This window comes from Rosa rugosa, chromosome 1 (genome assembly GCF_958449725.1).
Source record: "Rosa rugosa chromosome 1, drRosRugo1.1, whole genome shotgun sequence".
NCBI classification, from domain to species: Eukaryota; Viridiplantae; Streptophyta; class Magnoliopsida; order Rosales; family Rosaceae; genus Rosa; species Rosa rugosa.
Window position 1 is genome coordinate 14,592,592 of NC_084820.1, and position 122,834 is coordinate 14,715,425.

The window sequence follows — 122,834 nt, forward strand, 5'->3', positions numbered from 1 at the left end:
TTCTGCAGGTACCTCCCCTTCTCCTCGAGCCGACGGTCAAACTCCAAGTCAACGCTCGAGGGAAGCTTCTAGATCATTCCCGGTCAGCTCCCGCTCCAGTCCGCATTCATTGGTGAGTCAAACTCCTCTACGGAATTTTTCGACACCAACAGGTGATATCCAAAGAAGCTGTGGGAGTGGAGGGGCTTGTATTATTATATAGTTTGATCACCAATACAGAGGTAATGCGAGTTTGGATTGGAATATGCTACATTTTTCTGTCATTTTTTGTTGGTTATGTTGTCGAAATGTTTACATTTGAATGGATACTGAGTTTTCTGATTTTGGTATTGGGTAATTTTGTTGTAAAGGATCAAGAATGGCGGACCTCGCTGCAGGTGGTGCTATGGGAGTGCCGTTTACTATACTGTATGATGTGATTAAGGAAGTGGTGATCAAGACTTCGATGTTTAGACCTCTCCTTGAAGAGCTGAAGTTGAAGATAGAAGCTTTGAATCCACTGATTGATCAGATGGACAACTGGAACAAGGTGTTGGGTCGTCCAGAGATGGAACTTAGACAATTTAAAGTACAAATGGAGAAGGGGCCTAAGCTTATTACCAAGTGCGCCAAGCTTAGCATGTGGGGTAGCTACAAAAAGTATAAATACAGCTGCCAACTTCTTGAATTGCAGAGCTCTCTGCAGACTCTGCAGTTTATACTGCAAGGGCAACAGGCAAGGGATGTGAAGGAGACCTTGGTTGTAGCAAAGACTGTAGAGACGGCATTGCAACGAGTTGATGAGAATGTTGCGGTATTAAAAGAAGAAGGGATAACTGCTTTGAAGGAGAGCTTGGATGAGGTAAGAAATATAGGGGCGATGGTCCAGCGGATTGATAAGAAATGTGAGGTACGGGACCAAATAGATTGTGAAGTACCTGAACCTCCATTGGATACAGTTGGATTGTGTGCGCCTTTGACGGAATTGAAGATAAAGCTTCTTAAAAATAATAATGTGTCAATGCTTGTGCTAACTGCTCCTGGAGGCTGCGGCAAAACCACATTGGCGACAAAGTTTTGTCAAGATGAGGAAGTCAAAGGTAAAAATCAATTTTCTTTCCGTCAAATTGTAATTAATACTGTCTAATTGAAATGGTCTTATAGTATTAACGATCTGAAATTTAGCTCCATTTTATTTGAGTCAGCCTGTTAGGGGTGATAGCAATCCTGAAGTCTCATTCTATGAGAGTTAACATTAGACAATATCATATCTAAACTAGCTGCAGAAAATGACTTCATAGTCAAAGCACTTCTGTGATGGGTGTGTTGCTTGAATGTAATGTCTTATTGAATTCAAATTTTTCATAAAAGATTTCTTCTTTCAGTATGGCCAGGGGATGGTAGTACCAAAGAGACCCGAAACTCACTCATTCTGGAAAGTATTCTCCATTGCTGTTGGATTGTTCTTTTCTTTTATTCATCACTTTTGAACAGTTAGTCTTAACAATAGCCCTATAGAAATATCAAATATCTTTGCCTCATCTTATAGGTATGAACTAGTACTTTGGAAAAGTAACCAGGCATTTGTTATTACTTCATGATCAGAAATTCAGAATATTTTTTTCTTAAGAAAACTGCTCGATTCGCTACTGACTCTTTGCAATTGCTAAGGCTGCAATTCAGATCGAGACTACCATTGCTTTTATTCTTTCTTTTTTTTTTTTTTACACAATTTTAGACAGATTTAGTTGACCTCTCATTGACAGCTTATTTTATTCCGTTTGGGTAGATATATTCAAGGACAATATCTTCTTCGTTACTGTTACAAAGAAGTCAACCTTCAACCTTATTGTACAAGGACTACATCAACGCAAGAGTATCGACGTACCTATGTTCCAAGATGAAGTAACTGCTGTTAAGTGGCTGCGGAAATTTCTAATGGAAGAAGGACAGAACCTTGTACTGTTGGTCCTGGATGATGTTTGGTCTGAATCAAAATATATTCTTGAAAAATTTGATGAAGTGAAAATGCCAAATTTCAAGATTCTGGTGACATCAAGATCACAGTTTCCAGAATATGGCTCAATTTATCATCTAAAGTCATTGAATGATACAGATTCAATGACTCTTTTCCGCCATTCAGCATCCCTGGGAGATGGTCAACGGAATAGTCTTGCTAGAGAGGTGATTTCTTAGTCTGGAATGCAGTCACACACTACATTTTCTTATTTATGGCTCACAAATTTAAGGGAGAAAATATTTTATTTTTCCTTTTTACACAAAGTATCCATTATGTCACATTTTTACACCAAGTATCCACACTCACAAGTGAACACATTACCCATATCAACCTTTATATATTCTTACATTTATGTTCACCTTATTTTCGAAAGTAAAACTAGATAGTTATTGTAACTATTTTCTTTATGAAATTGAGGGATTTTACCCCAACTTGAACTTTCATTCTGCAACTCAAATATTTAACTACACTTTGGACAATTCAACTGCAGATAATAGCGCCTTGCAAGGGCTATCCACTTGCAATTAAAGTGGTTGGAAAATCACTTCGCAGAAAACCGATTGTGTTTTGGCGTAAAAGAGCATGGGAGTGGTCTAGAGGTGATTCTATTATTGATTCTGAGACTGAAGTGCTTCGTTGCCTTAAAAGTAGCTTAGATGCCTTGGATGAAAAAGAAGTTGTCATCAAAGAATGTTTTTTAGACCTTGGTTCATTTCCCCAAGACCAAAGAATTCCAGCAGCTGCTCTGATTGATATGTGGGCAGAGTTGTATAAAGAGCTTGATAAAGATTTTCTGGCCATTGCAAAGATATACGAGCTTACCACCCGAAGTTTGGCTGATCTTGTAGTAACAAGGTATGCAAGCGGCCTTGTTTCTCCTGTATGATCTTGACTCAACTTCATCTATATTCAGGAATCAGGAATAGATGCTGATATAACTTGCTTTTGGAATATGTTTGTTGAACAAGTGTCTTATGAGTAACTAAGTTTTGATCATAACCAGGAAGGAGACAGTGGAGGATGATGAGACACTGGAGGATGATGACTACTACAGTGAACACTTTGTCACCCAACATGATATGCTCAGACAGCTAGCTGTCTACCAAGCGAAACTAGACCCAAGTAAAAAACGACTGATCATAGGCAACCGTGGAGACAATCTACCTAAGTGCTTGACTGAACAGAAGCATCAACCGATTAAACCTCGCCTGTTATCTATCTCCTCTGGTTGGTCCTCTCTCTCACCAAATACGTAAATATGCATGCACATGCACCCACACATCCATGAGCACATACTTAAAGTTGAAATTTGAATAGTATTTCCGCATTCAATTTCTCCTTACTAACATTATATCGCATATTTGCAGATGAAACGTTCTCGACAAACTTGCACAACATTCAACTAGCGGATGTTGAGGTTCTAGTTTTGAATTTCAACACAAAGAGTTATGCTTTACCTGAATTTGTGGAGAAAATGGTTAATCTGAAGGTTCTAATAGTCACAAATCATGGTTTCATACCTGCTGAATTGAGTAATTTTCACCTACTGGACTCTTTACCAAATCTGAAGAGAATCAGACTAGAGCGTGTTTCAATTCCTTCTGTTTGGCTCCAAAACCAGTTGGCTTGCAAACTGTCTCTTTTGAGCGAGTGATTGCGCAGGCGTGCCAGCACCGCGGGGTGCAGTCGTTGGGGTAGTCCCTTGACCTGACTTCTTCTTCAAGCGCTGTGGACGAGGAGAGCACCAACCTCGTCACAGGGTTCTTCTCTAGCCTTTCGGAAAAGGACTTTTGCCTTACGGATAAGGACTTTGGTTGTGGTCTCTTGCGTTCACCGAATCGATACTTAGTGTTGTAGACTAAGCAGAGCAATCACTGGGAAGTTGGGAGAAGCACGGGTTTTTGCTAAAGCGTGACTTTAGCTTCGCTGGGTTGCGAGGGCGTTACCCTTGCTTCGCTGGTAGTAACGGTGGCGGTTGCGCTCGCAGTCGGCTCGCTGGGAGACTGGGACTGGAAGTGCGGTCGCCGGGTTGGTCTGGTGATGCTGACAGTCGGCTCGCTGGGAGACTAGGACTGGCGCACGGTCACCGGGTTTCAACAAGGTTGAAGGTTTGCTCCGGGGAGGCTTTGTAATCGCTAGGATTGATTGATATGATAGAGGTCCTTAATTCGTCCTTGAAACCTGGTATATATACCTAGGGTTTTGACTGTTCCTTGTTGTAGAAGGATTATTGATTGAAGTTTCCTAGTCAATCTCTGCTACTTGACTCCAATAAGGTTTCGTTTTCCTCATGGATTCCGGAATGGGCGAAGCTGTAACCCAAATCCCAGAAGGCTTATTTTTGGGCCGCAGGTATCGGCCCGCTGTGCTAGATCCACTAAAGGATATTGCCAAAATTACTTTTGGGCTCAAACATTGCCCCCCAGGCCTCGAAATCAGGCTTATGAAAATGCAACTGATTGAAGGGGACTAAAACGATGCGTTCAATGCTTGAAACGATGTCATTAATGAGGGTTGCGTCCTTTCACTCGCGAAACGCCTTTCTGTCGTATCGTTTCCCTCACAAAATCGCTTATTTAAATCCGCAGCCACTTCAGACCTGTCACATCAGAAACTCTTTTAGTCTCCTAAACCCAGAAACCCTCTTTTGCACACATCTTCCTCTTCGAAACCCAGAAATGGCTCCCCCGAAAAAGATAGTTATCGATCAAGAAGAAGAACTGAATGAACAAGCCGCCCATTCTTGGGGAGCCAACATCGGTGCCAGCCTGATCCTCCAGACCATTATCCAGAGACCCCTGCTCCTCCGACTCTCGAACAACCATGCCGGACTGGGTCCAACGCCGCGAGATTCTTTCCCGGCCGACGCCATCGCCTTCTATGGCTTACCTGTTCGCCGCCCCATCCCAGTCCTCCGAAGGACTCCTGGGGATTTTACCAGTTGGAGTGCCCCTAATCATCGATCAAAAATAGGGCATTGGCCATCTTTTATCAGTGCGGCGGAGCTTTCCTGGTATCGTGAAGCGCGAGCTCGAGATCTGGCTCGCTGGAACGCAGCAGGTATCACCCATACTATCGATCTTTGTTTTCGTCTTCCGCGTGGTGGCAATCGTTCGCCACTCGCTGCCTTTCTCTGTTTTTGGAACACCGCCACCAACACCTTTGATTTTCGATTTGGCCAAATGAGTATCACTTTATTGGACATTCTCACCATCACTGGCCTACCCATCGACAGCGAGCCTTATCTGCATGGCCAATTCGACTCTGATACCTTTACTTCCACCATGGCCCAAAATGGTCGTAGCGCTCATAGCGGCTCCTATCCGCGGTGGTTGGCTTATTACCGCCAGGAGCACAATGCGACTGGCGGGATTGCTTTCTTGGAGTACTGGCTTTGTAAGTTTATCTTCTGTACTTCCTCCTGTAAGCCCACTGGTGCCTGGACCTTGCTGGCAACGGCCCTCTACAACGGCTGCCGCGTGGGATTAGGACAACCAGTGCTGGGTGCCCTCTATCGCACTTTGTACCAAGCCACAATGCATCCCTTCGAGACTGGCATTTCTGGCCCTTTTTGGATTCTTGACTTCTGGATTCAAATTTACTTCCCATATTTTCGTCGCGACGACATCCCATTGCTTCCACCTACTGATCAACTCCTGGGACGATGGCTCTGTCGCGATGAAAGGTACACATCCCCTCCTTATTCTGAGTGCTTCACATACTTGTACCTTCTGCACGAGATGCCATACTGCGACTTAGTGCTGAGTCGAAGATTCCCGGCTCCGCTTGAACACGGATTTCTTCCTGGCGCCTCTCGCTACAGTGATCGCGCGCGCTTGGCCTTTCGCCGCGCAATCTCCTGTTCCGACATCAGGATTGCCGCTGACGAACTCAGTTACGAACTCTATGCTCCCAACCACTTCGCTCGCCAACTCGGCCTTGTTCAATTAGTGCCATTCCCTCTGTATGATGCTTGGAATTACAACACCTCTTGGCGTAGATTTGGGCCTCTTTCTGGGCCTCCGGCAGCACAAAGCACACTCGTACTGGTTGACCTCCCTGATTGGGCTAGAGAGATTGACTCTGTGGATGGGGCTGAGGAAGGATACGAGGCATGGTGGGCAGAAGTTTCTGTTAACTGCTGGAGGCAACAGCATGATGAGCTATTCGCTGCCATTTTCGGGGAACTGCGATACCCCTACCCTGCCGACGTTGATCTACTTGCTCGCGTCCCTGAAGACGCTGCACAAGTTCCTCCTCCTGCTGCCGAGCCGGCTCCGCGACCCGCGCGAGCCCCACGTCAGGCCCAGGCTGGTATCGTGATCCGCGAACCCCCTCAAGAGGTAAATATCCTGACTCGTGTTTTGTCCTTTGTTCATTTGCTCTTCCCTTTTAATTCAAAATTTTGCTATTCCAGGGAAACGCGCCATCCTCTGGCAATCGCGCAGCCAACACTTCCCAAGCCACTGGCCAGTCTGGGAAACAAAAGGCAGTAATGACAGAGACTGAAGACAACGAATCCTCTTCTGATGATGATGACTCGCAGACGGTAAGAAATTTTTTATTGTTTGAGTAAATCATACTTCCTCCACGAATCAAACCTAATCTTCTGATCCCAACAGATCGCCGCCCTCTCGGGTCGGAAACGCAGTCGCTCTGATCCTCGAACTGACCTATGGGCAGAAGATGAACCAATCGCTGACCGACTGGTAAGACACAAACCTACTCAGTACTTGTTAGCAATTTCTTTCTATTCTATGTGACCATGTAACAATCCTCATTCGCAGGTTCGCCATAGGTCCTCGAGACACACTGAAGAAGGATCTTCAGCTGCTGGTGAAGGCACATCTGCTTCCCAAGCCCAAGCGCCAACTATTGTGAACAACTCTCCACCTCCTGCGGGCGCTGCCAGTAATGCACAGTTGGCCTTGGTCCCAGTGCAGATCATAGATGATAGCTCGCCTGAGGCCGAAGATAGAGTACCGCTACCGGATGCACCTCACGAGGAACCAAGCGATATACCTGTCCTGGAACAGATAGCGCCTGACTCAATTCCTATTCCTAGCGAAGCTAGCCCAGAGGCAATGCCAGCGGTCGTTGAGCGTGAGCCCCCAGTCGAGGAGGTATTTCCTTTAACTAACTAATTCATTATTACTTCCTGGCTTAAATATTCTATTCTGATAATACCTTCTTCCAGAACCCAAATGCCTTCAACACTGAGGACGCTGTAGCTGAAGCTGTAGAGGCAGAAGCTGCTGAGCCCGCTCTTAATATGGCTGGTCAGGAACCTCTTCCCCCTGCCCCCCAAGTTACTGAAGCCGGAGGATTGGGAAACCTTCCTGAACCAATGCCAGAGGCAGCACCTGTCGCTGAACCTCCTGAGGTCCCTGTCGCTGAGCAACCAACTCCCTCCACTCTGGAAAGGTTAGCTCGTGTACTTGAAGTGACCCCTCCTGGGGTCGTAGATGAAGCTAGAGAAGGCCTTCGTCGCTTCCTGGGCCCTGATATCCTGATTCCTGGTGCGCCCGTGAGAGTCTTAGAATATTTGAGGGTACTTCTCCGCGAGGCAGCCATCACTGAAGATCAGTTCCAAGAGGTCGATCAACTGCTGCAAAATCTCCCTCAAGGGCTCAATGAGCGGGCAGTCGCGAGCGCGCAGGCTAGGCAGACCGAGACGCACTATCAGAACCTCACTCAACAAACAGAGACAGCGCGATTTCTTGGGTGACCAAGCTAACCTCATCAGGGACCTGACGCTCGAAAGGAACCACTTGAGATCCCAGATTCAGGCTCTTCAAGCCCGGTTAACTGACGTTACTACCAGGCTTACTCATGCGGAGCCTCAGTTAGAACAACCCCTCACTGCCTTCGAGACGCTATCCCAGGAACTGGCTCAAGCTCGCGTGGCAGCCCAGCAAGCCGCACAAGCTGCTGCGGATGCTAGTTTTCGTTTAGATGAACTTTTCCTTCGCCTGACCCATGCAGGCCGCAGACTTTTGGGCCTCTAGAATTAAGCCCATGTTTTGTATGAACAATAATATTATTATTAACTTAATATTTAGCCCACATTGCTTGGCCCAAATACATATCAACTTAACTTCTCAAACTGTTCAGCGCTTTAATTTGTTTTAATGCTTTTAAAACTGTTTGAAAAGATTGAAAAGATAATCTCGAAATGGAGCGGTTACCTCCTTGGAGACTGTCCCGCCTCCCACACGCTTTCAATTATCTTCATTTCCGAGATCTTAGCATTTAACACCAATTGATACGCTCATTGATGGCAATGAGAATATCACAACCACCCATCGTACGGTCAAGGCCACTGAGACTGGCACTATAAATACCTGCACTCTGGGGAGATGATATACACAACTGAATATGGGTTTCCCAGAGATAGTATCACAATCTCTACTTCTCTTTCTCCAGTTTCTACAATCTTCTCCTCACGATATTAGCCTTAGCCTCAAATTCCTAGGCCTTATGGCTTAACCTCAATACCTGGGTAGGTCTTATGGCCTAACCTCAGGTCCAACCACATGTCTTTGGTCTCTGGAAGTCGCGGTGAAACCCACCGGTTTCATTTAGACTGAAGAACATGTGGTGCTCCCGCCGCGGCGGAACCCGATTCTGAGGGGTCCCCTCTCTCAGATTGCCCGCGTGGAGCAGGAGGAAGAAGGGCGGAAGACCAATATGGGTCGCCTGTTCTTGCTCCGTAGCCTACCTCCAGGGTCTGACTGCGTGACTTATGTTTTTCCCCTGGAGGTAGATGTGGTTGTGAGTCGCGCTCTCTGTGAAGACCATCTCCATCCCGGAGGGTAATCCAACCAAAAGGGTTGCGATGGATTATTTCCTTCCTTTTTGGTCCGGTACAGACGGTAGCGGCTGCAACTCAGAGCAGAGGAGGCATGTGGGTGAAGAGAGGGAGAGTATGAATGTCCGAGCACAGCCCCTTCGCTGCCACAAGATCCAGAAACTCTCAGTAGATCTGTAACTTTATGGTTTTTACTCTAAGCCACTTCTGGCCTTGTAAACCGCAAATGTAATTATTTTGATTTGCACTTTGTACTGCTCTTTGGCCGCAAAGCCACTTTATGAATGAAAGTTTTTAACACTTTTTGCAAATCAATGTATAAAATAAGGCCTCAGGTATAGGCCATTACATGCATTCTTAACACCATAATGTCAAAGAAAAGAAAAATTGAAATTTGAAATTGTTGACCGAAAAGCCTCAAATAAGGCCTGAATGTACAGAGTGTTGCCCCCTAGTATTCGTAGGTGAAGCAAGTACAGGATACTAAGGCCACAGAAAAGGCCTGAATATGGATGAAGCGAACCTGGGGAGACTAAGGTTGCCCCCCTGTCGGAGAAGAAGGTTGATCTGGTGGATCTTCAAACTCCCAAACACTAGGGTAATATTTCTTCAGGAACCGCCCGTTAATGGGATTGCGGTGGAGGTCGCCATCCAAATCTTTGAGGTGAAAGGCCCCGCGCTCCAGAATGCGATGAACAACGAAGGGTCCTTCCCATCGCGGAGTCCATTTACCGCGACCGGTCAACTTCTCGCCAAAAGGCAAGACAGCCTTCCAAACCAAGTCACCCTCTTTGTAACTACGGCCACGTGTCCTCTTGTCATAGGCGCGAGCAATCCTTTGCTTTTCCAAAACCAAGTTGTCCAAAGCTGCCAAGCGTTGCTCGCTGAGATCTTCGTGTTCTTGCCACATCGCCTGAACATAATCTTCGCCGATCAAGTGATGCTGATCTTGGATGCGCAGAGACTGGACGTTGATTTCCAGAGGTAAGATGGCATCATGACCGAACATTAGTGCATAGGGGGTCGTAGCAGTGGGATTCCTCTTGGAGGTACGATAGGCCCATAAGGTCTCATACAACGTATCGTGCCACTGTCTAGGGTTTTCAACAAGCATCTTCTTGAGCAAGGTGATAATAATATTGTTACTGGCCTCTGCTTGACCATTGGATTGGGCATAATATGGTGTGCTGTGGACGAACTGGATGCCCAAGTCCTTGACAAGTTTCTCTACCTCGCCGCCCATAAATGCTGCCCCCCTGTCTGAGACCAACACTTCTGGAATGCCAAACCTGCAAATAATATTCTGAAAGATAAACTGGCGAATGGTAGCGCCGGAAGCTTCCTTCAAAGGTTCAGCCTCAACCCATTTCGTGAAGAAATCAGTGGCTACAATGATGAACTTATGCTGGAGCGAGGAATGAGGGTGAATCATCCCAATCAAGTCCAAAGCCCAGCCTCGGGCAGGCCAAGGTTTAATAATGGGTTGCATGGGAATATTGGGAATGTGCTGCACTGGACCATGCGCCTGACAGTCTTGGCAACCTTTCGCGAACGCGATACAGTCCTTCAAAATGCTGGGCCAATAATACTCATGTCTTCTGATAAGCCAACGCATCTTGGGGCCTGCTTGATGGGCTCCGCATACTCCCGTGTGCGCTTCGCGCATCAACCTCTTGGCTTCTCGGCCATAGACACAGCGAAAGTCTACGCCATCTTCCCCACGTCGTCACAGCTCGTCACCTCTGAGGAAATAATTCAAGGAAAGAAAACGAGTCTTCCTGTCTGCTGTAGGGTCTGGTTGCTTGAGGTAGTCAATCAGCGGAATGCGCCAATCGACGTCAATAGGCTCGAGAACCGCGACAACTGGATCATCCGGTGGGTCAGGCCGCGCGAGCCACGAAGGCAGTGTGCGGCGCTCGACCTTCAGGATGCGCTTGCGAACGCCATACTTGAATGTAATGCCCGTAGCCAATTGAGCGAGCTCATTGGCCGCAAAGTTGCGCTCACGGGGTATGTGCTCCAAATTCGCATCATCGAATTGATCCAGAAGCTCAATGGCGCGATGCAAATAGGGTATAAGCAAGAAGCTTTCACACTTGTACTTTCCTTGGAGCTGGTTGATTATAAGCAAAGAGTCGCCGTGTACCTGAACGTCCCTTACTCCCAACTCTAGCAGAACCTCTAGGCCAATGATCAGGGTCTCATACTCTGCTTGATTGTTTGTACATTTGAACTCCAACTGGAAAGAATAAGAAAAACGATCGCCCGCTGGATTCTCCAGAACAATCCCTGCCCCTGCTAACGTTTCCGTTCTTGAACCATCAAAGTACAGTATCCAGGGCTGCAAGGAGACTGTGGCTTGATACCGAATAGCGTATTCTGGGATGCGCGCTAAATCTGGCCGAGTTATGGTTACAGCTGCTATCTCTAACTCCTTCACTACGGGGATGTCCAAGGTAGGGTGGTGTGCCAGGAAATCTGCGATAGCCTGTCCCTTTACTGCCTTTTGTGGCACGTACTGTAGCGAGAATTCAGATAAAGCCAATACCCATTTGCCAATGCGGCCTCTCAGAATAGGCCGCGACAGCATGTACTTGACCAAGTCAGTCTGAGCGATGATGCAAGTGGTAAAGGATAACATGTAGTGGCGCAGCTTGCATGCGGAGAAGTACAATGTGAGACACAACTTTTCCATCGGAGTGTACCTTGTCTCGCAGTCTGTGAGTGTCCTACTAAGATAGAATATAGCATGTTCGACACCATCCTCATCGTCTTGGGCGAGCAGGCTGCCAATGGAGGCCTCAGCCGCTGAAATATATAGTTTTAATGGGAATCCAGCCCTAGGAGGAACGAGCACTGGTGGGCTGGCCAGGTAGGCCTTGATTTTATCAAAAGCCTCTTGGTGTTTATGTTCCCAGACGAACTCGCTCTGGCCCTGTAGCTTCAACAGGGGAGAGAAAGGCTGGATCTTACCTGCAGAGTTAGAGATAAAGCGTCTCAAAAAATTGATTTTACCGAGCAAACGCTGCAGCTCTTTCTTCGTGCGTGGCGGAGATGCATTGATGACTGCGCTCGCTTTATCTTCAGGGACCTCAATTCCCCTCTGATGGACAATGAACCCAAGAAAGTCTCCTGCTTGAACCCCAAAAACGCACTTAGCGGGATTCATTTTAAGCTTGTGCTGTAGCATGCGCTCGAACACTTTCCTGAGATCTGTGATGTGATCCCCTCTTTTCTGAGATTTGACAACCACGTCATCAATGTAAACCTCCAAAATCTTTCCAAGGATGTCATGGAAGATTAGGTTCATGGCTCTTTGATAAGTCGCACCAGCGTTCTTCAGTCCAAAAGGCATAACCACGTATTCAAAAACGCCCGCGAACCCAGGGCAGCGGAACGCGGTTTTGTGTCTGTCTTCTTCTGCGACCGGAATCTGGTGATATCCTGCAGTGCCGTCCATGAAGGACAATAATTCATGCCGCGCAACGGCGTCGACCAACATATCCGCGACCGGCATAGGGTAGACATCCTTAGGTGTAGCAGTATTAAGGTCTCTATAGTCTACGCAGACCCTCATCTTGCCATTCTTCTTGCGGACAGGCACTATGTTAGATAGCCACTGATTGTATTTGGCCACCCTGATAATGCCTGATTTATGCATTTTTTCAACCTCCTCTTTGACGAGGATTTGAGTTTCTGAATTCATTCTTCGCGGTTCTTGCTTCACAGGCCTCTTGTCAGGGAGTGTTGGTAGCTGGTGGCAAACCAAGTCTGGTGACAGGCCGGGCATATCCTCGTACTTTTCCGTAAAGCAGTCTTTGAATTCTAGCAATAAGTCGATAAGCCTTTGTTTCTCGCTAGGCTCTAGGTAAGCGCTGATAGCCACTTCCATGGGCTCATCTGCTGTCCCGAGATTGACTTTCTCGGTAGGGTCTCTGACTTTGGGAGGCGTGTCATCCAACGCTGCCGGAGCGAGCTGAATCTCCACCTCATCCTCTTGTTCCTGATCAGAGAGTTCTTCTTCAATGATTTCCAAAGTCGCGATTCGCTCATAGGCCTCTTTTTCCACTAGATATGATGATAATCTTTCGTACAACGAGTGGAGGGCCTCTATCCCTTCCTCTGGAAGGTCGTAATCCATTAATCGTTTAAGGGTTTAGGCACATCGTGGCCAGGCCTTTCCAAGCCTTCTTTTGCGAGCGTAAGCCCCCACTGTGCCAGTTCAGAGGCCGTCACCCCTGTAGGGCGGCCTTTGTTATCGAGGCCACTGACTTGCAATGGAGCGATAGGCTCCAAATAGTACCTGGCATCTACGTAGTTTGCGGAAACTGGGAATGGACGAGGATCCGCTTTGATCACCTCAGCTTTATCTGTCTCCCTGTTCCACATAATAAGTTCCTGATGGAGGGTTGACGGAACACAGTAGCTCCGGTGAATCCAGTCCCTTCCCAGGATGGCGCTGTAGGCCGCATAGCAATCTGTCACAAAGAAAGCATAAACTCCCTCTGCTGGACCTACCTTGATACGCAAGAAAAGTAACCCCAAGGTCTTTGTTACAGTCCCAGCGAAGTTCTTGAGAGTGAGAGACGTTGACTGGATTTTCTCCTTCTTGATTCCAAGCAAGTGCATGGTCCTAGTAGTAATGACATTAACAGCAGCTCCAGTATCAACCATGATCTTGCTAACTTTGGTACCGCCAACGTCCGTCGTGATGTATAAAGGTCTCATGTGCTGGACCATAGCAGGTGTTGGCCTAGTGAAGCTCATGAAGAATTCTTTACTGCTGGCGTCCTCTGTTTCCAGACAGACAATCTCTTCTACCGGTGTTGTGACCGCTGAAGTGATCTGCAGGGGCTGTGTATTACATTCCTCAGCTTCCACGCACTCCTGAGCCGCGACCGGTATTGCATACCGCGCTGGGAGCACATAAACCATATTGCAGGACGTATCTAGTTCGCCTATGTCGTCTTCCAGGTTGAGCTTGGGTTCGTTGACAGGGATAACCGTGTTGAACTGTTTAGCCAACCTGTCTACTAAGGATTCCTCAGTGAGGCCTTTTATCTCACACTGCTCATGCTCCTGAACCACGGGAGCGTTTTCAGGGGAAACTGATTTTGGTTCCCTAGCAGAATCTGCCTCTAGGGGAGCAACTACTACACTCTGGACTTTTTTAGGTCTCCACTGTAAAGTGTCGGTAGTCCTATCCTTGCCCCCCAGTCTCTCGAAAACTGAGGATTTGGCTCCTGGTTCATCGCGAAACAAACGGCGCTTAACGTGCGGTCGCCTGGACGGCGAGCTCTCCTTTCTGGCTGGTGGAAGTGTTCTTTCCTTGGTAATTCTGCAAAAAACACTGGGCTCAGAAACCCCTATTGCTGAGCTCGCTTGCTTTCGCAAACTGCGAGGGGCCACTAATGGCTTGGCAGCAAGTGCTTCCATCTCCTTCTGATATTGCTCAGGCGATTTGACCAATTGTGAAGGTTTGATCAGGCCCTGGTCTAAAGCCTCGAGCGCGCGCTTGGCTTCCCCAAACCTGCGCTGCAGTTTTCGCTTTCTGGAAGGGCTTATCTCCACTGCCTTCCCCTTCTCCCTGGTGTACCACTTCCCTTCCTTGATAGTAGCGGTTGAAGCAGGTGGTATGTAGGGTTTTGTCAGAATGTCTTTGTGCTTGTTTGCAGCTTTCTCCTCTGTCTGCTGATCAACCGTAGCTGCCCTCAGCTTCTTAAACAGGTTGGAGTCCTTTGCAGGTGACCCCATTTCCTCCCTTTCTCTCGGGCTGGAAGGTTGATAGTTTCGTGATGGCGAGGCCCACTTGATGGGCGGGAGAGAGCCAAAACGAAATGTCTGCTCGACCTCTTCATGCGACACTTGGATGCCACACTCTTCCTTGCACTGCGAGCATAACACTACGGGTGAGGCCTGACCAAATGGTTTAGCCTTCTTCTGGGCAGGGGCCTCGTTAAGCTCTCCTTCTCGCCCTTTTGTGTTCAAATCCAGGGTTGGTTTCCTCTGGTTCTGCTTGGTCCAGTTCACATCGACCATGTTGATCCCAGTATCAGGAAAAGGGTTTAGGTCAACAAGCGCTGCTGCAGTTACTGGAGCCTCCACTTGAAGACTACCGTTATTGAGCCATACCTGAATCTGGTCCTTGAGCTTCACACAGTCAGCTGTATTATGGTTCCACAAGTTATGGAATTTACAATACTTCTTTCCTTTCAGCTGATCTGGTCGAGGGAAAGGTCCAAAGTTGGTCTTCACCATCTTCGCGGCGATCATCTCATCTAGAATCTCGTGTGCCTTGTTGGCATCATATGTATACGCCGCGAACTCAGGTTTAGTGAAGGCCATCGATTTGAGCTTGACAGGTTCCTTGGAGATTTTCAGTTGCTTCAAGGCTGGGTTCTTTCTCCCTGTCAGTTCATAAGCGGCGATGTCGCTCTCATCTTCCTCATCGTCCTCCTGAACCAAATCCTCACTATGATAGTTATAGTAAGGATCATACGTAGCCGGCTGGTAGCTCAGGGCCGCTATGGTGCGATTTTTCCCTGGTACATATGTCCCTCTAGACGCATTCTTTCTGGCATCAGTTTCTCTGAGGAGATGTTCGAAGCTTCCCACCTCTGTGATGAGCTCTCCCATTGACTGAATCATGCTTCCATGCTGCTTCTTTCGCTGGCGCGGCTCTAAGCCTTTGATCGCCAACTTGATCAACTCTTTCTCCGGCAGGATCACATTCAGTTTGGCCTTCTGAATCTGGAAGCGCTGAAGGTAGGCCACAGCAGACTCCGTGGGCTGTTGGGCCATCTGGGTGAGAGAAGCCAAGTCTACCTCAGGCTCTGTGGCCCCAAAAGTCTCTCGGAAGAGCTTTTCCATTGCAGGCCAATCTGCCACAGTTCCTGGTCGCAGTTTGGAGAACCACCGAAAGGCAGCCCCTGATAGAGAAGTGCCAAAGATCCTGCACTTGAGGATGTCATCATTCTGGTACTGGCCGCATTGTACCCTGAACCTGGCCAGATGAGTTGCCGCATTCTATGTATCCTCCCCTGAAAAGGTAGCAAATATGATGTTTTTATAACCCCTGGGGAAGGGCGCGAGCATTATGTGCGGTGGGAAAGGTCCCTCATAGACCCCATCCATCTGGGCCCTAGGGTTAGCCTGTCTGATCATCTCCTCTACCTCATCTCGTCTTACATATTCTGGACCCGGAGGAGGAGGAGGTGGTATGGCCGCTGTATGGCGAACAGGCTGCACAGGTATTGCTTGGTTTACAGTCGCTGTCCCTTCTCCTATCTGCACAACGCGGGTTGTAGCTGGTTGTTGAAGAGTCACTGCTGGCATAGGCATCTCTTTTGCCAAAGCTGTTATCTTGATCGGGTTGCCAGCCTGGTCAATCCCATAATAGCTTCCTGGCAGCTCTTGGTATACATTCTCTGCCCCATCGCTGTCGTACTGAATGAACACAGCGGGGTCAGACGAAGTTTCAACACTTCTCGATGCCTGTTGCTTCTGTCTGGCAGTCTGTCCACCTGACGGTGTGGTTTTTTCCTTACTGCCGCCAATAACCAGAGCTCGTTCCTTATCTCTCAATTGCGTGGTAGCAACGGTCGCGGCAGGTGTAGCGGTACTGCTGCTACCCTTTTCCCGCTGATTTGGCGGCACATATTTACCTGAACCAGATGGTTGGCCCAGGGAACCAAGGATAGCGTTAGGATCTCCTAACGTCTTATTCAACACTTCTTTAGCTTGGTTCAACTCAGCTCTTTGCATGGCCACCTCGGTTGCGAGAGTTGCTCCATCTTTGCGAAGACCTGCCATATCTGATGCTGTTTGCTTGGTATGATTCGCCAGAGCATCAATGATCTTTTTCTGCTGCTGACTCTGGGCATCTGCGATGCTTATAGCTTGAGCTTTTAATGCATTCTCACTCTGGGAAATACGCTGGTTTATTTCGCGTAAGATTCTATCTGTTTTCGCGTTCTCCCTTTTCAGATCAGCAGCCATCTTCTTGCGATGGTTTTCAATGTTTTCTGAGATGATCGCACATGCAACCTCGACGGTCGCTCCCTCTGCAATAGGCTTCTCAACGAAATCCTCTGATTCTTCACTCCCCACCGTATTGGAGACAGGGGTAGCGACAGGCTCACTGGCCTGATTAGTGATGACAGTTTGACCCTCAGTAGCGGTCGAGTGACTCTCTCCCTGTTCAGTTGACATATCGGAGAATTGGGGACAAAGAGAGAATTTTTGAATTACTTGTTCTTCTGACAGACCACGACAATCCGCGCGAGGATGCGGTTTGTAACTGGAGGTCTTGTGTTTTGAGCAGTTAGCGTAGCCCTTTTTGTAAGGGTTTTCGCTTGACTTCCCAATGGCTAACGTTCACGAAGAGACACTTAGTTGGTCCCACTGGGCGTGCCAAAATGTTTGGCTCTAAAACCAGTTGGCTTGCAAACTGTCTCTTTTGAGCGAGTGATTGCGCAGGCGTGCCAGCACCGCGGGGTGCAGTCGTTGGGGTAGTCCCTTGACCTGACTTCTTCTTCAAGCGCTGTGGACGAGGAGAGCACCAACCTCGTCACAGGGTTCTTCTCTAGCCTTTCGGAAAAGGACTTTTGCCTTACGGATAAGGACTTTGGTTGTGGTCTCTTGCGTTCACCGAATCGATACTTAGTGTTGTAGACTAAGCAGAGCAATCACTGGGAAGTTGGGAGAAGCACGGGTTTTTGCTAAAGCGTGACTTTAGCTTCGCTGGGTTGCGAGGGCGTTACCCTTGCTTCGCTGGTAGTAACGGTGGCGGTTGCGCTCGCAGTCGGCTCGCTGGGAGACTGGGACTGGAAGTGCGGTCGCCGGGTTGGTCTGGTGATGCTGACAGTCGGCTCGCTGGGAGACTAGGACTGGCGCACGGTCACCGGGTTTCAACAAGGTTGAAAGTTTGCTCCGGGGAGGCTTTGTAATCGCTAGGACTGATTGATATGATAGAGGTCCTTAATTCGTCCTTGAAACCTGGTATATATACCTAGGGTTTTGACTATTCCTTGTTGTAGAAGGATTATTGATTGAAGTTTCCTAGTCAATCTCTGCTACTTGACTCCAATAAGGTTTCGTTTTCCTCATGGATTCCGGAATGGGCGAAGCTGTAACTCAAATCCCAGTAGGCTTATTTTTGGGCCGCAGGTATCGGCCCGCTGTGCTAGATCCACTAAAGGATATTGCCAAAATTACTTTTGGGCTCAAACACCTTCTATAACCAAGCATCCCATACAGTTGAAGAGTTTAAAGAAGATCTCTTTATTCATGTGCAGTATTGGTGAAGCCTTCAGCAATTGCTCCTTCCAAATTTCAAATGCATTGCCAAATTTAGAGGAACTGAATATTGACTATTGCAAGGATTTGGTCAAATTGTCTGACGAGCTCTGCAATCTGGTTAGCCTAAAGAAGCTCAGTATCACCAACTGTCATAAGCTATCTGCCTTGCCTCAAGAGATTGGGAAACTGGAGAAGGTAGAAGTTTTGCGGCTAAGGTCTTGTACGGAGTTGGTAAAACTTCCATGCTCAGTTAAAGACCTAAAGAGATTAGATTTTCTTGACATATCTGATTGCTTCGGCATTGTGGAGTTGCCTAAAGACTTTGGTGGAATGAGCAGTTTAAGAAAGATCAACATGAGACAGTGCTCTAGATTGAAAGAGCTCCCCTTATCAATTTTGTTTCTTCAGAAACTAGATGAAGTGAGATGCGATGAAGACACAGCAGGGCTGTGGGGACCCTTTTTATCCGGACTTTGCAACGTAGTTGTAAGGGCAGTCAAAGAAGAATTCACCCTAGATTGTCTTTAAAAGTTTCAATATTGAAAGTTTTCTTTCATTTAATAAATGTTGCTCCAAGTGATCTGGGGTTCATTTTTGTTTCCCAATATATCTTCTCATTTTTACAATTAAAGGAATGTAAGAATCCAACTGAGGTTGAGTTCTGAAATTCATTTTGAATAAGTGTGAAAGTGTATACTTATTAGTGTCATATTTGTGTAATTGGCATTTCCTAGCTAAACAATCAAGAGTCATATGTATTATAATAGTCCTTAATTGTGGAACTCAGAAGCTTGGATCACATACAAGACTCGCTACTCAACTCATCTCAGCAACTTCAAATGGTAAGCCTGCATTGATGTGTGTTATGTTACTTTTAGGAGTGAACAAGCTTTTCTATCCTAGATTAGGATAGCATAGTTTTCTGTCTACTAAATTGTTGAGTCGGACGTGCTTCTTAGTATACAAAATGGGCTTGCTATAAAACATTGTTTATTATCCATGCATATTCAGTTTTTAAAAGCCCATGCACAATAGAAACCCTAGCGTTGCTACAGTGTCTCATAAGTATAAATACATGTTTATTGAGCAGTCTAGGGTTACGGCTTCTTTGGAGAGAACATTGAGCTTAAACAGTTTGTTTCAATAATTCTTCATGAGTTGTTCCATGTTTAACTCTTGAAGGATTATCATCATCTTAAATACCTTCTTTCAAAGCCTTGGTTTTATGCTTTCGTGTGTGCTGCATTCATGCATGGTTCGTGCCTTGAGGTGATTGACAATCGAGTCTAGTGTTGTACCATTTCAAGATTGACGAAGGTAATCAGATCCACTCTCCAGATTCAGTAGCAAAGACAAGATCAAGCTGCCTTTCTAGTAGGGTTCTAGTAAGTAGAGTTTGTGTGAGTTCTTTATGTACTAATCTTTTACTAGTGGATTTTTTACCGGCATAGTGCCCGCAGTTGTTTACCTCTTAGGAGGGTTTTACTGCGTCAACATATCATGTGTTGTTGATCTAGTCTTATACTTGCTTTGTGTTAACTGTTAGCCTACTAACAACATCCCATTAGGCTGGGTAAAACTGTTCTTGCAATTTCAATTGGCATCAGAGCAGGTCGCTAGATAAACTTAGCGTGATCCTGGTTAGGAACAGAATGGAAGGCACAAGTGATCGTGCTGCTGGGTCGACAAGCCATCCTCCATTTCTTGATGACAAAGCAAATTATGCGGCATGGAAGGCTAAGATGAAAGCTTTTCTGTGGGCTAAAGATGTGACTGTCTGGGCTATTATTGAAAGTGGTTGGGAGTATCCAAAAAAGACTGACAAGATCACGTCAAAATCTGGCGAAGAAACCTCTTTAACTGCTGGAGTCACAGTTGAGAAGCCAATGGCTGAATGGACTGCAGATGAAAATACAAAGAGTACAAACAATCAAAAGGCTTTAAACTCTATTTTCACAGCAATATCATCTGACAAGTTTCAACTTGTTTCACATTGTACCTCGGCAAAGCAGGCATGGGATATCCTTCAAGTCACTCATGAAGGCACCGCATCAGTTCGAGAATCCAAATTGCAGCAACTTATCACGCAGTTTGAGAATATGAAGATGGGTGATGATGAGAAGTTCGGTGATTTTAATGCTAGGCTTAATACTATAGTGAATGGTTGTTTTAACTTGGGAGATCCTATACCTGAGCATCGAATTGTGAAGAAGATACTCAGGTCTCTTCCCTTGAAATATCACTCCAAGAAGATAGCTATCCAAGAATCAAAGAATTTGAATACCTATAATCTTCAGGAGTTGATTGGTAATCTGACAACATATGAGATGGAGCTTCCTGAAGAAATGAAGAGTAAAAGTATTGCTCTCAAAGCTGAGTCTGAGACTACTGATGAGAGTTCAATTCAGAGTGAAACTGTGCTTCTTGCAAAACAATTTCGGAAGTTTCTAAAAAGCAAGAGGGCAAAAGGGAGTGATCAGTACAGAACTAATTCTAATATCTCAAACAGTCGAGCAAGAGAACAGCCAGGTGACAATACTGCGAAGTTTCAAAGAGCAGTTGAGAAAAGGACAAATAATGGTCCTAAGTGCTTTGCTTGTGAAGGTTTTGGACACATAGCTTCTGAATGTGCAAATACCCTGAGGAAAGCTAAGGGTGGTCAAAACAAGGTTTTGAATGTAACCTGGAGTGACAGTGATTCAGATGCTGATTCAACATTAGATGATGATTGTAGTGTAGTGGCTTTAGTTGGCTTGACGACAACTGTCGAAGGAACTGAAGGTGATGAACCAGATCTTGAGGAAGTCTTGCAGCAATACATTGCATTGTCAGATGCTTCTGAGATTTTGAAACAAAAGAATCAAGACTTGACTGCTCAAGTGGTGAGTTTAAAGAAAGAGATCAGTAGGATTGAAGCTGTATTTCAATCCCAGTTAGAGGCAAGTAATGAAGTGAGAATGTCTCTGGTGAATGATTTCCAATCTCTGCAGCAGAAATATCAAGAAATGTGTGATAAGGTGGAAGTTCTGCAAAATGAGAAGACATGCTTAATATGTGAACTAGAGCAGGTGAAGATTAAGGCTGGCTGTATTCTCTCGAGTGGCGAAAAGTTGGATAATCTTCTAACAAGTGGAAAGAAAGCTGGTGACAAGAGTGGGTTGGGATACACTGGTGAATCCACATTAAAAGTTGAACCTGTGAAGTTTGTGAAGGCCACTATGCAATCCAGTTCTCAAGCTACTCTTCCAGTTCCACCTAAGCAAAATGATAAGCCAAGAAACTTTGTGCCGGTATGTCATTTCTGCGGTGTTCGAGGACATATTAAACCAAGATGTAATAAACTTCGAAGAATGGTACTCTTTCATGGAAGAAACAACGTCTCGAATAGAAGATCTCCACAACAGAATTTTGATGAGAGCTTACCCACTTATGGAAGAAGCAACACATACTCAGGTAACAAATCTCTTCAGCAGAAACTTGATGAGCATCTTAGAGAAGTAAATAAACTTTCCAAGCTCATTTCTGTATCAGCGTCAAAGGGAAAAATGAAACAAGTTTGGAAGAGAAAAGATGCTCTTGTGTGTCTTTTGTCAAGATGTGAATTTGAAGACGAGAATCGCAAAACTGAAGATGTGAAGTGTTTGGTTGCATTGACGGCTCTGTCTGCTAGAAATTCTGAAGTATGGTACCTTGACAGTGGTTGCTCAAGACACATGACGGGAGATAAAACTTGGTTCTCCTCTTTTACTGAAACAAACAGTGGGACTGTGACGTTTGGAGATGGGAAAAAGGCCAAAATTTTAGGCAGAGGTACTATGTCAGCTCCTGGAATGCCAAGTCTGGACAATGTGATGCTTGTTGAAGACTTAAAAGCAAATCTCATAAGCATTAGTCAATTGTGTGATGACATTGGTAATGTATGGTTCGACAGAAAGCAGTGTAATGTGAAGGATTTACAAGGAAAAGGTGTCTTGACTGGGCAAAGGTCAAAGGACAACTGCTACTGCATCTATGCAAATAATTCTGAATCTATGAGTTGTAACTCTGCCACTGATGATACTTTAATCTTATGGCATAGACGACTTGGTCACGTAAATTTTCGTGATCTTCTCAAAGTCTCAAAGAATGAAGTTGTAAGGGGTCTACCAAAGTTGAGTGGAGTGGTTGAAGGTGTTTGCGAAGGGTGTCAGCTTGGGAAGCAAACAAAGAGTCCTCACAAGCCAAAGCTCAGTATTTCAACGTCACAACCACTTGAGCTTCTGCACATGGACTTAGTCGGACCAGTCCAAACTGAGAGTATCGGTGGGAAGAAGTATTTTCTGGTTGTTGTTGATGACTTCTCAAGGTTCACTTGGGTAGCTTTTTTGCATGACAAGACTGAAACGTTCCAGAACTTCTTGATTCTGTTTAATAGGATGCGAACTGAAGTTCAGTCGTATAATAGGAGTGAAGATGATGATCACTCCTACAGCTTCAATATTGGAAGATTGAGAACTGATCATGGCACTGAATTTGAGAATGCAAATTTTGCCGCATTTTGCAATGAAAGGGGGATATTGCATGAGTTTTCGGCTCCTATTACACCCCAGCAAAATGGAGTGGTTGAGCGAAAAAATAGAGTTGTGCTGGATATGGCCAGAGTTATGCTTGTGAGTGCAAAAACAGCTAGACATTTTTGGGCAGAAGCAGTGAGTACATCATGCTACACCATTAACAGAACATATTTTAGGCCAGGGACGAAGAACACTTCTTATGAATTGTGGAAGGGAAGAAAACCAAATGTCAAGCATCTAAAAGTTTTTGGCAGCCCTTGCTACATTTTTCGAGACCGTGAGAAACTTGCTAAGTTTGATTCTAGAAGTGATGTTGGCATTTTTCTCGGATATGCACACTCCAGCAAAGCTTACAGGGTCTTCAACAAGAGAACAGACTGTGTTATGGAGTCAATAAATGTTATTGTTGATGACTCTATTCCCACACGAAGCATTGTTGTTGAAGATGATAAGGACCTTACAAGCTCAGATAAGTTGCAAACTGAACCTACTGCAGATTTTTTTGGTGAAGCAATTGATGACTCTACTCCACCACCTACCTTGAGAGCTGGTGCAAGACAAGTTCAAAAAGACCATACTCTTTCAGATGTGATTGGAGATGTGAATGAGCCGAGAAAAACTAGAAGTCAGATTGTCTCGGAAGTATCATATTTGTGCTATGTTTCTCAGATAGAACCAAAGAACGCAAAGGAGGCTCTTGTGGATGATGATTGGATTATGGCCATGCAAGAAGAGCTGAATCAATTTAAAAGAAATGAGGTATGGTATCTTGTTCCTAGACCAAAGACAGCCAATGTGATCGGAACAAAGTGGGTATTCCGGAACAAGACTGATGAAACTGGTCTAATCACAAGAAATAAAGCACGGCTTGTCGCTCAAGGATACTCACAAGTCGAAGGGTTAGATTTTGGAGAGACATTTGCTCCTGTAGCTAGATTAGAATCAGTAAGACTCCTTCTTGCTGTGGCATGTCATCTAAGATTTAAACTCTACCAAATGGATGTGAAGAGTGCATTCTTGAATGGAGTACTTCAAGAAGAAGTTTATGTGGAACAGCCACTGGGATTCAAAGATCCCCACAATCCTGAACATGTGTATCGTCTCAAAAAGGCTCTGTATGGCCTGAAACAAGCACCTCGTGCTTGGTATGAACGTCTTTCGACACATCATGTTTGTCAAAACCATGTTTGTCAAAAAGATCAACCAAGATGTCATGATTGCCCAAGTATACGTGGATGACATAGTTTTTGGGTCAACATCAGACAAGTTGGTTAGGGAGTTCACTGATGTGATGAAGCATGAGTTTGAAATGAGCATGTGTGGAGAACTAACTTATTTCTTGGGTCTACAAGTGAAACAAATGGCAGAAGGTATGTTCATCTCTCAAACGAAGTATGCTCGGGATCTTGTCAAGAAATTCGGTCTTGAAACATTGAATGCAGCAAAAACTCCTATGGCTACACATGAAAAACTCCACAGAGATGCCGCTGGAAAGAGTGTTGATCAAACTCTGTACCGAAGTATGATTGGAAGCTTATTATATCTCACAGCAAGCAGACCTGACATAGCATTTAGTGTGGGCATCTGTGCTCGCTTCCAAGCAGATCCTAAAGAGTCCCATCTCAAAGCAGTCAAGAGAGTTATCAGGTATGTTATTGGAACTGTGAATTTTGGCTTGCACTACTCTTTTGACTCTAATGCCGAAATTGCAGGATACTCAGATGCTGACTGGGCAGGTAATGTTGATGACAGAAAAAGTACCTCTGGTGGGTGTTTTTATGTTGGTAACAATATGGTTGCTTGGCATAGCAAGAAACAGAACAGTGTTTCCTTGTCTACTGCTGAAGCAGAGTACATAGCTGCAGGTAGTTGTTGCACACAATTACTTTGGATGAAACAAATGCTGTGTGACTATGGATTGAAACAAGGGATGTTAACTGTTTTCTGTGATAATATGAGTGCCATTAGTATCTCAAAAAACCCAGTTCAACATTCTCGCACAAAACACATTGATATTCGGCACCATTTTATTCGTGATTTGGTTGAAGATAAACTGCTTGCACTTGAATTTGTTTCCACTGATCATCAGCTTGCCGACTTATTTACAAAGCCTCTGGATCAAATACGTTTTGAGAATCTTAGAAGATCCATTGGAGTGTGTGACATGAGTTAGTTCCTAGTCTCACCTTGCACTTGTAGCAACTGTGTGTATGCATGTAGTGTAGTTTTTTTTATTCTTCTTGTACTCATTTAGCTTCGAATTACTTCTCTATCTGCATATTTGTTATTTCTGCCATTAGGATTCCAGGTTTATTTCCATCCTAGTTTAGGATACGTGTTCTGTTGCATTCCTAACATGTGCATTGTCATATATTATCACCTCAAGAGCAACTCATGAACTGAGATTTAGTTACATATCTTGACCTTCTCTTGCAGTGATCTGTTCTTGCTTTTTGAGTGTTTAAAGGTCCAGAATAAAACCCTATTCCTTTCACTTCCTTCTTGTGTTTACGGCAACTGGAGCCTTGCTTTGTCTCTTGCACTTGCACACCTAAGATGTTGAGTGAGGTATGCAGACTGAGTTATCACTATTGTACTGGCACCATTTGTTCTTTAAGGAGACATCCAGTCTACCACCAAATGTAGATGGGACACCTGCCTTGTAAAGCTAGAGTGTTTCAGGTCGAAACGGTGGTGGTCTAGGCAAGTCAGGCTATCTCCAAATGTAGATGGGACACCTGCCTTGTAAAGCTAGTGTGTTTCAGGTCGAAACGGGGATGGTTTGACTTATGATCTTTGTGAAAAAAAAAAAAAAAAAAAAGGGTAGCAACAAACCAAAATGGTATATCAGTTGCTCAAAGCTCCAAGTACCCTCCAAGATCTTGTCTCCATTTATATTTATTAAAAAAAAAATATATATATATATCTATATATTGTGCCTCTTCGTGATACTCTCTCTAAAGCCTCTGATGATCTGGGTTCACTTTTCAGCATAGCACTTTTAGTACCCTAACTCAATTTGGTTTTTGAAATCAATAGTGTTTAATTACTGTGATCTGCTCTCTTTCAAAACTGCGGGTTGATGCTCTTGAGAAGTGCTCATGTTGGTGTTATCTGTGAAAAGCTCTGCTTGATTGCTCTGTGTGTGGTAATAGTCTGTCTCATGCATCATCTCTGCTTGATTCGTCTCATTTGTATTCGCTACAAGTTGCAAGTTACCTGGTTCCTGCTTTCTCAATGCTCCTGTGGTCTTTTGGTTTTCCTCATCTGGTCTGTGTGTTCAGGGGTAATGTGTATGTCGCATCCTAGTTTTCGGATTCCTTTGCACTTTGACTCCTAATTATTTGTTCTTTTGCTTGTGTCTGTGTCTTTTCTTCATATTAGTCCACCAATATAAAATAAAATAAAATAAAATTCAATAAAAAAAAAAAACTTACAAAAAAAATATTGTTTTGTCTTTCCTTGTTCTTGTTAGTCTTCTCGTCTTCTATTTAGTTGCTTTAGGTCTCTTGTTAGTCTCCTCGTTTTCTTCTCCTTCTTTGTTTTCTTGGAACCATTCTTCTTTGTCTACAAGGGTTCTGCATCTTCTTCTTATGGCTCGTACGCGAGGAGGTCGTACTCCTGGTCAAGCTATCCTTCCCTCTACTGTTCGTCCACCGCAAAAGACTGCTTCTTCTTCCACCGCCGTTTGCCATCCGTCATCAACCATTGCGGCCACCGCTGCTCCTCCCTCCCATCCACCGGCGCCGTCATCGTCTGCACCTCCGATGAAACGGTCAGTCTCTCACCCAATAGCCTCCACCGCCAAGAAATCCAAAGGTATGTCTTCTTGTCTTTTGGACTGGGATTCTTCTCGATTCGTCTCCAAGGCTGCTCAGAATATCTTTTCTCGCTATACTTCCCAGCGGAAACTATTTTGTGAGAAAACATTTGATATTGAAAGTCTGGGTAGTTTCTTTCAGCAGTTCTTGGCTAACATGCAGTGGGATATTTTTGTGGAATGCTTGCCTGAGGCAAATGAAAGCATGGTCAGGGAATTTTATGCTAATTTTCCGTCCGATATTGACTCTCGTAATGAAGTATGTGTTCGACAGCAGCGGGTTCCTTTCTGTGCTGAAACCATTCGTCGGGATCTTCAGCTTCCCGAATCTACTGTTACTTATAAAGCTTTCAAGGCCCATGTTGCTACATATAATAAAAATTCCTTGATGGAGAAGCTCTATTGGGATCCGGCATCTGTAAATTTCTCTGATACTTATGCTACCTTGGGTAACCTGTCTCAAATGGGGAAAATATACTATCACTTTGTTCTGAACTTTGTCTGGCCTTCAACTCAAACCAGTCAGCTCTCTGTCCAGGCCGGTGCCTTGGCACATGGTCTTTATGATGGTTCTCTGTCTCACATTCCTCTTCAGCACTATGTGTTCGATAAGATCCACGAAGCTGCTCTGCTTAATCAAGCCAGCACCGCTGCCCGCTTAGTTTTTCCTCGTATGATCACCAAGATTTGTCTTGGTCATGGAGTTCCTGTTTTTGATAATGACGTTATCACTCGTGCCAAAGTGGTGGATCTTCATAGTATTCTTCGGAGTGATGGGCAAAGTTCACATCCTGGCCCATCTATCACTGACGAACTTATCTTCAAAATGGTTGATCAGCGTATTGCCGGTCTTGAGCGGATGTTGCCTCAGTTTGTTCCATGCATCCTTTGTCTTTTCTAGGCAAAAAGGGGGAGACATAATATGTTTTCTTTTTAATCGAATATCTTATGTTCACAGGATTGAAGTTCAACGTTGATATGGTTAGGATAGTGTAGGGACTGTTATCTAGTTGTAATTGGTGTACCATATTGTTTTTGCCTAGGAAATGCCAAAGGGGGAGATTGTTAGTGTCATATTTGTGTAATTGGCATTTCCTAGCTAAACAATCAAGAGTCATATGTATTATAATAGTCCTTAGGGTTTTTTACTTCAACAGTGTCTGAACTCTTCGAGGACTTTTGAAATGATACCTGAACTTTCAAAGTGATCAAAGTGATACCTGGACTCTAATTTTCTTGTCAACGGAATACCTACGTCAGAATTCCGTTACGGCTCCGTTAATTTTATCACGTGAGGCGCACGTGTGGCCCTAAAACAGAGCAAAATGGCTTATTTGCCCTCAATTTGTTTTGTTCGGTCTGACGAAGACTTTTTCCCTCCATAAATAGATGTAGTTGAACCCTCTCTAACCGTTTCCCTCCAAAAATCATTGACCAAGTTGGGCATGACTTGATTCACATAATCTGGGTACCAAATAGCATCAACAAATAAAACAGTACAATCTCCAAGGCAAATCTGGTACTATAAGTGAATGGAAATGAAAAAGAAAAATTGAAAACAACAAGCTTGTAACATAATAGATAGTCATTGCTCTAGAACTGCACAAATTGGTCAACCAAAAAGGACATAGCAAGTTCCCAAAGTTTCACAAAATGGTTGACAAACCAACAGCAATGTCATGTGTTTGTTCATAGCATCATAAGCTTACATACAACCTAAACAAAAACAACACCAAAAACAATGTTTTTCTTCACAACCCTGCCCATTCAGAATCAGTTTGGCCTTGCTGCCTTGCCTTTTTTGCTGCAGGATTTTGGCTGCCTTGTGTTGGAGGATCATGCATAGTTTGTGAACTAGAAGGCCTTGCATCGGCACCTTGGCTGCCATCCATGGTTTTCATCTTCTTCCAACCCTTCCTAGACTTGATGATATTATCATTCAATATGGGCCTCCCCTTTGAAGTTGGAACTTTTGCTGCCTACACAACCATGCCAGATTCAACACAACCTTATTGTCAACACAACCATATCCATATTGAACACAACCAACTGTTGGAACTTGTGAGATTAAGTAAGATGACTAGCAAAAAGGGAATCATGGTTTGGGTTATGGGGTTAATTCATATGTTATTTCATCTAGAGTCACCTCAAAAAGGTAAATTACATTTGCAAGGTAGAACAGAGGTCTGCAAATTCTGAAATTGTGTTTCTGAGCTTTTGATGCAGCTACCTTTTTACTGAAAACTGTACATTTTGGTTGGGTATTTGAAGTTGGTGTCTTCATAAAAGTTGCAGTAGACATCTCAAAGATCATTTTAGAATTGGAATCTCTTGAAAATGATTTTTCTATAATTAGTTATGATTTTGCAAAGTTACAGGTCTGCAAATTCTGAAATTGTGTTTCTGAGCTTTTGATGCAGCTGCCTTTTTACTGAAAACTGTACATTTTGGTTGGGTATTTTAAGTTGGTATCTTCATAAAAGTTGCAGTAGACATCTTAAAGATCATTTCAGAATTGGAATCTCTTGAATACGATTTTTCTAGAATTAGTTATGATTTTGCAAAGTTACAGGTCTGTTGCATTAGCAATTCTGCTGGAAAGGCACCTTGGTTAGTCCCACATGCAAGAAGTTTTAAAGGCTTATACCCTTCATAAGGACACATTCTTCTAAAGACATAAATGGATGACAAGTCTAGGTGTGGGCTTTGGTGGGTTTTTCTATTGGATTTCCCATAGAAATATGCATATATTAAACGTCAAAAGATGGCCTTGGGCCTTGGGGCACTTGGGGTCTATTGATTAAAACTAATTCTATTTTTTGAACATCAGAAACAAGTCAATAAGACAAGTGCTGAACAGAAAATCACAAACCTGCTGCCTTGACCTCTTCTTATTTTGCTTGAGTGCATTGGAACTCCCTTCTCCCTGAAATGAGAAGAGTCTATTAATATCAACTCCATGATGTGTAATGTAACCAGCATAAACAATTGGAATTACTTACTGCTTGTTGTGCTGCTGCTTTCTTTGCCTTTCTAATTGGGCAGCCCAATCTATTATGCCCTTTCTTGAAGCAAACTTGGCATGTCATCTTCGAGTAGGTTCTTGGCATTTTGGTTGTGTTAGGGGCTGGTGGTGGTTGCTTGTTCTCACCTGGCTCCTTAGTTCTCTTCATTTTGGGTCTGCCAGCTTGCTTCTTGTATGGGGGAGGTGCTATTGGGTAATCCACCGGTTCCCAATCATCCTCACCAGCAATAGGATGAATAATTGGATTGTATGACTCCATGTAGCTAGAAGGCAGTAGGTAATCGTCACAAAAGAGAACAGGATCTGCCTTTTTGGTTCTAATGGCACAAATGGCATGCACACAAGGAATGCCACTCAATTGCCACCTCCTACATGTACATGTGTGCATCCTTAAGTCCACTGCATGCTTGCTTCCATGATCTCCCCCTCCAGTAATTTGGAACTCAAACTCCCCTGAATGATAGGCTCTGTAACAACTAGTCCTCTCTGCCACTTTTTCAATAATCTTCTTAATCCTTGGACCAACCATATCCTTCCATCTATGTGCTGCCACTCTTCTATTTGCCATTCTAACCATCAATTCCATCCTTATCTTCTCCAACATGGTTAATATAGGCTTATCCCTTGCTGGAATTAGAGCTGCATTCCATGACTCACACAAATTGTTCAATAGCAAGTCACATTTTGAATCTTCCCTGAAATAGGCTCTACTCCACTGTTCTGGATTCTTGTCCTCAAACCATTTCCAGGCCACATCATCCAATTGTTGCAGCTCCTCCATGTGTTTCTTAAACCAAACCTTTGTGCTTGATCTAGCTGCATCCCACACAAGTTGTTTCAGCCCCTCTCCTGGATGCTTAGCCTTGAAGTTGTTGTACATATGCCTCACACAATGTCTGTGTTCAGCTCCAGGGAACAACTCTCCAATGGCAATCCCCAAACCCTTCTGCTTGTCAGTGATGAATGTGTAGGCTGACTCCCTTTCAATCCTCAAATCCCATTTCAGGTACTCCAGAAACCACCTCCAAGTATCTGTGTTTTCCACCTCAGCAATTGCATAGGCAATGGGGAACATCCCATTGTTTGCATCAACCCCCACTGCACACAACAACTGACCTGGGTGATGACCCTTTATATGGCAGCCATCCAACCCAATGATGGGTCTGCAACCTTCAATCCAGCCTTTCTTGCAGGCAGCCAAACATACATACATCCTATGAAATCTCCTCACCTCCCCCACCATTTCAGTCTTTATTTCCACTGTGGATCCTGGGTTGCTCCTCATCAGCTCCTTCCGGTAACTTGCTAACTTGTTATACTGATCTATATAATGTCCCTCATTCATTCTTTTAGCCTTGATTTTCCCCCTCGAAATTTTCTGAACACTCACATCCAAATTGAACTTCTTCTGGATATGGTTTTGAATCCCTTTCCTAGACCAATCTTCATCCACCAACAAGTCCGCTTGAACCTCCTTGGCTACTCTATTGTAAGTCAGGTGATGACTATGTGTAAGGTGGGAACAATTATGCTTATCATTTAGAGTCTTGATGACAAGTGTGGATGGGCCTAGATCTGCAATGTTGCTTGCATACAACCAAAAAGGGCAGCCAAGTTGACACTTAACCTCAATTTTCTGTTTACTGTTCTTCTGAAACCACAACCCTCTTCTACCCACTAGACCACACTCCCTTATAGCTTCTTTGAGCACCTCATTGTTTGGAAACACATGGCCAAGTACAAACTTAGGGTTCTTCAAATCCACCCTTCTATTCCAACTCTTCAGCTTAATACCTCTCCAAGTAGGCATGGGAAGTGGATTCCCTTCCTCATCTTCCTCTGTTTCAGAACCTTGCAAACTGCCCAGATCTTCCTCTGTATCTCCACCTTCATCACTACATTGTCCTCTAAATCCCATGTCTTCATATTCTTCAACAATTGTGGGATTTGACACAATGGCTTCAAACTCCACATCATCTTCAGAATCTTGTGGATCATAATCACTGTCAATGTAGAAATCTGAACCCTCAGAGCTGGTATCTGTGTCTTCAACTTGCTCATAAACCTTTGAACTACTCTTCCTGGTGTTGTACCTTGGTTCCTTAGTTTGTCTCCCCTTCTTCTTGGAAGCAGGTCTGCCAGAATCAACAGCAACCTTCTTGCCTTTCTCAGCTTCACTCAACTTTTGTTTCTTCCCCCTTTCAGATTCACCAACCTTCTTCCCCTTCTCTGATTCACCAACCTTCTTCCCCTTCCCTACTCCTTTGTTCGGCTTCTTGCCCTTCTCACCTTGGTTCTGCTTCTTGCCCTTCTTCTCTCCGGATTCAGCTTCCTTTGCTTCAGCTTGGCTTGGTTCAACCTGACTTGGTTCACCTTCAACTTGACTTGGTGGTGCTTCAAATTGGCTCAATCTCTCAGCTTCAGCTTCCTTTGCTTCTACTTCAGCTTCCTTTGCTTCAGCTTCCTTTGCTTCAGCCTTACTTGCCTCACCTTCAACTTGGCTTGGTTGTGCTTCAAATTGGCTTGCTTCAGCTTCAGCTTCAGATTCAGCTTCCTTTGCTTCTGCTTTAGCTTCCTTTACTTCAGGTTGGCTTGGTTCAACCTGACTTGCCTCACCTTCAACTTGGCTTAGTTGTGCTTCAAATTGGCTTGCTTCTGCTTTAGGATGGCCTGGTTCAGTTTGGGTTGGTTCTACTGCTTCAACTTCAGTTGGTTCGGATTCTTGTTGTTCTGCAGCAAGCACACAAGGTAGCCGCCTTCCTTCCCACCTCTTTTGCACGGTATGTTTCACTCTAGGTCTTGGTCTTGGAATGTGCTTGTTGTATCCCACCTCAGCTTGCTCCTCAGCCTTATTCCTTTGCCCCTGTCCAATATTGTCATTTCCAGCTTGGGCCACACTTTCAAAAGCAAACAAGTCAGGCACCAAGTCACTAAGACCAGTAAAGGTGCCTTGACTTTGCTGCCTTCCACCCTCAGTAGCTTCCAAGTCTGAGTCTGAGTCCAAATTAATGACCCCATCTGCCCTTACCTTCTGCCTAACCCCTTCTTGCCTTACATTAACATCTCCATCACCAACCACATTAACTCCACTTGAACCACAACCTGACACACCAAGCCTATTTAGCTTACTCCCAGCAATATTTGCTTCCAGTTCCACGTTCCTTTTCTCTGCTGCTGTTAATCTATTCAAAGGATTCTCCCAATTCGGGTCCACTGGCCTCAAATCATCCTCCTCTGCCTCCTTCTTCCTCCTCCTCCCTCCACCAGTAATGAAGACACTAATCTGCCTTGTCTTCAGTGGAATAAGCTTCACCATCTCAAGTGCATCTGCATCGTTTCTAAGTGGCATCCATCCCTCATTGCAGTAAGTCCTAGGCATCTTGTAGTAATATGAAATTGGCTTCTCCCTGTACCCAAGATCCCAAGCAATGTTTCCAAACTCTGTCCATGCAATCTTATCAGGATCTAGGCCATCTAGCCAAATTTTCCCACCATCCTTGTTGAACCTAGCCACTTTGTACTTCTTCGTACCATCAGGCATCTTGTCAAAGTAACCACCATGGTGTATTTCCATGGTGTATAAATCCTCTGGAACTAAAATGAAATTGAAAAAGCACAAGATTAATGCTCAATCTCTCATCAGCACAAGCTTCCCAAAAATTCCAGAAAAAGCAAAACAACTTCAAAATTGCTTCCCAGCACAAGATTATGTTTCCCAGAAATTCCAGAAAAAGCAAAACAAAAACAAAACATATATAATCCAAGTTCATCAAATCGAAATGGGTACCCAATCGAAACAATAAAAACTGTTTCTGCATATTCAAACAAGAAGAATCCAATGCAAAACCAGTAAATGACAAGGAAAATACTACTTATCAATACAAGGACCCATCCCAATCTAGATTTAAATATTCTGCCCCAAATCCCCAAACCCTAAAAAACAATTTGATTTTAATCTAAACCCTAAATGGTAATCTGAGCTAACAAAACGGGATTCTCTGAAAACCATGACCAGGTCCATGTTATTACTGACTTTATCAAAAGAGAGAGGAATGAACACTTACCATCTTCTCTTTTGGGTCCAGATTCTCTAAAGAATCTCCACATCTTCGCCATCGATCACTTTTTGTCGGGAATAAAATTGAATGGAGCCCTTTTCCAATCTAGTTGATTCGCTTTTGTCGACCTTTTTGTTTTGGGAGCAATAGTTTGGGACTGATTTAGGTCTGAGATTTTCTCAAAGTGTGGTTAGTTTAGAGGGAATTGAGTTTTTGATCGACTTTAGGGGGGAATCAGGAGAAAAAGTCTGTTTTGCCCTCACTTTTTTGATCACGTGCGCCTCACGTGCCTCCGGATTACGGAGCCGTAACGGAATTCTGACGTAGGTATTCCGTTGACAAGAAAATTAGAGTCCAGGTATCACTTTGATCACTTTGAAAGTTCAGGTATCATTTCAAAAGTCCTCGAAGAGTTCAGACACTGTTGAAGTAAAAAACCCTAGTCCTTAATTGTGGAACTCAGAAGCTTGGATCACATACAAGACTCGCTACTCAACTCATCTCAGCAACTTCAAATGGTAAGCCTGCATTGATGTGTGTTATGTTACTTTTAGGAGTGAACAAGCTTTTCTATCCTAGATTAGGATAGCATAGTTTTCTGTCTACTAAATTGTTGAGTCGGACGTGCTTCTTAGTATACAAAATGGGCTTGCTATAAAACATTGTTTATTATCCATGCATATTCAGTTTTTAAAAGCCCATGCACAATAGAAACCCTAGCGTTGCTACAGTGTCTCATAAGTATAAATACATGTTTATTGAGCAGTCTAGGGTTACGGCTTCTTTGGAGAGAACATTGAGCTTAAACAGTTTGTTTCGATAATTCTTCATGAGTTGTTCCATGTTTAACTCTTGAAGGATTATCATCATCTTAAATACCTTCTTTCAAAGCCTTGGTTTTATGCTTCCGTGTGTGCTGCATTCATGCATGGTTCGTGCCTTGAGGTGATTGACAACCGAGTCTAGTGTTGTGCCATTTCAAGATTGACGAAGGTAATCAGATCCACTCTCTAGATTCAGTAGCAAAGACAAGATCAAGCTGCCTTTCTAGTAGGGTTCTAGTAAGTAGAGTTTGTGTGAGTTCTTTATGTACTAATCTTTTACTAGTGGATTTTTTACCGGCATAGTGCCCGCAGTTGTTTACCTCTTAGGAGGGTTTTACTGCGTCAACATATCATGTGTTGTTGATCTAGTCTTATACTTGCTTTGTGTTAACTGATAGCCTACTAACAACATCCCATTAGGCTGGGTAATTCTGTTCTTGCAATTTCAATACTGTATAGTGACTGAACCCTATATATTAAAAGGGTTTCTTGACATTGGATGCGTGAAGACTTGAGAGTTTCACAAAATTTGGAATTTAATTAAATTACGTCGAGTTCATGGCTAAAATTTCTTAGACTAACACAAACGAAACGTTCCGAGTGATTTCTGTGCGATCAATTTCCAAGTAATTGTGTGTAGCAACTTCAAACTTGCGAAGCTCTGAGTGAATCTGTGTGGTCACTTTTTCAAAGAAGAAACGGACATTGTGTCTATGGGCTGTGGCAGGTATAGAGAAGGAGCCAAGGCATTCGCATTCAAGTATTAATCTACTCGGCTTTAGTGAAATGAAATTGGGAAGAAAGACACAGGGTGCTTCCTCTCAATTTCAAGGCGTGTCATGGATGAAGATACTTGGATACAGATAGTTTCTTTGGTAACTCTGCCATCAAGTATTAAACTTTAGCAACATATTGTTCCTTTTGTCTTTACGGCTTTACGCCTTCAACATTGTTGACGCTTCACAGTTGTCCCTAAAGAATTCATTAAAAACAATGTGTTCCCACTTCACACAAGTCACGAAAGCAAATATGTGGGTGGGGCAAACTTGTAATTTGATTAGTGGATTCTTTTAATCCTTCTTTTCTTCACCACATGAAGGTTCCCTATAAATAGTAATGTTATTGCTTTGCTCATCTGCAAGTCTCCTGGCAAGTCAATGGGGCTCCAACACAGAAGTTTCCATCCAATAAAAGTAAGAGATAACTGAATGGTTTTGAGTGTTCAACTTTATTGGTTTCTTGTGTTCCAATTTCCAAAGCTAAAAATCTAGTTTCCAGAGTTTCAAGTACCCAAAATACTCTGTTTGTGTTTGATTTTGCTGTAATTAATGGTTGGTGGATGTGATGTTTTTGGTGGGGCTGCTGGAGGATTGCTGTTCAATGTTCTCTATGATGTGCTTAAGGAGCTCATCAGCAAGTCTATGATATATAGACCTCTCCTCCAAAACATTCTATCTGCGCTAGACTCATATGGACCACTGATCAAGCAGATAGAAGCAAGCAATGAGGAACTGGGTCTTCCACAGGAGGAAGTAGCAAATTTCAAAGCACATATGGAGAATGGCATAGAGATAGTCCGGAAGTGCTCTAAGGTTCGCAAGTGGAACATCTATAAGAAGTACAAGTACGCCAACAAACTTCTTGGATGGGAAAGTGCTCTTGTAAGACAGTTGAATCTACTGAAGGCGCAAGGAGTAAGAGATGGGAAGCAGACCTTGGTTTCGGTAAAGACAATAGAGAGGGTGGTCACTGGGATTGAAACGAGTAGTATCTTTTTAGAGGCAGAGGTTGAGCATATTGCAACAACCAGTAGGCATATGGAGAAGACGCTCAGCGGAGTTGAAATGAGAAGTGGCGATATAGTGGAGGGGATGTGCCGAATTGAAGACCGAATTGAAACAAGCAGTTGCATTGTGGAGGCAGGGTTCAAGCGAATTGAAGACCGACTTGATACACGAAATGGAGCTAAAGTTGGAGCTTGGTCTGTTGTGCCTGAACTTGCACAGTTTACGGTTGGATTGGATGAGCCTTTGAAGGAATTGAAGATGAAATTTTTTAAGGATGGAGTCTCGATGCTTGTGGTCACTGCTCCCGGAGGATGTGGGAAAACTACATTGGCAACAAAGTTTTGTCAAGATGAGCAAGTCAAAGGTATCATGTCTATGCTTGTGACTTGTGATATGTTTCATTCAGAAAATTGCTTCCTAGTTTCGTTTCCTACTCCTTGAATTTACTTAGAGCTGCAATTGTGTTTATGTTTTTGTTTGTAGGATTATAGACCAAAATTAAGATGACATCTGACCGACTAATTACTTGTACTTTTTTGTATAGGTAAATTCAAGAATAATATCTTCTTTGTCACTGTATCAAACACACCAAACCTGAGCCTTATTGTGCAAGAGCTATACCAACGCAAGGGTTCCCAGGTGCCTGTATTCCAAGATGAACTAACTGCAGTCAAGTGGCTGCAAACATTTCTGAAGGAAGAAGGACAACACCCTTTACTATTGGTCTTGGATGATATTTGGTCTGGATCAGAATCCCTACTAGACAAGTTTCAGTTCGAGATGCCAGATTACAAGATTTTGGTCACATCAAGATCTGAATTTCCTAGATTTGGTTCCTCGTATCATTTACGATCATTGGATTATGACAATGCCATGAAACTTTTTCATCATTCAGCATCCTTGGGAGATAAAAGCTCACATATTCCAGCATACCTCTCGAGACAGGTAATTTCTTAACTGCAATGAACCATATATATTTGTATTTGATATTTTCTCTTCATAACTACAAGTTACAAAAAGGTGGCAAGGACATTAAATTTACTTTTCCTACTGAGGATGAGTGTAAACACATCTGTTCTTATTATACAGCACCTGCTAGTAATTAAACAGATAAGCTTGCTTTACTTACAGACAAAACACTAAGCCAGGGTAGAAAACAGTAAATATTTATTTAATCAATTTTTTGTGTTCATGAAAATATTGAGATGATTTAGTCTGCAACTCAAATAGTAAACGATTTGCAATTGCAGATAGTAGAGGGCTGTAAGGGATTTCCACTTGCAATTACGGTGGCAGGAGGATCACTTTGCGGACAAAGTATAGAGATCTGGCAAGAAAGACTAATTGAATGGTCCAAAGGGTCTTCTATTCTTGATTCTGAGACCGAATTGCTTCTTCGCCTCCAAAGCAGCTTAGTTGTCTCGGATAAAGAAACGGCTATCATCAGGGAGTGTTTCTTGGACCTTGGTTCATTTCCTGAAGATCAAAGAATCCCAGTTGCTGCCCTCATTGATATGTGGACAGAGTCGTATGATCAGCTAGATGAAGATACTTTGTGTGTTGCATACCTCCACAGGCTCACCAACCGAAGTCTGGCTAATCTTGTAGTCACACGGTATGCTAGCTTCATGTTTCCTGATTTTTTTCTATAAATTTTTCCTTTATATTCATGACTAGATGCTACTCATAACTTGCTATTTAATACAATATATTTTGAGCAATCTCTACTTCTGATCATCTTAATTTTGACTAAATAACAGGAAGGATCAGAGGCAGGGGGATGGATACTACAGTGAACATTTTGTTACCCAGCATGATCTACTTAGAGAGTTAGCTATCTATGAGACAAGACAATCAGACCCAGGACATAGAGAAAGACTGATTATAAACATAACTGGAGACAATATTCCAAAATGGTGGAGTGAAAAGAAGTATAAATCCATGAAAGCTCGCCTATTATCCATCTCAACTGGTAATCCCATCTCTCTTGATAACAATTACGTAGAAATGCACATACGAACATGTATGCACATATGTGCTTATTCAGATACAGACTAAGACTTGAATAGTACTGTTACATATTAGTCCCTACTCACACCAAATGATTTTTTGTTTGCAGATGGAAATTTCTCATCAAAATGGCACCACATGGAACTACCAGAAGCTGAGGTTCTAGTCTTGAATTTTCAGACGAAGAACTACGCCTTACCCAAATTTGTGGACACTATGCATAAATTGAAGGTACTTATTGTCACAAACTATGGTTTCTCGCCTGCTGAACTAAGTAATATCCCACTACTCGCTTTGTTATCTCATCTAAAGAGAATTAGATTGGAGCGTGTCTCAATACCTTCGATAACCAAGAACCCCATACAATTGGTGGGTCTGAAGAAGATATCTCTATTCATGTGTACCATTGGAAAAGCTTTCAGCGACGGATCCATCCAGATTTCATACGCATTTCCAAATCTAGAGGAAATTAGCATTGACTATTGTAATGATTTGGTGGAAATGCCTGCCGACCTCTGTGATCTTATTCATCTAAGGAAGCTCAGTGTCACCAACTCACATAAGCTTCTTGCCTTGCCTGAAGAGATTGGGAAACTGGAAAAGTTGGAACTACTGAGACTAAGGTCATGCACAGACTTGGCACAGTTGCCAGGCTCGAGCAGGAACCTAAAGAAGTTGATCTTTCTTGACATTTCTTATTGCTTCAGCATCAAGGAGTTGCCTGATATTGGTGAAATGAGCAGCTTAAGAAAGCTCAACATGAGAGAATGCTCAAGATTGCAAGAAGTGCCTGTATCGGTTTTGGATCTTGAGCATTTGGAGGAAGTGATATGTGATGATGAGACAAGAAATTTATGGGAACCATTCTTACCTCTCGCAAACACAAAAATAGTGGTGGAAAAAGAAAATATCAACCTAAATTGGCTCCATAAGCTTCAATCTTGAGAGTTGTCTTTTCCTAAACAATTTCGGAGATCTGTACGTATGATTCGTGTTTCATGGTTTCCTTTCCTCTCATTTCCTTCTTCTTTTTAGATTTGTTTTCCTGCTTTGTAAATAGCATGAGATATTGCATAGTAAAAAAATGTACATGATGTATTAGGCAACTTTCTTTGAGACATTCTATGACCTCAGTTCCCAGTTGTAAATTCTCAGGAAGATTTAATCTTGGCAGTTCAGTTTAATATGATGAGAGATTTCCTAGATGTTCTATAATATCTATTTATCTCGGCATGATCACATCACTTTGTAGACCTGATTTTACTTAGATCAATATGCGAGTGTTCTTTTAGTTGCTAATGTTATTAGCATTACATCACATCAGTAGTGTGTCCTCTCTGACTGTATTTGGTAGGTGGGCTTGTCCTCACCATGGAAGCTTCTGAATGTGATGAGTTAAGCTTTCCCTTGTTAAGGTAAAGTCTTCTTTAGACCCATAGGAAAAAGAAAAGGAAAAAAAAAACTGAAAGTCTCCTATAGTCTATTACTCTATTCAGTCTCTCCGCGTATGCTTTGCTTTAGCTCCAAGTCACCTGTCGGCAAGTCAATATTTAAAGTCTCCTGAAGTTTCGATTGAGTTTCCTGCTGAATATATAATACCAAAGACCAAATAGGCAGAGTCTCGCAAACAATATTTAGTTCATTTCTTATTGGAGAAGAATGGACAGTATTCTTGCTTGTCTTGAATGATCACCAACAAAGAAGAGAGAATCTAGTTTCGTATTGCTTGCTTTTGGGTCATGTTATTGGTTCTAAATGACATTCATGTTATTGGATTCCCAATTTTAGTGGTCTAATTTTTCTTGTTGTTCTAATCATAATCTGCTCTCTTGTCTCAAGATTCCTGACTCTTCCTACCAAAATGAATCCAGTCAATAAACTATTCGACGAGCTGTATGCTGGTGTTAAAGAGCTGATAAAAAAGAATATCATATTTGATCCCACACTCAAAGCCATCAAATCCAAGCTAGACTCTCTAAAACCAGTGATCCCAAAGATAGCAGAATGCAATGACGCACTGGATATCCCAAAGGAGGAACTAGAAGGTCTAGAAGAAGTAATGAAGGATGGCATGGAGCTTGTTCTCAAGTGCTCAAAGATCCACCCTGGAAACTACTACAAACGGTACAAATATGCCAACAAACTCCTTGAATGGGATGAATCTCTCCAAGGAGTGTTGAGTATGCTGAATGTGCAGAGCAACAGGGATGTCAAGACAATCGCAGTTGCGGTAGGACATATAGAGGCTGAAGTGGGGAATGTGAAGACAGAAGTAGGGAGTATAAAGGCGGTGATCAACGAAGTGAAAGAGAGTTTTATGATACAGAATCACTCTGCAGTGGTACCTAAAGCTTGGTGTGCATTACCTGAACTTCCAGAGTTTCCTGTTGGAATTGATGAGCCTTTGAGTGAACTGAAGATGAAGCTTCTTAAGAATGGGGTGTCGAGGCTGGTGCTGACTGCTCCTGGAGGATGTGGCAAGACTACTTTAGCAACCAAATTCTGTCAAGATAAGCAAGTCAAAGGTATGTGATATAGATCATGATATCTTATAGCTTTTGAACTGTTGTTGCTTTGTAGAAATATATTTGGCTCTTGTGATTTGTAGGACTTATAACCAATCATTTGTTCTAACTCAATGGTTGGAATATATGTTTTTCTTTTTGTACAAGAAGAGATAATTTGAATATCATCTCATGACAACTTTCTCATATTTTTATAGATAAATTCAAGGAAAATATCTTCTTCATTACCATCTCAAAGAGACCAAACTTGGACCTTGTTGTTCAAGAACTGCGTCAATCAAGTATGGGTTCCCAGGTTCCCACTTTTGAAAGTGAAGTAATTGCAGTTAGGTGGCTGCAAGAGTTTCTGAAGGGAACAGGAGAGAATCCTTTGTTGTTGGTCCTCGATGATGTTTGGCCTGGATCAGAATCTCTCCTTCAAAAGTTTGATGAATTGAAAATGCCAAATTACAAAATTTTGGTGACATCAAGATATGAGTTCCCAGGATTCGGTTCACCACATATACTAGAACCACTGAATTATGTAGATGCAATGGCCCTTTTCCACGATTCAGCTTCCCTAGGAGATAAGAGCTCTTATGTTCCAAAAGATCTTCCAAGAAAGGTGAGAAATGCAGAAATTATATTCTTATTTATGCCTCACAAGATTTAGGGGAGGAAGACATTATGTTGTGCTTTTACAAAAAATCTGAATACACACACCAATGATCAAGCACATTATGATTTCACGAATACCACCAAGTGATTTTACATATATGATTGTTACTAATGAGAAGTACATAGTTATTATAAACATTTTCTTCATGAAACCACTGAGATGTTCTTGGCAAATTTGAATTTTTGGTCTGCAATCCAATTAGTAACTTGACTTCATTTGGGACAATTTAATTGCAGATAGTAGAGTGTTGTAAAGGATTTCCACTTGCCATTACAGTGGTTGGAAGATCACTTTGTGAGAAACCTACAGAGTTCTGGCTTAAAAGAGTAAGGGCACTGTCTAAAGGTGCTTCTGTTCTTGATTCTTCAACTGACCTGCTCATATGCCTTCAAAGTAGCTTACATGCTTTGGATGAAGAAGATACCATCCTGAAGGATTGTTTCTTGGACCTGGGCTCATTTCCTGAAGGCAAGAGAATCCCTGCTTCTGCTCTAATTGATATATGGGCAGAGTTATATGAGTTAAATGAAGATTTCCTGTCCATTTCAAATCTCCAAGAGCTTGCCACTCGAAGTCTAGTTAATCTTATAGTTACGAGGTACGATAGTAGACTCAAATTTTTCTATGTTCATGAATAGAAGCTAGCTCTAAGAAATCTAATTTTGATGGATCATTACCAGGAAGGAGAGGATGGAGGTGGATGGGTACTACAGTGAACACTTTGTCACCCAGCATGATTTGCTTAGACAGCTCGCCATCTATGAAACGAAACTAGATCCAAACAAAAGAAGATTGATTATAGACAAATGGGGAGACAATCTACCCAAGTGCTTGACTGAACAGAGGCATCAACCCATCAAGACTCGACTATTATCAATCTCCTCTGGTTCTCCCAAATCCTTCCTCTTTAAAATACCTATAAAGGCATGCCCATAATCACACACCAACACAAGCACAAGTACATAGCGCTCACACAAAGAATTGAGTATAGTATTTTCACATTCAATTCTTCCACTGACATCATATAGCACATTGTTTGCAGATGGAGTGTTCTCAACAACTTTGAACAACATTCAACTATCAGAGGTTGAGGTTCTAGTTTTAAACTTCAGCACAGACATCTATGCTTTACCTGAATTTGTGGCGGAAATGGAAAACTTGAAGGTTCTAATAGTCACAAATCATGGTTCCTTACCAGCCAAATTGAGTAATTTTCAACTACTGGATTCTTTACCAAATCTGAAGAGAATCAGACTAGAGCGAATTTCAATTCCTTCCATAGCCAAGAATCCTGTAAACGTGAAGAGTCTAAAGAAGATATCCTTATTCATGTGTAGCATTGGTCAAGTTTTCAGCAACTCTTCCTTCCGAATTTCGTATGCATTTCCAAATCTAGAGGAATTGAACATTGACTATTGCAGTGACTTGGTGGAATTGCCTGTTGATCTCTGTGATCTGATTGAGCTAAGGAAGCTCAGTATCACCCACTGTCATAGCTTATCTGCCTTGCCTGATGAGATTGGGAAGCTGATCAAATTGGAAGTCTTGAGGCTAAAGTCTTGTACTGACTTAAAAACATTTCCGGCCTCAATTAAGGACCTTGAAAAGTTAAACTTTCTCGACATATCTGATTGTTTCAGCATTAAGGAGTTGCCTGACAACATTGGTGAAATAAGCACTTTGGAAAAGATCAATATGAGACAGTGCTCTAGAGTGCAAGATCTACCTCTATCAGTTATGGATCTTAAGAAACTGAAGGAGGTGATATGTGATGAGGAGAAAGAAGAATCATGGGCACTTTTCGGGCTGGACATACAAATAAGGGTACTCAAAGAAGAGTTCAACTTGAATTGGCTGCTAAAGCTTCAATATTGAGAACTGTCTCCCTCTCATATGTTGAAGCAATGTCTTGTGTGATTGTTTGTTTCATTTTTCATTTCCTCCTTTTTCTTCTCTTGTTGGATCTTTCTTCTGTTTTTGTAATAGAATATATGTATTGTTCTCGAAAAACTTATGCATTCATATGATGTGCTTCCGACTTTGTTGAAGAATGATCAAAACTCAAATCATTTTGGGTATTCTATAATTGCACCGTAGATGGTCAGCTTGTTGCATATCAAACAGATCTCAGTCATTATATTGCATACAAATCCCTCCCTAGTAACATGATTGTTAATAGCTTAGCCAAACTCAAAATCTTCACATTAAGCAAGCTTCGTTTTCTTTGACTATCTTCAACCTCAGCCATGACGGTACATCCTGACTTCCTGATGAACATACGACAAGGACTCTGCCCTCTGTTATTCTTCTCCACGAACCCCATACAACCAAAAGAGATCATATCCTCAAAACTTGCTGCAAAACGCGGTAGAAAGAATAACCTACTAATTCAGTTACTCTTGGAATGCACGTATCCTTCGGATTTCTTTTGTTTTTCTATTTTGTTTTGAATATTTTTTTATAGGGGAATTTGATTCTATGCCCAAATTGACACACCTCTTTTAGAATAAACCCAATCATAAGAGTGTTTTAATATACACCCAAATCAATTAATTTTTTTTATGCAAAATAAAAAAACCTATTAAATAGAATAAATAATAAAACCCAATGTTGTTAAAAATTACTAAAGCTGCCACTATCAAATTCCCCATTCACCTATTAAATAGGATTGATAATAAAATCTAGATTTGTTGCCGATGGAAGTCGATCATGAAACGGCTGCCCATAGACGTCGCCCAAAATTATTCAACCCTTGATTTCAGCAATTGAAAATTCTCCTCTGGGTTGGAGGTTACGTAATCTCCATATTGAAGAGTCTAATCTGTACATTCAAAGCCGGTGTCAATATCTCTACAAGCTTGTGATATAAATGGATTGCACAATCAGAGGTTGGTGGGTTGCTTGTGTTCGACAGCATATCCGATTGGTACGGTTGATGAGTATTGTGGTTGCTACCTATTCAAAAGGTATGTGTGCTCCTGACGAAGAGGTATTTGTTTTGTGATGGTTCTAGGTTTTTGCTATTGAGTAGGTATGATAGACTATACAAGTTCTTGATTGCAGGTTTTTGTTTCATCTTCTTGTTTCTCAATAGATACTACAAGTTAATTTTGATGGCTAAAGAGTACATTACCTGGAATTTAGGTGCGACCTTCTCAAGTTTGGACGTGTTATGACCGACGAGTTAAGGGCAGATATTACTGAAGTGAAGCTTGATCTGATAGAGTCCACACCGTTCAAGGATTTGTTTAGAGCTTTTTATAAGTGGCAAATAATAGACTCTGCTTGTAGGAAGTCTAATAGTGACATCATTTCTCTTTTAAAATGCTTTGACAAGGAAAAAAACTCGTTTCAGTTTGGGGAAATTACTGGTACCATATCTGTAGGTGACATTCCAGAACTGTTTGGTTTGAATATTGAAGGTCGTGAGATCAACCTTAACCAGAAGAAGAGAAAAGGGGATTCTGACTTCATTAAAAGACGATTCCCTGGAGTGAAAAGGTTGTCCAAGGTGATCCTGGAGCAACTAATCAAAGATGTATCTAACACTATTACGCTTGGCATTTTTGAAAGATAAGGGTAAATCAATTATTAAGAGCAAGATGATATGGAAACATGTGAAAAGAGAAGGGCAAGTGAGTCTATTTACGTTCAATGTATCAAACAAAGACAGAGACTTGCTTACCTGGTTGGGAAGGAATAATGTTCATCATTTCCCTATTATTTCAAGCAAGGAATGTCCTAAACAAGATCCTTCCAGGTAATTATCTTGTTCCTTACTATCAGCACTCCTAATATGTGTGTGTATGAGCTTATTCATTTGTTTTCTAATGTACAGTGTGGACAGCGGGATTGCTGTGACGTACATTATCAAGTGATTATCGGAAGGTCTTGAATTAGAGTCTACCTTTAAAAAAGGTGCCATGACTCAGCAGAGAGCACATGTTTTGGGAAGGTTCTTAAGTGACAACAATGACGGTTAGGCTCATCTTTGTGTAAGGAGTTTGGGAGGGACAAGAATGCCATTTGGAAGGTCTTTCATCAGTTTTTATGTCTTTTCTGGAATGTTAATGATTGTGGATGCTTAAAGTGATCTTATATGTATTTTTTGCAATGTTTGAGAATTTGTATGATTAAAGTGTGTTTCTTAAAACACGATGGATCGTGTGGAAATCATTTTATTTCTGAATAAATTTTTTTTATGCACAATTAAACAGGGTTAATGGGGTGAATAGAGTTGTCTTTACGTTGGAGGCAATATTATGGGAAAGTCTGGTAGATTGTGATTTTCCCTGGGCATAAGGGGGGAGGGTCGTGAAGTAGTTTCATATAGTATAGGTAGCAGAATGCATTTCCTGAAACCGGAGTTATAGGTGCATAAGGCATTCGCTGGACGATTTACGTACAAATTGTGAACTTTCTGGATAATAGGTACCTAAATTAGTTGCGTATATTAAAACCCACTAGATGTTAAACACCTGAATGGTAGGCAAATTTATTCAATATTACCTAGGGTTTATGCTACCAAAGTTAGTCAATATATGTAACACCTGAATAGTAGACAAAATTATGCAATTTTACCCACGGTTTATTGTACCTAAGTTATTCCCTGATTGATAGACACAAAATGTAAACTCATAAATGATAGGTATATCTAAATCACTTGCGAATGTGAAAACTCATACGATATTTGACACCTGCACGATAGGAAAAAGTACACAATTCTACCTATGGTTCATCTAGAGATACCCAAAGTAGCAAGTGAACGAACTGTGTATTGAGTGGTGACGTGTGAGAGTATTTCATAAAACTTAACTAATGGAATACAACAACACAACTAAAACACATAACTTCCATAGTAATAGCTGAAATTTCATACGAGACAAAATACAAAAGGATGTTTAATCACTACATGATAGGAATACCTCCACAAAAGGATGTTTAATGAGATTGAGAAATCTACGAAATCTAATAGGAATATCTACACAACCACATCTACTTTAAAATAGCAAATATAAAGATCAAATCTGAAAGGAAGAGATATACAATAATTAAGGCAATTAATCTTTTTAAATAAGGAATATCTCCACAAACATATCTCCTAAAATATGGCATCAGTTACATACAATAATTAAGGAATTAATCACGTTGACATATTTAATAATAGGATTATCTACACAAACATATCTACTAAAAAATGGCAAATATATAGGTCAAATCAGAAAGGAAGAGATATACAATAATTAAGGCAATTAATCGTTTTTAAATCAGGAAAAATAAATTGATGGTACGGTATTAAATTCTAATTTGTGTTTATAACTGATACCATATTCAAATTCAAAAAAAAAAACCTATATTTGAGGAATATTTTCCTTCTTCGAAGAGAAGGGTAAAATAGTCAAACTAAAAAAACGAGAAAAAAACTTAATTATAGACTTAAAACCTATACGGTAGGTTTAATTATATGAATGGGTGTAGATTAAAAGAAAACATAGGATTGAGTTTCTCTTAAAAGGAGCTTCATTTTTTGGGTTTTTTTTCTAATTTTCTCTTTTTTGTACCACTCTGAAGAACAATTCTGATGTAAAGATCAATACTTGAAATGCCCATATAGGATTTACCTGGACTAATTAATCGAGATTTGAGAAGCATTAATTTGACCCAGTACAGCCCACAGTTTATATATATATATATGTTTAAGGAAAATATGATTTGCAAAGAGATTGATGAGAGAATTGTGTGTGTTCTATTATTGATAATAGGAGCCCTTTATATAGGGATTTACAAAGTACATAATCTTGTCATACAAGGAAATAGAATCCGAATATAATTAGGAAATCTAGAACTTTCTCTCCTATTACAACTCTAGCACTAAACCCTAGTTTGAAGAGGCACACTCAATGTCGATATCCTTCAACACTCCCCCTTGTGCCGCTCAAACTTGGTGATGAAGCTTTGATCGTTGCCTCGTTAAAAACCTTGTCAGGTAACAAAAACCCTGTGGGACAAAAATAACTCTGGTCGAAGGACAAAAAGAGCACAACACGTCCTTCACTCTTCGAGATCGATCATGTAGACATCATTCCTCCCCCTGATGTCGACATCTCCCCCTGATTGCTACAATCGTGGGAGTTCGGATAATTTTCTCAATCCGAGGCTCTTCACATGTTTCTCGAAGGTGGATTTAGGTAACGACCTAGTGAATAAGTCCGCTACATTATCCTATGATCGGATTTGATTCACTTCAATCTTTAGAAGTGATTAATGTTGTTGCTGATTGTAAAAGAACTTAGGCGATATCATTTGCTCAATTCATAAATGCATGTAGGTTCATCTGTGGTAGACTTCAAACCACAAGCTCCTCGAATGTGTCTAATTACAGACCTTAGCTATATGCATTCACGCACAACTTTATGTAGAGCAATAATCTCTACATGATTTGAGGTAGGGGTCATCATGGGCAGGGCTAGGGCCAGCCCTACCCTAAATTTTAGGGCTTAGGGTCGGGCCGGGCCGGGCCTAGTCAAAGTCAACAAAATTTAGGGCCGGGTAGGGTCGGGCCGGGGCTTAAATATGTTAACCCTTACCCACCAGAAAAGCCCAATTCGCTAGGGCCGGCCTTCCGAATAGGGCCGAAATGGGCCGAAAAGGGCCTTATTTTGTATAACCAAAAAAAAAAAAATACATTATTTTTTTTTCCTCAAAATGTAGCTCAATGATTATATAGGTAATACAAGACTCATTGTTTTTTGTTGATCATATTTAATACACACACACACACACACACACACACACATATATATATAGAAATTAACTTATAACATTTATTAATTTAGTTAAGGTGGTTATATTCAATTAACTATCTCTCTAAATCTATCAATATTAATTGTTGTGTAATAAGGAAAATAATAGTTAAAGAAAACAAAGCCTATGTAATAGAAAATAATAAAAATAATATATAAATTTTAGGGTTGGGCCGGGTAGGGCTTTTAGGGCCGAGCCGTAGGGTAGGGCCGGGCTTCATTTGCATGACCCTTACCCTACCCTATTTGAGAAAGGGTAGGGTCGAGCCCCCCTAATCTAAGGGCCGAGTCGGGCGGGTTTAGGGCGGGCTTAGGGTCAAAGGGCTAAATGATGAGGCCTAATTTGAGGAAGTAGCAACAAGGGTCTATTTTGTAGACCTCCAAGATATCGCGGTGCTTCCCATGGTAAAGACATAACCGGTCTAGGAACGACATTTGTGAGGGTCAAAGAGATACCCTACATCAGCAAAATCCATCAAAACATCATCATTGTTTTGATGTAAGGGAGGAGGATGGGTGGCCAGCGGTTTTTGCCGATCACAGCGTCTTGGACGGTGCCACTTGGGCTAATGAGATCCGTTCTCATTCTTCCGTCATTCTTTTCTCTCTGCAGGGATAGAACAAGCCCATATCTATCGTACATTTTAAGTAACAAAATATTGTCTTTATACCAGTCCAATGGCGTTGCGTTGGCGCAGGGCTACATCTAGCCAACAAGTTCGTAACAAATGAGGTGTCCGGTCTTGTATTGTGTTAAGTACAATAATGCGTCTATTGCACTTAGGTAAGACACTTCTGCTAATTAACACGTCTTCGTCATCATCCCTGGGACGAAACGTATCCCTCTTAGGGTCAAGACTACAGACGACCATGGGAGTGCATCTTTGACTTTATCAAAATGCAAAGCATTTATTGACATGGTATACAAGGTCTAAATCTAGACAAAACCGTGTTCTCCCAAGGTCCTTCATCTCAAACTCGGATTTCAGGTGTTCAGCGGATTCCCTTAATTCTCAAGGGTTCCAATTATGTTTATCAACATAAACCGTGACAATTGCAAATCCATAACTTGTCATGAAAACGCAAGGGCATAGTTCATCATATCCCTTCCCAATCAAGTAGTCACTTTAGTGAGCGTTTCACCCTCATTGCAAACGCGCTCCTTGGTCAAGAGCCACTTGATTTGGGTAAATGAAGTACACAAGACCCTTCATTATATTATGTATCTAGATCCCCATTGTGATGACCCGAGAGAGGGGTCCCACAGCGCCGCGACCCCGAGCTAATGAGAAACTGACATGTCACAAATGACATCCCGATAACTCATCAGCCCGAAATCGCAAGGCCTTTTGGGTTTAGACTGTTGGTTTACAAAACACTTTCTTGGACAAATCATTCTAGCAACCGAACAACATATTTTCGAAAACGGAATTTAAAGTGGGCTAAAGGATTTGGGCTTACAATAGGAGCCCAATTTGGAAAATAACAAATCCCTAAGTAAATACAAGTATGAGAGACGCGCCCCAGGGTTACGAGTCTCCCGAAATTTTGTAAATAAGCGAGTGTAAAACAAATAAATTAATAAAAAGTAAATAAATAAGTTACTCGGTTGGGGAGTCGGTGCAGCGCCAAGTTGGCCTGGAAAAAAGGGGGAGTTCAGGTAGACCACCTGAGGGTCTGTGCTGGTGTTGCCATGCGTGGGGCCAGCGGGACTTCCCAACGTGGGGTTCGGGGGCATGAAGATGCCGGCGAGGCCTGTGGTGGCCATCATTGCCACCACTCCGCTAGCCAACCTACCTCTGCTGGCTACACTCCGCTAGCCAAAACCCCCGCTGGCCATCCTCCGCTAGCCACCATTCAAGCTAGCCATCCTATGCTGGCCATCCTCCGCTAGCCATCCTCTGCTAGCCATCCTCCGCTAGCCACCACCGCTGGCCAAAACTCCAAGCTACTTGACTGGGTACCTGTCAATCATTCGATCTGAGTATATAGTTGCTTACCTGGGCACTAATTAAGAACAAAGTTGCCGCTCCAACATTCTATAAGCCACACACTGCCTCTAGGCATTGGGATAAGTTTTCCTCCAATCTCTACTTCCCGTTGTATAAAGTCATAGCATGTTCTATGCATGCTCTCATTACTTCCTTAATTACAAGCGGCTTATCTATTATAACTTGCAAATGATATAGCTAATGGCATAGCTGCTAAACTTACTTGTCATATTTTCATCAAATACATGGTATGCTATACTCTTAAGTTCAAGTGCCACATATAAGCAACATCACACTTGTCTGCTAAGCTATCTTGCCTCTTAATTTATCTGCTTATTGAGATATATATGGAGCTAGGGACACCACTTGCCTATTATAATTATCTTAAGCATGTTCACAAGTACCACAACTGCTAACTCACCTGCTACATGTCATGTTTGCCTTCTTTCATGATCTGCTATGCTTCAAGTATTGTGCCACGTATCAAATACATAACACACTTACTTTTTATGTCAATATATTGCTGCCTATATGTCCTAGACTGAGCATGTCATTCCAAAATGAACATAGACCCTCTATGAGATTTGTCTTCTTTGGAAAACCAAATTTCCAATTTTACATTTAGCTGATGATTGCTTGACATATATGCTGAACTTGTTGTATTTTCATTTAATACATGATCTGCATGTTGTATACTCACTAAACTCAGTGCTGCATATAAACAACGTCATACCCAAGGCTGCTAATCTCTTGCCTCTTATATAATGGTTGGATACACGCACAGCAAATATCTGTTGTTGTCTTCATTATTATCAATATAGACCATCAGTGGTTATCTAAGGCATGTATGCACAAACTGGCTCACTTAATTGACCTCACTGCCTTTTGAAAACACACGACAACATGCGTATATATACATATATAGCTAGTAAACTCACATAGCTGCTGCATCTATATATCTTTAATGACAGATACAATTCCATAAGAAGGATGCATCTTATTATCTATGCCCATGCCATAGCTGCCATGTTTCAATTTCTATTGTACATAATAAGAAATTCGGTGGATCCCTCGGCCACTTTGAAAGACAAAATAGATTTGTGTATAATGCATACACAAACATGTCATTTGTTGTCAACTAGCTATAAATACGGCTTATACACTTTGCTCAATTGATACATATATTCAAATAATTTGTCTATCTTATCAAAGTACATATGCAAGATACTAGTGTTGATTTTACATACTCGATCATGTACTAATCACCTATTTTGTTTCAATGAGACATAATCACCGATCACCTCTCCAATTAACGAAATCATCATCCTTCTACTAAGAAACTTCGCCGGAGCAAAGGAGCGTCATGCTTGGACAACTCTAACATGATTTGTGTACCTATATTGATTCCAATTCAAACTCACTCAAAATCGGCATAAGATAAGTCACAATATCTCTTTTTTACTCTCTTACAATTAGAGCTATCACCATGCCTTTACATGCTTCTACTGATAGATATTGGGTAATTTCATTATATTTCTATTTACCTCACACTGAGGTTTAAATAGGATTACAAAACATATACAAAAGGTAAGCATTCAACACCTAGACTAATCATTTCTATGATTACAATCAATCACTTGTGATTAGTAATCAATCAATCTAGAATTACAAGTAATTATTCAATCAACATTAATCCTAATTGGAACAGCTCACGCAACACTCCCCTCAAGTTGGGGAATAGATGTCTCTAATACCCAACTTGTCCAGTGAGTTGTGGAATGCTTTACTAGAGACTGCTTTCGTCAGAATGTCAGCCAATTGATCTTCAGTTCTTACATGTGGCATGTCAATGATTTCTGACTCTAACTTCTCCTTGATGAAATGTCTATCCACTTCAACATGTTTGGTTCTGTCATGTTGAACGGGATTGTGTGCTATATCAATGGCTGCTTTATTGTCACAATACAAGTCCATGGCATATTTGGGTTTGAAGCCCAAATCTTTCATTAAATTTCAGAGCCATAACATCTCACATACACTATAGGCCATCCCACGGTATTCAGCCTCTGCACTTGATCTAGCTACCACTTTCTGCTTCTTACTTCTCCATGTGACTAGATTACCTCCCACAAAAGTGAAGTATCCTGAGGTTGATCTTCTATTAGTGATACATCCAGCCCAATCTGCATCAGTGCATCCAGCCACCTCCAAATGATTATTTTTAGAAAACATGATCCCTTTGCCTGGAGCTGACTTCAAATAACTGAGAATACAATGTACCGCGTTCATGTGGTCTTCGCTTGGAGCATGCATGAATTGGCTCGCCACACTCACAACATATGCAATGTCAGGACGAGTGTGGGAGAGGTAGATAAGCCTGCCAACTAGTCTTTGATATCTCTCTCAGTTAGTAGGCACTTGATCAAGATAAGTTAGCAGAATGTGATTTTGCTCCATAGGTGTATGTTAGCTAAATAGCTACCCTCAAGCATAAGGGGTACAAGTAATAGTATAGGGATTTAAGAAAGGTTGTCGAACCCACGAGGATTGGATTCCTTTCACTAGCTAGGGTGTGAACCTAAGGAGAGCTAGAATATGCAAATGTACAATCACAAACCTAAATTCACAAGGAAATCTAGGTTCATGGTGAGTATGTGCAAGATGGAGTAGTGATTTGATTTTGGTTTTTGAAGATAGTTTTGAATTGAAAACAACTAGATGCTCAAATGTAAACTAAATTACTCTAAACTAAACTAGTGATCGATATAATGGATGAAGTTAGGGGTTGGATTGTCTACCACTAACCTCCCTTGTAAATATTGAAGTTCAAATACAAGCGATGCTATTCTAATTTCCCAATTACCCTCTTTGCATCCGGATAAGACTACAAAGGCTTAAACTCCTTTAATGTTATCAATTCCAACCGGATAAGTCTAGAATTAACTACCTAAGAACAAATCCTATTACCGGTTAAGTCTCAATTCATTGTTCCTAGATGCATAAAGTTTTGAGTTTAGATAATCATGCAAGCAAACCAATCCTAGATCTAGGTGATTTTAACTCACAACCTTCACATGCACATAGAGAATGCTATCATGCTATTAATGTTCAAGGTTAACTATTCCCTAAACATTTTTTTCATGAGATGACAAACACAACACATTCAAAATAGTTAAGTTTGAATGAATGCATTCACTTTTTGAATTAGCATATGAAGATGAAAATCATAAATAACATCAAATGCAAATTAAAACATCAATTCATACAAGATTGGCTAGGGCTTTCAACACTAGCCCCAACAAAGTACTACTCACTCATAGTCATACAAATTGGCATCAAATCTATAAAGTAAATCAAGGTAAATTAAAGAGTTAAGGAAAGAATGAACTAGTTGAAGCTTGACAAATCAATGGCTAACTCCTTCTTGTTTTCCTCCTTCAATGCTCCTTGAATCCTCCTTGATGGTGGAATGGATGGATGATAAGCTTCTTGTTGGTGATGATAAATGGAATGGTGATGAAGATATGATGCAACTTTGGCCAATTTTGAGTGGTAGTGATGGAGTAATGGTGGTGGTGATGGTAGTTGTGGGATATGGATATTTTGGGTTTGGATTTTGGGAAGTGGAGATGGAGGTTTTATGAAGGAGATGAACAGAGAAAGAAGATGTAATGGGATGGAATGGTTGATGTTGAGAGTGAGAAGAGAAGGTGTTTATATAGGGAAGAAAAAGAAGAGTGAAATAAAAATAATGAAAGTGGTTTGTAAAATATGGAAAAGATGGAGTAATGATGAAATGAAAGCAAGGCATGAAGGTGCAGAAATATGGAAGTGATGATGATATATTAAAGATGATGGAGTAGAAAAATATATCTAAGGAAAAACAGAAAAGCATCTAGCTTTCTTCATGTGGGTAGGAATATGTTGAGCTGTTTTTTTAGGTCACTTTCTGCCCCTTTATTCCTTCAATTATTTCTCCACCAAGACTTCAGAATGGGCCTCCGATTTCTTCATATCAAATGTTCCTCTATGAGTGTAGATCATTGTGTCAAATTTTCAGAATTTATTTCCATGCCATTGGGCCGAAATCGCTGCTGGACTCCTTACAGGTCCAGTTTTCCAGTTTTGCTTCTGCATAAAATTGGGCTGACTGTTTGAAGGCCTTCCACTTCTATTTGGCTCTTGCACTCTTCATAAGAAATGTTTCTTAGGATGTCTAGAATGGATCTGGAAGGTTTCAGCTCATTTGAAGTTCATTTGGTCAGGTGGTCGCTCCTTCTTCCTTGCTTGGCTTGGTTTCTCCTAGTTGGAGTAAGAAAATGTTCTAAGGTTGACTTTTTAGTGCATTTCCATTCTTCTCCATCATTTCCTAGCATGATAAGGAAAACATAATAAATATATATAAATAAACGCAAAGGTTAAGCAAAAGTACAAGATTAGGGAAATAATGAAATTGGATTAGTCAACATTAAATTTGGACTTTAGAACAAGTAATTTCCATGTTTTAGGGGACAAATATGTATATGAATTATGATCCAACAAATACCCCCAAACTTGAATTTTGCTTGTCCTCAAGCAAACTAACCCAAATCCGACACTACAACAACTACCTAATCCTTCCAACAATTTCCTCAAAGAACACAATATGGATAGGGCATGAAAATCAAGTTAGGTTTTAAACTTCATGGATCATGGATCAAATGCTTGTGTTTTGAAATGTGTAACATGTCTCTAATTTGTCATTTCAATGTACCAAAATGGAGAATGCATGTCAAACCATGTTAACCATAAACTCACAAGATATTCACTCTATTTTTCACACAAGTGTTTATGGGTTAACTAATCTACACTCAAAACAATCTCATGCAATACCGCCATATGCTTGCTCTTCAATCTTATCTCCACTTATCAACAAAATCACATCTTGGATGAAAAAGGGCTTTTATTGGATGTAATGAGGCTCAAGGTGAGGGGTTAAAGAAATGAAATGGAATGGAATAACAATTTTCAAGCAACTTAATAAGCAACAATCCTTTTGAGATTAAGAACTTAAGAACTAAAGATGCTCAAAATTTCCACTTTCTCACCACTCCCCCAAACTTAAACAAAAACTAATTATTGAATTGAATTGACATTTTGAGATTTTTTATTTTTTATTTTTTTTTTTTATACTACTTTTTTGTTTTTTTTTTTCTTTCACTAATATTGAGTAAAATTGCAAAACAAAGAATACCCCCACACTTATTCTTTTCCGAGTACCCCCAAACTTGTTTATTTTAGCATCATGACACAAATAATCTCGTATTGCTCATTAAGAAAACTTGAAAGGGTAAGGCAAGTGTTTAAGTTAAGGGTAAACATTTATGGTGTGAAGAATTGAAAGGCTAACATAAAGGCTCAAATGGCAATCTAAGGATATTCAATCTTTTTGGGACATACTCATTTGGCCATGGTGGATTCCTAATTGCCTAAATCATTTTCAAGATGTAAAATTGAGACAAAGAGTTTCGAAAGATATGAAGCAAATTCTAGAGATGCAAAGCAAATGAGATGTTCACTCATGAAGAAATTAGTGCTTAGAACTATGCATGCACTTCAATTAAGCTCAAATCTCACTATATGGCATGTAATAGCTCCCACAAGTCTCACTATGCTTCTCTAGCTCAATATATTGATATGACAAATATGGATATAAATGAAATCAAACACTTGATCCATAATGGTTTATTTTGAAAAATAAAGCTCATAAGACCCAACCATTCTTTCTAGCCCACATTTATATTAAGCTCAAGTTCATCATTGGTGTTGGAAGGAACCTAGAATAAACACAAAAAGTACTAGAAAAACTAAGTTTTTTTTTTTTTTTAAATATTAAACACTAACACAAATTCCCCCCACACTTAAATCTAACATTGTCCTCAATGTTAAAATGATGCTCTTAAAAGCTCTTCAACGAAACATTCAAGCATGGATGGAGTAAAAAACAACTTTACATAATTACTAAAACAAAACAAGTAAACACAAACTAAATGCAAGAGTTTAGAAAAGCTCCCCTTTGAAGACCATAATACTCTCTACAAGTCACCAACAAACAAGGCATCAAAGCCTTGCAACCCAAGCTCATGAACTTTGGAGTTGCTTCAAAAATGACATCTTTCCTTCTTCATCATCATCTCTTATTCAAAAACTTTTTATTCATGCTTGGCTACCTCCAAGTAGGGCTTTGTTTTTGAGGACTTCTAGCCGGTCCTTAGAAGTTACCACCACTTGTTAGGGAGGATACTTCTTGTACAAGACCACCGTACTATTTGGAGCCAAAGGACTTCTTGATTTGTCATAGAGGCAAGAACAAAAGCAACCCATGAATTCTCTAATGTTTGACCAAAGGAGTGGCTTTCTTCTAGTCTTCCTCTTCTTTGCAATGGATCTTCCAAGTATCCTTCTTGACTCCTTCTTCAAAGTTGATGTGGACTTGATACTTGGAGAAGGAGTAGGTGGTAGAGGTATGTGAGAGTGAGGCGGAAGGTTGTGAACAAGTGTACGACTTCCTTTCCAATCCTTCACTTCATCATAGAAGCATTGAGCACTAAATGGTGAATTGAAAGGTAAAAGTACCTTGATCTCAATACTTTTTTCATTGTGAACATGAGTGCTCAATGTTCTATCTTGCTCCTTGGGAAATTCTTGATGGTGCTCCTTGGATGGTGGAGGAAGGAAAATCCTTGATTCTTCAACTTCTTCTTCATGACAAGGCATGGAAGGACTTTCTTCATCTTGGAGAGTCTTGACCTCATTGGTGGAGGGATCATGGTGCATGACTTCAATTGTTGCATATTTCTCCTCAAAGTGCTCATCATCTTCTTCAAAATTATCTTTAACAACAAGCCCCCTTGCTTTCCAAAATTGAACAAAACCATCAATGCTTTGCTTCAATTCTTCTTTGCTCATTTGACGGCTCCCATAACCAAGTGGTTCTTCTTGTATATCTACATCATCATCTTGAACTTGAATAGGGAACTCTTGCTCATGATGTGGAATATACAATTCTTCATTTGAGGTTGACTCCACTTGATCAAGGAAAACTTGTGGCTCTTACAAGGTGGTAGATGATTGCTCTAATGCATAATGAAGTTTGAGTTGATCAATCTCTTCATCCATTCTTGCATTGGAAGCTTTCATCTCGGCAATGGCTTCTTGAAGTAGAGATCTTAGAGAGACTCATCTTTTCCTTTTTCTTGAGGATATGCTTGGGATGCCATAGTCTCTTGATGCATGCTCATTTCATACTCATACTTTTGCATGAACTCCGGGTACTCAAATCTCAAGACACAATCAAGAGGTGAGTGTTGTGGAGATCCACACAAAGCACAAATATGGTTGAAAGGCATGTGACTTTGGGTGTAAGGCTCCCATTGTTGATAAAGTTCACCATTATAGCTTTGTTGCTCAAACTCTCTTGGATCATTCCATCCTTGGTTCCATCCATCCATAGTTTGAAGAAATTATATATCTACCTATAGATTCCCAAAGGAGAATTAGAAACTAGAACTAAAATAAAATGCAAGGTTTATACAAAAATTAAAAATTGTGACAATTTTTTTTTTTTAAGTTCTAATTTTTTTTTTTTTTCACTAAGTAAAGAGGGAAAATTCTACAATGTGTTAACGTATGACATGCATACAATTGCCTTAAAAGTGGTAAAATGAGTCCTCAAAATAGTAATATTAGTCCTCAAAGTGGTAACATGAGTCCTTAAAGTGGTAAATTTTCTTAGTTACCACATGAGTCCTCAAACTAGTAATATTAGTCCTCAAAGTGGTAACATAAGTCCTTAAAATGGTAAATTTTTTTAGTTTACCATATGAGTCCTCAAAATAGTAATATTAGTCCTCAAAGTGGTAACATGAGTCCTTAAAGTGGTAAAAATAGTTGATGTATGAGAAATGTTAACATACCATAGCTTTACCCAGTAAAGAGAAGAGGAATCCGATCTTTGGGTGTTGCCTATCGCACAACAGTTCGGTAATTCCTTTCAATGCGACCAGGTAAGGAGGGAAAAGATTTTGGTGGAGCAATGCTCGCTTTTCAACCTTTCGGTTACCTTTCTCGTATTCGATCCTTGCCTAGACATCGCATTAATTGGGTAAGCCTACTTATGTTGAGTGAGTAAGCTCGACGTTACAAAGATAAAATTCCTAATCGAATTTACTCTAATAAATATTTTTATTTATATATTTATTATTATTATTATTAATTTTTTTTTTTTTTTTTTTTAACAAATTTCTACCAACTTCTAATCCAAAAGAAATAAATCTAAGTACCAAATATTTAATTTTGCAACTAGAAAGTGAAATTACAATAAGTAATAAGCAAATAGCAAATAGGCAAGATTAATTCTTCTTTTTTTTTTTTCAACATGCTCATAATTTATCCTTTTCTTACCACAATTTACTAATTTACTTACCCAAATTACTTACCACAATTTCAAAAATAAGGTGACTACCACAAAAACTAACAAAACAAAGAAAATAAGAACACAAGTTGAAACACAAGAAAAAAAAATTTTCTAGCTTCCCCAAAGGCAAACCGAGCTAGGAATCGGATTTTACACCAATCCCCGGCAACGGCGCCAAAAACTTGTTAGCTAAATAGCCACCCTCAAGCATAAGGGGTACAAGTAATAGTATAGGGATTTAAGAAAGGTTGTCGAACCCACGAGGATTGGATTCCTTTCACTAGCTAGGGTGTGAACCTAAGGAGAGCTAGAATATGCAAATGTACAATCACAAACCTAAATTCACAAGGAAATCTAGGTTCATGGTGAGTATGTGCAAGATGGAGTAGTGATTTGATTTTGGTTTTTGAAGATAGTTTTGAATTGAAAACAACTAGATGCTCAAATGTAAACTAAATTACTCTAAACTAAACTAGTGATCGATATAATGGATGAAGTTAGGGGTTGGATTGTCTACCACTAACCTCCCTTGTAAATATTGAAGTTCAAATACAAGCGATGCTATTCTAATTTCCCAATTACCCTCTTTGCATCCGGATAAGACTACAAAGGCTTAAACTCCTTTAATGTTATCAATTCCAACCGGATAAGTCTAGAATTAACTACCTAAGAACAAATCCTATTACCGGTTAAGTCTCAATTCATTGTTCCTAGATGCATAAAGTTTTGAGTTTAGATAATCATGCAAGCAAACCAATCCTAGATTTAGGTGATTTTAACTCACAACCTTCACATGCACATAGAGGATGCTATCATGCTATTAATGTTCAAGGTTAACTATTCCCTAAACATTTTTTTCATGAGATGACAAACACAACACATTCAAAATAGTTAAGTTTGAATGAATGCATTCACTTTTTGAATTAGCATATGAAGATGAAAATCATAAATAACATCAAATGCAAATTAAAACATCAATTCATACAAGATTGGCTAGGGCTTTCAACCCTAGCCCCAACAAAGTACTACTCACTCATAGTCATACAAATTGGCATCAAATCTATAAAGTAAATCAAGGTAAATTAAAGAGTTAAGGAAAGAATGAACTAGTTGAAGCTTGACAAATCAATGGCTAACTCCTTCTTGTTTTCCTCCTTCAATGCTCCTTGAATCCTCCTTGATGGTGGAATGGATGGATGATAAGCTTCTTGATGGTGATGATAAATGGAATGGTGATGAAGATATGATGCAACTTTGGCCAATTTTGAGTGGTAGTGATGGAGTAATGGTGGTGGTGATGGTAGTTGTGGGATATGGATATTATGGGTTTGGATTTTGGGAAGTGGAGATGGAGGTTTTATGAAGGAGATGAACAGAGAAAGAAGATGTAATGGGATGGAATGGTTGATGTTGAGAGTGAGAAGAGAAGGTGTTTATATAGGGAAGAAAAAGAAGAGTGAAATAAAAATAATGAAAGTGGTTTGTAAAATATGGAAAAGATGGAGTAATGATGAAATGAAAGCAAGGCATGAAGGTGCAGAAATATGGAAGTGATGATGATATATTAAAGATGATGGAGTAGAAAAATATATCCAAGGAAAAACAGAAAAGCATCTAGCTTTCTTCATGTGGGTAGGAATATGTTGAGCTGTTTTTTTAGGTCACTTTCTGCCCCTTTATTCCTTCAATTATTTCTCCACCAAGACTTCAGAATGGGCCTCCGATTTCTTCATATCAAATGTTCCTCTATGAGTGTAGATCATTGTGTCAAATTTTCAGAATTTATTTCCATGTCATTGGGCCGAAATCGCTGCTGGACTCCTTACAGGTCCAGTTTTCCAGTTTTGCTTCTGCATAAAATTGGGCTGACTGTTTGAAGGCCTTCCACTTCTATTTGGCTCTTGCACTCTTCATAAGAAATGTTTCTTAGGATGTCTAGAATGGATCTGGAAGGTTTCAGCTCATTTGAAGTTCATTTGGTCAGGTGGTCGCTCCTTCTTCCTTGCTTGGCTTGGTTTCTCCTAGTTGGAGTAAGAAAATGTTCTAAGGTTGACTTTTTAGTGCATTTCCATTCTTCTCCATCATTTCCTAGCATGATAAGGAAAACATAATAAATATATATAAATAAACGCAAAGGTTAAGCAAAAGTACAAGATTAGGGAAATAATGAAATTGGATTAGTCAACATTAAATTTGGACTTTAGAACAAGTAATTTCCATGTTTTAGGGGACAAATATGTATATGAATTATGATCCAACAGTGTATCTGCAGGTTTTCAAGCCAGCATGCATGTTTCAGTGAGTAGGTCTAAGACATATTTCCTTTGAGATAAGAAATTGCCTTCATCTGATCTGGCCACCTCAATGCCAAGGAAATACTTGAGTCCACTGAGATCATTCATCTCAAATTCAGATGATAGGTAAGCTTCCAATTTCTTTACTTCTACCTGATCATTTCCTGTCACGATCATATCATCCACATAGATAATCAAGGCAGTGATCTTATCATTTTTGCGTTTCAAGAAGAGAGTGTGATCTGAGTTACTCTGCTTGTAGCCAAATGCCTTCATAGACTGTTTGAACCTTCCAAACCATGCTCTGGGAGATTGCTTAAGCCTGTATAGAGATTTCTTCAATCTACACACAACTCCTTCCTGCGAAGGTGCAATGAACCTCAGATGAACTTGAGTCCCTTTCAAAATAATAATAATAATAATAATAATAATAATAATAAATAAATAAATAAAAAAATAAATAAAGATGAACGTGAGACAGTGCTCTAGAGTGAAAGACCTACCTAGGTAATATGTGATTAGGAGACAAATGGGTTTTGGGAGTATTTCAGGCTCAACATATACGTAAGGGTCCTGAAGGAAGAATTTGACCTAAGTTGGCTCCAAAAGTTTCAATCGTTAACATACCTTTCCTCAATAAATATTGGAGCAATCTCTGCGCGATCGTGTGTTTCAATTCTATTTCCCAATTTCCATCTCCTTCTCAGAATTTGGTTTTGGTATTTGTAACAGCATCCGTGTATTTAACATGGTTGCTCATGGTAGCTTAGACTGGACTGTGGCCGTGTCCTTGTTTGATGTTTTTAGGGCTAATGGGCTTTGGTCACTCAGCCTACATGTGGTCCACTACTTCTTAACAGAGTTTCTTAATTTTCTAAGTACACCCAAAATTTTCTTCAGAGTCAGAAACAGAACCAATTGATTTTAAATAATCAATTTTTCAAGGTGATGGCGTGTATCAGATATTGTTCCAAGTGATTTTGCGCGTGCTCACTTCTTCAAGAAGGAATGGAATTGAGAGGAGATAGGCACATCTATTTCGTTTTGGACTTTTGGTCGATGAAGATTGAGAAGAAAGATGCAAGGTGCTTCCACCCAATTTCACCGTTACTAAATTTTAACGTTGTATGGCCTTGAAATTCACTAGAGCAAATTTGGTGGTAGGCATTGACCTGCAATTTGATAGGTGGGTTATACCCTTACGACATGTGAGTTACCTAGTAAGAGTGAGGCATTTGCTTGGTAAATTCATGAATCTCGTAGTAAAATTAGGAAGTCAATGGCAGAAGTCATTGGGCTCCCAACGCAGAAATTTCCATTCAGGTTTTATATACTCACCAACTGCAAGAGAGAACTGGGTTTTCTTATTGCTTTTTGCTTTTAAGTCTCTTCCTCATTGCTTCATGGGTTTCATCTTGTCTTAGACACTCACCAACTGTAAGAGAGAACTGGATTTTTTTTATTGCTTTTTGCTTTTAAAGTTTCTTCTTCATTGGTTCCTGGGTTCCATAATTCCATTGGATTCCAAATTCTAGACTGTTTCTCATTTTCTGATCACCCAACATACTCTTGGTCCTCTGATTCAGGGTTCAGCTTCGACTTTACTATAAGAAATGGCCAATCCAGCGGATGCTTTCGCTGGGGCTGCTGCAGGATTACTATTCAGTGTGCTCTATGATGGCCTCAAGGAGCTGACCACCAAGTATGTGCTGTTCAAACACGTCCTCAAAAGCGTCAAATCCACACTCGAATCTCTGGAGCAAGTGGTTAAAGAGATAGCACGACTTAACGAGGATCTGGATCGCCCCAAGGAAGAACTAGCGAGTCTAGAAACCCAACTAGAGAAGGGCAAAGTGCTCGTTGCCAAGTGCCGCAAAGTTCGTGTGTGGAGTGTGTACAAAAAGTACAAGTACTCCAAGAAACTTCTTGAATGGAATGACAGTCTTAAAGAAGAGTTGGAGATGCTCAAAGTTCATGCAATAAGAGATGGGAAGGAGACCCTGACAACGGTGAAGAGAACAGAGAAGACTGTGAGCCAAATCGAATCGACCAGTTTCAATATAAAGGAGGGAGTGGAGCAAATTGAGACCAACACTGCAAATCTACAGGTGGTGGTCAGCCGAGTGGAAGCGAGAGTTTCGAATATAGAGGCTGGGATAAAGCAGATACAAACGGAAGCTAAAATTGAAGCTTGGTGTGCAGTACCTGAACTTCCAACTCTTACAGTTGGATTGGATGGGCCTTTGAACGAACTGAAGATGAAGTTGTTCAACAATGGAGTGTCAATGGTTGTGCTGACCGCTCCCGGAGGATGTGGAAAAACCACTTTGGCAACAAAGTTCTGTCAAGATGAGCAAGTCCAAGGTAATTCTTATTCCTATTTATTTGTGATTGTGATGATGGTTATAAACAAGTTGAAATACATTTGCTCTGTTTGATAGGTATTGTACTATTGTTACTTTGGAAGACTGACTAAGCATGAATTTGTTATAACTCCCATGGTGTTAATAAATTGCTTCATTAGTTTACTACACTATAGATATCAGTTTAATTGGATATATTGGTTATCTCATTGTACGATTACATTGACATCTCAGAAACAGTCTAACAGATTGCATATATGTCTGTTGGACAGAGAAATTCAAGAACAATATATTTTTTGTCACTGTTTCCAAAACGCCAAACTTCTACCTTATTGTACAAGAGCTATACCAAAGCAAGGGTAACCAGGCACCTACTTTTAAAAATGACGAAAATGCACGCACGTGGCTGCAACAATTTCTGAGGGAAGAAGGACAAAACCCTTTACTATTGGTCTTGGATGATGTTTGGTCTGGATCAGACTCTTTACTTGCAAAGTTTGAATTCGAAATGGAAGATTACAAAGTTTTAGTGACATCAAGATCTGAATTTCCGAGATATGGCTCTTACACTTTGCAGTCATTGGATTTTGACAATGCAATGAAACTCTTTCATCATGCAGCAGCATCCTTGGGAGAAAAAAGTTCGGATATTCCACTAGATATTTCAAGACAGGTGATTTCTAGTTGCAATGTACTACATATGTTCATAAATATACATACATGTAGGAGAATGCTAGATATTCCATATTAATCATGCATTGAAGCTTCCTTTACTAATCAAATGAAATTAAACCAGTCAACCGAAATATTGTAATGGGGATGACTTTGAGAAACTTGAATTTTGAGTATGCAACTTGAATAGTAAATTGTACTTCATCTTAGAGAATTTAATTGCAGGTAGTAGAGGGCTGTAAGGGATTTCCACTCGCTATAACAGTGGCCGGAAAATCACTTTGCGGAAAGCCTATAGAGATTTGGGAGGAAAGACTCATTAAATGGTCCAAAGATTCTTCGATTCTTGATTCAGAGACTGAATTGCTTCTTCGCCTCCAAACCAGTTTAGACGTCTTGAATAAGGAAATGCCTGTGGTCAAAGAATGTTTCTTAGACCTAGGTTCATTTCCTGAAGATCAAAGAATCCCTGTTGCTGCCCTCATTGATATCTGGACTGAGTCTTACGATTCACTGGATCAAGACATTTTGTGTGTTGCAAACCTCCACCAGATCACCAACCGAAGTCTAGCTAATCTTGTAGTCACAAGGTATGCTGGCTTCCATGTTTGTCTTCAATGATGTTTTCTCTCTAATTTTTCCTTAATACTTATGATCAATTGCTATTCATAATTTGTTATTGCGTTACATATATTCTTAAGAATCCCTTCTAAATAACTTAGTTTTGACGAAAAAACAGGAAGGACAAGCTGCAGGGGGATGGATACTACAGTGAACATTTTGTTACCCAGCATGATCTGCTTAGAGAGCTGGCTATCTATGAGACAAGAAAAGAGGACCCCGGACATAGAGAAAGACTAATTATAAACATATCTGAAGACAATTTTCCCAAGTGGTGGAGCGAACAGAAGTATCAATGCATGAAGGCTCGCCTGTTATCTATCTCAACTGGTTGTCCCATCTTTCTTTCTTTAGCATTTATACATGCATGCGCAGTAATGAACATGGATGCATGTTTGCACTTACACACAGATATTTAAATAGTGATTGACATTTAATTGTTCCACATAGTAACATCATATAGCATGTTGTTTGCAGATGGAGCGTTTTCAACAAAATGGCACGACATGGAACTACCAGAAGCTGAGGTTCTAGTCTTGAATTTTCAGACCAAGAACTATCCATTACCCCAATTTGTGGAGAAAATGGTTAAGTTGAAGGTACTGGTAGTAACAAATTATGGTGTTGTACCTTCAGAATTAACAAATTTCCATATACTGTGTGCGTCATCAAAGTTGAAGAGAATGAGATTAGAGCGCATCTCAATTCCATCCATAGCCAAGCACCCCATGCAATTGAATAGTCTTCAGAAGATTTCTTTATTCATGTGTAATATTGGTCAAGCTTTCAGCCATGGGTCAATCCAATTTTCACATGCATGGCCAAATCTAGTGGAAGTGAACATTGACTATTGCAATGATTTGGTGGCATTGCCTGATGACACCAGTGATTTGATTCATCTAAAGAAGCTCAGCATCACCAACTGTCATAAGCTACTTGCTTTGCCTGAAGATATTGGAAAGCTGGCCAAATTAGAATTGTTGAGGCTAAGGTCTTGTACAGACTTAGCAAAGTTGCCGGATTCGACTGGGAACCTCAAGAAGCTAAAATCTCTTGATATATCTTACTGCTTCAGCATTAAGGAGTTGCCTGAAGACTTTGGTGAATTGAGCAGCTTAAGAAAGCTTAACATGAGAGACTGCTCAAGATTGCAAGACCTGCCTCTATCAGTTTCAAATCTGGAGCATTTAAAAGTGATAGGTGATGATGAGACACAAAGTTTATGGCAACCCTTCTTACCTATCAAAGGCACACACATAGTAGTGGTCAAAGAGAATATCAACCTAAATTGGCTTCCCAAGTTTCAGTTTTGAGAGCTGTGTATGTATGGTTCCTTTTCCCCTCATTTCCCTCTGCTTTTTAGATTTAATCTTCTGCTTTTGCAAAAAGCATCAGATATTTTGTCTGCATATATAATACCATTGTTGTGTTGTAATTTTCAGAATCAATGTGATAATACACAATATAATCCTTCATGTAACATCGTCTCTCCTTTCTCCTTTCTTTCGTTGTCTTCTTTATTTTCTTGGTTATGGTATCATATTGCATATAAAAAGAGTACAGCAGTGGATTAGGCATTGCTGGATGTGATGGCTGATTCGCTAGATGTTCCACTTTCCTTCCTATCCCCAAAAACCTAATCCATTTCTGAGCACCAGCTCCAGCTCCAATCTTCAGTACTTGGGTGGCCAACTACTCATTGTAAAATTGCCCAGCAGACACAGTCCATGTCACCATAGACAACCCAAACAGAAATTCCTTCCAATGTGGAATTGCAGACACAATGAGTCACAAACCCACCAACACTTGGATGATCAATAATCAAAACCTGAGGAGCCCAACCTCTGATGATCAGTCCCTTGCCTTCCATCCTCTCTTTAAATCCTACAGGCAACTACTCATCTTTGCCTTTCCTCACCACGCAAAAGAAGTCCTGCCCAGCAGCTTCTAGAGTCATTTCAATCTCCTTGTGCTGAGTGGAATTGAATTTGGCCACACTCTCGAAACAGACATACACAACTGAATCTGGTTTCTTCGAATCAAGCCATTTCAAACACTCATGCTCATCAATTGAGGCTTCTTTTCCTCTCTGCACTCTCTCTTCAGTTTCTCTATGCAGGGGACATTGGAGCTCTGTGTGTATGACTCATGATTTCCCTCCGTCATTTCCTTCTCCTTTTTAGATTTGGTTTTGTATTCTTATAAATGCATAGTACGACAATATAGCAATGTAGTAGGCACTTTCTTTCAGACATTTTATGACATCAGTTCCCAGTTGTGAATTCCATGGAAAATTTTCAATATCTGAGCAGTTCAGTTTAATATCATGGGTGATTTGCTAGATGATCTATAAAATCTATATCTTGGCGTGATCACGCCAATTTGTAGCACTGTTTCTATCAAAACCTATGCTAGTGTTAGTTATTAGTATTATACAACAGCAGTAACATGTCCTCTGGTAATTAGTATTTTTGTATAGTATGATAGAAATGAGAAGATTCCATTAAACTATCACTCTTAACATTTTCAAGGAGACTTGGAAGATGTCGTTAAGATAGGGAGAGATTATAATATGTGGTAGGTGGGTTAATATTTCTCACCATGAAAGAGCGAGGAAGTTGCTTGCTCAAGCTTTTTTCTTTAAAGCTTTGGCTGGTTAAGCCTCAAGTTCCCTTTAGACCAAAAAGAAAAAAACAAAAACATCAAGTCACCCAATCTCCCGTAGAGTCAATCCGCGTTTGCTTGCTTAAGTTTTAAGTCTCTATCTGGGATTCAATGTTGAAGTCATTCAGAAATCTATGGAGCTTCCTCAATCCCCAATGAATTATTACTGTATATTATCATAGTGCCAAATTCCAGAGGCACTGAGTTGGTGAGTCGCAGACCAACATTTTGTTCTTTTCTGATTAGAGAAGAACATCTAATATTCTTGCCTGTTTTGCGTGATCAACAACTAACCAAGAAAAAAGAATAGTTTTGATTGCTTTTTTGGGTCTCATGTTTATTGTTTACATGGGTTCCAAATGAAATTCATGATATTGGATTCCAAATTTTAGTGGTCTCAGTTTTTCTAATCATATCTGCCCTCTTTGTGTTATAATATTGATCTGATATTGGTGTTAGGAATGGTCAATCCAGTGGATAAACTTTTCGATGAGCTGTACATTGTCTTTAAAGACCTCATCAAGAAGAATATTGAATTTAAAGGGAAACTTGAAGGCATCGAAGCCAAGCTAGAAGCTCTAAAGCCGGTGATCCGAGACATGGTGCAGAATAATGAGGTATTAGATCGCTCAAGGAAGGAACTAACAGGTTTAACTGGAGTTATGGAGTCTGGCATTAAGCTCATTGGCAAGTGCTCAAAGTTTCGGGTGTGGAAGGTCTTCAAGAAGTACAAATACGCCAACGAACTTATTGAATGGGAGAAAAGTCTAGAAAGTGAGTTAGTTATACTGAACGTGCAGACCGGCAGGGATGTGAAGGACATTGCAAGAGAGGTGAAGGAGAATGCAGGGGTTGCAAAGGAGACTGCAGATAGGTTGAAGAATGTGGAGACTTTGGTAGAGACTATAGAGGAGAAATTGGACCGAATTGTGATACAAAATCAACCTGGGGAACCTAAAGCCTGGATGAGTACTGAAGTACCTGAGCTTCCACGTTTGACAGTGGGACTGGACAAGCATTTGAAGGAATTGAAGATGAAGCTTCTTAAGGATGGCGGGTCAATGCTTGTAATAACAGCTCCTGGAGGGTCTGGCAAAACCACTTTGGCTAAAATGTTTTATCATGATCATGAGGTCAAAGGTATTATATGATGATGCTATACTTTAATTCTTTTTGTTTCTTGAAAAGCTTCGGAGTAGTGGTGATCTGAAATTTAACATCATTTGATCTGCATTAGTGGCATTTGATTCTGAAGATAGGTATCATACACATTTAATAATTTGAATCCTGTAGTTGACAATAACTGAACTCACATGCATCTAATCTAGGCTGTTAGAGAAATTTGAGCTTTCTATGTAACTTCATAATTGTTGAAGGAAATCGACATTAGGTGTGCCTCTACAAACTAGGGTTTGTCGTAGAGTTGTAATAGGAGTAGTTATAGATTCCCTAATTATGTTCGGACTCTATTACCTTTACGGTACTTTGTAATTCCCTATATATAGGGCTCCTATTATCAATAATACACACAACTATTTTCTATACAATTCTATTCTCCTACAACACGTTATCAGCACGAGTTCTAACCCTAGCTTCAGAAAAAAAAAAAAAAAAAACCCTAGAAGAAAAAAACCTTTTTCTTCTCTGCCGCCAACCCAAAAAAAAAAAAAAAAAATCTCCATTCCGGCCTCACCTCATCTCACCTCACCGGCCGAACCTCTCCAGCAGTACCTGCAAACCCAGCAGCCCAGCCCGGCCGGCCTCCTCCCCAGCGCCCCCGCGCCCAGACGCCTGCGGCTCCGCACACCAGCCTCACTCCAGCAGCCCACTGCAGCCCCTGCTGCCCGCACTGCTTCCTGCCTACCGCAAAACCTGCGCGCTGCTGCCTCCCTGCCACCGCGCTGCTCCTACTGCACGACCCTGCCAGCCTACCGCGACCCCGCAGCCCGCTCAGCAGCCCTGCAGTACGCTGCGACCCCGAGCACCGCTAAGCAGCCCCGCAACCCCGAGCACCACTACGCTGCTTCCCTGCACCCATACCACCGGCGAACTGCAGCAGCAACCCACTAGCAGCACCGCCTCCGATTTGCACCACCAGCAGCAGCCCAGTCCGCCTGCAGCCTAGGAGGAAGAAGAACGAACGAAAGAAAGAAGAAGAAGACCGAGAAAAAAAAAAGAAAAAACGGGAAAGGGCTGGGCCCCGAAAAAAAAGAAAAAGAGAAAAAAAAAGGGAAAGGGCTGGGCCCGGAAAGAAAAAAAAAAGGAGGAAGAAAAAAAAAAAACAGGGAAGGGAGAAGGGCAGCCCACCAACTGCTAATTTCCGACCAGATTCCAGCGATCTTAATTTAGCTACCCGCCTGCATCAACACGCGCGTGTCTTCAAGCCAAGAACAATCACGTAAGTTTTTATAATTAAGGTTGCTGCTTTCTTGTATTTAAATTTCTTTTATTTTCTGCAAATATTGGAATATATGTTGCCAAATAGTTTTGAGTATTTAACAAAGCGGAATTGTGGGGATTCGCGCTTAACTAACTAAGAGTGTTCGTATGAACTAAGAGTGTTCATAATTAAACGAACTAAGAGCGTTCGTATGAACTAAGAGTGTTCATAATGCTTGGACTAAGAGCGTCCGTAAGCATCAAATCGTGACCATATTAAAACATCATTGTTTGGTCTAATCCAAAAGAGATTCTTGGAAATTGATTTCTTGGTAGCATAGCTCGGAAATCTTATTATTTAGTTTTCGTGGAAGTTTAGCTCCGAAACTAATATATCTTCTCTTCTTATTTTCAGGATGTCGAATGAACCTAGACTCGACTTTCCCATGCTTGACTCAACAGGCTCGGATTACCACAGTTGGGTAACCGATGTTGAGAACCATCTCACTTCAAAGGGAATATTACCCATAATCCAGGCACCTAACCCGGATCTTGTGTTCATCAGAACATCTGCAAAGAATGCTCAAGCAGTTATCTTGATGCGACGTCATATGGACAAAACACTCAGATTGGAGTATATGTCGATTAAGGATGCAAGAGAGCTATGGGTAGCGCTAGAAGAGCGTTTTGGCAATGTCCAAGATTCCCTCCTCCCTGACTTGAAGGTTCAATGGAACAATCTGCGCTTTGCTGACTTCAAGTCTGTTACTGATTACAATTTAGAAGCTCTTCGCTTACAATCCATGTTGAGATTCTGTGGACAACCTGTCACAGAGCAAGAGTTAATTGAGAAAACTCTCTCCACCTTCCCCGTTTCAGCCATTGTGGTATCAAAGCAATACCGTACTGAGGTCAATGCTGGACGGATCACGAGGTTTCATCAGCTTATCAATATCATATCTGTAGCTGAGAAACATGATAATATACTCGTGAGGAATTATAATTCAAGGCCCATTGGAACTAAGAGCGTTCATGAGGCGAATTATAATGCACCCAAAGGAGGGCGCAAGGAGCGGAACCCTAATAAGGGACATGAGGGACGTATGGGCCCATATAACCGCCCTAACCAGGAAGGAAACCGCAAGTTTGGTGTGGATACACGTGGTGGTCATGCTACACGTGGGAGAGGGGGTCGTGGTATCCCTAGCCGTAATGGTGGCGCCATGGGTCGTGGTGGTGGCACCAACCCTCCTAGGGAACGCCCGCAACGTGCACAACGTGCACCTCAATTAAAGGGAGGCAACCACAATGATGAGTGTCATCGATGTGGATCAATTGAGCATTGGTTCAAGCAATGCAAGGCAAGCGAGGAACTAGCTGCAAGATACATGGCATATAGGGACATGAGAGAGCAAGAAGTGTACCTTGCAGAAGAAGAAGAAGATGGTGGAGATGTCAATCTCACCATAGAGGACTTCAAAGCTGAAGATGAATTGCACATGGATGCAACAGACTTTGATTAGATTAGTCCTTTTTATTTTTCCAAGAACTTTTGTAATGGTAATTTGCCTTAGTCAATAAATGACAATTGTCTTAACTCTTTCTTATGTGGCGGACCCAATAAAATGTGATGTCTAGGAAAGTCATTGAGATTATTGGTACTTAAGAGAGCCTCGCTCCACCAACATCTCTCTCTACTTTCCTGGTCATATTTGATTGGAGTTACCAAATGGATAGAGTGACTACAATGTGTCTTACTTTGATTTTATTTTGGATTAGATTTTGGAAACTTTGATGTAATCATTGGCTATTAATAAAGTGTCAATTCTTTTACTTAATGTCTTGGACATACCTTAATTCGAACTTTATTATATAAGAGCCAATGGTTTTCCTGTGGAAACACATTATGAGAATGGACAGAGTTCTTTTGCATCACCTCTAATGACTACAGACATAAACGAGTATTAGAGAAACTTATGTGTCGCTCTAGTGGGTTGTATGCAACCACTATTTGAGTTATTGAATCTAACCATGTCATGAGAGACGACTTATGGAATTTTGACACATATAGGCTTTGACATGATGATCCGTGTATTAAAGACTTTACACGGACATCCATTTTCAGAACGAAGAAAAGTAAGAACCACGAATTGGTTCGAGGAGCTGCACATGCGCCTCATAGCGCCATGATTGTGCAAAGACCGGCCATACATGGCCGGCGCCGCCTACCCCCTGCGGCAAATACATGGCATTGACGCCATAAACTCCTCTCTCTACTTCTCAAGTCTATTGTGACATTATGGCTTCACCAAAACCTTCATTGGTTGATTATAAAGCCCATGTTTCGTTCTGTAAAGCCTGTTATTTAGGATTGAGACCATCCTATGCAAAGGAGATTGAGGAAATAATTCCTTTCTTACAAAGAATCTAAGGGAATTCTATGGATTTGATCAACCAACTTGCGGACCGTATAGATGTTTTATGGTGTTGGTTGATACGCAAACACGCTGGTCACGTGTTGTGCCATTATCCACTCATAATGCTGCTTATACTACACTCCTAGCACATAACATATGGCTACGGGCTCACTACTCAGATCATCCCATTCAGTCAATTTGACTTGATAATGCTAGAGAGTTTACATCGACAATTTTCGATGACTATTGCATATCATCGGGTATTGATATCAAGTATCATATTTCCATGTCCACACCCAATTGGTCTAGCTGAAAAGCTACCATTAAACGACTACGATGGTAGCCCGGACATTGGTAATGCGCACCAATATTTCCGCTTGGGTTATGCAATATCGCATGCATCTATGCTAATTCGTCTACGACTCATAGCAGCCACTCAACTTTTATTTGCGTTACAGATAGTGACTGGGTTCGAGTCTAATATCTCGTATTTATGCATATTTGAGTGTGCGGTTCATGTGCCAATTGCGCCGCCACAGCGCATCAACATGAGTCATTGCAACGAATGCATATATATATATATTTGTTGGACATGAGTCTCCAACTATAAGTCCGCTATGTAGAACCCTTGACAGGCGATCTCTATTTCGCTGGATTTGCGAATTGTCACTTTGATGAGACAGTCTTCCCGTCGTTAGGGGGAGATTAGAACGTCAATGTTCAACAGGAACGACAGGAATTGTCGTGGTCTGTCCCCACTATGTCTCATCTTGATCCCCTAAAAGTGACGAGATCACATATACCTGCTGCAAACATGCCTGCAAGGATTGATGTCCCCACAAGAGGACATGGTGCCACCCAGAGAATATGGGTACTGCACCACTACCATGGATGGTAGTATGGTGACGCCACAAAGGTGGCATAATGGCGTCATAGGCCATGGGTCCCGCTAGAAAGAGTAGGAGACCCATAGGTTCGATGAAATCTCGCCCTAAGAAGAGAGCGAGTTTGGCACAACTTGATCCATTGATCATTGATACTCAAAATCCGTCTCATGAGAATATTTTGGATTGTGGTTATGTCCAAGAGACATCGTTGAGGGACGCCTCAATGTTAGAACCAATTCCTGAGAATATAGAGATCTCTACGAACTACACTAGTGTACATGAGGACGTGGAATTGTTGAGACCAATGACATCGAACCGTACTCCGTTGAAGAATGCCAACGTAGAGAAAATTGGCCTAAATGGAAAGATGCGATCCAGGTTGAATTGGATTCACTAACGAAGAGGAATGATTTCGGGCCTGAGATGCCAACACCTCCTAACATAAAACCTATTGACATTAATAGGTCTTCGTTAGATAGCGTGATGAGAGAAAGAGATGGCAATCTCGCCTTATGGCGCAAGGTTTCTCACAACGCCCTGGAATCGACTACGAGAAGACATATTCTCTCGTAATTGATGTCATTGCACTCCACTACCTTGTCAGTTTGGTAGTTTCCAAATAACTGAACATGCAGCTTACGAATGTGGTCACTACGTATCTCTATGGGGATCTAGATACGGAATATAATGAAGGTTCTTGTGGACTTTATTTACCCAAGTCAAGTGGCTCTAGACCACGGAGCGCATTTGCAACGAGGTTGAAATGCTCACTAAAATGACTACTTGATTGGGAAGGGATATGATGAACTATGCCCACGCGTTTCCATGACAAGTTCCGGATTTGCAATTGTCGCGGTTTATGTTGATAAACATAATTGGAACCCTTGTGAGTTAAGGAAAACCGCTGAACACCTGAAATCCGAGTTTGAGAGGAAAGACCTTGGGAGAACACAGTTTTGTATACCGTGTCAATAGATGCTTAGCCATTTTGATAAAGTCAAAAATGCACTCCCATGGTCGTCCATAGTCTTGGCCCTAAAATGGATCCGTTTCGTCCCAGGGATGATGACGAAGACGTGTTAATAGCAGGAGTGCTTATTCATGTACAATAGGCGCATTATTGTACTTAGCACAATACAAGACCGGACACCTCAATTGTTATGAACTTGTTGGCTAGATGTAGCCATGCGCCAACGCAACGCCATTGGACTGGTATAAAGACAATCTTTCAATACTTGAGATGTACGATTGATATGGGCTTGTTCTATACCTACAGAGAAAAGAGATGACGGAAGTGTGGGATCGGACCCCACAAGGCAAAATGCCACCTTCCGTGCTCCTCCTCCCCTCCATCAAAATGACAACAAGCACTTCTAAATATTGAAGTGAACCATATCCAATCAGAGGATAATGTAGCGGACTTATTTACTAAGTCGTTACCTAAATCCACCTTCGAGAAACATGTGAAGAGCATCGGATTGAGAAAGTTATCCGAACTCCCATGATTGTAGCAATCATGGGGAGATATTGACATCAGGGGGAGGCATGATGTCTACATGTTCGATCTCGAAGAGTGAAGGACGTGTTGTGCTCTTTTTGCCCTTCGACCAGGGTTATTTTTGTCCCACTGGGTTTTTGTTACCTGGCAAGGTTTTTAGTGAGGCAACGATCAAAGCGTCATCACCAAGTTTGAGCGGCACAAGGGGGAGTGTTGAAGGAAATCGACATTAGGTGTGCCTCTACAAACTAGGGTTTGTCGTAGAGTTGTAATAGGAGTAGTTATAGATTCCCTAATTATGTTCGGACTCTATTACCTTTACGGTACTTTGTAATTCCCTATATATAGGGCTCCTATTATCAATAATACACACAACTATTTTCTATACAATTCTATTCTCCTACAACAATAATCAATTAAGCTACAAATATGGTAATAAGCTGTTGCTTCACTTGAATATCACGTTTGACTGGATTGAGTGCTACTCTCTTCATATATTTGCATATGAGAGTGCTGCAATTGACATCTGTCAAGACAGATAAAGTGGATTACTTCCTTATTCAAGACAGCCGTACTATTGGTATTTTGATACTTAACATCCATAATTAGTGGTATGCTTAGAAATAGTTCATCTCTTTCTTTTAAATTTGTAGACCATTCCGAAAAATCTCTTGGTGACAGCTTTGTTTTGTTGTGTTTGGATAGATAAATTCACCAAGAACATCTTTGTTACTGTTTCAACAAAGTCCAACTACATTGTTGTGCAAGAACTATGTCAAAAGTTGGGTTCCCAGGAATCGACATTCCCAAATGAAGATGGTCCATTCAGCTGGCTGAAGGAATTTCTGAAGGAAACCTCACAAATTCCTTTGCTTCTCATCCTGGATGATGTTTGGTCTAAATCAGAATCCCTTCTTGAGAAGTTTAATGAACTGAGTATACAATTGTTGAAGGAATACCGATTTAGTGTGCCTTATCAAACTAGGAGTAGCAATAGGAGAGAAGGTTCTAGATTTCTCAATCCTACACGGATTGGTATTCCTTGTAACATTAGAACTAGCACTTTGTAATCCCTATATATAGGGCTCCTATTCTCAATAATAATACACATCTCTCTCTATAATTCTCTCTCAATTCTATTATCCTTAAACACGTTATCAGCACGAGTTCTAACCACAAAAACAAAAACCAAAAACCCGAAAGTTCTTCTCGATCACCGAAATCTGCCGCAAGCACTTGCCTGCAACTATTCTGCCTACTTGCGTGCCTACTGCCCCAGCAGCCCCTAGCCCTAGCTAGCCAAGCCTTCGCTGCAGCCTGCTCCTTGCGCGCCCAGCGCTACGCGCCCCTGCGCTCTGTGCTGCCCGCCTGCGCGCCCGTGCGTCTGCAGCCCCGCGTCGCTGCCCTGCTGCTCCTGCAGCTCTGCCGCACATCTGCTGTCCCTGCAGCACCTACGCGCCCCTGCGCACGCATCCCTACTGCCCCTGCAGCACCAACGCACACAGACTGCACCTTTCCCCTTTCCTGTGCACGTCCGTCTGTTTTCAGGCTCCGAAACATCTAGTTTGGAACCTCGGATCAAAATATTTTCTTCATCAAAGTTGTTCATCTCTGTCTCTTCCATCTGACCTCAGAATTTCAGCCTTATCGGAGTTATTTTGAGACAAGTACAACAATCAAAGTGAAAACTGTTCAGAAGAGAATTTGCTCCGAATTTCAACAAACTTGACTTTATAAACATTCGCTGCACGCCTCTACTCGGATTGCTTCGCTCCATCACGCCTGCATCGACACGCGCGTGATCCAAATACAAGTAAGTATTCAAAAGAGTAAGTTTTGAAGTTCCTATAATTCAAATATTTCTTCTTTTCTCGGGGACTTGAAAACCTCCCTTCTTCTACATCCCACCTTTCTTATAACGTGAGTTCGATTCTTGAAAAGCGGAATCGTGGGGATTCACGCAATTAACTAACTAAGAGCGTTCGTAAGACTTCGGACTAAGAGCGTCCGTAAGCATCGATTTAACGAACTAAGAGCGTTCGTATGCTACGGACTAAGAGCGTTCGTGAGCATCTATTTTGACCATTCAAACATCATTGTTTCGGTCTAATCCAAATTTCTTGGAAATCGATTTATTGGTAGCATTAAGGCTCGGAAATCTTAATACTAGTTTTCGTGGAAGCATTGACTCCGAAACTAATCCGTTCTTGTTTCTCCTTTTTTTGGATATCAAACTTGAACGAGCTCGATTTTACTCCATTGGATTCTACGGGCACGGGATATTTATTTGCCTACAATCCAAGAGCCATGTTCTAAAGGAACCGCTCAAGACTCACAAACTGAGATAGAAAATTCCAGGGCATTTACCCTGATGAACCGCCACATGAGATGGCCCTCCAGTTTGAGTACATGAATGAGGATAACGCTAACAACCTTTGGGTTGCGCCTAGTGAACGTTTTAGTAACATTCACAACTTTCCGAACATGGAAGCACAATGAAATAATATCTGCTTCACTAAAACTTTGAAAGAGTTATGAAATATTGTTCGGAGGTTCTCTGCATCATATTATTTATGCATGATTGTGGGAAACACAAAAGAACAAATTGATTGAGAAAACCCTAACATCCAGTTCCTCATGTTCACACCCAAAATGGTCTCGCAGAAGCCGCCATTAAACGACTACAAATGGTTGCTCGAGCATTGGTGATGCGCACCAATCTCCCTATTTCTGCTTGGGGCTATGCAATATTGCATGCAACTGTGCTTATTCGTCTGAGGCCCACTGCCACTCAACCCTTCTCTGCGTCCCAGATGGTTACTGGGTATGAGCCTAATGTCTCACACTTACGCATATTTGGGTGTGCAGTTTATGTGCCTATTGCGCCTCCACAGCGCACCAAAATGGGTCCTCAACGACGATTAGGCATTTATGTTGGATATGATTCTCCAACGATTATCCGCTACATAGAACCCTTGACAGGCGATCTCTTTACCGCTAGATTCGCGGATTGTCACTTCGATGAGACAGTCTTCCCGTCGTTAGGGGGAGATAAGAACATCAATGTTCAACAGGAACGACAGGAATTGTCGTGGTCTGTCCCCACTCTGTCTCATCTTGATCCCCGAACCGCACAGTCCGAAATTGAAGTGCGGAGAATTCTCGATCTTCAGAACGTAGCAGAATCGATGACTGATGCGTTTTCTGATATCGCTAAAGTGACGAGATCACACATACCTGCTGCAAACGTGCCTGCAAGGATTGATGTCCCTAAAAGTAGAGGACATGACGCCAACTCAAGAATGCATGAGCATGGCGCCAACGTCCCATCTCTCAATGATGGTGACGTTTTGGCTAGGCCCACGGCTCCTGCCAGGAAGCGCGGGAGGCCCATAGGTTCGATGGATTCTCGCCCAAGAAAGAAAGCGAGTTTGGCACAAAATAATCCATTAATCATCGATGTGAATAATCCATCTCATGAGAATATTCCGGATTATGGTTATGTCCAAGAGACATCATTGGGGGACGCTCCAATGTCAGAACCAACTCCAGAGAATAGAGAGATCTCCATAAATTACACTAGTGTACATGAGATGATGGATAGATATTCTATGGCGATTGATGATGCGTTTGCATATCATATTGCAAAAGGAATTATAGAATATGATGATATCGAACCTCGCTCTGTTGAAGAATGTCAACGAAGAGCAGATTGGCCTAAATGGAAAGATGCGATCCAGGTTGAATTGGATTCACTAACAAAGAGACAGGTATTTGGGCCTGTAACGCAGACACCCCCAAGTGTAAAGCCTGTTGGCCATAAATGGGTCTTTGTTAGAAAGCGTAATGAGAAAAATGAGGTGGTAAGATATAAAGCCCGCCTTGTGGCTCAAGGTTTCTCACAACGCCCTGGAATCGACTACGAGGAGGCATATTCTCCCGTAATGGACGTTATAACGTTCCGCTACCTTGTCAGTTTGGTAGTTTCCGAAAAACTTGACATGCAGCTTATGGATGTGGTTACAGCATATCTCTATGGGGATCTAGATTCAGAGATATATATGAAGGTTCCAGATGGACTTCAATTACCCAAATCAAGTGGCTCTAAACCACGGAGCGCGTTTTCAATAAGATTAAAACGCTCACTATATGGATTAAAACAATCCGGACGGATGTGGTATAACCGTCTAAGTGACTACTTGATTGGGAAGGGATATATTAACAATGAAATATGCCCATGCGTGTTCATTAAGAGAACAAGTTCCGGATTTGCAATCGTAGCAGTTTATGTCGATGACATGAACCTAATTGGAACTCTAGATGAGTTGAAGGAAACTGCTAAATACTTGAAATCCGAATTTGAGATGAAAGATATTGGGAAAACACGGTTTTGTCTCGGTTTAGAACTCGAGCACCGTAGTGATGGGATTTTGATCCATCAGTCTGCATATACTCAGAAAATCCTAAGGCGCTTTAATGAAGATAAAGCAAAGCCTGTGAGTACTCCCATGATCGGTCGTAGTCTTGAGCCCGAAAAAGATCCGTTTCGTCCAAAGGATGAGGACGAATAAGCATTAGAGGCCGAAGTGCCCTATTTAAGTGCAATAGGCGCATTATTGTACTTAGCTCAATGCACAAGACCGGATATCTCATTCGCAGTGAACTTGTTAGCTCGACATAGCTCTGCGCCAACACGCCGCCATTGGATTGGTGAAAAGACAATCTTTCGATACCCAGGAGGTACGATTGATATGGGCCTATTTTATCCCTACAGAGAGAAAAGGAATGACGGAAGAATGGGATCGGACCCCATTAGGCATGAAGCCGCCGTCCACCACAACATAGTGGCCGGCCATGTTGCCGCCAACGCCGCCACCACCATCAAGGGTGGCCGGCCTCACCCTATCTCCCTCCATCAAAACGACAATGATGTTTTGATGGGATTTGCTGATGCAGGGTACCTCTCTGACCCTCACAAAGGTCGCTCCCAAACAGGTTATGTCTTTACCATGGGAAGCACTGCTATATCTTGGAGGTCTACGAAACAGACCCTTGTTGCTACTTCCTCGAATCATGCAGAGATTATTGCTCTACATGAAGCCGTTCGTGAATGTATATGGCTAAGGTCTGTGATTCGACATATTCAAGGAAGTTGTGGTTTGAAGTCTACCACAGATGAACCTACATGCATTTATGAGGATAATGCAGCTTGTATTGAACAAATGAAGTTAGGTTTCATCAAAGGCGACAGCACCAAGCATATATCGCCTAAGTTCTTTTATAATCAGCAACAACAATCACTTCTAAAGATTGAAGTGAATCAAATTCGATCAGAGGATAATGTAGCGGACTTATTCACTAAGTCGTTACCTAAATCCACATTCGAGAAACATGTGAAGAGCATCGGATTGAGAAAGTTATCCGAACTCCCACGATTGTAGCAATCAGGGGGAGATATCGACATCAGGGGGAGTTATGATGTCTACATGTTCGATCTCGAAGAGTGAAAGACGTGTTGTGCTCTTTTTGTCCTTCGACCAGGGTTATTTTTATCCCACAGGGTTTTTGTTACCTGGCAAGGTTTTTAACGAGGCAACGGATGAAGCGTCACCACCAAGTTTGAAGCGGCACAAGGGGGAGTGTTGAAGGAATACCGATTTAGTGTGCCTTATCAAACTAGGAGTAGCAATAGGAGAGAAGGTTCTAGATTTCCCAATCCTACACGGATTGGTATTCCTTGTAACATTAGAACTAGCACTTTGTAATCCCTATATATAGGGCTCCTATTCTCAATAATAATACACATCTCTCTCTACAATTCTCTCTCAATTCTATTATCCTTAAACAACAATCAAATTTCAGTATCTTGGTGACATCAAGATCTTCATTTCCAAGTTTTGGTTCTCAATATCCTTTAAATGCATTGACTCACAAAGATGCGATGACTCTTTTTCGGCATTCAGCAATCCGGGGAGATAAGAGCTATAATGTTCCAGAAAATCTTCAGGACAAGGTGATTTCGTAGTCTATAATGCACGATATATATGCTTTGCTTATTTACAGTATCTAGCTACAAAATATCCTATATTTATGCTTGCTGATACACTAACACTAGTATCTAGCTACCAAATATCCTACAAATATGCTTGCTCATATACTGAAACAGAAATAAGAACAACAATATAGATAGAATTTTTCAAAGTGACGTGAATCTACAAAATTGGACTACAGATAGTAAGGCGTTGTAAGGGATGTCCACTTGCTATTGAAGTGGTCGGAAAATCTCTCTGTGGAAAATTTACAGAATCATGGCTTAAAAAACTAAGCGACTGGTCCAAAGGTGCTTCTATTTTTGATACCGAGACTGAAGTGCTTCTTTGCCTCAAAAGTAGCTTAGACGCCTTGGATGAAAAAGATCAAACTATCAAGAAATGCTTTTTGGACCTGGGTGCATTTCCTGAAGATCAAAGAATCCCAGCTGTTGCTCTGATTGATATGTGGGCAGAGTTATACGGCCTAGATGAAGATTTTCTTTCCATTCAATACCTCCAGGAGCTTTCCAGCCGAAGCCTGGCTAATCTTGTAGTCACAAGGTATGTACGCAACTTTGTCTCCCTTTTATGATATTGTCATGCAATTTTATCCTAGAAATCTTGTAGGCTACTTCTAAGTTTGCATTGTAATACGTTTGCTAAGAACTCTAAGAAACTTAGTTTTGATCATTACTAGGAAGGAAAAGATGGAGGCGGATGGATACTACAGTGAACACTTTGTCTCCCAGCATGATGTGCTCAGGGATCTAGCTATCTTCCAAGCGAAATTAGATCCAAATAAAACGAGGCTGATTTTAGACAAATGTGGAGACAAAGTACCTAAGAAGTTGACAGAACAGAATCAATCCTTTCAGACTCGCATATTATCCATCTCCTCTGGTTGTCCCATAATCCTTCTCTTTAGTAGATATATACATGCACAAATACATACAAGCACATGCAAATGGAGACACGCACAAAACTTAATAACTTTCACATTCCATTTCTCCCACACTGACATGGTATAGCATATATTTGCAGATGGAGTCTTCTCAACAGACATGCACAAGATTCAACTTTCAGATGTTGAGGTTCTAGTTTTGAATTTTCAGTCAGAGAACCATGCTTTACCCAAATTTGTGGGGGACATGAAAAACTTGAAGGTCCTAATAGTCACAAATAATGGTTCCTTGCCAGCTGAATTGAGTAACTTTCAACTACTGGATTCCTTGCCAAATCTGAAGAGAATCAGACTAGAGCGAATTTCAATTCCTTCCATAACCAAGAATTGCATACAGTTGAAGAGTGTAAAGAAGATCTCTTTATTCATGTGTAGTGTAACGCCCCAAGCTGCACCTCACCAGCTTAAGCACGTCACAGTGCCGCGAGTCTCTAAAACATAAACCGAATGCTTAGTTCACATTCTAGAGGACCGCTAGGCATTTAGTTTGAAAAACTTTTCGCAAAACACAGCGGAAGCTACCAATATTTTTGAGGTGAAAATCCTTGAATCGCTAGGTTCAATTTGTTCGTCTAGACTTGAAATGAAAGCTCACTCAAGAGATACAAAATTTAAGGAATAAGAATTTAGCTAGGTTTGACCCAAGAATAGTTTCACACAAGTTTCAGGACACAAAGTTCGAGAAATAGTAATCAGGATAAAGCCCAGAAGGGGGTTTACCAACTTGTTCTGCACACCCAGCTCCGTCCGCCATTGTCCCGTCACCAGTGCACAGTACCTGCATCCATACTGTTGTAGGGGGTGAGCTTTCGTCCTCGCTGCTCAACAGGAACTCTACCTCAACTAGACTTAAAACCAATAAACAAATATTTGGGCTGCCCAGTATGAAAACATATTTAAACCACATATTTAAAGGAACGACAAACTTTAATGTTTTTCAACTTGAAAACCGATGCATGATGCTTAAATAAATACGGCGCCAAAACCAAGTATTACCTGATGGCCGGTCCCATAGACCCACTACACGACCTTACCTCAAATTTATTTATCACCAGGTAAGCGTAGCGAGAGCGTCCACTACCTAGCTACACACACGTACCGGGCCCGTTATTACTATCGGAATACCCGGACGACCGGCGTAACTAACCCTCCGGAGGTTAAGGGGATCGAACCCAAGGAAGTCAGAGCCACCCTTCGCTCTCAAGCCATCACACATTTTCTCACGGATTGGTTAGTATGCATTGCATTTTACATAACCAACCCATACCACTTATCATGCATCACATTAATAAAATATAAAAGAAAATCACCAACCGAGGAGAGTCCTCAATCCCTACCTGGATTCCGACGCTTTCTCTCACGTACTCCGAGAGTTGCGAACCTTCCGTTCCTCGGGTAACTGGAGTCCTAGATTCCGACATTTAGACCGTTAATATCCCAATGAACAATTATACGAAATATCGACGAGTAATAAATCGTCCAACCAACCTTTCCTGGTTTGACCAGGGTTTGACCATTGTTTGACCAATCACTACAAATAACCCTTTTTGACCAATTACAAACTATATCGGAGTAATCCCACCAAAATCGGATTAGTTTCATTTCACATTAGGTGCACCCGAAATTACTAAGGGCACCCAACCTTGTAACATAAACCATGACTAACTTTTTATTTAATTACCAAAGTCTCAAAGTGGAACGTTCAACATGCAGATAGGCCAAAATAAATAGACCATCATTATGCCATGTCCATTTCACCTCTGTCCAATATATCATAGCATACCCTAGTTAATTTCAATGATTAGTAACCAAACAAAAGGAGACTACCACGTCCAATTCAACCACACATATTTACTTCCATTCTTAACCCCATTCTAATCAATATAATAGTTACAGTGGTCGTACTAAGTCAAGAACCATGAGCAACAATTCAGATTTGAAAATTTTCACTGTAGCACTGCGGCTCAATAACTTGACTAGTCAACACCACACACAACTAGAAACATTTCTGTAAATCCAACAATTCCATTCCAACTTCAAGACTTGAATTTCAATCACCAATTCGAGGCTATACCTTTACTGCCAAAAGCAACAGCATTACACATTGAGTTGAGGTGAAAAACTGAGATTTACCTCAATTGCATGAATCATGGTGATTAAGTCTGAGTTGCTGCGAACACAAACTCCATGCAGGAAGCATTCTAGTTTCCAGGTTAATAGTCTTGCTACTCTTCGATCACGCTCGGGTTTGCATCTCACTTCTCAATAGATGAAATTTAGATTGACCAAGCCCGAGTTCCTGCTGTAGGTTCATCATCAACGTCGAAATTAAACCAAGGAGCCCAGAAAAAGCCGCCGTGCACGGTGGTTTCGACAGAACCCGTAAAACACCCAAAACCACCCATCATTAAAACTTGAGCGAAACCATCAAAACTTAATCCCAATCAAAAACTAATTGCACAGACGGATAGAGGAAGACGAGAAGAGGAATTTCCATACCGAATGCGGTCCAGACGGAGGCCGGAAATCGCAGAAATTCACCGGAGCAGTCAAGTCTTCTCACCGTCGATTCTCCCTCCTCGCCGAGTGCATGGGCGGTCCGAGACCGCAGACGTGACGACGATGACGAGAGGAAGACATCGGTGGTCGTGCGTCGTCGATCGGTGGCCGGACGGCGTCACTCCGGTCGGGTCACGTGATCGGGTCGCCGAGTCTCAAGAATGGGTCGACCTCTCTCAATCTCTCTCGATGTTTCTGATGCAATCTGGTCCCTTCCACGGGATTTATAGTCCAAACAACTCAAATCCAACGGTGGAGATCAAGCGGTGGAGTCAACAGACGGCCCAGATTGGTCCACGACATTTTCTATTTTCTTAAATGATTTCCAAAATGTCAAAACTTTGAAATATTGTAATAATTACCTCCGGTATCCGAAAAATTCCTCGAAAATTTCCACGAACTCGTCGTGACGTGTACCTTATTATCCAACTCCTAAATTGAGGATTTCACTTTATGAAAATTTCTGAAAATTTTCTCGAGCATCTTGACATTTATCGAGATCGTAAATAAATAACTTGTTGAACGATCTCAATTTAAGCTCGATAAATTTTCCGGGGCCCACAGTTCCACCCCCCTTAAATAAATTTCGTCCTCGAAATTTCCTGATTGGTCAAATGGTCAACAATACTTTGCTTTTCATGTCGGACTCCAGTACCCATAACTATTTCTCAGTCTAATTTCTTGTGGTACAATTCGACTATTACTAGTCATACATATCAACACCGGAGCTAGCATTTCTCTTTACCAAGTGTTCCTCAGTTATCACCAACAGGATACACTTTGCTCCGCTATTTTTCACTTTTCTGTAACCACAAGACTTTTGTTAGAGCAACCGGATTGAGTAATTAACAATCTCATCACTCTCCTCATAGCAATACCATACTTGTCATTTTCACAGACAATTTGTGTCTAAACCAAATAAGACTGGGTAACTACTAACCTGGTTACCCCAACACAATACTGCCACAGCCGGCATCTAGTAGATGATTCACATCTCCATCCAATTCCCGCTTATTACAAGCACACAATTATCCGGGAATTTGGACTGAACAAGAGACACACGCAACCACCTGTAGGTGAAATCACGACTATCCATAGGTAAAATTATGTTCCCATCGCGGAACCTATGTCAACTATGAGAGCAAGTCGACGTCGTCGCCGCGACTCGTAGCTTCTGGCGACCATTAACGTCCAATGGAAAACACTCTCTGTTAACAATTCACTGGTCGTCACTAACATGGAATTCGCGATTCATCGTGGAAGACATATCTGTCCTCAAAAGGACAACCACACGCGAAGCTGGCTGAGTATCCGTCTTTTCTAGTCAAGCTATACAAGAAAAGCACAACGGAACCTAACAGCCGATTTCCAAAAGTTATTCCACGAATTTCCACGTGACGACACCTGACGAATTTTCTCGTAGTGCACCCGAGTTCGTTACGTATTAATTTTTGACCGCCGTCTCGGCTAACGCATCCATTCCACGAACTCAAAACTGAAGCACTCCTTCCAACCACGTGGACGATATGCGTTGTGTTACCAACATCGAATCATGTTGCCCTACCTGCAACAGCCACGTGCCAACGGATCTTTGGACACTGGTTCGACGAACTGATGATCAATCTTGAAAATGAGATTCAACAAGTGCTTCCGTCACTATCTGACGAAATTCGAGGATCACCGTTAAAGGTTTACCTCTTGAAGACTGAAGGCTCACACGCTTCCACACATAGCACAGCGTTGATCTCGAAAGCATCGCCAAAATTAGAGAAGCTGATGGTTAAACAACCATGAACAACACTTAACGTACTTGACGTCAAGATACTTTTCTAGTCTACACATCGTTAAGACCTTGTTAAGCCAAAAAGCTAAGTATACGCAAGTCGCGTTTCTAATGGTGATGACGCAGGCTTTCTACCTTTCGTTCTTTGCACGTCTCCTTCTTGCCTTTCGGTTGCCAATCGCCTAGTGGTGTACAGAATATCCTCCCTTACTACAGTTTACGTTGAACTTGACTTATATGGATAAGCAACCGAAAACAATGCTCAAAACTTCGTTTTGCAAATTTCCTAAGAAAAGGAATTTGAGTTCTAGGAAATTCCAAATGATTTCCAATACCACAACTGTAAACTTCCAAGAAGGGAAGAGAAAGGAAGTGAAAATTTTTACCAAAACAACTTGCAGAAGAGTTTCCAAGTTTTCCTTTCTCGTAAAGCAGATTTGGAAAAATTGCCACGACTTCATGTCCAGTCGAAAAGAAGTGAAATTTTCCAGATCATTGGCAAAGATGCCAAACATTGTTGTGTTAAAATTTCAAAATTTCGGAGCTCTGGAAGTCATTAGAAATTGATTCCAAAGTTGTTGAAACGAGAAAATCAGCAGAGCTCTGAGGTTAAAAATCTCAGCTTTGAGACTGATTCAGAGGGTTAAAATTTATCACCTTTGGGTGAAATTTATTGGAATTGCAAACAATTCTGAAAATAACTCGAAATATTTTTGAACCCGAAAAACCTTTTCAAACACAAGATTTTCTAAACCTTGGAAACAACTCAAATGGAGAAGTCTAAATGTTGAACTAGCATGATTACAACCACAACTAGAACATCAGAGAATTGAGAAACAAAATCAACCAAAGGAAGAAAATAAAAGTCAACGTAACTATTTACAAGGAAGAAATACTCGCAGTCCTTCTAGGATCCTTACCGGTAACACGTGTTGTTATAAATGGCCAGAATCCCAGAGAGTCGCTTACGCTTCCTTGAAATACGTTTTACTTGATGACCTTTCACCTAGAGTCAAGCCGTTTGGTCCACGGAACAAAGTAGCCTTATTTCCACATACGTACGCAAATCTCAAAGTTTGGAGACTCGAGTCAACTATAGCCATAAGTGACATGGAGTTTCTGCCGCATATACGAGTGAGTCGAAGAAACATAATTCGAGAAGTCACCATAGAGGTCGCACAGTGGACACACACCCCTTTTCCTTCTTTCCTTATGATACACTTCTGGCCCATGCTGAATACGCATTAACTTGCTAAAGCATTTCCGAGGAGGTCTACACACTACATAGGGTGACCTTAGTCAAACCTATAAATCTTCTAATCGCGTAGCTTCCTCGGCTACCCTAAAGCAACGCCTTATATGGTACCACTCGCCGAAACCATGCTTTCAGATTTTACAAATCCTAAAATTTCACAAGCAACGTCAAATGGCGAGTACTAAAGCACAATTAAATCTCTCTTACTTAATTTCGAAGTCGACAGGTCTAAGCGAGGAATTTCATTCTGTTGTTCAGTAGATTAAGTAGCTGAAGATCCACTTTTCCTTGACTCGTACCCCTGAGGCATAAGAAACGTCAACGAGTTGCGCTCGACAGGATCTTCCCGGAATAATGATCGAATTCCTCGAGAGTTATCAAATGACATTTCAAGTCTCACATGAGAGCAACAATCAACATCACTCAGACAACTAAAAGAGATTCACAAGACAGTTGTCCCAACATCCACTATGTTTATAGGAACCCAAAGTTTGTCGTTCACGTACTTTTTCCTTTTTACTTTTACCTCATACTGGGCCCACGTAATCTTTGTCGCAGTCTGTGCACTGTGGAGGAGCTTTGGGTGGCAATACTTGTTCAAATTCAAAGAACAAATAAAAGGATGAACAGTAACTGGACTCGATAAAGATTACAAGACAGATGCAACATCGAGTCCTACCAACAATATTTCAATGAACAGGATTCACGTGATAATGCACAATTTGGAAGTGAATCCATAAACCAATTCAACATAATGTATAAACATACAACAGTTGGACTTGAAAAGATGATGAGACAAATCACAACAATCGAGTTTGTCGAAGCAATCAAGTAAACTAGACTCGACAGGATATCCAAGGAAGAATCAATTAGCAAGTCCAACTTCAATAGCAATAAGCACAATTTTAACGAACCGGATTCACTGAACCAAGTGATGGCAAACAACCAAATCGGTAAGTGAATCCAACAATATAACAACATTCAAAAGGATAGAAAATCACGCAACCACAATTTCAATTACAAAGACAAGTCGGAACATAAGTCAACCTTTCGAAGAAGGGATAACAATTTTCGGATTAAGGAATCCAAAAAGAAAACAAACAATAGTTCCGACTGACAACACGTCGAAGTTTCGGAGAATAACTCCAGAGTCATTTATTTATCGCAAGTTGTATTCAGTAATTAACAACTTTCAACCGCGATATACATTAGGGGAATCCGGTGGCCAGTCGGGCCCTAAACCGCGTGAAGAGTTGTAATTATATGAACACACACTAGCAACAATCATTTCTCACTACGAAGGAGTGAACCGGAATTTCATGGTAAAGAAATTCCTAAAATCTCCCACGTAACCGGAAATCAAGACTCTAGACAAACTTCGAAAAACTGTTTAAATTAGTACAAGGTTTTGTTCTGAAAACCTCAAATGTAAAAACCCACGTTAAGGGTAAACAACGATTTTTCCGCTAAAACTTCCCTTTTTCGGTCAAAAGCGTCTTTCCGACAAAACACATTTCAAAGTCGGTACGGGTTTAAGCACGTAAATAGTAAACACCGAAAACCAAAACTTTTGAACAGTAACGGGAGGTCAAACCTTTTCAAATGTTAGGTAGAATTTCTAACAACTTTTCAAGTCAAAGGTTCCGACTTCCGAAACACGTTCTTAAACAACCATTTCCCAAGTCAACTTTTTACCAGGACTTGGAAATTTTCACGAGCCGACAGAAACTTTTTCGGGTATCAGAGGTTTTTAAATCGTTGAAATCGAAAACTCGGAAGCATTGCTCTGATACCACTTTCTGTAACGCCCCAAGCTGCACCTCACCAGCTTAAGCACGTCACAGTGCCGCGAGTCTCTAAAACATAAACCGAATGCTTAGTTCACATTCTAGAGGACCGCTAGGCATTTAGTTTGAAAAACTTTTCGCAAAACACAGCGGAAGCTACCAATATTTTTGAGGTGAAAATCCTTGAATCGCTAGGTTCAATTTGTTCGTCTAGACTTGAAATGAAAGCTCACTCAAGAGATACAAAATTTAAGGAATAAGAATTTAGCTAGGTTTGACCCAAGAATAGTTTCACACAAGTTTCAGGACACAAAGTTCGAGAAATAGTAATCAGGATAAAGCCCAGAAGGGGGTTTACCAACTTGTTCTGCACACCCAGCTCCGTCCGCCATTGTCCCGTCACCAGTGCACAGTACCTGCATCCATACTGTTGTAGGGGGTGAGCTTTCGTCCTCGCTGCTCAACAGGAACTCTACCTCAACTAGACTTAAAACCAATAAACAAATATTTGGGCTGCCCAGTATGAAAACATATTTAAACCACATATTTAAAGGAACGACAAACTTTAATGTTTTTCAACTTGAAAACCGATGCATGATGCTTAAATAAATACGGCGCCAAAACCAAGTATTACCTGATGGCCGGTCCCATAGACCCACTACACGACCTTACCTCAAATTTATTTATCACCAGGTAAGCGTAGCGAGAGCGTCCACTACCTAGCTACACACACGTACCGGGCCCGTTATTACTATCGGAATACCCGGACGACCGGCGTAACTAACCCTCCGGAGGTTAAGGGGATCGAACCCAAGGAAGTCAGAGCCACCCTTCGCTCTCAAGCCATCACACATTTTCTCACGGATTGGTTAGTATGCATTGCATTTTACATAACCAACCCATACCACTTATCATGCATCACATTAATAAAATATAAAAGAAAATCACCAACCGAGGAGAGTCCTCAATCCCTACCTGGATTCCGACGCTTTCTCTCACGTACTCCGAGAGTTGCGAACCTTCCGTTCCTCGGGTAACTGGAGTCCTAGATTCCGACATTTAGACCGTTAATATCCCAATGAACAATTATACGAAATATCGACGAGTAATAAATCGTCCAACCAACCTTTCCTGGTTTGACCAGGGTTTGACCATTGTTTGACCAATCACTACAAATAACCCTTTTTGACCAATTACAAACTATATCGGAGTAATCCCACCAAAATCGGATTAGTTTCATTTCACATTAGGTGCACCCGAAATTACTAAGGGCACCCAACCTTGTAACATAAACCATGACTAACTTTTTATTTAATTACCAAAGTCTCAAAGTGGAACGTTCAACATGCAGATAGGCCAAAATAAATAGACCATCATTATGCCATGTCCATTTCACCTCTGTCCAATATATCATAGCATACCCTAGTTAATTTCAATGATTAGTAACCAAACAAAAGGAGACTACCACGTCCAATTCAACCACACATATTTACTTCCATTCTTAACCCCATTCTAATCAATATAATAGTTACAGTGGTCGTACTAAGTCAAGAACCATGAGCAACAATTCAGATTTGAAAATTTTCACTGTAGCACTGCGGCTCAATAACTTGACTAGTCAACACCACACACAACTAGAAACATTTCTGTAAATCCAACAATTCCATTCCAACTTCAAGACTTGAATTTCAATCACCAATTCGAGGCTATACCTTTACTGCCAAAAGCAACAGCATTACACATTGAGTTGAGGTGAAAAACTGAGATTTACCTCAATTGCATGAATCATGGTGATTAAGTCTGAGTTGCTGCGAACACAAACTCCATGCAGGAAGCATTCTAGTTTCCAGGTTAATAGTCTTGCTACTCTTCGATCACGCTCGGGTTTGCATCTCACTTCTCAATAGATGAAATTTAGATTGACCAAGCCCGAGTTCCTGCTGTAGGTTCATCATCAACGTCGAAATTAAACCAAGGAGCCCAGAAAAAGCCGCCGTGCACGGTGGTTTCGACAGAACCCGTAAAACACCCAAAACCACCCATCATTAAAACTTGAGCGAAACCATCAAAACTTAATCCCAATCAAAAACTAATTGCACAGACGGATAGAGGAAGACGAGAAGAGGAATTTCCATACCGAATGCGGTCCAGACGGAGGCCGGAAATCGCAGAAATTCACCGGAGCAGTCAAGTCTTCTCACCGTCGATTCTCCCTCCTCGCCGAGTGCATGGGCGGTCCGAGACCGCAGACGTGACGGCGATGACGAGAGGAAGACATCGGTGGTCGTGCGTCGTCGATCGGTGGCCGGACGGCGTCACTCCGGTCGGGTCACGTGATCGGGTCGCCGAGTCTCAAGAATGGATCGACCTCTCTCAATCTCTCTCGATGTTTCTGATGCAATCTGGTCCCTTCCACGGGATTTATAGTCCAAACAACTCAAATCCAACGGTGGAGATCAAGCGGTGGAGTCAACAGACGGCCCAGATTGGTCCACGACATTTTCTATTTTCTTAAATGATTTCCAAAATGTCAAAACTTTGAAATATTGTAATAATTACCTCCGGTATCCGAAAAATTCCTCGAAAATTTCCACGAACTCGTCGTGACGTGTACCTTATTATCCAACTCCTAAATTGAGGATTTCACTTTATGAAAATTTCTGAAAATTTTCTCGAGCATCTTGACATTTATCGAGATCGTAAATAAATAACTTGTTGAACGATCTCAATTTAAGCTCGATAAATTTTCCGGGGCCCACATGTAGCATCGGTCAAGCTTTCAGCAACTCTTCCTTCCAAATTTCATATGCATTTCCAAATGTAGAGGACTTGAACATTGATTATTGCAGTGATTTGGCGGAATTGTCTGGTGATCTCAGTGATCTGATTGAGCTAAGGAAGCTCAGTATCACCCACTGTCATAAGCTATCTGCCTTGCCTGAAGAGATAGGAAAGTTGATTAAATTGGTAGTGTTGAGGCTAAAGTCTTGTACGGACTTGGTAACATTTCCATCCTCAATTAAGAACCTCGAAATGTTGCAGTTTCTGGACATATCTGATTGCTTCAGCATCAAGGAGTTGCCTGACGACATTGGTGAAATCAGCACTTTAGAAAAGATCAATATGAGACATTGCTCTAGACTGAAAGATCTACCTCCATCAGTTTCTGATCTCGAGCAACTATGAAGTGATATGTGATGAGGACACAAAAGAGTTATGGGAGATTTTTGGGCTCAAAATAGACATAAGGGTCCTCAAAGACAAATTCGACCTAGATTGGCTCTCAAAGTTTCAATCTTGAAAGTGTCAAATCTGGTAATGTATTTGCTATATTCAAGCACTTTACAACTGAATTACAATCATGCTCTTATAGAGCTCATACCATGATTACACTCTGTGTATTACAACTAGAAAGCTTACATACACACCTCTGTCAATATTAGTATATTCCAGCTGCAGCATTGCTGGAAAGCATAGTGTGCTACAGCTCATGTAACACTCCCCCTCAAGTTGGGGAATAGATGTCTCGCATACCCAACTTGTCTAGTGAGCTGTGGAACACTTTTCCAGAAACTGCTTTGGTCAGGATATCTGCAAGTTGATCTTCAGTACGCACATGTGGCATGTTAATGGTTTCTGACTCCAACTTCTCTTTGATGAAATGTCGATCCACTTCAACATGTTTTGTTCTATCATGTTGAACTGGATTGTGTGCTATATCAATGGCTGCTTTATTGTCACAATACAAATTCATAGCATGCTTGGGTTTGAATCCCAAGTCCTTCATTAGATGACGAAGCCATAATATTTCACAGACTCCATGAGCCATTCCTCTATACTCAGCTTCTGCACTGGATCTAGCGACCACTTTTTGCTTCTTGCTTCTCCATGTGACTAAGTTACCTCCCACAAATGTAAAGTAACCTGAAGTAGACTTTCTATCAGTGATAGAACCAGCCCAATCTGCATCTGTGTATCCAACTATGTCTGTGTGGTTATTCTTGGAAAACATGATCCCTTTACCGGGATTTGTCTTCAAATACCTCAGAATTCTATGTACTGCTTCCATGTGATCTTCACTTGGTGCATGCATGAATTGGCTTACAACACTTACAGCATATGCAATATCAGGTCGGGTGTGTGAGAGATAAATGAGCTTGCCTACTAACCTTTGATATCTCTCTTTGTTAGTAGGCACTTGGTCTGGATATTCTGCTAATTTGTGATTTTGCTCCATCGGTGTATCTGCTGGTCTACATGCTAGTAAACCGGTCTCTATCAGTAAGTCAACCACATACTTCCTTTGAGATAGGGCAATGCCTTCTTTTGATCTAGCCACCTCAATTCCCAAGAAGTATTTCAGTCCTCCAAGATCTTTCATCTCAAAAACAGATGATAGATGTGCTTCTAGTTTCTTGACTTCTTCCGGGTCATTACCTGTCACAATCATATCATCAACATAAATGATAAGTGCAGTAAGTTTATCTTTCCTGTGCTTCAGAAACAGTGTATGGTCAGAGTTGCTTTGTTTGTAACCAAACTGTTTCATAGATTGGCTGAATCTTCCAAACCATGCCCTGGGGGACTGTTTTAGTCCATAAAGGGACTTTTTCAACTTGCACACCATTCCTGCTTGTGAAGGTAGAGAATAGCCAGGAGGTAGATCCATGTAGACTTCTTCCTTCAAGTCTCCATGTAGGAAGGCATTCTTTACATCAAACTGCTTCAGAGGCCAGTCTAGGTTAGCCGCTAATGACAGTAGTACTCGAACGGTATTCATCTTGGCTACTGGTGCAAAAGTTTCTTGATAGTCAATACCATATGTCTGAGTATACCCTTTTGCAACCAACCTGGCTTTGTATCTATCCAGTGTACCATCAGCTGCGTACTTCAATGTATAGATCCATCTGCACCCTACTGTTCTTTTCCCTGCGGGTTTTGGCACTAGTTCCCATGTGTGATTCTTTTGCAAGGCTTCCATTTCATCTTCCATAGCTTTAGTCCACTTAGGATCTGCTAGAGCATCCTGCACTTTATTTGGAATGACAATAGCAGATAAATGAAATACAAAAGACGCATATGACTTGGATAACCTATGGGATGACATGTAATTGCTTATGGGATATTTGGCCTTGGTTTTAGGATCTGGTTCATATTGAGCCTTTGGTTGACCTCTATTTTTTCGAAATGGCAATTGGTACACGCTGGTGGTGTTACTTGGTCCTATTTCAGGGGAATGTTCAACATTTGTATCATCATGGGATTGAAAGGCAGGGTCAGTAATTACCTCTGGATCATCCTGAAGGGGCATTGGAGTTGATGTAGTAGTAGAAGGGGGGAGGGTGTCGTCTGTATCACGTTCTGATACTGGTGAGTGATTGTTACTCTCAGTTATCGCAGAATCTGGTGAATCTGCGCCTGCAGTTGGTAATTTGTCACTATGTACTTGATTGTCTATTATCTCGAAAGGACAAGATATATCCGAAGGCTGCTCTTCTACATCACGATTCTCCCCCTGAAGAGGAGTCTTCGGGGTAAAATAGAGATCATGTTCACAGAACGTGACATCCATAGTAACATATGTCCGTTTAGTGATGGGATTAAAGCACCGATATCCCTTTTGAGTAGAAGCATAACCAATGAAGACACACTTTTCAGCACAAGCCTCCAACTTAGTTCTCTGGTTTCGATGGATATGTACATAAGCTACACAACCAAAAATCCTTGGATCAAGGGCATGGGTAGGTGGTAAAGGTAAGTGTTTGGACAAGGCTTGGATAGGTGTTTTTGGTGGTGGACTATTTTCCCCAAGAGAGGTTTGGAGAGCTTGTGTGGGAAGTCGATTTATGAGGTAGGCAGTAGTAAGGATGGCATCACCCCATGAATACTCTGGCATATGAGCTCCAAGCAACATAGATCGGGCAACTTCAAGAATGTGGCGGTTCCTGCGTTCCTGCTGAGGTGTATAAGGACAGGTGGTCTGGTGTATGATTCCATGAGTGTTGAGATATTGGCGGAAGGTATGTGTGACATATTCTCCACCATTATCTGAGCGTAAAACTTTAATGGGAGTTTGAAACTGGGTATGGATCATGGCATGAAAGGACTGAAACACAGAGAACACATCACTCTTATGTCTCATCAAATAGATCCAGCTCATTTGGGTGCAATCATCAACGAAGAGAATAAACCATTTCATACCAGAAGGGGTTGCTGGGCCTGGCCCCCAAACATCAGAGTGAACTAAATCAAAAGGTGCAATACTTTTAGTAGAACTCAAAGGATAGTTCACACGGTGACTCTTGCCCAAAATACAAGTATCACATTTAAAGTATGATGCTTTATGATGCTTAAACAATGAAGGTAGTAGAGTTTGAAGATAACCAAAGGATGGATGTCCCAATCTTTTATGCCACAACCAGATCTCTGCTTCAGTAGACGAATGCTTTTGAACTTGATTCACCTCACTTACACGACGATTACCAGCAGATGTCATTTCCATGTAGTACAATCCCCCCTTCTCAATACCACGTCCAATGATTTCCCCTGTTAGGATGTCTTGAAATATACAACACCATGGGTAAAGAATCACACAACAATAGAACTGTTTAGTTATCTGTTTGACAGATAAAGGTTATGTGATAATGATGGCACATGTAAAACAGTATCAAGTGTAATAGAATCTGTCAAAATGACAGATCCAGCACTAGTTATAGGATAGGAAACACCATTTGCATTGGTTACGCCAGATCGGTGAACGGGGGTCAAATTTTGAAGGTTCCTAGAGTCATTAGTCATATGGTCTGTTGCACCTGAATCAATTATCCACATATCTTTCCAATTAAAGTCAGAAACACTAGACAGAGAGGAACTCAGTGTACCTGAATTAGTCATGAAAGTGAAGGCAGGGGCACCAGTGTAATCACCTTCAGTAGGTTCTTCCGGAGCTGGTGAGGCAATTGGAAGGACCGCCTTAGGTTTGCCTTTGGGCCGATATCCTTTTGCCTCTTTTGCTTGGGTTTCCTTAAGACGGGCAACATGCTCATCCCACCATTCTGGATAACCTTTCAATTGAAAACAATTATCCACAGTATGCTTCAAAGACTTACAATGAGTGCATTTCATAGGTCCTGGAGTTGGTGCTTTCCAAGAGTAGGCATATGGCGAAGACTGGGAATTACGAACATGTGGTGGTCGGTATTGAGTATGCATGGCAGATCCTTCTTACTTTGCGTCAGATATCAGCTTTTGGAGTACTTACTAAGTAAAGAGCAGAGAAATCGGATCCTTGGGTGTTGCCTATCGCGCAACCTTTCGGTAACTCCTTTTAATGTAGCCAGGTAGTAGAGGAACGATTTTGGCGGAGCTCAGCTCACTTGTTTAGCAGGGGACGAGACCCTTTGCTAGCACTTCTCGTATCCAATCAGCCTAGACACCACATTAATTGGGTGGACCTATGTGGTTGAGCGAGTAAGCTCGACGTTACAAGGATAAAATTTCTAATCTAATTTACCTTTTACTTTTTCTTTTAAGGCGAAGAGGAAGACAAGAGAGGTGGGTTTCTTCTTGAATTCTCTTCTGCTGGATTCTCCTCTGCTGGATTCTCCTCTGTGAGATGCTCCTCTGCGAGATTCTCCCTTTTTTTTTTTTTTTTTTTTTTTTTTTTTTTTTAAGGAGTCTCACACCTTTTAAAGTTGAGTTTAAAGAAAGGGCTCCCTTTCTTCTTTTCTTCTTCTGCTTTTGAGAAAGATGGTTTTTTTTTTTTTAACTTTTCTCTTTAGAGACAGAAAGTGTAACTTTTCTCTTTAGAGACAGAAAGTGATGCCCCACTTTCTTTCTTTCTTCACGTGCTCATCATAGAACAAAGCTCCCAGCCTCCCTTTTTTTTTTCTTTCTTTTCACACTTTGGTCAGAACAAAGGTGATTGATACCTTTTTTGTGTTTTTTTTTCTTTCTCTCCCCCTTTTCCGAGAAAGCCTCTGGTTTTTTTTTTCTTTTCTTTCCTCCAGAGCTTGCACGCCTTCTCCTCTCTTCAAAATATGCTGTCTCTCTCCTTTCTCTTCTTTCTTCTGTTCTTTTTTTTTTTTCTCGCCCTTTTTCCTTCTTCTTCTGTGCTTTCCTTTGTTCTGCCTTTTCTTTCTCACCAACTCTTGCTTTATGTTGAGAAGTTCTGGTTTGCAGGTGGGTGGCTGGTGTCTGGCGGATCGATCTGGAAAGGCAGCAGGGTCCGGCGGCGGTGGAGCGCTGTAGAGGCGCTTGGCAGATCGTTGCAGTTGGAGGCGCGGGCTGTGGGGCTCCGTGGCCGGGAGGATGAGGCCGGCTGTGAGGGGGTTACTGCTGCAAAAGGCCGATTGGAAAATCGGGGATCGGCGCTGCTGCTGTGGAGCTGCTGCTGCGGTGGAGCTGCTTTTCGGTTCACGGTAATGGAAACAGCATCAAGGTACTTTGATTGTCTTCCCAAGTATAGTATGGCTACTGGGTATATGGAAGAACAGAATTTGGGATTAGTAAGTTGGGTATTTTCTGGTATGGATTGGTATTTTTTTTTTTTTTGGTAAAATTGAAGAAACAGTCAGTTCTTCTTTTTCTGGTACTGGTATGGTTTAGAGTTTCTGGTGCTGGATATAGTGAAGAACAAAATTGGTTCTTGATATTTTATGGTATGAGCTTCTGCTCAATCTTTGAGCAAAAAACTTGGTTATGGGTAATGGGTAAGATGAAGAAACAAGGTTCTTCTCTTGATATTTCTGGCAGCGGAATATGGGTATGGGTAATCTAGATTTCTAGAGGTGGGTATCGGTCTCAAGAGCAAAACTGCTCTGATACCATGTCAAATCTGGTAATGTATTTGCTATATTCAAGCACTTTACAACTGAATTACAATCATGCTCTTATAGAGCTCATACCATGATTACACTCTGTGTATTACAACTAGAAAGCTTACATACACACCTCTGTCAATATTAGTATATTCCAGCTGCAGCAGTGCTGGAAAGCATAGTGAGCTGCAGCATTGCTGGAAAGCATAGTGTGCTACAGCTCATGTAACAGAAAGATGCCTTTGTTAAATAAATGTTGGAGCAATGCCTGTGTGATTGTATGTTTCAATTTCATTTCCTGATTTTCTTCTCCTTTCCAGATTTTGGTTTTGGTTGTAAGTTGTAACAGCGTGCCATTGTATGGCAAAAATAATGTTTACATTGCGGTTGTGTGTTTCATGAGAGTGATCAAATTTCTGAACTCCTACCCTCCTTTTGGATCTTTCATTACAAGCCGCAAATGTCTCCATCATCAACTTGATGAAGGATGTTCTCAATTAAGCAGAGTCCCAGAATGGTTCCTCATGTTAGCTTAGGCTAGCTCAGCAACTCCATTGAGCAAGACTCTGCTTTCTTTCATGCAATGCAGAGCCAATGGGCTTTGGTCCCTCAGCCTGCATTCTGGTCCTTTCCTTTTCGAAAAAGTTCTACATTTTCCATGAAGAAAGTCCATAATGTTTTACTTTTTCATTTTATATTTCTCTGGGCGTAGGGAACAAATTGCATTATGGACCTGAGTTACATAAAAACAGATTGGGCTGCAGCCCAAACAAACTAGATCCCGACTTTACCCCAACAAAATAATTGCTTGATTGAATGGTCAACTAGTGAGTTTCGTCGAAAACTTCCAGAGACGAGTACCGGGCACATTAATCTCCATTGATCTTTAGTTTAACACTTTTAAGTTTTTCAACATGTTAGGTATGATACATGGAAATGATGGTCCTGGAGAATGATCTCTGTTTTGTTGTGAAATGTTGTTTGTGATGTTTAACAAAACTACCGAAAATTTAAGGGCAAATGTTATAAATAGTCATTGTGGTTTCAACTGATACTCAGAGGGGTGTATTATATATGGAATTAGTAGAATTTTTAAAGAAATTTATGAAATTTTAAAGTCTAGTTGTATTCAATATAGACTTTTAGACTTTTAGCAGTGCATGAAAGTCTTGAACTATTCAATTAGAATTTTTAAAGACTTCATGAATTCCACCAAAATCTAGGGGTATTCAATTAGGACTTTTAAAAATAAATAAAAGTACAAAGGTTTAATCATTCATACTTATGGAATTGGAAAATCATGGATAATTATGGACTTTTGTAGTGTTAATTATATGTACCAAATTCCAATAATTTTCCAGCCTCCAGACTAAATATTTGAAAAAGTCTATTTGAAAAAAAATAAAATAAAATAAAATTCTATCAAAGTTCTCTCTCTACGCGCGAAGAGGTTGGTTCTTCATCATCTCTCTTTCTCAATTTTTTTGTCTTTTCTCTAATCTTTTATGATATCAACGTTTTTTGCTATCCAACATGTTCATTCTAGTTGTTGAATGTGATTTTTTTGTTTTTCATTTGAGATACTTCGGGGGGGGGGGGGGGGGGGGTGGGGGGTGGATGTATTGTATTTAGATTTGTGAAACCCTAATAGCAATAAAAATGATTTATGAAACCCTAAAACTCAAATATGGTCTACCCCTAATACATTGAACAGTGTTGCTATGACATTCTAAATTTTATCTTATTAATTATTCTCATCAATTTGAATTTATATTATGGTTCAAAGAAAGGTTGAACAATTGAATTTCAATCGATTGATTATAGATCAAGACATTGACCAATAATATTGTTATGATATATGTTAATCGGCGAAAACAAAATTGATAAGAATAATTAACCATAAACATCAAGTGATCTATATTGTATATTTATATTGTTGGGAGATTAGGAATGAAAATAAACTAGTTCGACAGAGTAACAATCATTCATTTGAGTCAATTTCTATTAGAAGATACTTGAGCATTGAAAAGGCAACGAGTTATTATCTTGTTTTGTGTTTGGGATGCATTTGTTTTGTTTTTTGTTTTTATATTTTGTACATGCTAGGAAATCTGTAGAAATCATTCATAATAAAGTATATAGATTTTCATGAATCAATAAAAGATTGTTGCTAGAATCAATGGTTTTAAGAAATCAATAACAGTTTTTCAACTTTTTAAAGAGTCTGTGAATTTTTAAAAAAATCAATCATTTAAAAGAAGTTTGCACAAATCTAAATACAAATATACAATACACCCCTCTCAATATTAGCTAGTAGTTTGGAAAGGGTTCCAATCTTGGTCCAAAGTACAAACTGAAGGTGCGTCAGAGCCTTACAAATATAAATTTTTAAACATATATACACAAACAAACTAGCTGAACTGGGAAGACTGTTGGATATACTGAAAGTGCATAGCATAAGACATGTGAAGACTTAGTAGCTCCAAGTTTGTTGAATCGATCCTGTAGATCTTTCCTGTTTTACTGGTTCATCCTTTTCTGGTTACAATAACTTTTCCTCGATCTCCACTATTTCTAGTACTTTGCCCAGTAAGCTTTCCCTTTACTGTTCCACCACTAGAATTGGCCATGGCGATTCACACAAGTCTGCTCTATATTCAATATAATTTTTATTATTGCTCGCTGTATTTATTTAATTTTTCGTCTGGTATTTCTTATGTATGATTTGTTTTTATTATTCTCTCTGCTAGATAGTTTCGTACTAATTGTATAAGTTAAAAATTAATAATAGTTCAGACTTTTTGCTTTCTGTTGTAATTTCCCTGAAGTTTAAACTCAGAACTATCGAAAACATTAAGAACTTGCACCTGCTCGGCTGCTCCACCACCGCCAACAATAAAGTTAGGGTCAATCAATTACCTTTCAATAAACGTATTCCCTCACTCCACCCGGCACGCTATTCTAGCTCCACTGATCTTTAATGTATCATGTTAAGTCTTTCAACACGTACGTTAGATATGAAATTTCATGGAAACAGTCGGTGATGGCTTATTCGATCTGTTCTGTTTTGTGAACTTTTGTGTGTGTTTAGTCCAAACAAGTACCACATTTTTGATACACTGCGTCTTGTCTGATGGCAAATAGAGACTAAATTGGATTTTCATGCTTCATTTTCACTTGTCTTGTTGCAAAGGCTCGGAGAATGGCTGCTGCGCTTGCTGGCGGCGCAGTGTTAGGTACAGTAGTTTCAGAGCTGTGCAAGGGCATTCAGACACTGATCAGAACGTTTATGCATTTTAAAGACCTTGCCAAAGGCATCAAATTGAAGCTAGAATGCTTACTACCACTGATCAAGCAGATTGAATAAAAAAAAACATGGAACTTGATCTCTCGAACCAGTGTACAGAAAAACTTAAAATGGAACTCGTTGAGGGCCTAGAGCTTGTCCGACATTGCTCTAAGGTTGGTCCATTGGAAATCTCCAAAAGGTGGAATTACACCAGTGGATGGTTCACTTAAGAACTGGTTGGATATACTCATGTTGGATGGAGTGAGAGATGTGAAGGAGACCTTGCAAGTTGCAATCGGTAAGGACAATGATTAAAATGATGCTGGGCCTGCTGGCCATGTTTATTGTTGCTCCGGGGGTTCAAACAACTATCATTGTTATAATAAGAGGAAGCCTACCTTTCAAAAAAAAAAAAAAAAAAAGAGGAAGCCTAACCCGGTGTGCCAAATAAGCACAACAAAATAAAACTTTGGAACGAAGCAATAAGGAACAATAAGTAATGTAGATTGGTGCCTTGGGAGGTTTTGGTTTGGTCTTCTTCCCTTGTACTCGTTTCATCCTTTATTCAATGGTGAGGTAGATAGGCTGCCGCCTTCTACCTATAAAAAAAATTGAAAACAGAACTTTGCAAGTGTTCCAATCTTCACTTTATATATAGGAACATTTTTTTTTTTTTTTTTTGATGAACCTCCGTAGAGGAATTTATTTAATAAAAATAAGTAGTAAAACAAAGAGGGGGACCAAACCAAACCTCTTCAGAAAACAACATCTAACGAATACGGAAATTGGGAAGACCCAAATAATCTCTATTGCAGGAATCAGAAATAAAAGGTGGTGCAAAGTCCCACCAAACTAGACCATTAGAAGAACAACCAAAATTAGCAAGAGCATCTGCAACTTGATTACCTTCCCTGAAAATATGTGAGGAACGAAATTCCATTTGAGCTATTTGATGCAAACAGTTACCCCATGCAACTTGAAGACGCCAAGGCACCAAATGAGGAGAGCGAAGGAAACTAAGAACAAGAGATGAATCAGCCTCTAACCAGATATGCTTCCAATCTCTAACCCAAGCTAAATCAATTGCTTTGATAACTGCCATGACCTCCGCATCCATCGAACTTGGAATGTCAAGGTTAGAACAGAATGCACCTATGACAATAGATAAGGATGTACTCAGTTCATATAATTTGGTAGCTATGCCCACTTTGGTGTTAACAAGTGGTTTTCACTATGAATAAATGAGAAACTACAATAGATAAGTGAAAACATTGCTTGTGGCTTCTTATGAAGAGTGGTCAAAATTAAAACTCCTATATCCTTTTGGGTCTTTCTTTCATTACTAGTTGCAAATGCCCCCATGGCCGTTTTGATGATGATGTTTTAAAGCTTAGTCATAAGGAGTGCATTTGTAACACGGTTTCGTAGGGTTGGGCACATGGCAGACCCACATGTCAATCTGCTGAGTCCAGAACCGAATCTGAACTTTTTGGACCGGGCCCAAATCATGTTATTCTCTCTGTACATAAGCTATTTTATTTTAATTTTATATCTCTCTGGGCTTAAGCAACAAATTGGCAGCGGCCCACGCAAACTAGAATCCATTAAACTAGATGCCATCTTCCAAAGTTCCAAGAATTGAAAGAGATGTAAACCCAGAAACAATGAAACTAACTGACCAACAAACGAAAAAAAAAAAAGGGAAAATGGTCTCTATGGTACCCGAACTTTTCCTCCTTATAACTTTTGGTACCTGAATTTTAAAAAATATCAATACGGTACCTAAGGTTCTTTACCTGACCGAGGATTGATACATATGGCCGTTAGCTCCGTTACGGAGGTTGCCAGGTGGCAATTTTTGAAGGGTATTTTCGTCCTTTCATGCCTGAATTTTCCCCCCCTCTGTCTCTCCCTATGTTCTTCTTTCTTCCTCTTTCCAGATCAAATACTGCACTGAATCGTGGCTTTCAAACTCGTTCCACCTATAATCATATCATCGCAGCCAAGCTAGCTTTAAAGAACATGTATTATGATTTTTGTTTTCCTCAATACATGTTGGAGCAATCTCTGTTATCGTGTGTTTCAATTCTATTTCCCAATTTCCATCTCCTTCTCAGATTTTGGTTTTGGTATTTGTAACAGCATTTACGTGTTGAACAGGGTTGCTCATGTTAGCATAGACTGGACAGTGCCCGCGTTTTTGTTCGATATTTTTTGGGCTAATGGGCTTTGGTCACTCAGCCTACATGTGGTCCTCTACTTCTTAACAGAGTTTCTTAATTTTCTAAGTACACCCAAAATTTTCTTCAGAGTTAGAAACAGAACCAATTGATTTTAAATAATCAATTCTTCAAGGTGATGGCGTGTATCAGATATTGTTCCAAGTGATTTTGCGCGTGATCACTTCTTTAAAAAAGAATGGAAATTGATAGGAGATAGGCACATCTATTTCGTTTTGGTCGATGAAGTTTGAGAAGAAAGATGCAAGGTGCTTCCACTCAATTTCACTATAGCAAATTTTGGTGGTGGGCATCGACCTGCAATTTGATAGGTGGGTTATTACCCTTACGACATGTAACTATGTAAGTTACCTAGTAAGAGTGAGGCATTTGCTTGGTAGATTCGTAAATCTCTTAGTAATGTTAGTTAATCAATGGAAGAAGTCATTGGGCTCCCAACCAAAGTCACCGGAAACGCTGCATCTGCCGGCGACCCGCGTTCCGGATCGAACGAACTCAATCGCGGGGCGTTCACGATCCGGATCGCTATGTTTAGCGATCCCTTAACTCACGCATACCAGAGCCAATCTCTCTCTGCTGATCTGAAATCTGAATTGCATCATGCGGCAGAGAAGGAAGGACTGCTCGCCTAGCTTCCTCTAGATCGGCGATCTGAAATCTCAATCTCTGGGATTCTCTCTGCTGATCTGAAATCCAATCTCTCTGCTGATCTGAAATCTCAATCTCTGGGAGTCTGGGATTCTGTCTATTGTTCACGCCAGAATGTGAGATGATTTTGGGATCCAAGATTATCCAATAAATAAAAAATAAAAATAAAGGCAGCTTTCTTTATTATTTGTTTTCTGTTATTTGTTAATTACTTGTTTATCCTCCATAAGTAAGGTGTTTCTCATAGTATATTAATAAGGGGTATTTAGGTAAAATAAAAGCCCTTTACAATCAAGATTAGGAATCCTGATTTCTAGATTGATAAGGAATGTAATTCCAAAATTGAAAACAAACTCTATATAAGCTACATGCAAACAGTACGTACAAAACTACAAACTACAAAGCATAAAAAAAAAAAAACCTCTCCTTTCAAAAAAAAAATCCTCTATTATTTTAGCTCAGCTCAACAATGGCGTTTGGAAAAAGAAAACCATCCCGTCAAGAACCAATTTTTGAAGAAAATTATGAAGGTGATGTTGGTGAGCATGAAGACAATAATACTGTTGAAGAAACTCAAGCAAGTAATACAGACCAATCATCGAGTAGAAACAGCCATGAACAAGCTCAAGAATCTCAAGAAATTCCAATGAATTCTGGCATAAAGCCATTACTCAATGAAGTTATTATCACAGGTGGAGCGCAAGGAAAAAATTTGGGTGGAACAAAATCATGGACCTGCAAACATTGTGATGGTCAGTATAAGAGTTCATACACTCGCATTCACTACCACTTTTTTGGTAATCTCCCTGGAAAAAAATCAGAGATCCGTCGATGTCAATCATTGATTAATAATCGGGAGGAATATGAGAGGGTTCGCAGAATGGTTATGGAAGCTGAAAAAAAAAGGAGTTTCTTCATCTTTGAAAAGCTCAACAATCTTGAGGCAACAACCGCAAAAATCCACCGCAGGTGCTCTTTATGATAGAGAATATTTCAGTAAAAAAGCACCAAGAGGATTCACTCGAAAGAGCCCTAATCAAGATATAGAAGTGATTACAAGCCTCATGGAAGCATTTGATAAGATATCAGAAGATCGAGAAGAAGCAGAGTTATTACGTCAACAATATGCCATTTTTCATCAGCGAAAAGGTATTTTTGCTACACAAGCTGTCCAGACAGATGTTGTAACTATGGATGCCATTGATTGGTGGTCAACATATGGTTCACAAGTTCCAGAATTAGCAGAAGTTGCACAAAAGGTAATTTTTTGTTATTATTAATCTTTTAATCTCTGTTCATTTATAATATACTTTATTATTGTTATATATATATATATATATATATATATATATATATATATATATATATATATATATATATTAAGGTTGCCGTAGGTTGAATGATTTATTATTGTTATTATTATTATTTTTTTGTCAAACGTTGCTATAGGATTATTGCTATAGGATTTTTTTGGTTAACTTTGCCGTAGGTTGAATGATTGAACTCCAATGAATTCTCGTAATAATTGTGTTATAATTAACATATATTCCATCCTCTGCACTTAATGCCTTAATTGCATCCATGTTTGTTACACAGCTTGTTAAAACCTTTATCCATATCTCTAGCATATTTATTCACTGAGTTATCAATATATTTTTTATATAGCAATATTTTGTAACTTGCCGTCTTTTTCTTTTACCAAGTATATTAATTAGTTTAATTACTAACTTGATATATGTATGTTTTGTTTCACACGATATCACAAATAAACAGGTACTAGCTCAACCAGTATCAAGTTCATCTGCTGAAAGGAATTGGAGTACGTATTCATACATTCACAGTGTCAAGAGAAATAGGCTGAATGCTGAAAGAGCTGATAAATTAGTTTTTATTCATTCCAATATTCGTTTGCTTTCACGTTTCTCCGAAGGCTACAATAATGGAACTTATAAGAGATGAGACATTAATCCAGAATCAACGGAAGTAGAAGATTCGCCAATGAGATTGGAGGACTTGCGATGGAGAATGTTAGACGGAGACTATGTTGATGAGGAAGAATCATCGCGTACCAAGAATACTTCAAGCAGACCTGTTCCACCCATTCTCAATACACAACCGATTCGGCCAGGAACACATCAAACTCATATATCCAGATTTGCAAGAGCAAGAGACTCAAGCGGCACTTCAAAATAAGAACTTAGACAGGCGTGATGGCCAAGCCTCCCACTGGGTTCCAGCCATCGAAAAAAAAAATTACTTTTAAGCATTATTTTTCTTTGTTGGATTGAAAAACTCAATTAATTTTTTAGTAGTAGTGACAATTTATTTTTATTTTATAATTTTTCTTAAGATTTTTATTTATGGTATGGTTATCTCTTTATTATGGTATGGTGATCTGAGTGATCTGATTGAGCTAAAGAATCTCAGTATCACCCACTGTCACAAGCTATCTACCTTGACTGAAGAGATCGGTAATTTGATCAAATTGGAAGTCTTGAGGCTAAAGTCATGTTCAGACTTGGTAACATTTCCAGCCTCAATCAAGAACCTCGGAAAGTTGCAGATTCTCGACATATCTGATTGCTTCAGCATCAAGGAGTTGCCTGACGACATTGGTGAACTAAGCACTCTAGAAAAGATCAATATGAGACATTGCTCTAGACTGCACGTTCTACCTCCATCAGTTTTTTATCTCAAGCAACTAGATGAAGTGATATGTGATGAGGAAACAAAAGTGTTATGGGAGATTTTCGAGCTCGAAATAGACATAAGGGTCCTCAAAGACGAATTCAACCTAGACTGGCTCTAAATATTACAATCTTGAAAGATGCCTTTGTTAAATAAATGGTGGAGCAATGTCTGAGTGACTGCATGTTTCAATATTATTTTCTAATTTTCTTCTCCTTTTCAGATTTTGGTTTTGGCTGTAAGTTGTAAAAGCATGCCATTGTATGGCTGCGGTTGTGTGTTTTATGAAGAGTGATCACATTTCTAAACTCCTATCCTCCTTTTCGATCTTTCATTACTAGCCGCAAATGCCTCCATCATCAGCTTGATGAAGGATGTTCTAAAATCTAAATTACGCACTCCCAAAATGGTTCCACATGTTAGCTTAGCCTACTCAGCAACTCCATTGAGCAAGGCTGTGCTTTCCTTCATGCAATCCAGAGCTAATGGGCTTTGGTCCCTCAGCCCGCATCTGGTCCTTTCCTTTCTGAAAAAGTTCTAAATTTTCCATAAAGAAAGTCCTAAGAAAAATTGGCTCTGAAACTCCCGAAAGTTTCAGTCTTGAAACATACCTTTTCCTCAATACATGTTGGAGCAATCTCTGTTATCGTGTAATTGATTCCCAATTTCCATCTCCTTCTCAGATTTTGGTTTTGGTATTTGTAACAGCATTTACGTGTTGAACAGGGTTGCTCATTGTTTGGCTCCAAAACCAGTTGGCTTGCAAACTGTCTCTTTTGAGCGAGTGATTGCGCAGGCGTGCCAGCACCGCGGGGTGCAGTCGTTGGGGTAGTCCCTTGACCTGACTTCTTCTTCAAGCGCTGTGGACAAGGAGAGCACCAACCTCGTCACAGGGTTCTTCTCTAGCCTTTCGGAAAAGGACTTTTGCCTTACGGATAAGGACTTTGGTTGTGATCTCTTGCGTTCACCGAATCGATACTTAGTATTGTAGACTAAGCAGAGCAATCACTGGGAAGTTTGGAGAAAGCACGGGTTGCGCTAAAGCGTGACTTTAGCTTCGCTGGGTTGCGAGGGCGTTACCCTTGCTTCGCTGGCAGTAACGGTGGCGGTTGCGCTCGCAGTCGGCTCGCTGGGAGACTGGGACTGGAAGTACGGTCGCCGGGTTGGTCTGGTGATGCTGACAGTCGGCTCTTGGAGAGACTAGGACTGGCGCATGGTCACCGGGTTTCAACAAGGTTGAAGGTTTGCTCCGGGGAGGCTTTGTAATCGCTAGGATTGATTGATATGAGAGAGGTCTTTTTCTGTATCGTCTTTAGCCTCTATATATAGGCTGCTGCAGATTCACTTTCCTAAGAGGAATGAAATACTATATTTTAGGCCACAGTTATTGGCCTTGAATCAAATCAAAACTCTTAATAGTTTTGATATCTATCGTAAGCAATAAGAGATTGACTCTGTCATGGCTAAGGTTAATTACCTTTTAGAGTCCTGGACGTAATCTTCTTGGCCGCGAGCTGTTTGATATGCACGTCTCTTCGCGATGATTCTAGAGCTCAGTAGCACACTACCGTGAGCATGCAATCATGCATGTATAATAAGATCATGTATATATTCTTTGCAATTAAAGATGCTTGCTTCCTTCCATAAATTCCACGTCCAGCAATAATTGCATGGGACACCTTAATTGCATAGCCCAACGTCCAATCTTCCTTCCTTAATTGGCCCCCTGTAAGTAATTATATAAATATATACAATCTCACGCCAACTTGTGCAGTACTCATAAGCAAACCAACCATTATTAATTATCAAATATTTGATAATTAATAGTAAATCAATGAATATCCATATTCGCCTCAAAATCGCTTGGCCTCCAAGTAGGCTTTACTTGGCCTCTAAACAATATATTTCGAACTTGTCGAAAATGTATAACCTTCACTACTAGAAAAGAGGGCTATAGGGACACATATGTAGGGACAGATTTTGTTATGTGTCCCCAAAACTGATAAAAAGGCACACTTGTGCTCATATGTGTCTATTGGCCTACATATGTGTCCCCAAAACTGATAAAAAGGCACACTTGTGCTCATATGTGCCTATTGAAAATTTTAGGTACACAATAAGTGTCCCCATCCAAAAACAATGCAGACCAATTCATACGAATACGTCTTTTTTTTTATTTAGAATGCCTGCGAATACGTCCTCTCTCTAAACTCATATCACATACACGCACTGACGCACTCTCTCTCTCTCTCTCTCTCTCGCTCTCTCTCTCTTTCTCTCAGATCTGCCGCTACCCTCTCCAGCAAAGACCAACGGTAGTCCCAGCGGCGGCCACCCATGACTCCTCCTCCAGATTCGTATCACCACCGATTTGCATCAGACGGAGCTTTGTTGCTTGCGATTTGCGAATTTGGATTTTGATCAAGGTAATTGTGGTCAGATCATCGATGCTTTGCTTTTGTTCCTTTTCTCCAGTTGCTTTTGATTAGGGTAATAATTAGGTGGGCGGGTTCTGGGTTTTTACTTGATGCATGTTATTTTTTTGTGCAGGAATAGATTCGGCAAAGAAGACCTCATTTGGTAAGTGTTCTTGCTGTCTAGACTTTTGTTGAATTTAGCATGAGAATTGTCAGAGAAATCATGCTCAAGTTTAAATCTTTAGAAATTTTTTGATATGGTTTCTCTTTCTGAGAACTCTAGAGGATTAATTTCTTTGAAGTTGTAAGTTTTTGAACTTTTTTGTACAATTTTAAAGCCATGGCCAGAGAGTAGAGTAGAAAACTGAAATGAGCTGGTCTACTGGTGTGAGATTATATGCTGTTGAGGAACTATATGAATGCATCTCCAGTCCTCCAGGCTTTGAAATTGGGTCCAAACTGGGTTTAAGGGTTGTTCAATCTGGGTTCTTTGGTTGTGTTGTTCCATTAGTTTCTTCACCCGATTTTTCTTTTGTGTTCTTCAGTCCGGTTCTTCGATTCGATTTTTCAGTTGGGTTCAACTGTATATTGGTATATTTTCTCGCTAAGTTGTGCTGCATAACCTCTGAGATGTAGAGTTTACTAATTTGATTCTCAAGTTAACTATCTGTTTTTTAATAGTAGATGCATTTAATTATACGTGTAATGCTGCAGATGTCTGATGTCTACGATGATCTTATATCCCGTAGAGTTATTCTAGTGATGCTGAGAAATTTGCAGAAGAATGTCCTTGCTGTACTGGTTGTGGATTAGGTCGTGTCATTTGGTGAGCTTCTTATCATGATAAGATTTCTCTATGATTTTTTCATCTCTCTCTTTTCTCTATCTACATTTTCCTTTCTCTAGTTGAACTAGCAAAAAGGGATTCTCTTGTGCTGTACATCTCTTGGGTTTTCTAACTCTGGAAGTTTTACTTGTAGGGGTTTAATATCTTTCTTGTTTCTTTGTGTAGCCATGTACGTTGGTCTTGTGATTTTGGCTGGAGGTATGTTTTGCTTCCATATTTCTCATTTTTCCTTCTGTAATAGTACTTGTTCTTTACTGTCATATTAAGATTAAATATGTACACTTCCAGCTTAAGTTTGTGACTGTCAGAGCAATATATATATATAAACACATTGTGAAAAGTTTAGGGGATCTGGGGTCTCTGTTATAATCAATTGCAGGATACGTAATATTACAATTTCGGTGTATTCACAGAGAAAGCATCTTTGGCTGCACCACCACAGGTTTCTTCTATTCCATTTTCATTAGAAAATATGTTCACATTCTTTTTTTCCCCCATCTCCGATGCCATGTTGATCAGATAAACTATGTTCACTAATCTCTTGAAAGTTAAAAAAAAAAAAAAGTTTTCCACTTTCTGATATGTAACTTCTATTTATTTATTTTGTAGTGTATCTTTATTTTTTCTCTCCAGGTATGCATAAGTTAACTTGATGTCTATATATCTATTCCTACCACAATAAGATAAATCTCCAAACTTATTGATTACAATTTCGTAAAGATAATTTTGTTAATTTGGGTGGTTTTGTAATTGAATGATTGTTTATGATTTTAGATGATTGAGAAGTACAATGACATTGTATTGCAGGATATCCAAGAGTAGAAGAAGAGTGGCTTTCTAGGTCAGTGACAGAGGTAAAAGAATTCCAGAATTGAAATTATATCAATAATCTAATCCCAATGACAACAGTAGGAAAATATATTGTTTTAAACTGCTTTTATCTGTTCATGATTTGTCCCTATAGGTATCAAAAGATATTTTTATCTGGACTAAGATATTGTTTTAAACTATTGATCTATATATTCGAGAAGTTGATAGCATGAAATTTGAACTATCCATGAATAGGTGCAGCGATAGCTTGTCAAAACTGGAGCAAGGTATGGGATATTACAGTTCAAGGTATGGCTCCATCATTCCCTAAACCAATATGTATGTCTATACTCAAGAGTTTCTATGTTTGGTGGTTTTTATTTATGGGGTTCGGAAGCAATTCACAAAGCATTGTCTTAGGTTAGTTTCCTTTTATCTGTTCATGATTTGTTTATTACTATAGAAATGGCTTCTGATATATGGCTTAGTTATTCCTTAAACAGAAATATGATAGCTAGCAGTTTTGTTTGCTTATCATTATAGCTAGCTTAGTCAAACACACACCTTTCTTTCTTTGTCATGACCTGAATGAATATTTTGGTACCTACTGGGGATTAGATTCCAATTAACTAAGTTCATGAACTGATTTACTTGGGCAGGCTTTGATCATATAATTCACATACTTGTGCAGTTTGCTGGTCTGCTACAATCTCTATTCAGGAAGTAAAGGTAGTTGATTTCATATTGGAGCGGGTCGGACTGTTGGACCAAGTGCTGCTGAAGTACTTAGCCTTTTCATGTATTAATGATCTACTGATTTGTAGTTTCGTAGTTGGATATGGTAACTTATTCTATTGTAACATTGAAATACTTATTCATTAATCGGATTGCGATTACTGTTTTTATTCTTTGATATGGTTTCTACTGCATATTGGAGTACTTTACTGTTGGAATTGTCCAGGATTGATTTGAATCTATTATGGTCAGGGAACCGGGGAAAAAAAAAAAAAGGTCATTGGCACAGATTAAGTGTCCCCAAGAGTGAGTATATTTTTCATGTATTTGTACAAGTGTAGTAGTGTAGAGAGACCCATGGGAGCTACTCTTTTATTTGGGGACACTTGAGCTTGAGATATGTGTGCCATTTAGCAATAGGAACACAAGCAATAGGCACACATAGGATATATGTCTCTATAGCTCAATAGGGACACATATTTGTCCCTATAGGTATCAAAAGGCACACATATTATTAGTCCCCTTAGGCCCTTTTTCTAGTAGTGCTTGTTGGGCCACCGATATTGGCCCGGATTTCTTCGAGTCTCACTCGTCGGGAAAAAATGTTATTTTGGGTTCAAACACTCATGTTAGCATAGACTGGACTGTGCCCGCGTTTTTGTTCGATATTTTTTGGGCTAATGGGCTTTGGTCACTCAGCCTACATGTGGTCCTCTACTTCTTAACAGAGTTTCTTAATTTTCTAAGTACACCCAAAATTTTCTTCAGAGTTAGAAACAGAACCAATTGATTTTAAATAATCAATTCTTCAAGGTGATGGCGTGTATCAGATATTGTTCCAAGTGATTTTGCGCGTGATCACTTCTTTAAAAAGGAATGGAAATTGATAGGAGATAGGCACATCTATTTCGTTTTGGTCGATGAAGTTTGAGAAGAAAGATGCAAGGTGCTTCCACTCAATTTCACTATAGCAAATTTTGGTGGTGGGCATCGACCTGCAATTTGATAGGTGGGTTATTACCCTATCGACATGTAACTATGTAAGTTTTTTTTGGGTACAATGGGGGTCAGAGACCCAGAAAAGAAAGCAAAAAACAGAAAGAACTAAGAAATAGCTGTGGCAACAGCTCTAGGCCTAGCATACCGCGTAAGAGTGAGGCATTTGCTTGGTAGATTCGTAAGACTAGCATACCGCGTACCCGTACCGCAGCGTTCCGCGTTTCGTGTAACTTTGCTCCCAACACAGAAATTTCCATTCAGGATTCAGCTTTTATATATTCACCAACAGAGCTGGGCTTTCTTACTGCTTTTTGCTTTTCAAGTCTATTCCTTATTGGTTCCTGGGTTTCATCTTCTCTTAGACACTCACCAACTGTAGGAGAGAACTGGATTTTCTTCTTGCTTTTTGCTTTTTAAGTTTCTTCCTCATTGATTCCTGGGTTGAATTGGATTCCAAATTCTATAGTTCCCTCATTTTCTGATCACCCAATATACTCTTGGACTCTTGGTCCTCTGGTTCAGGGTTCAGCTTCGACTTTACCATAAGAAATGGCCAATCCAGTGGATGTTTTCGCCGGGGCTGGTGGAGGATTACTATTCAATGTGCTCTATGATGGCCTCAAGGAGCTGACCACCACGTATGTGCTGTTCAAACACGTCCTCAAAAGCGTCAAATCCACACTCGAATCTCTGGAGCAAGTGGTTCAAGACATAGCACGACTTAACGAGGATCTGGATCGCCCGGAGGAAGAACTAGCGAGCCTAAAAACCCAACTAGAGGAGGGCAAAGTGCTCGTTGCCAAGTGCGGCAAGGTTCGTGTGTGGAGTGTGTACAAGAAGTACAAGTACTCCAGGAAACTTCTTGGATGGAATGACAGTCTTAAAGAACAGTTGAAGATGCTCAAAGTTCATGCAATAAGAGATGTCAAGGAGGCCTTGACAACGGGGAAGAGAACAGAGAAGACTGTGAGCCAAATCAAATCGACCAATTTCAATATAAAGGAGGGAGTGGAGCAAATTGAGACCAACACCGCAAATCTACAGGTGGTGGTGAGCCGAGTGGAAGCGGGAGTTTCGAATATAGAGGCTGGGATAAAGCAGATACAAATGGAAGCTAAAATTGAAGCTTCGGGTGCAGTACCTGAGCTTCCAACTCTTACAGTTGGATTGGATGGGCCTTTGAGCGAACTGAAGATGAAGTTGTTCAACAATGGAGTGTCAATGGTTGTGCTGACCGCTCCCGGAGGATGTGGAAAAACCACTTTGGCAACAAAGTTCTGTCAAGATGAGCAAGTCCAAGGTAATTCTTTTTCCTATTCATATGTGATTGTGATGAAGGTTTTAAACAAGTTGAAATACTTTTGCTCTGTTTGATAGGTATTGTACTATTGTTACTTTGGAAGATTGACTAAGCATGAATTTGTTATAACTGTTAATAAATTGCTTCATTAGTTTACTACACTACAGATATCAGCTTAATTAGATATATTTGTTATCTCATTGTACAATTACATTGACATCTGAGAAACAGTCTAACAGATTGCATATATGTCTTTTGGACAGAGAAATTCAAGAACAATATTTTTTTTGTCACTGTTTCCAAAACGCCAAACTTCCACCAAATTGTACAAGAGCTATACCGAAGCAAGGTTAACAAGGCACCTACTTTTAAAAATGACGAAAATGCACGCACGTGGCTGCAAAAATTTCTGAGGGAAGAAGGACAAAACCCTTTACTGTTGGTCTTGGATGATGTTTGGTCTGGATCAGACTCTTTACTTTCAAAGTTTGAATTCGAAATGCAAGATTACAAAGTTTTAGTGACATCAAGATCTGAATTTCCGAGATATGGCTCTTATGCTTTGCAGTCATTGGATTTTGACAATGCAATGGAACTCTTTCGTCATGCAGCATCCTTGGGAGAAATAAGTTTGCATATTCCACCAGATATTTCAAGACAGGTGATTTCTAGTTGCATTGTACTACATATGTTTATAAATATACGTACATGTAGGAGAATGCTAGATATTCCATATTAATCATGCATTGAAGCTCCCTTTACTAATCAAATAAAATTAAACCAGAGTCAACCGAAATAAAGAATGCTTGATAGTTGTTTGATCAGTTTCTAAACCACAGTGATGGTGATGACTTTGAGAAACTTATACATTGAGTCTGCAACTCAAATAATAAATTGTACTTCATCTTGGAGAATCCAATTGCAGGTAGTAGAGGGCTGTAAGGGATTTCCACTTGCTATAACAGTGGCCGGAAAATCACTTTGCGGACAGCCTCTAGAGATTTGGCAGGAAAGACTCATCAAATGGTCCGAACATTCTTCGATTCTTGATTCGGAGACTGAATTGCTTCTTTGCCTCCAAACCAGTTTAGATGTCTCGAATAAGGAAATGAGTATGGTCAAAGAATGTTTCTTAGACCTAGGTTCATTTCCTGAAGATCAAAGAATCCCTGTTGCTGCCCTCATTGATATCTGGACTGAGTCCTACGGTTCACTGGATCAAGACATTTTGTGTGTTGCAAAGCTCCACCAGATCACCAACCGAAGTCTAGCTAATCTTGTAGTCACAAGGTATGCTGGCTTCCATGTTTGTCTTCAATGATGTTTTCTCTCTATTTTTTCCTTATTACTTATGATCAATTGCTATTCATAATTTGTTGTTGCGTTACCTATATTGTTAAGAATCCCTTCTAAATAACTTAGTTTTGACTAAAAACAGGAAGGATCAGCTGCAGGGGGATGGATACTACAGTGAACATTTTGTTACCCAGCATGATCTGCTTAGAGAGCTGGCTATCTATGAGACAAGACAAGAGGACCCCGGACATAGAGAAAGACTAATTATAAACATATCTAAAGACAATTTTCCGAAGTGGTGGAGTGAACAGAAGTATCAATGCATGAAGGCTCGCCTGTTATCTATCTCAACTGGTTGTCCCATCTTTCTCTCTTTAGCAATTATAAATGTGTGCATGCGTGCGTGCAGTAATGAACACGGATGCATGTTTGCACTTACACACAGATATTTAAATAGTGATTAACATTTAATTGTTCCACATACTAACATCATATAGCATGTTGTTTGCAGATGGAGCGTTTTCAACAAAATGGCACGACATGGAACTACCAGTAGCTGAGGTTCTAGTCTTGAATTTTCAGACCAAGATCTATGCATTACCCCAATTTGTGGAGAAAATGGTTAAGTTGAAGGTACTGGTAGTCACAAATTATGGTATTGTGCCTTCAGAATTAACAAATTTTGAAATACTGTGTACGTCATCAAATTTGAAGAGAATGAGATTGGAACGCATCTCAATTCCATCCATAGCCAAGCACCCCATGCAATTGAATGGTCTCCAGAAGATTTCTTTATTCATGTGTAATATTGGTCAAGCTTTCAGCAATGGGTCAATCCAATTTTCACATGCCTGGCCCAATCTAGTGGAAGTGAACATTGACTATTGCAATGATTTGGTGGCATTGCCTGCTGACACCAGTGATTTGATTCATCTAAAGAAGCTCAGCATCACCAACTGTCATAAGCTACTTGCCTTGCCTGAAGATATTGGAAAGCTGGCCAAATTAGAATTGTTGAGGCTAAGGTCTTGTACAGGCTTAGCAAAGTTGCCGGGTTCGACTGGGAACCTCAAGAAGCTAAAATCTCTTGATATATCTTACTGTTTCAGCATTAAGGAGTTGCCTGAAGATTTTGGTGAATTGAGCAGCTTAAGAGAGCTTAACATGAGAGACTGCTCAAGATTGCAAGAGCTGCCTCTATCAGTTTCAAATCTGGAGCATTTAAAAGTGATAGGTGATGATGAGACACAAAGTTTATGGCAACCCTTCTTACCTATCAAAGGCACACACATAGTAGTGGTCAAAGAGAATATCAACCTAAATTGGCTCCCCAAGTTTCAGTTTTGATAGCTGTGTATGTATGGTTCCTTTTCCCCTCATTTCCCTCTGCTTTTTAGATTAAATCTTCTGCTTTTGCAAAAAGCATCAGATATTTTGTCTGCATATATAATACCATTGTTGTGTTGTAATTTTCAGAATCAATGTGATAATACACAGTATAATCCTTCATGTAACATTGTTTCCCTCCTTTCTCCTTTCTTTCGTTGTCTTCCTTATTTTCTTGGTTATGTTATGATATTGCATATAAAAAGAGTACAGCAGTGGATTAGGCATTGCTGGATGTGATGGCTGATTCGCTAGATGTTCCACTTTCCTTCCTATCCCCAAAAACCTAATCCATTTCTTAGCACCAACTGCAGCTCCAATCTTCAGTACCCAATTACTCATTGTAAAAGTGCCCGGCAGACACAGGCCATGTCACCATAGGCAACCCAGCAGAAATTCCTTCCAATGTGGAATTCCACCCACAATGAGTCACAAATCCACCAACACTTCGATGATCAACAATCAAAACCTGATGATCCCAACGTCTGATGATCAATCCCTTGCCTTCATCCTCGCATCAAATTCTTCAGGCAATTTCTCATCTTTGCCTTTCCTCACCACGCAAAACAAGTCCTGCCCAGCAGCTTCTAGAGTCATTTCAATCTCCTTGAGCTGAGTGGAACTGAATTTGGCCACACTCTCGAAACAGACGTACACAACTGAATCTGGTTCCTTCGAATCAATCCATTTCAAACACTCATGCTCATCAATTGAGGCTTCTTTTCCTCTCTGCACTCTCTCTTCAGTTTCTCTTTGCAGGGGACATTGGAGCTCTGTGTGTATGACTCATGATTTCCCTCCGTCATTTCCTTCTCCTTTTTAGATTTGGTTTTGTATTCTTGTAAATGCATAGTATGACAGTATAGCAACGTAGTAGGCACTTTCTTTCAGACATTTTCTGACATCAGTTCCCAGTTGTGAATTCCATGGAAACTTTTCAATATCTGAGCAGTTCAGTTTAATATCATGGGTGATTTGCTAGGTGATCTATAAAATCTATATCCTGGCGGGATCACGCCAATGTGTAGCACTGTTTCTATCAAAACCCATGCTAGTGTTAGTTATTAGTATTATACAACGGCAGTAACATGTCCTCTGGTAATTAGTATTTTTGTATATTTGATTGAATTGTGAAGATTCCATCAAAATATCACTCTTCACATTTTACAGTCATTTTTAAGGAGACTGGGAAGATGTCGATAAGATAGAGAGAGCTTATAATATGTGGTGGGTGTATTAATATTCCTCGCCACGAAAGATTGAAAGAGCGAGGAAGTTGCTTGCTCAAGCTTTTTACTTTAAGCTTTGGCTGGTTAAGCCTCAAGTTCCCTTTAGACCAAAAAGAAAAAAAAAACAAAAACATCAAGTCTCCCAATCTCCCATAGAGTCTGTTTGGCTCCAATTTTGTTGCAGCTGGTCAACAGTCTCTTTTCTTGCGCGGGCGTGCCAGCACCGTTCGGGTGCGGTCGTCGGGGGTGTCCCTTGACCTGACTTCTATCAAGCGATTGTAGACGAGGAGAGCACCAACCTCGTCGTGGGATTCTTTGTGCCTCGTGGTGAGGACTTTGCTGAAGTTTCTTCTTGTTCACAAGTCGATACTCAATATTGCAGATTGAGCAGAGCGAAATCACCGGGAAGTATTGAGATCTTGCTAAAGCGTGACTTTAGCTTGGCTGGGTTGCTAGGGCGTTACCCTTGCTTGGCTGGTTCTGTAACCGTTGTGGTCGCGGCACTACCGTCGGCTCCCGAGAAGACTAGGACCGAAGCACGTTGACAGAGGGTTTGGTGGCACTGAAAGTCGGCTTCTGAGAAGACTAGGACTAGGAGTGTGATCACCGGTAAGAGAAAGAGAAGGAGAGGAGTTGCTCTTAGAGAGGTTGCTCTAGAGAGAACTTAGATCATCTTAGAGATGTTTTGATGTTGTGTTGTGAATGTGTATTGGTGTCGGTGTTTGGTCGTGGTACTACAATCGGCTCTCGAGGAGACTAGGACCGAAGTACGTTGACAGAGGGTTTGGTGGCACTGAAAGTCGGCTTCTGAGAAGACTAGGACTAGGAGTGTGATCACCGGTAAGAGAAAGAGAATGAGAGGAGTTGCTCTTAGAGAGGTTGCTCTAGAGAGAACTTAGATCATCTTAGAGATGTTTTGATGTTGTGAATGTGTATGTTAGAATGAGAGGAGAAGGTGTTTATATAGGGAAGAAAAAGAAGAGTGAAATGATGAGTGGAAGAAAAATAATGAAAGTGGAGTATGAAAGTGATTTGTAAAATATGGAAAAGATAGAGAAATGATGAAATGAAAGCAAGGCATGAAGGTGCAAAAACATGGAAGTGATGATGATCTATTAAAGAGATTGTAGTAGAAAAATATATCCAAGGAAAAAAAGAAAAGCATCTAGCTTTCTTCATGTGGGTAGGAAACATGAACATGTGAATATTGAGCTGGTTTTAGGTCAGTTTCTGCCCCTTTATTCTTTCAATTATTTCTCCAGCAAGACTTCAGATTGAGCCTTCGACTTCTTCATAAAAAATGTTCCACTATGAGTGTAGATCATCCTGACAAATTATCAGAGCTTTATTCCATGCGGTTGGGCTGGAAATGCTGCTGGACCTCTTACAGGTCCAGTTTTCCAGTTTTGCTTCTGTAGAAAATTGGACTGATTGTTTGAAGGCCTTCCACTCAAAAAAATCTCTGGCACTCTTCATAAGAAATTATCCTTGGGCTGTCTAGAATGGATCTGCAGAGTTTCAGCTCATTTCAAGTTCATTTGGTCAGTCTGCCGCCCCTCCTTCCTTGTTTAGCTCGGTTTCTCCTAGCCGAAGTAGGAAAATGTGCTAAAGTTGACTTTTCATGTTTCCATGCTTCCATGCTTCCATAGTAGGCTTTATTTAGCCTCTAAATATATATTTCGAACTTGTCGACAATATATAGCATGAGCCACTGACATTGGCTCAATTTCTCCAAGATACGCTTTGTTAGGCCAAAATGTTTATTTTGGGTCCAAACATTGCCCCCCAGACCTCGAAGTCAAAGGTCTTCGTCTTGACTGAAGGGGTCTTGAATCAACACTACTCTTATAATGTTGTTGCTCCAAAGCCACTTGTATTGGCTTGACTGTTTCCATATAGGCCTCTAAATAGGCCATAAAGCTTGAATGCCACTACTGAATTGCCTTTGTCATGAACTGACGCTTCCTTTGCCAACTTTATTGCCCCCCATGGATCTGGCAAAACTTGGGCAGGTTGTAGTAGATCAGAACTTTAGCGTGCCCCCCATGCGAAAGAGACTGATTTTGATCGCGAATGAGTATCCTTCTCTTCCTTGGTGGTAGCTTCGCCATGTGTATAGTAGCAAGTATCGGCCTTGTTTGCTAGCTCTCTGTTGAGAATGCAACTGCTGCAAAAGAAGCCCAACTCGATGAACCTTTGGCTGCTTCTGAAGAAATGGGCCGCAACCTGGCCCGTGTCAGAGAACGGGCCACTTAGGCCGAAGCTGGTGCCATTGTGGCGGAACTCCGCGTGGAGGAACTTTGCTTGAAATTGAGCTTCATGGGCCAATCTCTGTAGGCCCCCTCAAAAACTGTTCGGTCTCCTTACACGTCAATAATCCCTTCTTTTCCGAGATTTAAGGCATTAATCACTCGTTTTACTGACATCAGTTTTGAAATTGAGCTTCATCCAAGGGTGGGGATTTGCCTGAAGTCCCTATAAATAGTTGTATTTTGGGTAAGGAATACTCACAACAAATTTTCTGAAACATTCAAGAAATGGCCTTTCAGTCCTTGCTTCTCTTTCTCCTTCTTCACAAATCTTCCCCTCATGAAATGACTTTTAGCCTCTAAATTTTAGGCTTTATGGCGTAATCTTAAGCCTGGGTTAGGCCTTATGGCGTAATCTTAGGCAACCCCTTGTTTCGTCCTTCTGGAGTTCTGCAACAAAAATGCCAGGCTTCAGATTGGTTTAGAAACACGAGGGGGCTCCAAGTGTGGGATCTCCGGTCATGTAAGATCATTTTTTGAGAAAATCCCATACGCGGAGCGAAACGGGGAGAGGGAGGACGGCCACTCTGAGGTTCGTCTTTCCTCCTCTGTTTCCTTCCTTCTGGACCTGGCCCGTGTTGTGCCCTCCAGATGGAAGGGGCTTTGGTTCTCACCTCCTTCTCCCCTTTTCTCTTCTTGATAGAATCTTGGAGGGATGAGAAGGGATGGACTCTTTGAAGGAATGGGTTCAAGCTACAGAATGGCTGTTCCTGTACTTCACGTCCAGCTAATGGTGGTTACCAAGGCTAGAGGGGGTGCAGAGACTGAAGCTGATATTCGGTTCCTTCACTCTCTGCCCCTCCAGGAGATAATGGCGCGGCTCAACCCGACGTTGGATTCCATAGCTGCTTCCACTTGAGAAAAGATTCAGAAGATATCGGAAGATTCCTGTTTTGTATTCTAGCCACTTTTGGCTTTGTAATGAATGTACTGCTTTTGGCCGCAAAGCCACTTTATGAATACAATAATATTATCTTATCCTGATATTCAAATATCCTTGAGAAGCTGAGTCAACGTGTCTCGCAAGGCCCCAAATATAGGCCCCCATAGTTGTATATTGAAAATAATATGAACTTTTAAAATATGCTCCGCATCAAAAAGAGCCTCGCGGCGAGGTTTTTGAGGACATATGTATCTTTTGGATCCACTTGCTGGCTCCCAACTCAAAACTCTTAGCGCCAATAATTCCTTCTTTTCCGAGATTTAAGGCACTAATCAATCGTTGAAAAACAACGGTCGTGAAAAATAATCTCGTGAAAAGAACAGTTACCTCCTCGAAAACCGTTCGGTTTCCCCACATGCTATTAATCCTTTAATAATAGCTAACTCCTCAAAAACCGCTCCTCACATGCTGCTAGTCCCTTTTTTCCCGAGATTTGGAATCACTAATCTTGATTTACTGACATCATTTTGACTCCTCTTTGACCGTCCATCCAAGGGTGGATATTTGCATGCCTATATCTTCCTCCACATTATAAACCCAAATTTCCAATCCCAAAATCATTTCATCAATTCGAATATTTCTAACATCAATCTTTCTTAATTACTCATCATCATCACTCTTCAATTCTCGCATTCTCTCAATCCATCACCAATGGAACCACAAAACCAGCAACCAACCGAGGATGGAGGAAGCAACAAAGCAGCCGGGAGTAGTGCTAACATGCTTTGTAAGCGGAGCAGGTGGAATCCCACTACAGATCAGATAAGAATCCTCAAGGAGCTTTTCTACAATAAGGGAGTTAGGTCCCCAACTGTAGAGCAGGTTGAGAGGATCTATCTCCAGCTGAAATGGTACGGCAAGATCGAGTTCAAGAACGTCTATTTTTGGTTCGTGAACCAAAGGGCTCGGGAGAAGCGGAAGAAGAGGTCCACTTCGGATGTTCATGTGCCCATGCAAAGATCAGGGCTTGTTGGTGATGACTATGTTACCAATTCATCTGCACCTGCTTCTGCTTCTTCTGCTGGTGTGATGATTGCTTTTAACGGGCAGATGGGGAACTATGGCGGTTATGGATCCATGAACATGGAGAAGAGTGCTAGGGATTGTTCAATCTCAGTTGGAGGGGGAACTAGTTCTACTTTCTTTGACATGAATGTAGAACAAACTTTCATGGAACAAAGAGGAGAAGATCACCAGGAGATTGAAACCCTTTCACTGTTTCCCGTGCATGGTGAGGACATCTTTGGCAACATGAAGACTACTTCCGATGGAGGTGGCGGTCACGGTGGTGGCTCTCACATTTCCCTTGAGCTCAGCCTTTCCTGCGAGAGCAAAGCTGGAAAAAGTTTCTGGAGCCGCTGACTCGGCTTAGTATTGTATAGTGTTGCCCCCTAGTGTTGCTAGGGGTAGCGAAGAAATGATTATGGGCCTCAAAAACAGGCCTTCATGAATGGGCTTCGCGAGTGTAGGAACACTAGAATTTCCCACGAAGGCTTATGCGAAGAGACTGGCTAATAAATTAATCCTTCAGTGTTTTGACTCCTCAGTAATTATGGATTGCACTAATTTTTTTTTTTTATTTTTTTTTTTTTATAAGTAGTTGAATTCAATAAGACAATGTGAATCAAGGTTTAGACATGCGGCCCAAGTATAGTCGCCTAGACACAAATTTTCTGTCAAATCCTTTGGGCAACCTTACTGAAATGGCCAGGTGGGGGAGGGCGAACAAGAGAGGCAGAATCCATTTTGGCATGAGCTACTCCCACATAGTGGTTTAGGCCCATTTGCACGCACTTCTGGATTCAAGAACCTGTCATGAACGTTGTCCCTTTTCTAGACACCATTTCACATAGGCTATACTTACTAAGATGAGAAAGGTCATAAGTGTGAAGACAGTTCAACAAGTGTTAATATATAAAAGCCGCCCTTAACCTTAAGGGACCTGAACTAGACACCAATAAGGAGTTTAGGCCAATATTAACAAAAGAGACTTCACCTATTCCGTTATGATTCACAACCCCTTTACCAAATTCAACTTCTTCTTTTTTTTTTTTTTTTTTTTTTTTTTTTTAATGAAAAGAAAACGAA

The 122,834-nt window shown here is 40.9% G+C and overlaps 8 protein-coding genes and 2 long non-coding RNA genes across 12 annotated transcripts; 8 read left to right on the forward strand and 2 right to left on the reverse strand.

The window, feature by feature from the left end:
* The first annotated feature begins 615 nt into the window (after window positions 1–615).
* LOC133709832 (probable disease resistance protein At5g66910) lies at window positions 616–18,638 on the forward strand. The gene is made up of 7 exons (XM_062135782.1): window positions 616–1,079; window positions 1,769–2,163; window positions 2,490–2,854; window positions 3,003–3,226; window positions 3,367–3,602; window positions 7,197–7,382; window positions 18,069–18,638. Exons 1-7 carry the CDS (start codon window positions 620–622, stop codon window positions 18,636–18,638), a joined length of 2,436 nt encoding a protein of 811 aa, XP_061991766.1. The 5' UTR covers window positions 616–619.
* A 16,883-nt stretch (window positions 18,639–35,521) lies between these two features.
* Window positions 35,522–39,392, forward strand: LOC133720091 (probable disease resistance protein At5g66910). The gene is made up of 5 exons (XM_062146280.1): window positions 35,522–36,541; window positions 36,722–37,122; window positions 37,428–37,792; window positions 37,938–38,149; window positions 38,297–39,392. The coding sequence occupies exons 1-5, from the start codon at window positions 35,719–35,721 to the stop codon at window positions 39,130–39,132; spliced, it is 2,637 nt and encodes an 878-aa protein (XP_062002264.1). The 5' UTR covers window positions 35,522–35,718; the 3' UTR covers window positions 39,133–39,392.
* A 429-nt stretch (window positions 39,393–39,821) lies between these two features.
* LOC133727339 (probable disease resistance protein At5g66900) lies at window positions 39,822–43,379 on the forward strand. The gene is made up of 5 exons (XM_062154928.1): window positions 39,822–40,712; window positions 40,910–41,316; window positions 41,607–41,968; window positions 42,051–42,256; window positions 42,413–43,379. The coding sequence occupies exons 1-5, from the start codon at window positions 40,049–40,051 to the stop codon at window positions 43,243–43,245; spliced, it is 2,472 nt and encodes an 823-aa protein (XP_062010912.1). The 5' UTR covers window positions 39,822–40,048; the 3' UTR covers window positions 43,246–43,379.
* Window positions 43,380–62,203: 18,824 nt separating this feature from the next.
* Window positions 62,204–66,072, forward strand: LOC133720100 (probable disease resistance protein At5g66900). The gene is made up of 6 exons (XM_062146287.1): window positions 62,204–62,350; window positions 62,500–63,277; window positions 63,549–63,949; window positions 64,174–64,538; window positions 64,688–64,899; window positions 65,047–66,072. The coding sequence occupies exons 2-6, from the start codon at window positions 62,527–62,529 to the stop codon at window positions 65,880–65,882; spliced, it is 2,565 nt and encodes an 854-aa protein (XP_062002271.1). The 5' UTR covers window positions 62,204–62,350; window positions 62,500–62,526; the 3' UTR covers window positions 65,883–66,072.
* A 62-nt stretch (window positions 66,073–66,134) lies between these two features.
* On the forward strand, window positions 66,135–81,994 carry LOC133710069 (probable disease resistance protein At5g66900). The gene is made up of 7 exons (XM_062136079.1): window positions 66,135–68,373; window positions 75,120–75,354; window positions 80,262–80,427; window positions 80,646–81,007; window positions 81,144–81,346; window positions 81,488–81,783; window positions 81,965–81,994. The coding sequence occupies exons 1-7, from the start codon at window positions 67,695–67,697 to the stop codon at window positions 81,992–81,994; spliced, it is 1,971 nt and encodes a 656-aa protein (XP_061992063.1). The 5' UTR covers window positions 66,135–67,694.
* Window positions 68,372–71,212, forward strand: LOC133720110 (uncharacterized). The gene is made up of 2 exons (XM_062146293.1): window positions 68,372–69,631; window positions 70,028–71,212. The coding sequence occupies exon 2, from the start codon at window positions 70,029–70,031 to the stop codon at window positions 71,133–71,135; it is 1,107 nt and encodes a 368-aa protein (XP_062002277.1). The 5' UTR covers window positions 68,372–69,631; window position 70,028; the 3' UTR covers window positions 71,136–71,212.
* A 23-nt stretch (window positions 81,995–82,017) lies between the features above and the next one.
* On the reverse strand, window positions 82,018–85,449 carry LOC133720131 (uncharacterized). Of its 2 annotated transcripts, none has more exons than XR_009851704.1 (3): window positions 83,541–85,449; window positions 82,745–82,806; window positions 82,018–82,196 (listed from the first exon to the last, which is right to left on the reverse strand). It is a non-coding gene; the product is annotated as an uncharacterized LOC133720131 (long non-coding RNA). The 2 variants fall into 2 exon arrangements; XR_009851703.1 differs by having other exon boundaries at window positions 82,745–82,814; window positions 83,541–85,441.
* A 3,590-nt stretch (window positions 85,450–89,039) lies between these two features.
* On the reverse strand, window positions 89,040–91,147 carry LOC133720121 (uncharacterized). 2 transcript variants are annotated; one of them, XR_009851702.1, is made up of 3 exons: window positions 90,563–91,147; window positions 89,767–89,828; window positions 89,040–89,218 (listed from the first exon to the last, which is right to left on the reverse strand). It is a non-coding gene; the product is annotated as an uncharacterized LOC133720121 (long non-coding RNA). The 2 variants fall into 2 exon arrangements; XR_009851699.1 differs by having other exon boundaries at window positions 89,767–89,836.
* A 2-nt stretch (window positions 91,148–91,149) lies between these two features.
* Window positions 91,150–91,977, forward strand: LOC133710148 (probable disease resistance protein At5g66890). Its single transcript, XM_062136180.1, has 2 exons — window positions 91,150–91,196; window positions 91,641–91,977. The coding sequence occupies exons 1-2, from the start codon at window positions 91,150–91,152 to the stop codon at window positions 91,975–91,977; spliced, it is 384 nt and encodes a 127-aa protein (XP_061992164.1).
* Window positions 91,978–112,569: 20,592 nt separating this feature from the next.
* LOC133720186 (probable disease resistance protein At5g66900) lies at window positions 112,570–116,393 on the forward strand. The gene is made up of 5 exons (XM_062146382.1): window positions 112,570–113,583; window positions 113,847–114,244; window positions 114,509–114,873; window positions 115,022–115,233; window positions 115,391–116,393. Exons 1-5 carry the CDS (start codon window positions 112,833–112,835, stop codon window positions 116,224–116,226), a joined length of 2,562 nt encoding a protein of 853 aa, XP_062002366.1. The 5' UTR covers window positions 112,570–112,832; the 3' UTR covers window positions 116,227–116,393.
* The last annotated feature ends 6,441 nt before the right edge of the window (window positions 116,394–122,834 follow it).

Bases quoted from the DNA above. Each gene is read 5' to 3' on its own strand.
- LOC133720110 (XM_062146293.1), top strand. From the start codon at position 70,029: ATGTCGAATGAACCTAGACTCGACTTTCCCATGCTTGACTCAACAGGC.
- LOC133720186 (XM_062146382.1), top strand. From the start codon at position 112,833: ATGGCCAATCCAGTGGATGTTTTCGCCGGGGCTGGTGGAGGATTACTA. The intron at 113,584-113,846 runs GTAATTCTTTTT...TCTTTTGGACAG, and splicing joins TCAAGATGAGCAAGTCCAAG to AGAAATTCAAGAACAATATT. The intron at 115,234-115,390 runs GTTGTCCCATCT...TGTTGTTTGCAG, and splicing joins CCTGTTATCTATCTCAACTG to ATGGAGCGTTTTCAACAAAA.
- LOC133710148 (XM_062136180.1), top strand. From the start codon at position 91,150: ATGGATCGACCTCTCTCAATCTCTCTCGATGTTTCTGATGCAATCTG. The intron at 91,197-91,640 runs GTCCCTTCCACG...TGATTATTGCAG, and splicing joins GATGTTTCTGATGCAATCTG to TGATTTGGCGGAATTGTCTG.
- LOC133720100 (XM_062146287.1), top strand. From the start codon at position 62,527: ATGGCCAATCCAGCGGATGCTTTCGCTGGGGCTGCTGCAGGATTACTA. The intron at 64,539-64,687 runs GTATGCTGGCTT...ACGAAAAAACAG, and splicing joins GCTAATCTTGTAGTCACAAG to GAAGGACAAGCTGCAGGGGG. The intron at 64,900-65,046 runs GTTGTCCCATCT...TGTTGTTTGCAG, and splicing joins CCTGTTATCTATCTCAACTG to ATGGAGCGTTTTCAACAAAA.
- LOC133720091 (XM_062146280.1), top strand. From the start codon at position 35,719: ATGGTTGGTGGATGTGATGTTTTTGGTGGGGCTGCTGGAGGATTGCTG. The intron at 37,123-37,427 runs GTAATTTCTTAA...TTGCAATTGCAG, and splicing joins CAGCATACCTCTCGAGACAG to ATAGTAGAGGGCTGTAAGGG. The intron at 38,150-38,296 runs GTAATCCCATCT...TTTTGTTTGCAG, and splicing joins CCTATTATCCATCTCAACTG to ATGGAAATTTCTCATCAAAA.
- LOC133710069 (XM_062136079.1), top strand. From the start codon at position 67,695: ATGGTCAATCCAGTGGATAAACTTTTCGATGAGCTGTACATTGTCTTT. The intron at 81,008-81,143 runs GTATGTACGCAA...GATCATTACTAG, and splicing joins GCTAATCTTGTAGTCACAAG to GAAGGAAAAGATGGAGGCGG. The intron at 81,347-81,487 runs GTTGTCCCATAA...ATATATTTGCAG, and splicing joins CATATTATCCATCTCCTCTG to ATGGAGTCTTCTCAACAGAC.
- LOC133727339 (XM_062154928.1), top strand. From the start codon at position 40,049: ATGAATCCAGTCAATAAACTATTCGACGAGCTGTATGCTGGTGTTAAA. The intron at 40,713-40,909 runs GTATGTGATATA...ATATTTTTATAG, and splicing joins TCAAGATAAGCAAGTCAAAG to ATAAATTCAAGGAAAATATC. The intron at 42,257-42,412 runs GTTCTCCCAAAT...CATTGTTTGCAG, and splicing joins ACTATTATCAATCTCCTCTG to ATGGAGTGTTCTCAACAACT.
- LOC133709832 (XM_062135782.1), top strand. From the start codon at position 620: ATGTGGGGTAGCTACAAAAAGTATAAATACAGCTGCCAACTTCTTGAA. The intron at 2,164-2,489 runs GTGATTTCTTAG...ATTCAACTGCAG, and splicing joins GGAATAGTCTTGCTAGAGAG to ATAATAGCGCCTTGCAAGGG. The intron at 3,603-7,196 runs GTTTGGCTCCAA...ACCTTCTTCCAG, and splicing joins AGCGTGTTTCAATTCCTTCT to AACCCAAATGCCTTCAACAC.